The sequence below is a fragment of the Sparus aurata genome, chromosome 8, assembly GCF_900880675.1.
Source record: "Sparus aurata chromosome 8, fSpaAur1.1, whole genome shotgun sequence".
Classification (NCBI taxonomy): domain Eukaryota; kingdom Metazoa; phylum Chordata; class Actinopteri; order Spariformes; family Sparidae; genus Sparus; species Sparus aurata.
The window spans coordinates 29715733-29838223 of record NC_044194.1 but is presented as its reverse complement, the minus strand read 5'-3'; the positions used below and the strand labels follow the sequence as shown (position 1 = coordinate 29838223).

General features: G+C 40.3%; 6 protein-coding genes across 9 annotated transcripts in view; 2 read left to right on the top strand and 4 right to left on the bottom strand.

Annotated features, from left to right (window-relative positions):
• The first annotated feature begins 8966 nt into the window (after positions 1 to 8966).
• Positions 8967 to 42453, top strand: fa2h (fatty acid 2-hydroxylase). Its single transcript, XM_030426406.1, has 7 exons — positions 8967 to 9248; positions 32731 to 32850; positions 36721 to 36863; positions 38341 to 38441; positions 38643 to 38815; positions 39019 to 39271; positions 39983 to 42453. The coding sequence occupies exons 1-7, from the start codon at positions 8967 to 8969 to the stop codon at positions 40048 to 40050; spliced, it is 1140 nt and encodes a 379-aa protein (XP_030282266.1). The 3' UTR covers positions 40051 to 42453.
• A 2362-nt stretch (positions 42454 to 44815) lies between these two features.
• ano10b (anoctamin 10b) lies at positions 44816 to 58664 on the top strand. The gene is made up of 16 exons (XM_030426980.1): positions 44816 to 44983; positions 45088 to 45156; positions 46931 to 47199; positions 49944 to 50117; positions 51178 to 51315; positions 51874 to 51990; positions 52149 to 52265; positions 53336 to 53674; positions 53872 to 54054; positions 54285 to 54340; positions 54435 to 54509; positions 55379 to 55543; positions 55623 to 55814; positions 55918 to 56055; positions 56143 to 56259; positions 56349 to 58664. The coding sequence occupies exons 3-16, from the start codon at positions 46938 to 46940 to the stop codon at positions 56370 to 56372; spliced, it is 2097 nt and encodes a 698-aa protein (XP_030282840.1). The 5' UTR covers positions 44816 to 44983; positions 45088 to 45156; positions 46931 to 46937; the 3' UTR covers positions 56373 to 58664.
• A 1327-nt stretch (positions 58665 to 59991) lies between these two features.
• Positions 59992 to 78150, bottom strand: snrkb (SNF related kinase b). The gene is made up of 5 exons (XM_030426293.1): positions 77833 to 78150; positions 76448 to 76844; positions 75938 to 76332; positions 66532 to 66673; positions 59992 to 62837 (listed from the first exon to the last, which is right to left on the bottom strand). Exons 2-5 carry the CDS (start codon positions 76681 to 76683, stop codon positions 61748 to 61750), a joined length of 1863 nt encoding a protein of 620 aa, XP_030282153.1. The 5' UTR covers positions 76684 to 76844; positions 77833 to 78150; the 3' UTR covers positions 59992 to 61747.
• Positions 78151 to 79766: 1616 nt separating this feature from the next.
• On the bottom strand, positions 79767 to 88595 carry LOC115587358 (probable E3 ubiquitin-protein ligase HERC4). Its single transcript, XM_030427190.1, has 22 exons — positions 88352 to 88595; positions 88091 to 88211; positions 87915 to 87991; positions 87295 to 87516; positions 87125 to 87216; positions 86533 to 86663; positions 86021 to 86145; positions 85497 to 85573; positions 85282 to 85400; positions 85095 to 85154; positions 84904 to 85009; positions 84599 to 84794; positions 83928 to 84076; positions 83709 to 83822; positions 83366 to 83560; positions 83131 to 83265; positions 82806 to 82972; positions 82631 to 82688; positions 82457 to 82527; positions 82165 to 82351; positions 81949 to 82051; positions 79767 to 80830 (listed from the first exon to the last, which is right to left on the bottom strand). Exons 1-22 carry the CDS (start codon positions 88557 to 88559, stop codon positions 80613 to 80615), a joined length of 2931 nt encoding a protein of 976 aa, XP_030283050.1. The 5' UTR covers positions 88560 to 88595; the 3' UTR covers positions 79767 to 80612.
• A 2057-nt stretch (positions 88596 to 90652) lies between these two features.
• On the bottom strand, positions 90653 to 101325 carry LOC115587357 (probable E3 ubiquitin-protein ligase HERC4). Its single transcript, XM_030427188.1, has 23 exons — positions 100912 to 101325; positions 100655 to 100772; positions 100452 to 100528; positions 99577 to 99798; positions 99396 to 99487; positions 98258 to 98388; positions 97601 to 97725; positions 97430 to 97506; positions 97232 to 97344; positions 97030 to 97089; positions 96684 to 96789; positions 95934 to 96132; positions 95183 to 95331; positions 94926 to 95042; positions 94642 to 94740; positions 94371 to 94535; positions 94129 to 94269; positions 93783 to 93949; positions 93596 to 93662; positions 93418 to 93488; positions 92623 to 92806; positions 92369 to 92471; positions 90653 to 91320 (listed from the first exon to the last, which is right to left on the bottom strand). Exons 1-23 carry the CDS (start codon positions 101171 to 101173, stop codon positions 91103 to 91105), a joined length of 3063 nt encoding a protein of 1020 aa, XP_030283048.1. The 5' UTR covers positions 101174 to 101325; the 3' UTR covers positions 90653 to 91102.
• Positions 101326 to 110168: 8843 nt separating this feature from the next.
• wt1a (WT1 transcription factor a) overlaps positions 110169 to 122491 on the bottom strand; it is a 22376-nt gene continuing 10053 nt past the window's right edge. Inside the window, exons 4-9 of one of the 4 annotated variants that reach the window (XM_030424676.1) lie at positions 122037 to 122120; positions 117083 to 117182; positions 114391 to 114535; positions 113070 to 113159; positions 112556 to 112648; positions 110169 to 112176 (exon numbers count right to left, since the gene is read on the bottom strand). In XM_030424676.1, the coding sequence (XP_030280536.1) occupies positions 112055 to 112176; positions 112556 to 112648; positions 113070 to 113159; positions 114391 to 114535; positions 117083 to 117182; positions 122037 to 122120 (634 nt within the window). In that variant the 3' untranslated portion in view covers positions 110169 to 112054. The remainder of the gene's footprint in view (positions 112177 to 112555; positions 112649 to 113069; positions 113160 to 114390; positions 114536 to 117082; positions 117183 to 122036; positions 122121 to 122491) is intronic. The other 3 variants (XM_030424677.1, XM_030424674.1, XM_030424675.1) reach the window with 3 other exon arrangements.

Here is a 122491-nt window from a genome sequence, read left to right as displayed (position 1 = left end):
CTGCTTCCTGTGCAGAGGGGGCAAACCAGACAGAGGCAGAGCAATGAGAGGAGGAAGTGTGATTGAGTGTTTGTTCTGGTTGTGACACAAGATTATTTAATTATTAACTGTAGACTCTCGTGGCCTCTACTGATAGAACCACTGCTTTGATCACAGTCCAGTCTGGGGCAGCCAAACAGACTGGTTATAATCCACCCCAAGGGCATCAATAATGTAATAATAGTCCACATAACTATCCATGCATAACCACAAATATAAATTAATAAACATTATAAGCCTAGGTTGCAGCTTCTGTTGCACTAAAGGTCCAATATATGTACTTATATACTTATATCTTAATAAGAATTACTTCAGGGTTGCCAGGTTGTGAGAAATCTCTTGACTGATCATACTTCCTCAAAATGGCTGGATGTTGCCCAAAATTCATTTCTTAATCACTTAGTAAACATTTATAACCAATAGAGTAGTACCTATTGGACGGGTTTAGCGACTTATTTTCTATTTTGTATGATGCTTAAACATCTGGTCCATTGCCAAACAGAAGAAAAGAAGGGATCACCATCATCCGATTCACAATTCATGGGATTTTAGTGCTAATTAACGTGTTTTGGCTCTCAAAACGTTACCCAAACATTTCAAAGTACACACTATTAAGCCATGCTGGTTGATGAACAGCAACACTGGTTGTTCTGTCTATTACAAAGTTCAGTCCAGACTGAAATATCTACTATTCCATGTACTGCAAGGAAATTTGAGATATTTGCAGTCAGTAAACAAAGAACCTGCGTAGTACCTGCAAAACTAACTCTGTTCCCGTCAGCCTCAGCTGTGCTTGTGTTTAGCGCTAATAAGCAAACGTTAGTGAGCTAAAATGCCAAGCTAAGAGAAACATCAATATGTAATTGGCATATTGAAGATAGCATTTTGCTCAAAGGACAGCTGTGCCAGCGTACTGCCTCACAGGGCTGCTAGCATGACTGTTGCCTCTCTGTTTAGTTTCTATAAAAAGTCCGACACAAGAGGATGGCAAATCAGTGGTACAAGACAGTACAGAACAGTACACACAGATGGTCCATGTGAAGGCACTTAACACTATGTGTCAATATCTACATCAACTTGTAAAAAGAAAAGGTGTCAGTGCAAATGACAGCACCACTTGTTGCCAACAGGCTCCAGGTTACTGCAGCAGAGTGGCTCCTCACCTGGCAGTGGCAGCAGAAGTGGCAGCAGCAGCAGCCTCTCTGTGCCTGACCTGCCTCATCACCTTCAGCGTGTGACAGATCTGTCTCAGCGTCATCTTCGGAGCGTGGCACACCAGGCGGGGACGTGGCGTGCAGCGAGGGCCCCGGTATGCGAGGAGTGACAGATAGTGGCCCCCTCTGTTTTCTCTGCCAAACAGCTGCAGGGGCTGAGCAGTGGCATAGCAGGATGCAAACTGGGAGACAAGGTGGAAGAGGAGAGAGGAGTTTGTCATATGTTGTGTCATATGTTCAGACATTACGCTGATATATAGTATATTTATCTATATATGGGGCCATGTAAAATTATTTGCATTTTGAGATTAATCTCAATATTTGCAATAATGCAATAAGTGAATATACAGAGATTTGAGTTCTTTTTTCTTCACTTTTCTCTTGACCTTTATCCCTGAACGCTTAAGATTCTAACTTTGAAATCATGACTCAATATGATACTAAATATTTTTCTGTATGGTTCCAATCCTCTTCTGCACAAACTCAAAGCCTTTGTGACAGTTTTCGTTTTCAGATGTGCTATATATCACTTTAAAATAGCACAGATGTATTCAGTTGTATGTAATATAAATGATGAATTTCATCGACTTGATTGTCTTTATGATTAAGTGTCATTACGGAAGACTACCCTTGAATATCTTTTCCCTCAAAATACAAACTTCATGGTATTTTGGATATTGACCTGATATTTTATTTTAACCATTTCAGGCACCCCCAAAGCTCTGTCCACAATTCTGTTTGATCATAGCCTACTTTAGTTAGTTACTTTTTTGATTTGGCTTCATAAATTCAGAATGGCGGAGAGAAGAGGAAATAAATCAAGTACATCTGATGTAACTGTTAAATCCTCTTATTCTCAAACTGGTAAAATATATATATATGCTTTGTAACTAAATAAGCTGTTAGAAATGCTTTGAGACGGATTTTAATTACATAACTTGGATATTTTTTTCTGTGGCAGGACATCTGTCCACCCCATTGGATGTTGTGCACCAAAGGGTACACTCTGCTTTTTTAGATCTGCCTTATTTTGTAATTTTTTATCAAAATAACTCACATTTTAATTTGATTAAACATCAATATTAAATAAACTTAAGATTTTATCCAAATATAGACCCAATAGTCAGAAAATACCCTTTGGCAGATAAAAATCCAGGTAAAATCTGATTGAATATATTCATACCATATTTCTTATTCAGTTGAAAATGCTGTTTTTTTTACCTGTCGGTTTTTCTGAGAAAAAAAGGATTTTACAGTTTTTCCAGAATCATTTTTAAACAAAAGATGGTGACATTATTTTTCAAATGTCTAAGCAAAAAATTAAAAAATATATTACTTTTTGATTTGAAGTCATGTATGAAAGGGTTAACTTACAACGGCACATAAGAGGGTTATTTGAGATATATAATCCACCATGCAAAGTTTGTACATGTGATCCTTCCTCGTACAGCATAACTACAGATGTGGAGTAACACGCTGCTGAATGTGTGTGTTACTGCCTAAAGAAACACACTATACATTACACAATGTGCAGCTATGTGATGTACCTGTCTCAGTAAGGCTCTGGTTTACACTACACACTTTGTTGAGGTAGACACAATTTGATCACTGATGCATCATGGGAAACACTGATAATTATTTAAACACAAGTTGCTATTATTGGCCTCCTAACACTTTAATCTAGTGGATCATAATAGACGCTGTAATGCACACAGCGCAACTGAATGAGGCCATATGAGCTGCTGCAGGCTCAGCAGCGTGTCCCTGTCATTCACACATACATACACTTGCACACACCCAGATCGCAGCATTTTAATTAGCGTACTAGGAGCCACTGTCTTCCTCTCGCAGACTTAATCACCCTCTCCATCAGAAACCCAAGACACACACACACACACACACACACACACACACACACACACACACACACACACACACACACACACACACACAATTCAGCTGAGCAGATACATTTACAGGCCTGACACTTGATCATGTAGATTTGCCTCCCGAAAGATGTCTTCCCATTCACACACACACACTTGCACACAATAGCTGACCTGTTACGGTATCTTTAAATTGTTGTGTACAGAGAAATTAGAGCTTTGATGAAAAAATTTAAAAATATGCACATTCTTGGGATGTCTCTTGGGGTGCTCTCCGTTGCATCAGACAAATTAGTTTTTCAAACTGATTCCAAAAAATATGAAGACATGTTTTCAGTTCAGAGTGTATGAATGTGAACATATCTCATACAGGTTTGACAAAAATATGGAACTTTCCATTTTCAGCATGGTAGGTCACTTCCACTGGGTTTTTCTCTTAACTGCTCTGTTGTGTTATTACATAAACTGTCACTTTGAACCAAAATAGTGCATCACACTGCATGAATGACATAACACTTAATCACAACACTTAATTCTACTTTTATAGTGCAAACACAGCGCCGTTTTATGAATGCATAATCCTGAAGTGCAAGATTAAGACATACATATGCATAAACACACACACACACACACACACGCGCACACACACACACCACAAAGATACTTACAGGAACGACAGTCGCCATGGAGAATTGTTAATGCTCTGTGGTGAAGAAATGATCAGAATGGGACTCATTGCCTTCTTATACATGCCTTCATGACCAGGCTGGATGATGCACCAATCACCCTTCAGAAGGGACAAAATAACCCCACCTACTTGTGACATCACCACAGTGAAGTCACTCTTGACTTCACAGACACACACACACACACACACGCCTGTTGCCTCAGGTTACACATACACTTGCAAGCAGTCTATTATTGAGGACTCTCGTTGAGCAGACTATATTTAGAAGCAGCTGTAATTCTGGGATTGAGGAAAAAATGAGGGGAGGTGAAACTTACAGGATGGAGAGAGGGAGGACGAGACAGAAGAGGAAATTGTAAAAGGGTTGAAGACAGGAGAAAACAGGCGGCCATGATGGACAGTTAGGGTGAGTGGGGAAGCAGGCGTCACAGAGTGTAAGGTGACGTGCCTCAACAATAGGATGCACTGGCGCGTTAAATATCGTCAATCAGTACAATATTACACATCACTGATGGGAAGAGACAATAGGTGTGAGACACACTCACTCTGATGTGTTTTGTAGTTTCTAAGGAAATGAAACAGGATAAGGGCTCTACCGTCAACACATTGGACTGTGCAAAACATCAGTCGAACTTTTTGCCTCAACACGAGTGAAGTACATGCTACTTATTTAAAAACACAAAGCTACCGAAGATTCTAAATGACATGGAAGCACATGTAAACTGATGGACAAGACATCTCAAATTTTGGATTTTTTTTAATGAATTGTTTTCCAAAGTGATCTGTATAATTAGGTTGTAGGTACAGGGAAAACATCAGTGGTGCCCAAACATTTGAACAAAAGGTAGCATCACAGCTTACAACCCAAATGTGGACATGAGCTCTCATCACTTCTGGGTTCAAAAAGTGATTTTCTTTCTTTGCAAAATTGTTTTTCCGAATTAGACAAGACAGGTAGGACATGACACCTCCCAGCACTTTAAGCTATAGCTGAACAGTCTCAACAGCTCCTTCAGCTTCCCTCCATTCTCTGCACTGTGCTGTTTGCTTCTCCTGGTACTTTGTTCCTTAAAAAGAAAAAAAAGTTCTCTGTGCCCACACTTTGCAATTTTGTTATCTTGTGAGCTTAACTGACTGCTAAAGGGACAATAAATCGGCAAACTTTTTGGGGCCCCCCACAGTTCCTCAGTGTGACACCACTGTCGTAAATACAACTTCAGGGTTTGTAACAAAAAACTTGTTGAGTTTTAACAATGAAAACTTGTATCCTGAAGTAAACATGTATGTAAGCTGTTATTTTAAGGTAAGTTACATAATGTTTCTTTATTCACTCATAAAATATAAATTAAATAAAGAAACCAGGTATCAGAATGTTTGTTTTATATTTATTCTCTTAAATCATCCTGCGACCCCTCAAATTTAAGGGGTCCGTCCCTCATATTGCATCCTATATAAAGTGTATATATCATCTCACTGTATATTGTATTATATATATTTCCAGGCTGTCTACTTTATTATTTAATATTTTATTTTATTGTCTACTTTAATATTTTATTTATATCTTTACCTTTATCTCTTGTTTCCATTCATGCTGTATTTCTATTTCTACTTTGCACGGAGCATCTGTAACAAAAACAATTTCCCCCTGGGGATCAATAAAATCTTCTGATTCAGATTCTGATATTGTGAGCCATTACTCTAAATAAAGCTCTGAGACGTGTGAGTTTAATGAGTGCTGTTTAGTTTATAGACAGAAGTTAATTTCCAGAGGAATCTATTTGATGGTAAAGCTCCAATCAAACCCAAGTACTATTCATTCATTATTCATTTATTATAAGAAACACCATTGTTTCCGTATATGCGTGAATTGTATGCCTGCCTGTAAACATAAGTTCAACTGACCTGCAGTACTGACTGAAAGTCTCTCTTATCTGGCCTACACAAGGAAGTAGAATAACTGGAATTAGGTAATGAGAAGTGTAATTGGACACTATCTCAATTTACCGTCAGTTACTAGAAATGAGGAATTTCCAGTAATTCTGTAATGCAACCATAAAAATAGCATTCAGGGTTCAGTGTTGTAGGCTTACATGTAATAGATGTGATGCAACACTGTGTGCTTAATGTGCCTTACTTTGCCTAAAACAGCAGATATCTAGGACCCATTAGTCACATCATGTACGTTCGGTAGACTGGGGAGCTCACTCTCAGAAAGCTGAGTCTTTTCTCACCTTTCATTTAATTCTATAGCTATGATGGTTAAGGTGGTTTGAGTATTTTGTATTATAGACTGAGATTAAAAGAGGGATGTGACAAGAAAAGAGGAAAAAGGAACTGTCTTAATGTTTGATGTTATAGAGATACTGAAAAAACAGACTATTGGACACCCTCGAGTCATATTTTGACTTGTCAAACACAGGTGGAGCTCATATCATTTAACGTGAGCTGCATTCTCTGCATGTGTTTCTGTGAAAGGGTCCTGCTATTGTTCATGCTGGCCCATGGATGTACCCAAGTGTTACAGAGCCAGCATTAACCACATTTGTTCCGGCGGTGCTTCTCCTGCAGGGACCAGGAATAACTTTTTCTACTGTTTCAAAATATAGATTGTGTGTTATAATGTTCATGTCTGTTTGAGGGCACCATCAGTTTGGCATACACTAATGTTCAGATTGATGCATAACTTATTCATTATCAACAAAAGGAACTGTGAAACTTTATGACCCACACGTCTCTAAAGTCACAATACTAAATGAGGTGTGTGTTAAAGTTTTACCCTTAGAATCGGCTCATATAATCACTCAGGTGTTTAATCATCTGCAAAAAAAAAAGGCACATAAAAACGTATAAAACATATTAGTCTTTGTCTCATCCACAGTTTCATCAACTCCCGCGACATCTCTCTACTGCTGTCTGTCGCTCACATCACCCATTTACTGTACCTATGTATACCATGGTCCTTCTCTGCCCCCTGCTGTTTTCTACAAAACTCTGCTTCTCTGTGGTTGAAGAAACCATGCAACATGTTATATTCACTTGTAAAGTATTGCAGTTTTGTTTTTACATGGGTAACACTTTATAATAACCATCACTAATAAATAGTACATTTATAGTTCAATAATTTTACTGTTAAACAATAATAACATGCTACTAAAACATGTATTAAGTCATTGTAAAGGTTAAGAACATCACTTGCAACTCATCCCGATAATGTTTATAAATGAATGTATTTATTTTTTTATGAACAATATGATCAACTGCAACTTTCCAATAAAAACAATTGCAAATAAGTCATTTATAAAGCATTTAATTTTATGTTAACAATAGATTTGCAGTATGTATAAATCTATAAATATATATATATATATATATATATATATATATATATATATATATATATATATATATATATATATATATACACACACACACACCCTGGGCTCTTCCTTCGCTGAGATGCCCTCCATGAGCAAGGCATTAAAGGTCAAAGGATTTGATAACTGCAGACACTGTGGTGACTCGTCATACTGGTATCTTATAGGACCCTGTGGCATTGTGACAGAGCAATGTATGCTGATAAGAATGTGTTTTTAGAGAGGACCAGTGTTCAGGACAATTAGGCCTCATTTCAGACCAGGATGTCTTCACTAGATATCACAGTTGTTTAATGTTTAAGCTGTATCATACATGTCTAGAGTCAGACCTTCATACTCCTTGTTATAAAGTCACACGATTTTTTCGTTTGTTTCTGTAGAGAAAAGAAATTCTATTTCGCAAACCTCCCACTTAATCTCTAATAGCCTTCTCTCTTTGCATTATGACTTGTTGTGAATGCTGAATTTGATTGTGCCTAACTCTACCTCATAATCATACCGCCTCGTCCATCGTGCTTTTACAACACGTCACATATTTTACCAAAACACGCTGGACGGCGCTCGTGGTCAACTCCTGGGTGGCCTTCGGAGCCACGTGCGACTTCCCTGTTTCGTTCAGTGCGGTCCTAAATGTCCTTCCTGACGCACTTAAGCGTGTTTTAAAACTGCTGCTGCAGCTTCCACACTCTCCTAAACACCACGCCTCGCAAACTTGGACAATATGAAACACTTACACTTCAATACTAGTTTAATATCTTTACTATTTTGTTGTGCTTCACTTTAACCTCACCTGTGGAATGAGTATTTCCGACACTACATGAAGGCAGCAGCTCATCTGTTTGTTAGAGATAAAGCTGAAAGTAAACAAATACACGCCCTCCGTTTTCGGAGACCTCAAATAGGTCACGCTCTATCACGTATACTCAAAATATTACCAATTATATCTGTCCTTGCATAAACATTTGGGGAAATGTTGCACAAACTCGGTATTAAGAAAGTGATCGAAGTGAGGAGCACACAAAGATTTATGCCATTATTAGTTTTAAGAAAACGTATCCTGATGTCAGGCTGACTACTAGTAAAAGGATTTAGATGCACTGGATTTGAATTTTAGACGTAAAAGCTTCAGAGTTGTGGGCTCTTGACTTATCGATCGGGAAGTGACGACAGTTCTTTACGCAAAGTCACGAACTATCCGACGTCTATAGTAAACCTTAGTAATAGCCTACACTTTTAGAGATCCTAACATGAATGTATCCAGATGATTTACTTATCATCCATTTGCTCTACAGGACGGACTTGATCTTCAATGTGCGCTTTCACAGCAACAGGTGCATCTGGATGGAGTGCTGCATTTACGGCACAAGTTGAAATCACGTACCTATTAAGCATATGTAAACATCGCATTTTCCTGGTTTTGAGGTGAATTATAGTATTAGGAAAGACCAAAGCTGTGTTTATAAAACAAGGACAGTCATCCAGGGGAGAACATTGTTTGTTGTTTCAAGTTTTCTAACGCCAGCGGGCTGCTGTGACAGTCAATAAGTCGTATCTACGATCCTTTTTGAGCGTTTGAACTTCTCACAGACCCCGCCTCTCGTCGCTGTCCTCTTGTGGATACTTAAGAGTTTTGAGCCTCTGGGCGTCAACGGCGAAGTTTACTTCAGTAGACAGGTCGACGGTCCTCAGAGGAGGTGTCTCTCTCGTTCTCTTCTCTGTTTTCAGCTTTTGGTTCAGGTGGACGCTTTGAAACTCCACTGTCAGGATGTCTCCGTCCACGTCCCCCCGGTTCTTCTCGGAGAGGGAGGTGGCCTGCCACTGTACCAAAGAGTCCTGCTGGGTTCTGATGGGGACCAGGGTGTACGACGTGACCGCCTTCTTGCGGATGCATCCGGGCGGGGAGGCGCTGATACTGCACCGGTCGGGCAAGGATGTTAGCGGGGAGATGGAGGGACCCCCGCACCGGCACTCCGAGAACGCCCGGCGGTGGATGGAGCAGTACTACATCGGGGAGCTGGCAAAAGACAGCGGCACCGACGAGGCACAGGTAGAGTCTGGGGTACCTGGCCGCATAGTTAGCAAGCTAGGCTGACATTAACGACCTCACAGCAGAGTGACAAGTTCAGAGAAAGATAGAGGGGAAACAAGGTTACTTCAGTGGAGGGTAGTCCAGGTGTGACATGAATATTTAAACACAATTAGCATATACGGAGAAACTCTGTTTTTTGGAGGAAAGTGTATTTTTAAAAGATAAATAAATTCTTCCACCTCGAGAGTTTTCCCTCAGGCTGAAGAAGTGACGTTGTGAAAAATAATGGCCTCCAGGCAACATTCAGACAAAATAACACAATTATAGTTTATTTTTTAGAACTTTAGAACTTTCTTGCATGTTTGACTTCTTTTTTTTTTTTTTTTTTTTGCATGCATGTTTGACTTCATTTGGCACCGGGCAAGTATCATGACGTATTTTTGGGCTCTAAACAGGCTAGGAAGTGTTTAATCCTTACATATTGAGGCACTGGAAAGTCGATAGGGGGGCTTGTTGGCTCTGTGAGTAACAGGTGGATAATCGTCTCTCACATGACTTCTCCTGGACAGTATTGATTATAGGGGAGGGGATTATGAGTGTGTGGAAAATGACACACAGGGAGGGGTCTGGCTTAGTGTTTGTGTGATTTCTTTGAGGGGAAGGAGGAGGGAATGAGCAGAGCAGGGTTGAGCGTACAGGTGATATGGTCCACCTGTGGGGTTACTATGGGTTGGGATGGGGGTGGGGGCTCACTGCTGTTAATGAATGATTCAAGAGGTGTGGGTGTGAGAGAGAGAGAGAGAGAGAGAGAGATAGCGAAGGAAAGGAATCAAAACTGGTTTGTCTTGTCCCAGTAGGGATAAAGGTGACTACAAACAGAGCTAATTTGAGGGAAGCTTCAAACTCTCCAACACCGGTTGTTGGTTGTAGCCACATAGAATTAAGCTCTATCTATCTATCTATCTATCTATCTATCTATCTATCTATCTATCTTACTGTGTGTTTGTCTCTGGGGGAGGAGGAGGGTGAAACCGAGAGAGTTTGCATAAATCTCTAACCAACAAAGTTGACATTTACATAGCTTTCCCACTCTCATGTGTGTTGCATCTCGGTATACAAAAGTTGCACAACTGCAGTGTCAAAACCCTCTGCATCTCTTCTTCTCAGTCCCCTCTGTAGCTTTGTCCTTCAGTATCTGATAAGTCGTAACTATGAAAAATGTCCCCCTGGATTCTAGATTAGAAGATGGCATCCAACACATATGCATGTCTGTGCGGGCTGAATGGTGGCGATGCGTGTCAGTCACGCTGTTAATGTTCAACCACAGCTTTTTCCTCACATTTTCACATATTTCCTTCACAGCTTGAGATGTTAGGGGCCTTTCTTTGGTAGCAGCTACCATCACAAAGGGTCTCAAAAAGGGTCGTCATGCTTCTTATATAAAAAATAAATCTGCAGCTTGTTTGGACATGATTCGGCAATGTCTTCAGTGTCTTGCAGGTCCAACTCAGGGTGCATGGAGAAAGCCTTGACGTAAAAATATTTTTGAACAACTTGTTAAAAAACTGAAGTAGGTGATTCTGCAAAAAGATGTTGACTGATATTGAATTCATACTCAGCGGCACTGAGGAACTAACATGCCTGGGTATGAAACAAATGGTCAAATGTGATAATGGAGATCATGAGACAGATTTCAGCCCACTGACTGAGTCACCAGGACATACCAGTGGGTAATGAAAAATTGCCCTTACATTTTATGCCCTCCAGGTATGGCTGGAAAACAAGTAATGCTCTTTCTTTCTTCAGCCACTCAGCTATCTAACTTTAAATGTTAAACCAAACTCACATTTTGTTCTTCAATGATTGGCCTGTAAATGGCATTTTAACAGGAAGCCAAATGCCAGTAATAACCAGTAAAGAAATTGGATGCATAAACTTCAGGCCACATTGTGTGACTCTGAAGAGGAATTAATTGTGTTATGCTACAGAAAGGTTTAAACAAAGGTTATATCATCATAAGTTATGTCAAAATAATGTGGCTGTGGATTTTTAAGTTTGGTTTGACAAGGAAATACACAAAATTGACACTGATTGACATTTTCTTTAATCTTAAATGAAAATCATTCATAGTTGCAGTCTTAGTTCCTTCATGGCATGATCCTCCATTACTGAGCAGCTGAAAATTGGAGTGGGGAAAAGATCATGAATGACATCACACACCACAGAGTTTGAGTATGGTACGCACAATCTCCGCACCTGTTGAGTCATATCTGGTGATGAAAAAATCATTTATCCATAGAGCTGTGACGTCAGTGATACAGTGGTATCAGTATCATTAAGGTGGATGTGTTTTCATCTTTTACTGCACACAATTTCTCTCGTAGCTGTTCTGCTTTTTGTCAGTTTATGGCTGTTTGGCATTTTAATGGAGCCGCATATGTCGATGTTACCACATACACATACGGAGGCTTCACCCAACCATTACTTTATTCTTTGTTAATATACTGATTATGTTCTTGTTTCTTGTCTTAATTTTCAATCAATCAGTCTATAATGTCAGAAAATAGTGAAATAGCTACACCTGTATGATTATCGTTATAATGGGGTTTAGAAGGTTGTAGTGTCATGGTGTTTGTTACGTTGAGATTCCCGGGCGCATACATTGCTGTTCATTTCCACAGCAAATCATTTTAAGATGGGCAACACTCTAAAATCAACTTTGTGCTGCATTGAATGTGACTTTCAATCCATGTTGTGATATAATCAAGTAAAACCTGATGTGGTTCATTGTCCAAGAGTGTAGATCGTGTTTCCCATAGCCCAAGCTGACATCCTCAGATATCTTTTTGTCCTCAGATGTTAAGTTTGCTGTCATCATAAGGAAAAACGTGTGCAAAAGGCAAACAAACAAAATATTCTGTAAAAATGAAGCCAGATAATCTTTACATGTATAAAGCTGGTATCAGAGAATAAAAAAAAAAGCCCTTATCAAAAATAGTTGGCAGTTAATCTATAAGTAGACAACTAGTTGATAAATTGTTGCAGCTCTATTCTGAAGACATCATATGCTAGAGTAGTCTATAGTGATGAACTGGGAAGCTTTCGTCCCCATTCAGGGATAGTGCTCTGCCTGCGCTCTGCCATACAGGACAAAGTGTTTGAACAGACTTCAGGTCGAGCATGGCACATATTACAGGACTTGTATACCATTCTGTTTGAGGTTGCTCACAGTACAAACAGAAGGAGATTAGAAGAGATGGTACATTATCCTCCATGTTTACATAAGAAGTCGGTCTACATATATTCTTTAGCGTAGAAGGGGAATCTGGCCTTCTCACGTCCATTATTCTCTTGTGATTGATGAATGATACGTGGTTTTGGATAACAATCGAGGTGCTATTTGAATCCATCTCAAATTTCTGTTTCATGACATATCTTTTAAATTTCTATTCATGATTATTAATTTTCATTTGGAGACAACAATGGTAGTCTGAGACAGCCAGGGCTTGATGTTTGTGTGTGTGTGTGTGTGTGTGTGTGTGTGTGTGTGTGTGTGTGTGTGTGTGTGTGTGTGTGTGTGTGTGTGTGTGTGTGTGTGTGTGTTTGCATGCATACATGTACTTGTGATTGGGAGCAGGTTTACAATCAAACCAAGGGGCTGTTTACATCGTCAACAGAACAAACTGCTTTGAAATAGATGCTAATTACCTTCATTCAGAAACAGTGCTTTTCCACGATGAGCCAGATTAGCACAGCGTATTTGGAATCAAAGAATCCAGAGTGCAGACAACAGCCTGGATTTATTTAAGCTAGTCATGAAGTTACTCATGTAATTAACATTAAGTAGTACCAACTGATATGTCATTTAAACAGGTGAAAATGACGGCCTACGCTATGGGTGAGAATTGATATGATTTTATTGACACTAATTCCTTATTGATTGACTTCTGATCAATATGTTAAGCTAGCTGTAGCCTGAGAGCTAGCTGTAGCAACAGTCTGTCTGTCATCATCTAAAATAGATGAAATCGAAGAATGTTTGTGCAGCAGGTTTCTAAGTCAAAGGCACCATTTTCTACAAATGCCCGTGTGGCATTCTTGTTATTTTAGCTAGTGGCTGACCGCTACAGGATTTTTGATCCTGATGTCAAGGTTGATGTAAAGGAGTGTAAAAATATTCAATTAGATACATGAAGACATATTTTGCAATGATTCTTCAAACACTGAGGACGATGTAATGTAGGTAGGCAGGATATTTTATAGTTTAATAGAGAAGTTATTGTCCAGAATTTTATCAGTATGTGGACACAGAACACTTCATATTACCACAGCATATTACCAGTGTTTCCACAACCACTTCAAATGATCATTTTACAGATATTACGATAAGAATGGTTGTTGTAACTTCTTCTTCTTGCAAGTTTGCAGCAGCGTAGAGGCATGACTGTAACGTTATTGTCACGCACACGATTCTGATGTATCAAACAATTTGAAATTTTGATTGGTATTTTGTTCAGACTGGGGATCGAGATTGGGTACCTTGCTAAACAGATTAATACTTGCTCGGAAATCATTTTAGAAAATATGTGATTTATAATGACATTTTATTTTATTGCACTGGGTCAGCTTTTCAGCAGTTCAGTAATTAATATTCCATCAATCTATCATTATCAAAATATGAGACTAAATGGTCTTAGATTTTGGATATTAAATCGTAATAATATTAGTGTTATATTTTCCTGGATTTACAGGCTGCATTACATTTAGGGATGTATTGAATTGGTGTAATTTTCTGAACTCACAGGACTCTTCAGCTTGTTATAATACTTACATTAAGACACACACTCGAAAAATTTAACTGGCCAAAAGACTTTTTTTTCCTAGTATGGGTCAAAAATGTTGGATCTTGCAATATTACAACTAAATAGCATTTACTTTTTTAATAGATTGCCTCTTTCTGGCCTGCATTTCAGATCCCACACCCCAGTTTGTTTTGGTAAAATGCAACCTAGGTTGAAATGTGTGTGGAGTCTCTCTGGAAAATAAACTTTTAGCATCGATTTTTTTTTTAGCAATATACTTGATTGTTTATTCTGTTATATTTCTGAATAATATTTAGTGTTTTTTGAATATTTTTGGTCCCAAATAATATTGCGACACATTTATAAAGTCATATTTGACTTTTATTGCATATCCATGCACATGCATATATGCACCCATATCCCAATGTCCATAACTAATTTTGAGTAGTCTAAGTCCAAGCACCGGTACAGATCAGAGTTATATACATTTTTCACCACAGGTTGAGTAATGACAGAAACGATTATTCCCTTTATCAGTGTGCAAATCATGGGTGCACCTTTGTTTGCTCTGTTCTCCGGTCACTTTGTCTTGAAGGAATCAAGCCAGCATGGCCTATCTACCTCTGGGCAGGATGTGGAAATTCACATTCCTTCGACTGTTTCACTTGGTCAATTGCTTTCACTGTCTCTTTCTATAGACAGAGTTTATGTAAATGAATTAAATGGGAAAAAGGGCACAGGCAGCCATATGTATAGGAGGAGAATGTAGCTCTATAGTCATGAACACGGGAGGATAGTATAGACATTGTTAAAATGAGTGGAATCACAAATGGGTGTGTGTGTCTGTTTGTGTCTGTATGTGTGTGTGTGTGTGTGTGTGTGTGTGTGTGTGTGAATGAATGAATGAATGAATGAATGAACAATGGAGATACTATGGAAGACCTCAGCAGGATGAGAACATATGCAGATAATGGGGCACTAGTGAGTCTAAAGTCCTTTCAGTCTTGAATCAAGTAGTTAGGCCTAAGTGAATCCTCGAGGGAAAAGGACAAACAGAAGATGAGAGTGAATCACAGCACCAAAAAAAGGGAATAACAGAGTATAATAATAATATAAAACTAGTAGGTTAGATTGCAGAGTCAGGCATTATGGTCATGATGGTGGCTGTCAATGAGTGTTGTGGATGGAATGCAGGAGGGCAACTGGGTCGGGCTGTTGTGGCGCTGGAATGCAGACTGCATGGATCTTTCTGCTCAATGACACGATTGTCCTTCATCAGAGGTCAAACTGAGGAAGAAGAAGAGAGACTGAAAGGATCAGGGAGGGACTTGTTACAATGTTTATATTACATTCAATATTAACACCTGCTACTGTAAGGGGAAAGGTTGCTGCATCTTATTGTAGCACATTTGAGTAATAAAAGAATGGTTATTTTTTAAATCCTGTGTCTCTGTGGACCATCATGTACTTTCACTAACTATGAGCCAATCAGAGTCACAGTATTTACTACGATCAGTTCTGTTCAGGTGTACTCTACACCAGCATCAGTTTTTCCTACCAAGCTATTCAGGTGAACCACCTCTTTTATAGCTCTGAGTTTATCACCTTGGTGATACATTACCCGGCACATTGTTTACCTTTGCTACCATAGAGACTGCCGACACAGCAATTAACACTCAGGTACTGGCCTCAGGTGGCTCCCCTCATCGCCCCAGATACACCTGGAAGGAGAGGGCGAGGTGGAGGGAAACTGGATGGATGGTCAGAGGGAAAGGACATGAACATATGCTGAAAAGGTTCCATTGATTTGAGCAAAGGTCCCACAGGAGTGATACTGAAGCCTGATTTAGTTACCTGTTTGTTCTGAGGTGGTATTTTTTTTTTTGCCTTTATATAGCTTTATTGACAGGACAGATTGCGATATGACAGGAAACGGGATGAGAGAGAGGGGGAGTGACACGCAGAGAGGACAAAGCCTCTGCACATGGGATGCCTACTCTACCAACTGAGCTAAACGGTGCCCCCTGAGGTTGTACCCTTTTGACCATAAATCACTTCCCAATTGCTTTGATCATTCGCATTGGTCTGCTGTGATCCCATGGGTGATCTGATTGGCTAGAGTGATATTGGCCTTGCTCATAAAGAAAAGGGCAGAGGAGAATGTGTAACACTGAGAACTTACTTCTGTGGAAGTGTCCTGGAATATTACTACATTAAAAGCGTCAAAAAATGATTTCATGTACTCATTCTGAGAGCTGCACTGATGTGTTCATTTTCCCATAATTTTTCCCGTTACTCGTGACTTTACCAAACAAGTAAGTATGACGCAACATATGTGAGCCTGATATTTTATTGAAGTATGTTATGCTTGTCTGTAAATTTCCTCCTCCCTCACCAACGTCTCTCTCTTTATACCATTATATGGCCCAGGGGAAACACAACACAACACATACACACACACACACACACACACACACACACACACACACACACACACACACACACACACACACACACATATGCAAGAGGTGTGTTGCTGCAGAAAAACAAACAGTTGTAAGGGTGTGTGTGAAACTAAAATTGTCTCTCAGACACACCCAGAAGAGGGAGGACAGTTTGGAGAGCGTCAGCCTGAAGGAGTACATTAGGGATGTCTATAGGCAGAGAGGATAGAGAGGACAGGGCTATACCAGAAATCCTCTAGGTTAGTTGTATGTCCCACTGTGAGAGATGGCATGGCAGTAATTTATTCTTGGTTCTGTATTTAATTGTACAATATCAGTTTTGACTTCATACTAAATGTTTATGTGATAAATTTAGCATTACAATGTAAACAGAGACAACAGTTTGAAAGTAGAGAACTGGTATCATGTCGTCATGTTATCTTGCTATAAAAATGCAGCAAAACAAAAAACAAGCTTTGCCGTGGATGTATTAAGAGAATTCTCATAAAACATATGTGGATACAGAGAGGGCACGTTTCTTATTTTATTTTTCCATTATCAGAAAACAGATGGCAGTTGCAGTGGTGGTAGTCACGCTGAGAGAATTTGTCCTAAATATCTGCCGTCAGTGAATCCTAATGCAGGCATTTACAGAATACCTACGTATATACAGAATACCTACACTTTTTTTATGCTATGGTTATGGCTGAACTAGGAGTGTTCACAATCTCTCTATAAAAGCAAGGAATCTCTGTCTGTCTGTGTGTGTGTGTGTGTGTGTGTGTGTGTGTGTGTGTGTGTGTTCCTCAATTATCTCTGCGGATCAGGATCACACTGACCTGAGACTTTCAACATGGCTGCTGCGTGGTTCAGTGGTGTGCAACTAAGCATTTGCTTGGACTGCAATGATACCGTGAATAAATTATTTCATAAATGCTTTACAAATTCCGCAAGCATTGTCCACCAGAGCCACCACAGTCACGTGCGCACCAGAGCCAATCACTGCACACCATGGCCACGTGCGCACCAGAGCCAATCACTGCACACCGTGGCCACGTGCGCACCAGAGCCAATCACTGCAGAGCTCAAGCCTACGACATATCTGAAGAAACAAGCGGATTTATACCTGCAGCGGCGCGAGCTGGCCCGGGATTTTGCCGGCGGTTCGGTCCCGTTCTGTTCTGTTCTGTGCATCTAAATTGACTGTTGTGGAGCAAGCAAGTTTGGTTGTTGAGGAACAGGAAGTTGTGGGAGGGATGTAGGCGGATGAATGACAGGCAACGACGGTCGGTGTATAGACAACGATATTGAGAGTTGATAGATTTGTGACATTTAGCGTGTTTGGAATGTATAGTTAGTGTGTTATGTAGTGTTTGGTGTAGTGTGTTTAGTGTGTAGTGGAGTCGGTTTTTTGTTTAATGAGTCAGAACAATGAGGAGAAGCTGAATGTGGAGCAGGCAGTCCAGCTCTTAATTCAGCTGGAAGGAGCACAGGCAGACCTGAGCATTGCCTGCATTTAAATGTAAATAGTTACATATAACTTCATAAATGTTTAAAATGTATGCACAAATTTAGCAAACAACAATTTATATTTGCATTATAAGTAAAAAAAAAAAATGGTTTGTTAAACATATTTGTGGTTTTCACAGTAAAAAAATCTAACTTTTTCTACTCTGATTTTTTTTTTTTTGTGATTTTAGGTCCATTGTGTTAATACAGTATGTCAAAATAAAAAAATAACTGTACAGTCACACATGTGAGGTTGTGCTGAAAATAATGACACCAAGTAAATAGTTTTTAAGGTGAAATATAATGGCAAAATCAAAAATAGTCAAAAATGGCCAATTATACCCTGGAATATCGGATTTCACAACAAACCTAAATATCCCTGACGCCCCACCTTCAAACACAGCCTCATTTGGCCATCCATGAAAAAGCTACTTAACCTCCCACTTTTTATAGGAATACACTTTTCTTACGGGCACTGCGCTAGTAATAATGATATAGAAACTGATATATTGATATTGCCAACATACACGTATTGATATTGTGTGAATAATCCAGGGAAGAGGGTAGGTCCTGAGCATCTGTTTTTAATCAGTTCATCTGGTTGACCTTTTTATTTGAGGGTAATTTATCTCCAAAAGAGAAGACAAAACACGCAGTGAACAATGTTAAAAATAGATTTGATTGCTAGCATTTATTTTTCAAACTTTTTTTTTGATGAAACATAGCAGATGTGAACATGTGTCTATGTAGAAGAAATACTTTTGTCTATGTTGAACTCCCATTGGTGTACAAAGACGTCAATAGTATTATTTGATTATTAATTGTCTCTTGACATTGAGACTTGATTGATGTCTTTGAGTATTTAAAATCAAAGGTCAGTTATACAGCATTTCTTTTTTTTCTGTTTGAATTAAAAATGCAGAACAACATTTAAAAAAAATATATGCAGAACATAGCGCGCTGAGGCTGATTGCAGTGTTATTACCGTACTTAGCCTACTCATTACTGTCTGTATGGTAACATGAAACCTTCTGCACAAACCGACTAGCTACACATAGCCTCTGATTCTTGTACGCACACACACACACACACAACACAGACACACACACGCACGCACGCACACAAAGGTACAGAGAAGAGGAAGGGTGGAATCTTGAATCCTGGTTAGTCAGGTTTGCACTGGTTCTGTTAGTTAGAGGGAGATGAGTGATCCTGTTATCTAGACATGTACACACACACACACACACATACACACGCGCGCACACCCACGCACTCACACACACACACACACACACACACACACACACACACACGGCAACACGTGTACGTCACCCTCACCCACCATTCCAAATCCCATTTCTTCCCTTGTGTCCCACCCCCATATAGCTTTTTGACACCTAAGCAGGATCCATCAGTTCAGCATAGGATTTAAGGCATGAGAATGACTTTGACTTGCATCGTGAATGTTTTGAACAGTATGAGTGTGTGTGATCTTAACGTATTCACCTGAAGTATTGTTTACATTCTGTCCTTCATCTTGTGACAGAGAGTGATGACAGAAAAACAAAGGTCTAAACAAGATCATCACTTACACATGTGTTGAGCTGCTGTGCCGTTTTGTACTTTTTGCGTTGTATCACGGTATTACAAATAGATAGAGAAATATGTAAATACAAGGACTACTCCACTTGACGTTATTTAACATTTTTTCATTATATTGGCAATGTAAGGGAACATGTCTTTAGACAAATCATATGTTTCTTCATTTCAAATAGGAAAAAAATGAGGTAATGGCCTACATGTGTATCAGAAGCACTAGTCTGTCCAATTAAGTAGGCTAGGCTAATTGATTCATGTACTGTGATGTGTAATGTGTGTAGCATTTGGCATCTCAACAGCATTTATTTGTAGAAAGCCCGATGAATATTTATATAAGCAATTACAATAGTCAGCGTACAAGTCATGTCTATCAACTACATTTACATACAGCACCAACGGACACATGAAGATCACAGTGCAGAAGAAGATTTTGTGTAACATTAATATCTGAGCAAGATGAGCTTGTGTTGCAGTATAAATTCCACAAAGAGCGATGTGAAAAACCATTCCCCAAATCTCACCAACTACTCTGACTATTTAATTGGCCTCAATTCAGTCTCTTCATTCACACAATTTCTCTTGAGTGTCCCTTAATACTAATTAACACTGCTCCAGCATACTACAGTAGATGGAAAATGGCAAAGTGTACAGACTCACAAACATGATGACATTTTTCTGTCATTTTTACATTTTATTATCACTGTCATCAGTGTTTTACTAAGAGTTGATAAGAGTGAATACAGACAGGTTTGGAGACTGGTTACTGGTTCCCAGTTCCCTGATCATGCCTTACACCTGACACAGATGAAATAATGAAGGCGTGTGTGTGTGTGTGTGTGTGTGTGTGTGTGTGTGTGCGTGTGCGTGCGTGTATGTGTGTGCATGTGTGTGCGTGTGTGTGTGTATGTGAATTGAGTCAATGTTTTTATGTATTTCCTAACATGTGAAATAAATGTATAAAGGTCAGTAGACTCAATAGACAGAGTCACACTGTTTGATTTATGAAAAAAAACCCATTTTCTCTTACATTGATTGTAATCTGGTCAAAGAATCAATGTGCTACATGAGTATTCAGAGCTCATGGCCTTTCAGTGTTATTGAACTTTCCACAGTGTTACTGAACTTCAACCTTGCTCTCTCCACGTTTCCTACCAGGGAACTGCTGTTGGCACACCCTTAGAAACACACAGACATGCACACACACAGCTGTCACAACGCTTAGTTCGTCATAGGTTCTAATTCATTAAGGAGATAACAGAGGGTTATTTTCAGGATTACTACTTCAGCATCAGATTTTATTTCATGGTACAAGGCTGAGCTTCAATTATGTATCATTTGACAACACCAAAAAACAAAATCTATAATTGGATGAATGAATGAAGAGTATTTTTTATGGTGGAGTGTTGGAGGGTGAACTGAGAACCTCACAGCCTGTTGCTGCTCTGTACACTAGAGGTTCGTAACTGGATTCTCCTGCATATTTTGCCAGACAGCAGCCAGGTGAACAGACTGTGTTGTCTGTCTACTGGTATATCAGAGATCTCACTTGACTTATATCACTTATGCATTGGTAGATGGGTACCAATGATGTTCTGGGCTGTTTAACCACCTGCTCTAGAGCCTTCCTGTCCTGGGCCATGCACGTCTGTGATGTTTCTTGTCAGGATCCTCTCTATTGCTCCTCTGTAAAAGTTGACAAGAACTTGGCATCAGAATTGAGCCTTTTTAAGCTTTCTTAGGAAGTAGAGGCTTATCTCTAGTTTTTCTTTTTTACCAGTAAGGGCCTTTGCAATTCCCATGATTGGTCAGCTTTACTGATGTAGACAGGAGTATGTCTTTGCCTCTTTTTTTTCTAAAATCTACAATCAACCCCTTAGTGTTTCCACGACTGAGCAGTAGATTGTTCTCTGTGCACTAGTGTTGTCAGAAGTATCCAGATATTGAATATTTAAATACTCTTTTCAATACTTTTTTGTTAGTTAACACGTGTCGCTGTAGTGCCCAGACCCCACCTACTCCAAAATTAACTTGACTTAGATACTATTGTACTGCGTTACACAAGCTTTGTAATATTTATTATTTTATCAGTTATCATTTTGAATATCTATACTTTTCACGGCATTTTATCAAGGTTAGAAGTTTTACTATTGTGACAACGCCACTGTGCACCATTCTGTGAGATTGTTGATTTCCTTTCGAAAATGAAATTGCATTGTTGATTGTATTGTGGCCGATGATGTTAATGTCGTCTGCATACTTAACAACAGAGTTCTGTTGATGTCTGGTTGTGCAGTCATGGGTGTACAGTGTGAACAGGAGGGGGCTGAGAAGACAGCCCTAGGCCGCGATAATGTTGAGCCCTAAAGTAAAAGAGGTGTGACTGCCAATCCAAACTGTCTGGAGTCTTTGGGAGGAAGTCTTATATCCACTTGCACAGTGTTGTATTCAAGTCCAGAGATTTTAGTTTTCCAGTCAGCTGTAGGGGTGAGCTTGTTGAATGCTAAGCTGAAATCAACAAACAGCATTCTGATGTACCTGCTCTTATTCCCAGTGTGTGTGAAGACAGACCAGAGAGTGGAAATGGAGTCCTCTGTGGATCTGTTGGCTCTGAATGTATTCTGGTGAGGATCCAGGCTGGCAGGGATGTGTTTTTTTTTTTATATGCATGAGAACCAGTTTCTCAAAGCACTTCATCATTATGGTGGTGAGTGCAACGGAGTGGTACAGACTAGAGACAAGAGACTGCAAACTTATTTCATTTTCCTCTCCTTACACATTTAATCCCATGTTGGCGAAGTGATTCATGTGTGTTATGTGGGTCCATCTGTGGCCCATCCTCAAGTCACATCACAAAATAAATGATCTTCATATTATTGTAGAGAAATGGATATTTCCGGGAAAATGAACTTGGACCTACCTAACATGAAAGAAGAGCAGCAAATAAGAAACTTGAAACAAGTTAAACTAAAACCAGGGTCAACTTCCTGATTGCACAAGTTCGGGGTATCTGACCCCAAATTACGAAAGTCAGAGTTAATTATATTTTATATATTCATTAATTCATATAAAACATTTGGTATATGAGACCAGAGGTGTGACTGCTGAGTTCTCTGTGTTGTTATTACAAAATTGTAATATTATCTTAGAAGTCATAAACCACCTTAGCCTTTCTAGGTGACAGACTGACCCTTCTCATCTGCTATGTAACCTGAGACCAGAGGGGTTATGAGAGCAGTTTCTAGCACGAAGGTCACCTGTAGAGCTGCTGCCTTTGATGCTCTATCCTATTTTTGCTTTTATTTACTTACTTAACTCTAGGAGGAAGACTCAGTGACGCTGCCTCAGTCTGTGTGCAACATTAATTATTATACAAAAGGTAGCAAGGAGTCAAGTTACTTGTTAGTGGCGGTTAACCAGAAATGCGAATTTGGCACATTGTTGGCAACAATTGAGGGTTAAATCGGACGTATACCATTATGTTCATGGAGGAATAGAGTTGGTAGCTGAGCTTAAGGAAATAAAAAACAGAGTTTATCAACTATCTGACTTCATTTTGCTGTGCCGCTGTCATCATCCTTTCATCACAAAATTTAAATTGTACATACCAACCATGACTAAGTCTGCTTACAACATGACTCCCCAAAAGGGGCAACACCTTCTCAACTTTCTGCTTCACACACAATGCCTTCCTTCCCTATCATGAATCATAAAACACACAGTAATAAAATAAAAAACCCACACACTGTTGAGAAGGAAATCAATTTTTTCTGGTGAGATGAAACAATCTTTTGATTGTTTTGATCTGATTTTATTTCACCTCAAAAAGCGCTTTAGATAGTTGCTAAGATTTATTTAAAGTCTATCTGTTAGTTAGACACTCCATAGTCTAATATTTCAGACTGGTATGGTAATTGACACTGTAGGCAGGTATTATCAGTGTGTGTGATGTTGTAAGTAAGCTAAATGGGCGTAGGTGCTAGACTTTAAAGGCTCTTCAGTCTGTCATAAGTAGTGTTCTGGATAATAATACAAAATTGTTGTATTTCTGTTTTGTCATGATAATTGTTAAATATAAATGTTTGCCCTTCAGGTTTATTGCTGTTGTTATTTGGTGGATTGGTTTAATGTTTAAGCCTTGAAGGCCTTGATGGCAGAGATCCTAAGTGATATAAAGTATACAGTAGGTATTTATGCCAATCAGCCAGTTCCTCAGGTAAGACTGTTTCTTTGTCAACAATTGTAATGAAATCAGTTGTTAGTCCACTGTCATTCGTATTCACTGAGTCACGGTGGGCCATCAAGACAGTTCTGTAGTAGGGATGCACAAATTGTTTTGTCTTTTTTAGCTAGTAACAGCAACTGTTAATAACCTTCTCTTCGCAGTTGATGCCACAAAGATAGACAATAATTTTACATTCTTTTTTACAAGGCTTTCTTGTCTACACTGCTTGGCTCCAGTGCAAAAACGGTTTTCAGTGCTGGTTCTGCGTGTACTTCTTCTTTGTGTTGATTGGCAGATTGCAGAGCAACTTTACCAACTACTGTATTGGAGTACATAACTGCTGTGCTTTTTAAGTAAAAAATTAAAGCAATTTCACTTTGTATTTTTGGTTCTATGTATTGGCTTATATTGTGTAATTGGATGATAGTCAAAAATTTCAGCTGTCCGTTATTAGTCTTGATGTTTCCTTGTTACCTAGAATGGTTGATCTGACAATTTATCTGTGTATAACAGCAGAAGTGTGACTCACCCATCTAGCCCCCTCACCTTCACCTTTGTCTTACCCCACCCTCTCGTCGATTCAACTCTGCCCCAGTATTTTTACTATCTGCTCGGCCCCTTCAAACCCAGTTTTAATCCTCTTCTCTATCAGTTCTGACCCAAATGATGTCATATGGTGGCAACACTTTTTGGCCTGATTTGTCTATCTCTCCACCGGCCTTTGGCGGTCGCAACCAAGGGTAACAAAATAAAGCAGGATCATTGGGCCACAACCAATATTCAGCTCTAGGGCTGCCACTGCCTATTATTTTCATCATCGATTAATCTGCAAATTGATTTCATTGATTAATATTGTATATAACAGTAAAATAATATTTGGGAAAAAATGCTGATCACAATTCACAAAGTAGTAAATCTTTTTATTGAAGAAGCTGGAACCAGCAAATGTTTGATGTTTTTGCGACTTCATCTTATTTAACTGGCAGTTCATGCCAACTTTTCACACGTCTGAGGGACATTCTCTCTTCCAAACCTCAGTCATCTATTGCACATGAAGTATGTTTTATTCTTTTTCACCACACAATTTATTTGTCCACCCACATTCTCCTCCCTCCTCTTACTCTCCCAGCAGGCCGACTATAGTTTCTGTGTTGTGATGGTACCAGGCCACATCGCCACCCCACTCTAGTCATCTCCTTTGTTTTTTGTCTTTCTTTCATTTTGCCCCTCCTACAGGGACAGAGCTCTCCCTATGTCTTTCTACTTGACCTCAGTCTCCCCTGTAAAGTAAGATTATTGAGTCAGGCTGCTCTCTCTGAATTATTATCTTAATTCTGCTTTTGATTAATTGTAATTCATGCATACACAAACACAGTTCCATGGAATATACCATAACCTAAAGGCCATTCTAATGTGCCATGAGAAGGGAAGTTAACCATTTTTTATTTCCTGTTCTGAGTCAATAATCTACTTTTAACAGCAAGTACGATGCACAAGGAAAGAAATGGTAATTGAGGTTTGCTTCATAAAAGTCACAGAAAAGGATTTCAGGTTTGACATATTGTGAATGAATGCTGTGTAAGCTTGTTGACTGATTTTAATCACACTCTATTACTTGGAACATCATAGTGGAAGGTCTATTCAGTGTAATGCAGTGAATAGGTATCATTCTTGACATGACAATGAGCCGATGTGGGGTGAGAGTTATGTCAACAACTCACGCATACCACCCATTGTCTCAGCTCAGCCATGAAAAGTGTACACAGGCACTCCTGGACCGAGCACAGAGGAAGGCCGACAATTAGTTAGTGAACTCCTGAACTGTTTACTTCACAACAACTAGCAAATGATCCGCTATTCGTTTGTTATTTAGCTCTCTGGCTTTATATTTAGGCAGTAACGTAGAAGATTTGTGTCGGAGCAGGTGACAGAGTATTAGTGAAGCGAGAGATGGACTGAATACAATACAATAAGGTCATTAAGATGGAGAGTGAGTCAGAGTGGAGAGATGTCTAAGAGTTAGCTTTTAACTGAGTTACGACACCAGAGTATGGATCTCAGTAGTTATAATATTAGAAATGTTTGTTTCCTTCCTTGTCATATTTACCATGTCATCATGATTGTTGTCCGATCATTTGATACGATATCTGTATGTTTTTTGCCAAATAACATCATCATCTCAGTTAAGGAACATATTTGACACTTACTTCGTTTACCTCACTTTATTCCTTCACTTTAAATCCATGTATGATGCTGGCTGGGTAAAATGTTGTGAATATTTAACAGCAAAAATTTGATAAGGTTTTTAATGTAGATTTTAAACTTGTGACTTGATGAGTATTTTATAAATATACTTAACTATATTTAAGTACTACTGACTTTATAGTCAGTCAAATGTGAAGCTCTGATTCCGTCTAGTCTAGATTCTAATTTGGATTAAGATTAGAGTTTAGATTTGAGTCAAAAACTGACCACATACAGCTATTCATTTGCCACAGCCCAGCAGCTTAAAATCTAGATCAAACTGTGGTTGGAAAAATTCCTGCGGTGTTACTGTGTTCATTTGCTTTTGTTTCACACCGGAGACAACATGTGCATTTAGTTGCTTGTTTCAGGTAAATAACAGATGTGTGGTTTGACATAAACCCAATAAATAAACCCTTACCACCTCAGTTAAAATTAACTGTGGTCTCTGTCAATCTGCTGGATTAAATAATGGCTAAAGATTTGAAATGAATGTAAAACTATAAAGTACATCACAGCCTGTGCCCGAACTATAATGTTTTGTTTGCTGCTATTGTGTTTGAAGGAATACATTTCCCTCTGTCATGCCTATTCAAAATCTCAACCATTAAGGGCACCGATCACCTCCACGAACACTAAAATGTGTTTTTATAATCTTCGAGTGTGAGATGGCTACCAAAAGAAAGCCATTTATGTTGTTCAAAGGTGAAGTTGTGCAACTATCAACAAAAGCAATAAAAAAAGGCTGTTGCTGAATTACTTTCTTGTCAGGTGAGTACAGTAAAACTTTGTTGTCCTTGTGGATGAGCAGGCTCAGGAACACTGTGCAGCCATGGTACTGTGGCTTTGAATTTCCCTAATGAGCTTTGTTACTTTTCAGCCTCTCACCCTTCCATGCTCTACTACAAGCTACAGAAAATCTCTGTCTAAACAATATGTAAAACCTGATAAATGCTGAAAGGTCACCAGCACCTTCGATATTCATACATGTATTAGTTGGACCTGGATATTGTGGTGGCTCGGCTTCCAGTTTTTCTCAGTGGCTCAGCATTTCCCTGTCGACCACTGTATAAAAGAGATGTTTGTTAAACTGACATGACACCTCAAACATCATACAATGTAAATTATTAATCTATTGTGATTTTTTTGTTGTTGTAAAACTTTTCATGAGCCAAGATTTACATTTGAAACATTGTTAAGCCTATGGGCCAAGTGGGGACAGGTGAAACACTTCACATATTCAGTGGGTCACATAAATAGGAAGCAAAACCAGGCAAGTAATTAAGATTGGACTTAATGGGCACACTCTTTGAATAGGTTATCTAGTTCTACTATATTTCTATGCTGTTACTATAGAAAAAAGTGCCAAATGATCCTCTCAAAGGTGAATGCAAAGCCTTAAAGCAGTCCTTTGTAAGTCAAAGAAACTGAAATTTAGGGGTCAAACGTGCTTGGGCACGGTACGATGTGTTTAGTATCTATCTTAAAATAGGAATATGTGGCGCGCAGGTGGTCGAGTGGTTAGAGCGCATGCCACATACGCAGCCAACCCCGTTTTGATTCCAGCCGGAGGTCCTTTGCTGCAAGTCACATCCCCCTCTCTCTCCCATATCTCCTATCTGTCTACTGCTCAATAAAGGTGTCTATGCTGGAAAAAATCTTAAAAAAAAAATAAAATAGGAATATGACAGCCAGCTTAGTTAATATTTACCCCCATTAAAAGAATAGTAGTTCAGCAGTAATAGAATCATCATGGTTTGGGTGTATAAAGTTGATCTTATTTTAGAGGTGCAACTACTGATTATATTGAGCCGATCAGTATTTAAAATAGTTTTGATCAACCCACCTTTGGCTAAGTCACACATTCTTAACAAAAAACTCATACATACAAATCCACTGGAAAATTAGTCAAGGTTAATTTATATGAGATTTACAGAGTTGCAAAATAAAATGCTGTTGAGTGTGGAGGATGAGTTGAGGAGTCTCATAGCCTGAGGAAAGGCTATGCTCTTTATTCTAGTGGTACAGCAATGGATACTTATGTACTGCTTACTAGACAGTTGGAGAGTAAAACAGGCTGTTGCTGGGTGGATGTTTTCAACTATTGTTAACTCTCACCACTACATTCATGCATGGATTGATTGAAAGCTGGCTATATTAACGTGATTTGATTGACAGACAGATGGGAGAGGCAAATTTAATCAGGAGAGGTTTTGAATGAATAAATCCTTTTTGTAATTTGCCGGCCTTTGGCAATGAGGCTCCACTATTATATTTTAAGAGGAAGGTTGAAAGCCGTGAGTGATATAATCTATATGATATATGTGATGGGATGAAGAGGATGGCTGAAGATCTGGATGAGTATGAGGTGGACTCTGATGAGCTGGAACTAAGCACCGGGTATGATTAAGTGGAGGTGAATGGAGTAGTGGAGGGTTGCAATGATTTTGCGTTAAAATGACAGTGGTAATTAGCAGAGAGAAGAATAGATTGGTCGATTTTATTGTGGCAGGATCTGATTGGCATAACTGAAGGAGTAAATGCCCATAGTCAGCTGATTAAGAAGTGGGGAGAGGGAGAGTGGAATGATTAGTAAGATAGTCCTGACTGAAGTTTCACTGAGTGTCATTTAATGAACATTGCTCAGTTGTTTCACTGCTAAGTCTATCACTACTGCCTGACCTTGCCTATGCAGGTGTATAAGGTGCCTGTGATAGCATTTTACAAGCTAATGGAGGATTCAAGTTTGAACCTAATTTTGAGCAGCAGGTGGATCTGTGAACATGAGTGCTCCAGCCAGTATGCACATATATTTGGCAATGATCCCTCAATTGTGGTAATTAAACACATGTGACAAGGCTCTGTAACACTGTAACAAGCAGGATATTTTACAGTTAAACAATAAACTTTATTGGCTAAAATTATCCCAGTTCACTTAAACATTAAACTTTACAGGGCATTTATAAATTAGCAATTACCCCAAGCATTTTTCTGCTTTGAAGTGGCAGCTTTTTCGGCAGTATTATACCATAAAACAGAGTATTCATATAGGCGCATATCAGGCAACATATATGCCAATACTGATATATCTGTAAAAAGCCAATATTGGCCAGCTGATATATCGCTATATAAGCTCTCCTATTCAGGATTTTTGTTGAAAATGTTAAGTAACAGGAACCAATCAGTGATCAGCGTCGGTCATACAACACAACTTCTGCTTCCCTACAATTATACCACTGCAACTACTTTAATTTATACATGCTAACGCTTCTCTGATTTCTTCATTGGAATGTTAAGCAAACTCACTGATCCACATTCACTCTCATCATATGTATGGTCAGAAATGCTCAATCAAAGGACTGAACAGCTAGAATTGCAGGTACCTTACTTATCCTGTACTGTTGTGATAGTTTGATTTGTTTGTTTCCACTGTCAGCTCCTTAGAGAGTAAGCGTAGGTGTTGCACAGTGAGTATAGTTTGCTCTATCAGAGCATTATGCAACAGAGGGTGCAAATGTTGGTCGTGTGTACTGTCTGCGTTTTTAAAAAATGTATTTAATTGTGAGGCTTGTGTTTGTATTGACACATTATAGTAAAGCTTTTTTTTTGTGTTCACACCAGTTACATTGGTTTAAAGTTAGGGCATTTTGTCAGGTTTCCTATTTTGATTTCTGTCATAATCGATGTCTCATTCTTTTCTGTCACATCTGACAAGATTATATTGTATAATCTGCATGCACCACACCTTCAGAATTCCTTGATGCCACACCGCTCCACTGACCATTGTAAAGCCAGTCCTGTATGTATAAAGTGGGGTGAGGTTTAGAATCACATATTACTTTTGTTCGCTCACGTAGGCCATGACTGCTGCTGCTGATACAGAGGGTGTGTCTTCTCATTGCTTTCACTAAAATAAAGCTATAGGGCTAATTGTTTTGGTGTGTGTGTGTGTGTGTGTTTCAGTGTTTGTGTTTATATTTTTATGTGTGTGTGCATATTGGTAGCCTTGAGCCAATAGCCTTTGCTGTGTTACACTGGTTTTTGCTACTGATTGTATTTTTTATTTATATCTGCTCTGTATCATAAAGAAGCTATTCAATGTCTCCTGCCCAGGGACTACAGATGTAAATTATTTTATAGCTAACTCTGGTACAGATTAGAAGCTCAACACTGTCCCTGTCAAATAATCAAAATAATTATCAAATGTACACTATCACCCATAACAGCCCTGTATCTCATCTTTATGATGGTACTCTTTGCCTTTCCTTATCTAAACCTCTATTTCCCCAATACATGTATATGTTGCTCAACCTGTTTTAAGCCTGCAAATATGTCATTTTAATGCAGTTTAATAACTGACTGTAACATAGATGTATTACAAAAAAAAATATATTATTATTTGTATTAATATTAGAAAATGTTCTTCTCTTGATACTGTAGACAGGGCTTGGTTTTTATAACAGTACCTTGTTCTCATCAAAACTGGATCTGGAAAATGGAATTGATTTCATATAACTCCATCACAGTGAGTTACAACATGAAATGTATTCTTCCAAGGAGGTACAACACGGGTTAATGGCCCCTTTTGTTTCTTTTCTTTTTTTTCTTTTTTTTTGCACATTGTAATAATGGATGGTGTAACGTTGCCCCTGTAGGTGTTGAATTGCCATAGGTGATGTTAGAAACAAACCGTAGGGGACCTTTGTGTGTTTGTGTGTGTGTGTGTGTGTGTGTGTGTGTGTGTGTGTGTGTGTGTGTGTGTGTGTGTGTGATTCAGAGAACAGAGACCATAATGAATTCACTGAATCTCTATCTTAAGTGCTTAGCCACAGAGAATAGGAACCCCGATAACGATATATTTCGGTCTTTCTTGTTCTGCATCATGATTGCAACAAATACTAACTAAAATGTAGTTTCTGTGTCACTTAACGTGGGTTAGTGGAAGCAGTATGAAGGGAATATTCTGCTGGTGTCAGATAATACTATCTGCATACTCAATTAGACTAATAAGATAGATAGTAAATAGTATTGTTCTTGCAATTTCATATATAACACTGTCTAACTAAAACGTTCCTTAGCATGTCACGTGATCTGCTATTTCGGTAAACATTAAGAACCTTGGACCACTACAGAAAATTGGCATTGAACATTTAATATCCAGGATTTCAGAGCATAGACACTACCACAAACCGTACACGTTCCAGCCATATTCTTGTCTACAACCTACTCTTGTTTAAAAAAGAAAACGGAATCTGCTCTTTGTAGATGGCTTTTTAAGTGTGTACTTCACAGAGGGCTGCAGTTGTACTTGGGTTCATGTCATGTCACTATTGAATGGATCCAACATCAACCCAGTTTTATGGCAAGAAGTATGGAAATGTAAACTTTTCAAACTACACCTGCATCACAGTTCAACACTCTGCACAGTCGGCCTGCCTATGCAGAATGCTCTTTATATTTTAAACTGCTCCAACTCCATAACTTCTCTAACATTATAGTTAACTCTGCTGCCTTGGTTTCCTGCATTTCTCATAGCTTGTTGCCTGACAAGCACACACAGTTAACCACATTGGTGACAAATGGTAAAACTGGGTCACCATAGGAGACTATTGTTACCACAGTAAGGGGACCATACTACCAAAATAAAATAACCATCCTCTTAGGTCACAGGTTGCAAGCATTTTAGACTAAAAAGATAGTTGATAGATAGATGGAATATTCCTTGAGTAGGACTCAAGGCACAAGTTTCCAATCAAATCAAACTGAAACATTCAATGCAAGCATGTAAATGTTTTGTTTTTGTCCGTGTCCTCCAGAGCCGATATTCAGTGCATTTAGATTGTGGCTCTTTTGTGTTTATTCTTTTCTGAACTTGAATACGCATGTGCTTGTCAAAGCTCATTTATTTATTTCCAGCTTATTTGCATTTTTCATCATTTGCATCAATATCTATTATGAAGTCGACAAGGCTGTGCCCTTACAAATTTCTAGCAGTGTGTGTGAGGCAGCCACAGTAGCCACTTCCTTTAGATGTGTACACGCCACTAATGATGCATTCAAAATTGCCCAGCTTATAGTCTGTCTTTTTAATGGAGACTAGGTAGAACATTTCTGTTGTAAATCAATTCCTAGTCTGTTTGTTTTTTGTTTTTTTTACAAATGATATACCATTTTCAACGAGAAAGACTAATTAAGCTGGCATATGGGAAGAAAAACTGAAGCAGAATGACCAAAGAAACTAAACAAGTGTTGAATAAGGTTTTACCCAACGTGTTTTTCTGTGATATGAAGGTTCAAAGTTTGAAGATTGTAAATGTCGAGCTCACATGCAGTCATAACCATGAAATATATAACAAGGTGAGGAGGCTGTTTGACTCACCAGAGGAGAGCAAAGGGCAGCCCCTCTGGAAACAAACTCACACATACAGAGCAGTGTTTGTGTGTGTTCATCATTCCATAGCTTATTTGATAGGGACTTTATAACTATATTTATCTCTGATTTTTGCAAAATTAAATTAAATTGAAAAAAAGACTCAAAAGGCCCAGGAAGTACCACTTTAAACATGTGTCAGTCTTGGAAAAACCAAAAAAAACATCCACTATTTCATTATGTCAAAGCTCTGTTTACTCTCGGATACCCTCCTTTGTTAACTGTTTGTTTTTGTCTTGTTTCTCTTCAGACTCTGAGAGAGAGGAGGAAGGGAAGTGAACAGACGGACGGACAGACGTCAGAAAAGACGGTGAAGGAGGAGGATGAAGACAGCCCATTCAACCGCTGCAGCTCAGTGGACCTGGACAAGGTATTTGTGTATGTGTGTGTGTGTGTGTGTGTTTCTGTGAATTAGTTGGTATGCAATCACATGGAGAGAGTGTAATCCTACATGAAGTATCTATTTGTGTATGTGTGTTTGTTGAAATTGTTCATTGTTTCATGCTCTTGACTAGAATGAGAGTGACTGAACTAGTGTGTGTGTGCGTGTGTGTGCGTGTGTGTCTGTGTGTGCACGCGTGATGGGGGATAGAAGAAGAGTGAACAGCCACCAGGTTATTCACCCTGCCTCATTCCAAAACTGTCCCTGTTTGTTTGTAGAATCTGAAGTTCTCACAGTGCTAGACAAAAGCATGTGTAATGCAAAAACACACCGTTACTATTATTTTTCCCTCTTAAACCCCATACTTTCCCCTTAAGGAGGTGTATGTCCTTGCAAGTATACACATAGTGACCCACTTGTTTGTTTGTTAGGGCCACACTCATGTGACTGAGCAATCTGACAAGTGTTTTTTTTACCAGGTCCCTCCACAGCACAGTGTGGTGACAGATTCAACTAGTCCATCTTGTTCACTCTGTTGCCAGGCATCACTGTATTGAGTGAGGTGCATCACAATCAACCGGTCACATTGTAAACCCGACCTTACTGGGCCTCATACACCTCAGTACTTAGTACCCAGCTTTACCTATCATTCAGCTGTTTAAATAAAGCTGACGTTTTAATCCTCTTGTTCTGGCATAATTGTAAAATAATCCTCTCACCCTGGACACTCCCATCACCAAGCTCTAGTATGGTTTAAATTATTAAACAGAAGCCAGGTACCAAATACAAAAGGTGTTCCTTTGAGTGTGGCAGCAGTGTTAGGAATGTCACTTTAGCAAGTTTAAAGTGAAGCCACCTCCTTGTTCAGGTATGCCTTATTTTCTGGCATTGTGTTGATACAGTTCAATGCACTGGCAAACTGGTAAAGCAGGAATGCAGCCACAGTCCGTCTCACATTATTTAGAAGTCAGGTGTTTGGGGTGTGTGTCTGTGCGTGTGTGTGCATGTGTGTGTGTGTGTCTTTCAACATTTTGTCCGAGCCATCTCATGCACCTCATGTCATGATTGAGAGGCATTGTTGAACAAATACGTGGCATGTTTTTTTTTTGTCGTTTTACATTTGTTAATTAAGATACAGAAACTCTGTAAAATTCACCTATTTTAGAATAGTATTAGTATAGCAGTATATAAAACACATTAAACTACAAAGGCCCTCAGTTAGATCACATAACAAGGCCCAACAGTGCCCTTTTGTACCGACTCAGATACCAGCCATCTAAATGGCGCCTTATATATATCCCTTTTTGTCCCACTTAGATTAGCAAATGCCAGTCAGATGATAATTTATGAAACAGCATGTTTCATGATGATTTTGGGGCTACAGTATATATATTATGTAAGGCCCATGTGGTGTTTGTGTGTGACAGGGTAGTTTTAAGTGGCCAGCTGATTCAAATCACTCCACTTGTGTGTGGCAAGTTCCTGTTCTTGTCACAAGCGGCATCATGTGATAGTTGATTTCACTTCTTTTTTTAATATATGTGACTAAATGTCTTGTAAAAATCAAAGTTGTTCATCTTAGTTTAATAACTGATGACTTGTTAACTAGCAGCTGATACGCATACATAACATTTGCTGTTTGGAGAAGTTGAACATGAACACCAGAGTTTTCCAGTTGTCAGCATCAGCCGGCCCAACAGGACTTTGTCAGAAATAATATCCGGCTGACTATAAGCTGACTTCCGTGCAGTCATTGTAGATATATGGTCCTGTACTTCTATATGGCTTTGATTTTACTGCTACACTGTTGGTACTGAGTCTACTCCTCCTCTGGCTGGTTTCATCAGCTTCAAGTCTGCTGCTACTGACTGCACAATCCCACTCAGAAAAGCTACATTCAGCCAGGCTGTCTTTTCCTTCAAAGTATCACATCAATTGAATTCAGTATTAGAGCATTCCCATCATATCATCCATTTAACGCTGCTGTAAGCATTATTGACATTTTTGCTAATTTACAGTTCATTTTGCAGTTAGCAATGTATGCTCCCTCCTCCCTACATCACCACACATGCATGGCTCCTTTTATTTATTTGAGGCAGCTCTCTTTGCCAAGAATTCAAGATTTTTTCATCGCTTGGCCTGTTTGGTAGTATAAGCCATCACCAGGAGCACGGAAATTGCTGGCCTCTTGTTTTCTGACATTACCAGTGTAGCTACTAGAATAGGAGGATGCTGCTCTAAGAAGACAGGACCACCTATTTATGGAGTTCTCTGTCCTGATTTGATAAAGTGGCCAGCGATATCAGAAAGTCTGATTTCTCTCTAAGAAAAAGTAAGACATCACTGTATATAATACTTACTTTAATAAGAAAATAACAGCAGCTTTAAGTGTAATGCCAAGAAATAGCTTACAACAATATCAACACTGATACATCTTTTATCCACCTGTATTATCTGATGTTGGATTTTGCCCGCTCATGTATTTAACAGTATTATATAGTTTGTTTTCTTTCTTACTTGTTTTTCTAAAAAGCATTTTATTTGTTGTATTTTTATTTTCTCATTAACATCAAGTGAAGGAACAGATAAGTAAATAAGCCATTTAACTAAATCGGGTGCATTTTCATTTGTTTGAATGTTAATTAATGTATTTAGGGAAAGAAGAATTGAAGTATTATAGTCTCTGATTCACATAACAAAAAAATACTGTATTATAAAACACAACATATTCACCATACTTGTGTAAAAAATAAAGACACTTTTTGCTAGCTTTTGTGCAATGTTTTAAAGTATGTTTTAGCCATTTTTTGCACACTGCAGTGACTATTTTTTCAGCTTTACAAGTACTGTACAGCATTACTTACCATCAGTACAGAATAAGCTGAGCTGCATTAATCACTTTGTCCTGAGTGAATGGAGGCATTAAAGGCAAAAAGGCAAGGTGACAGGAGGCTCTGAAGTTGTTAACTTGTGAGGTGATGTGACAGGAAGCTGACTGGTCATAGCAACAAGAAGTGCCGTGAGTGCTAAACTGTCAGTGAATGCATTAACATGATGCTTGGTGTGGAAGTGCAGATGTCATACAGAGTGAATGAGGAGATGCTGTCTTTCCATTTCTTTGTATGTAAATGAGGTTATGTGATGGACAGATTATCGTTCAGGCAGTAACCGGTAATCACTAACAATCAGCCTCAGGTTTCTGTGTCAGTCTGTGCCTGATACGAACATTCTTCTCCCAAATGATCAAAGCCTGTTAGAAGTGCAAACGTTTAGAATTTAAACTACAGAAATTAACTGGCTGTTTTGATAGGATGTGTTTCATGCAAATTCTCCAACCCTAGTCATGCTGTTATTGTGCTAAACTTTTATCATTAATAAGTTTGTTGGAAGTTCTGACTTGAAATCAGCTTTCCTAACCTAGGCCATTCCTGTACTTGTTACAAAACGGACTCTAGGTCACTTTGAAACTTGACTGTTTTATCATCATTGGTGGCCCACACCACAGCAACGTGTGTCATGTGAGAGGCATGAGGACATTGTAAAGAACTCATAAAAGTCATGTCTGGTTATAAAAGTCTGGTCTTTGGACTCCGGAAGAAAACCCTCAGTCATTACTGGCAGCATGCAGTTAGAGCAAAGTAACCCTGCAGAAGCACACGCACACAGACACAAATCAGCATACAAATAGTCATTTCCTGGTTTGAGTGCAGTTTATCTGTTTTTAACTCTCTGCTGCCACCTGTTGTAATAACAGACTGATTTTCTGTTGAAACACACTTGCCTGTGCTTTTCCATTACTGTCAACTCGACCTGTATAGGCTGTATTTCACTGATTTCTCGCTGGTTCTATCTCGACAGGATTTGGTGGACTGGCGGAAGCCCCTGGCTTGGCAGGTCGGCCACCTCGGAGAGAAATATGATGCATGGGTTCACCAGCCAGTCGACAGGCCGATCAGACTGTTTGGAAACTCCTTCCTGGAGGCCAGCACCAAGACTTCCTGGTGAGAGCAGAGACTATTTATTATTATTGGAAAGAAAATAACAGAATGACCAGAAAAAAGTTTCCTTGTATATGTATATATATAATTGATATAATTAGTTGTATAATAGTTAATTTAATCATAAATATGCATTTAGTTTTACAGACTTGCAAACAATATAGGCTTGGTTTCACTGGGTATTCCAGATAAGCATCTATTCACATGACCTTTTTGTACATTCCTAAAGTTTCCAAATATGAATGTCTGTAATTCACAGATGTTAAAAAGAATAAGCAATAAATGTAATCTAAATGTCTGAATCGTTCAGTTTTTCCAGCCAACAGTTGTAACGTTGCTGCAGGAGACTTGTTGACTCGCTTGTTCTATCTATTGTAAACCCTTTTTGCATTGGACTAGTTCTACCTGGGCACCTCTATTAATTTGTAGTACTTGTGAAGGACGTCTGTGTTTTTAATCAGGTATGAATGTGCCTTGTGCCTTAAAATTCTACGGTATATTCCCTATCATATTTCGCCAAACACAGCGGTCACGGAACATTTTTGTCCTATGAAAACTCTGATTTGGAGTTGTATTTCTTTTTAAATAACAACTAAACAAGTAAGAATTTTGATCACACCTCATAATATAATATGTAGAACAGCTGTCACCAGCTGTGCTGTGAGATCATGTAGAGAGACGCTTAGAAGTGATGACAGAGAAGTTTAGGTTTAGTTTAGTTTAGTTTAGTTTTTAGTTATATTCAAGTATAGCAACAAAACATCTGATACTTGAAATAAAATAATTGCAAATGTGTCTTTATGCTTATAAGACATGCAGAAAAAAGTACAAGTCAGCTCCAAACTGTATTAATAATGTGGCCGCTGAGAAACACACACTTCACTTCTAAAAGTTGACACAGTGCCATGACATCTTATCCAGGAGATAATGTTAGTATGATTAAAATATTGACTTAACCTTAACCTCATGTGAATGCACTTCACAAAACACAGACGTGGGTGAACAGGGCTTAATACAGTAATTCCTGAACAGTGGTATTTGGAACCCCTGGGGGAGTTCTGCAGATGCTCAGCTAATGTGAATAGAAATTGATGTTGAGCTACTCACTTTAACCTCCTACTAACCAGAGCCAGTTGTAACACCTGAGCACCACATGCTGGGATTAAGTTTATGAGCTGAGAAGTCAAATTTGGCCAAACCTACTAAAAAAAGTAAGATACAACAGAACCTGAATATCAGTAACTCCAGGATCACTTTGTTCTGTATGAAGAAACTAGTGTAATTATCTCCACTCTTACATGATTTACAGTATTAAATCGTATTTCAGTGCTGATAAAGTGAACACATTTGGAAGATGGAGGGCAGTGTGCATTAAGGAGCTGGAACTCCAACCAATACGCTGCATCACCCTCAATATGATCTGATAGAAAGTATAAAGCAAGCGAGAGGATGTTGATTATTTTGTGCGGTCTTGCAACAGGTACTGGGTTCCAGTGGTGTGGCTTCCTATTGTGTTTTATTTAAGTTGGCACTGCTACACCACCCTGTCAGAGGGCACCACCAGGATAGTCCTCGGTTCAGGTAACATACATACACATGACCGCCTGCACACACAGCCATATATAATGGTTACATTGCGTGATTTAATTTTCATTCACACGTCCATATTATCACATGTGTACACATACGCCATGCTATACATGTTTGTTTTCATCATTTTCATGTCCGATGAATGTTTGTGTGCATCGATGTCATGTCATGATGTGTGTGTTTGTGTTCCAGACTTTTCAATCCCGATCCATAAGTACATTTTCCCAATGCTCTTTTTGACGGGCTGGTTCTTATGGTCATTCATCGAGTACTGCATCCATCGCTTTGTCTTTCACATGAAACCACCGGCCCATAACTATTACCTCATCATGCTCCACTTCCTCCTACACGGACAACACCACAAGGTAAGTACACACCAGTGAGGCAGAGGGACAGGCCAGGTCTCCTAATCGTAAAAGTCTTTTATGATGCTGTTTTATGGCACAAAATGAAAGAATTATCTTATATGCTGGTGATTGACTGCATATTAACTTTCAATAGCCATAATGAATTTAAACTTTCTAACCTCCTATGTTTAAGTGTATGACTTTAACTTGTTTCTCCACAGTCTCCGTTTGACGGCTCTCGACTGGTCTTCCCTCCCGGCCTGGCCTCCTTAGTGGTGGGAAGTTTCTACATAATCCTTCGCAACACGATGCCAGATATCCTTGGGATATGCGTGTTTGTCGGGGGACTGTGTGGCTACGTTGTGTACGATATGATCCACTACTACCTTCACTACGGCTCGCCAAAGAGAGGCTCGTATATGTACAGCCTGAAGGCCTACCATGTCAAACACCACTTTGAGCACCAGAGATCAGGTGAGCATTGGAATCCAGGTACAGCTGTTTCCATCAACTTATTTTAATTTGTAGTATCCCTTTACAAAAAGGTCAATAGAAAAAAAACTTTTTTTGTGCTTCTTTTGACAAACACTTCATGCACTTAGTGGGAGTGGTTTTGGCTTTGAGAGGAGTGGATGAAGAAAGAGAAGCTGTTTCCTCTATTGCCCCAATGGAGTATTTTTTATCTGTTTGTAGTCACAAAATCTATGCTCTCACTCAATGTCCCTCCAAAAACAATGGTTACATGTTAAAAGTAGAGTATATAAACACAGTAGTACCTAAGGACAGAACTTGATTAAATTGTGCTTAGTTCCGTCTGATAACTGGTTATTCTAAAAAATGTTGTATATCCGTTCCAATAATTTTATCCGATTATTGGCTTCATTATTTACTAATAAGTGGTTTGGAATAAACATATGTATATTTCCTGAGCCTTTCCTTCTTGAACTCTGTTTGTTACAGCCCTCGTATAACATAGCTTAAGTCCCCAACGTCTGATGAAACTACGCTTTGTAGAGCCTAATTTCGGTTAAAATTCACATCACAGTCGGGTGGAAACATAACTGCATAGAGCTCAGCCCAAGGAAGTCCTATCTGATCTGATCTGATTCCTATTTGATTTTGATTTGATTCCCCGTTCTGTTTTTGTTTTGATCCATCTGATGTGATCGTTATTTCTCTCACCAGGTTTTGGAATCACCACTACATTCTGGGACCACCCCTTCAACACAGTCATCCCCGATGAGAAATTCTAACACATAAACGGCTCTCCTGAAGGGCCACAGGACTTATCAACCAGCCTCTTAACAACCAGCCCTCCTGCTAAAACTACTGGACACCGTTGACCTCCTCAAACCTCCGCAGCCACAGCTTTCACACTTCTGAGGATTTCTGGGTCACTACAACTAATCCATTCATACATACTATAACACATATCTATCTGCTTTTTGATTCCAGCCAGGAACACATTATTAAGCCTAAGCTTGCTCATCTGGGTGTTTCCCCACTGTGATCATCTCTTCACAGTTGAGAGGCCTTTCTGTGCCATTTTTATAACAAATCAGCATCTGCTGTCGTTTTCTTCACTGCACTGACCTCCCAGCCAAATCATCACCTGACAGCCAAGAGGTGGGCCATTGAGAGAAAGAGAGGGACACACACACATATTCATGTATATATATTTGGATCGTTACGGTTTCATTTAATGAAAGGAATTATATGATTCCTAAATGGCTGGAGAGTACTGTAGAGCACATTTAAAACTACACTGAAGAAACTAAAAAACAAATGCTCTTTTCATGGTACCTATATATTTTCCAACAGGATGATGTCGAACCACAGTCACAAATGGAACTGTGCACACACATAATAGCTAACAGATACACACCGTCCTATGTTCCCTCAGAGTGGGAGAGGGGGAACAGGAAGTGAAAGATGGAAGATGAATGTGAAAGACAGAGAAGGAAGAGGATGTGACGGAGTGACAGAGAGTGTGAGAGAGTGTGTGTAGAGAATGTGAGTGAGAGAGAGCCCCAAATTGGTGAACTGACTCAGGGAAAAAAAAAGTAAAAAACTTTTGATGCTTCCCCTCATCACTATCACAGTTTTGTTTTTTGTTTTTTTCCCACCTACACTGCTGCTCACTGCTGCACACATAATCTCCCTCCACCATGGTTTCTCTCACTGTAGTTTTTAGAAGCAGCTGTGAACAGAAAACATTTATTTTCAGATATAAGCACATGCTGAGATTCATTTACAGTTTAGATTTAACTTATTAATTATCAGCAAAGCTGCAGAATGCTAATGCGAAGTACAGTTGATGTCATGATGTTCTAAATGTTTAAAACTGCTGTGGAGATATATTTTTGCAAGTCTTGTAATATTTCCTCCATTTTCTTTTTGTCATTAATGATACAACAAAGGTGTAGAAAAAATATTTTGTAAAATGCTTTGTACAGAAGAGATTTTTTAAATTGCATCAGCTTTATGTTGTCAGAAGGGACAGATTTTTTTTTACTGGTGAGACAAGAAGAAAACGGATGCATTAAGGTGTAAAGATGGATGGATGGATGAGTGTTGTCATTGTGTCAGAGGGACAGAGCTGAGGCATGAGGCCAGCCTATCAGACTTCCTGCTGTGGGGATCTCGGGGTTAACGGTCACAGAGTCATCTAGGTGACAAGAGAGGGTTTGTTTTCAACACAGACTAAGGATCTAATTTTTAGTCTTCATATCTCACTCCACCCATTAAATGCCACTGGTTTGTGTGGCCCTGCAGATCCCCACAGGATGACGATGGATTAACCATCTGACTGGACAGCAGGAGGTCCTGATGTGGCCTGGCGGATCCTCAAAATGTCTCTTCTAAACACTGGACAACAACACTGATAACTAAAGCAGAACAAACTTAATTAAAACCATTAACATAAGTTGGTAGAGCACAGTGAAATCCTTTCAAGCAACTTTTCTATTTTAAAGAAGTACTCCTCACAGAGGAGTGAATGAATAATGCAGTAAGATGATTGTAATTGTATGGTTTTTTTCTGGCAATTCAAAGCAGCGCTAATATTTAACTCTTCAGGTAAACCTTAAGAAGGCTGTGTCAATGAAGTTTCACCCGGGCTTGCAGGGGTAAGCTGTAACAAAAAGTTTGTCCTGTTGTCTGCAGCACACTTATCCATTTATATAAAACCATAAGACTGTCTGTCTAATGCTGCACACAATGTAATTAATAATGAATGTTAAAGGTACAGTGAAGAAAGAACTTTGATATATTCACTATGTACCACAAAGATGTTGCTTCAGAAAGAACCAAAAATTATTTTTAATGTCTGTAATGATGGTGGAGACCGTGATGACTGTAATAATAATGATGATGTGCATGAAAATGATTGTGGCGGCTGCATGTCACAGTGAAATGATTCCACCTGTTGGAATAACGTATATACAGATCTTATTTATGTATATTTATATCATGAAGGTGAAAAACAACAGCTTGAAAGCTTTGATTCTGACAAGTGGACTTTTACTTGTACCAAATTATGCAGCATAAAATTTCCCAAATCTGTTTACTATAATATCTTTTAACTTTTATTTTGGAACTTTAAATGTCTATGCAAATGCAAACGTATTTGTAAATAAATGTCTGTATATTTCTGATGTCAGTCTGTCTTGTCTTTTTTTTGTTAAATCTCTGTTGTACATGTATGAACCCTGAACCCAGTTGTATAATGTCTTCTGTGACTCTTGAGCAGCTTTGTCAAAACAAAATAGCATAGTTGCATTTAATGCAAAACTCTTATTTTATATCATCACAGTGAATTATTAGTTTGTATTCTGTTTAACTTTCTACTTAATATCCATCCATTATGTGACCAATTCTATTTGTAACCCATTACTTTTGAGTAGAATACTACATGCAGAGAAGTAATACAGTATGAATTGTCCAGGTTAATCCTATTTTACAGAATTAATCTGATTGACTTGTGATCCTCTGTATGACATGCATATTTGCATTTCTTTTTATTAAAAACGTAATATTAACCAAATCTTTCCTATTTGCAGCATGTGGACTTAGCCCAGGCTAACACAAAAATTGCCTCTATTATATGCCAATTAGCAGGATAAACTTAGAACAAAATGTTGTATATCTTTTACAGCTTTTTTACAACTAGTTTACTCTGTCTTCAACAATACCTTGTGGTAATGTAAAAGAAAAGATATTATGACAAACAGCAGTGAATGGTATTAACGCACTAGAACATAGTCAAACCTCAAAACACAAAGATAAGGCAAACACAGCCACCAGTAGCTGCTAGCATGGCTAATAGCTCACAGCCTGCAGTTGGTACCAGTGTCTCATAATGTCTCTGGTTGGCACTGTGTTATTGCTAAATGCTAATGGAAACAAGCTATCATGTGCACACTGGCTATGCTAACATTTTCTTGTTAAGCAGGTTTAATGTTTGTCATGGTCACCATGGAGTTTAGCATGCTAGCACTTGCTAATTAGCACATAACCCAAAATATGATGGTAATGTCATACAGTTTTACAGGTCTTTGTTCATAAACAAAAGACTCAACAAAATGTTTTGGTTTTTTTTATCTGAAGAGTGCTCTGTGTGGAAAATGAAGGGATCACCAACATTACTACTGTCCATCTTGAGTTGGACATGAATGTCTAAATGTCATAGACATCCATCAAACAGTTGTTGAGGTAATTAAGTCTGGATGACAATATTGGACATTGCCATATGGAACTACACTGATATGGCTAATGATGTATCTATTCGAAATAGTTTGAAAGATGCTATAATAACATTCGAATATACTCAAAGCTCCTACTTGTAAGATTCTTGATTGTTTGTCTCATTCCCAACTTGTAAAATATTGACCAATCTGACCTATGAAACCAAAGCTTCCGTATTTGACGGGTTGGGAATAAGACTCAAAAATCAACCATCTCACAATTCTGAGCTTTAAGTAATTGAAAACTCTGAGTTTTCAGAGGGTTCCATTTTGTATCTAACACAGAATACTTTTTCCCATTCAAGGATAGCATTGTTGGTATGTCAGTTTGTTGACCGGTCCAGTATTGGACAGATTGTGGATCTCAATGACATTTTCAAAGACAATCCTGGACCCCAGAGGATGACATAGATTCCGGCCTTAGTGATTATCAGACTTCCCCTCTAGCTCAACCATGAGATGGACATTTGTGTTCTAATGGCCATGAAACTGAGTACAAGAAATTCAGAATGAATCCTAATGACATTGGTGATCTTGAGTGTTTTCAACATACAGCCAGGTCAATTGGACTTTGTCCAGTACTGATGTGCTGGTTGACACTTTGCATGGCAGCCACTGCCATCAATGTGTGAATGTATGTGTGAATAACTGTAAGTCGCTTTGGGCAAAAGGGCCTGCTTAATGCCTAAATGTAAAGAATTAAATGTACACATTAGCAAATGTTGACATGCTAACATTTTAACTTAAAATGCTAACTTATCTTAAGTACTTTGAGTGTGTTAGTTTGCTGTTGTTAACATTTAGCCCAAAGCACTGATGTTCTTAAGTGAGAAGTTTCACAGAACTGCTGGTGTGGCATTTAATACCAGGAAAGGTTTTTTTTTCTGTCAGCCTATCATGACACAGTGTGAGTAGCTTATTCAAAGAGTGACTTTACTGTTTAGCTACTTTTGTATATTTTTAAGTGTATATTTGAGGACAATGTACAGTGTCATTTTGTCTAAGTTTCACACATTTGCTTCATTGTTTGTTGTGTAGTAAAGGTCAACATGGCTCAAATCTGGTTTACCTGCTGTGTGTTTTTTTTAGGCAGCAGATTGTATGAAGTTTTAAACCAAACTGCAGTTGCCCTGGAGCTTCTTCAGGTGTGTGTGTGTGTGTGTGTGTGTGTTTAACACAGTTAACACATGGCAGCAGAGGCGGGTGGAGCAGCAGGACCCAGGGCTGCAGCTGCATGAAGTAGCATAGAGCAGGCAGGAGGGAGGAGCCTGAATATAAACCAAACAGCCCTCCACACCCTGCAGTCCTGGGAAGTTCCTCCGCATTCCTGTCACATACACACACACACACACACACATACAGACACAGACACAGACACACACTTACAAACACACACATATACATAGACAGAAAGCTGGGAGGAATCTCAAACCGAGGTTGGGTAAGTACACGCAGAGAGTGAGAGTGTGTTGTTCCTGGTTTCTTTTCAGGGATTCTGAAAAGATGTTGTTGTGTTCATGCTCGTGTGTGTGTGTGTGTGTTCAGACAGGAGTTTGGAGGGGGTGTGGGCCTGCCGTAGGACTGGACAGAGCCTCATCATCAACGTTCTGACAGGTGTTGTATCTCCTGACTCATCCTTTATTTCAGTGTGTGTCTCTCTCTTACTGTCCCTATCCATTCAAACAAAACTCAATCACAATAGGAGGGACGGGCACCACCTTTCAGTTCTGTGGTCCTGTGTCTCTCTTTCAGTCTTATCCCGTCCTCCATGAGTTTGTCTGCCTGTAGGTGTAGCTTTAAGCTCAGTTATCATGCAGTCAAAAGAGAGGAAGTTCTTTTATTGGCTCAGAGTGCCAAAGAAACCGCTGTTTCCTGCAGAGAAACTTAAAAGTTCAGCACGAAAAGGATCTGAACAGTGCAGCAAGTACACACTTTGAGAAACTGTACTTTCAGGCAATGCAAATCTAACAGATTCATAAACAGTCTAATGTTGATAAATGTAATAGGTGGTAATGACATAAGGAAAAATGTAAATCATAACTGTCAATATATGACTCAGATATGTAAATGTTGTAAGTGTAATGAAGCATATCAGAAAAGACCCTACAAGGACTGGTGGCACTATATAGTCATTAGCAGGATGTTTTGCTGTCCTGCTAACAAAAGTGTTGTACATAGCTTCATGACTGTTAATCTGCCTATTAAAGGATTAAAGCTAAGTTTTGACAGTGAACTGCACTCCAGCCTGCCCAGGTTGAGTGTGTATCAAAATCCTCAACATTTTCAGCTGTTTTTATAGTGTAGCATCATTTTGCCACAGTCTGCAACTATAGAAGTGATTCAGTGAGATTGCACATAGGCACAGAGCTAAATGCTAACATGCTAATGTTGATTGGACACCATCTCAGTTTAGCATTCTTACTAACCTTCATTTAGCTTTGTGTTTAGTGCTAATTAGCTAACCCTAACCCTAACCCCAACCTAAGGTAACCTCAACTACCAGTGAAATAATAGCATGTCAGCATTCTTAGTATGTTGGCATACAGCTGTTAGCATGTAAAGCACTGCTCTTCTTAAGTACAGTTTCAATGAACGGCTAGTGCTAGTTTAGCATACTAACACTGGCTAATAAGCACCTAACACAGTGCACAAGTACAGCTGAGTCTGTAGACGAGTCATTAGTTCTACGGTTGTTTAGTTTTTTACCAAAGTAATGAATACATTGAAATTTTGAGCTGATGATGGAGCTAGATGAAACGTTCAGTTCACCAAAGTTATGGAAATTCATCCTGAGGTAGGCACAAACGTGGACCAAATTTCGTGGCAGTCCAATTAAGACAACTCACTAAAAGATACAAACGTCAATGGTGCTCAATGAGTCGTTGGATCAGTAAAGTCACTTGGATTCATACCTCTAGGCACCTTGACTGTCTGTTCAGGGCTTTGTACCAGTCCATTCAGTAGGCTACAGTGTTGTCATAAGTTGTGAAAACCTTGATGTATATAGTCAGATAAGCAAAGTAAATAGGATTCATCCTCTGGGAACCACAAATGTCAGTTTCATGGTAATCCAGCAGTTGTTGAGATATTTCACTAAAAGAAAATATCAAACTCTTGGGGGCACTAGAGAAAACAGGGAACTATGAATGTGTGTACAAAATAGTTAATAGTTAATATATTCCAATGTTGGATCAGTGGTGGACAAACAGACTGAAATTGCCCTCCTCTGAGCTGTGGTACTATCATGGCTAAAAGAGGAGAAGACCTCACAACTCTTTACATCCTCAGCAAACCATGAGTAGTTATCTACCTGGCTGTCCTGTTGATGATGATGACGATGATGTAAGTGTCTTAACTAAGCCTGTTTTGTTACCATTTTTCTCCTCAGTCTCACCATGAGTAAGGCAGGTGGTGATGAAGGTGGCGATGTCAGCAGCAGTGAAACAGCCCAGCTGCTGGAGGACAAGACCCCGGCGGAGAAGACCCCGACCAAACTGAGCGCTGCCACTCTTGGACCAGGCTGGACTAAAGTTAGCTGCCCCTGCTGTGTGTCGGAGCGCGTCGAGCCGCTGGTTCTGGTGAAGCTCGGAGAGAAAGTTCGCCCCGAGACGAAAAGGTGGATCATCAGACTGATCGGAGCTCCTCAGAAAGATGGAGGTGAGGGCTTGAATGACGGTGATGATGGGAAAAGAGCCCTGTAGAGCCCACGTGTTTGTCTGCATTGACCCTGCCAAGACAAACATGCCGATCAAACATTCATGAGCCTTTCTCTCTCTTATGATGAAAGTATAATGAACAGCTGAGCCATTGCCTGGAAGTTCTGTCGCTCTTAAACATTTGACAGCACTCGCAATAACATGCAAGTTGGCAATGCAGATAATATAGGTAAATGATTCCTATGAAAATGCAATCTAATTTCATATTCAGAACGACTTCAGTCATGTGTGAATAGGCTATTTCTCTATTTTAGCATAATTAGGGCCATATCAAAAGTTAAATGCCTTTTTGTTTCACTTCATTGTGCTCTCTGAGGAGATCTGAAGGACTAGCCCAGATCTGACAATCTCTCCTTGAAGGAAATTTCTTAGATTACTTGTTTAATAATCTATTGAACGAGTCATTAAAACTATAGGCCTTCAGTGCTGCCAAAAATGTTAAACACCATTACACTTAAATTGTAGTAGAGATCACAAAGTTTCCATAGACATCAAATATGTGAGGCTGAATTATTATGGGAATTATGTGTAACTGATGAACCAGATTCTTTGATATTTGTATTTGTAATGATAGTCAATGGCCATAAAAACATTCAGCCTGGGTCATATTCTTACACTTCATGTGTAAGAATATGTCATGTCATGTTAACTCTGCTCTCACCACATCTGTTGCTGTAGAGATTTGGGAAATGTGACTCCAGCAAACCAACACTTAAAAGGACAAGCTGTTGCACGCCTATTCAAAGGTCCTACTTGTAAAAAAAAACAGATTTTTGAGTCTCATTCCCAGCTTGACAAATTGTGACGCTCAGGATTGGCTGCCAAACCAACCTGCCATCCTCAAGCGTCAGTATTTGATGAGCCTGGAAAACAAAGTTGGGAACGAGACTCAATAATCTACTTTTCTCTCAAAGAGGACATTTAAAAAACATCAGTGTAACTTAACCCTTAGCAAAAAGTAGTATACTTGAAGTTCATTTTATTAAGTATGCTTGAGTATAAGTATAAGTATAGCAAGTATACTATGGACCATGTACTTGTAGCATACTAGAAAGTATACTAATTTGATACTTCTTCGGACTAAATTGGAACATTTTAAGTTTATAAAAGTATACTTTAAGTATACTTTATAAGGTCATTTTAAGTTTACAGAAGTACACTTTCAAGTATACATCAAGTACACTCATCTATATACTACTAGTGTACTAAGTATATACTTCTAGTCCACATTTTAGTTTATTAACATGTAAGTTTATAACAGTGGTAATACCTCAATGCAAATGTGTGTAGTGAAAAACATTTTCATTCTGCTAAATTAAATGCAAGCACAACTCAATGACTCAACCCTTTTCTGTACTAACATCAAGATATTGTAAGTATTAGCACTTGTAATGTGTCTCTCTAGCAAGAGATTCACCATTTATTATCATACATGTCCACAACTGAACAGACAGGAAGTCTCTCCCAGAAAACACCCCTTCACTCACGGTGCCAACATTTTTATCATCTTTGTTAATTCGACACAATTTAACCACAGAACAAGGATGTCAATTAAACCGCAACCGTCTTACACATCATCTTATTCACAAACACATTCACGAACCATAATTACACCAACAACAACAGAATACCCAAGAGTCTTTGCGCCATAGTCCACAGTATAATAAAGTACAAGTATAAGCTTTAGTATTAAAGTATAAGTCTAAGTATTAATGTACTTAGTCTTAGACTATTCTTTATACTTTTCAGTATAAGCCAAGTATACTTCACTATACTTTTCTTAAGTATATAAAATATAGTATATAAAAAGTACACTTCAAGTATACTGCCTCAGTTTTAGGATAAAATACGTATACTTGTAGTACACTTAAATAAACTACTTTTTGCTAAGGGAAATGATTTCACTCTCTTTGCCCGGAGATGAAAACATACGTTAACCTAAAAACATAATTAGGCCCATGGATGTTAGCTATTTATTTGTGGGGCAACCAACCCGCTATCAAAGCTCGCTAAGTTAGCGTGACGATATATTGCCGGAATCATTCCTTTACAGCAACTTAAGGGAAAGCATAAAAAGGGAAAAACATGTTCTTTATTCTGCATTTCAAATAGCTGTCGATATTCACTTATCTTAAACGTGCACACTGCTTTGTCTAGTCCTTCTGTCCATCTCTGCCAAAACACTTAACTTGACTCAACAGAGACGACCACTCTCTTCTCTTCTCGTGTTTTTCTTTAATCAACACCCCTGGAGCTCTCCACTCTGCACTTCACCTTCTCGTCTTACCTCTCAGATTTGATTAGTGCGTGTTTATTCCACCGTTTTAGCTTCTGCATTAGATATCACGGATCTGAGCCCACTGTACACCACACACCTGTGCTCCTTTTCTTTCACCTCCATTCATTTGCAGATGACGTTTAACATTATTTTCTTTTTTTTTACAAACAGATGAAGACATTAACCTCACTTTGTCCAGCTGAATGTCACAATAGCACATAAAGCTCAATCTAAGTGGGAAGGAACTAATTTCTCAACAATATCATGCCCAAATCTCGACCACTTCCTGTTTGTTTGGGTAATAAATGAACTAGTGAGGAGAAGAAACATTCCTCTCTGTGTAGGGTATGCGACCAGCTCAGTGTTGAAAATTTCTACTCCATCTTTGTGCCACTGTCTCCCACTAGGTGCTGGGTTACTGGCCCACCCTGGCGAGGAAGCCAGTGGTGACATCATCGTGGTCTCTGCCCCACGCTGTACATTGCTCAGAGCCACTGAGGAGTTGGGACTGTGTAAGACTTACAAGAGCAAAGACATGGAAGCCTTCTCCTACAATGACAGAGACAACTTCAAAGATTCAGGTACACCAGTGGAGCTTTGAATGCAGTCATGAACACACTGTCAAGAGTTAAAGCGTGACACGGGTAAAGATGTGTGGGCGAGTTCTTTAATGCAACACTCACAACAATAAAGTATGAATGATCATATTTGGATGTCATATTGAAAGGGCAGAAGGTAATATTTAATTTAATTTTGTGAACTTCACCAGTCATCCATTCGGGGTGAAAAAAAACCCTGCTGACTCTATCAGTCTGTAAAGATTTATCACTCTGATCGGACGCCGCCATCCTGTTGCAAGGTCATAAAACTAAAGCTTTCGCCACACACAGAAAGTCTGTCCGCTGTGTTGCAATACAAAGTTCAGACGTGTTGTGTTTTTCCATTGCTCGTCCGATCATGGCGCACTGCACCTGTCCTGTGACAACCCTGTATGCCCAAATTTGGTGATTTGAATATTTCCAATGTGTAAGTACTCCTGTGTAGGCTGAGAATGTCAGCCATCTTCTTTAAATAAAAAACCACTTAGCATAAAAAATCAATTGGATTATCTGAGAAATGCAGTACATTCACCGGAAATAATGCCAGTTCAAATTAACATTCCTGTTTGTGATGGATAAAATAAAAAAAAAAAGCCAATTAACAATTTTTTTTCTACAAACGAGTCCCATTTATCTGGCTGGGATGCTACTTTCTTGGTGACTGTGTCTGAAAATTACACTTGGTGAGATTTTGAGATTTTTGCAGTGTAGTCACAAAGCTAGCTCATAAATGAAATGAGATATTTTGGAGATACAGGAGAGCGATGACATAACCAGATGGGTGTTACTGTGGACATACATCCTTGCGCGCAAATCTATTGTACCTATACATTACATACAGATGCATCGGTCTCAGCTGTAGCTAGTATAGTTAGCTTGTTAGTACATTTAGTACATGCAGATGTTAGCATTACAGTACAATGGCATTGCCTGACAGAGCTGCTAGCATAGCCATTGTCTGTACTTGTTATTGATTTGCATGTGTGTATTCCTAAAACACTGTCTTTTTCTGTGTATTTGTGTGTACTCATGTGTGTGACAGACAACATGGAGGCATTCCTGACCCTGGCAGAGCGGCAGTACATCATCAAGTATGAGCTGGACGGCCTGCGGGCTCAGAGAGACCTGAGAATACCCGGCCTGCCCGACAGCCACACACTGCAAAACCGAGACAACATCTGTGAGTGCACTCAATTGCGTTCACAGCAGTGTGGAGAGACAAGATGCACACACTGAAAACATATCCGTACTTTATTATTTATTATCTTCCAGTGAGAATTTAAATTTATAGTGGTAGAAGAGGAAACCACTGAAGGTCACCACCACTGAGATGTTTTGTGCAGTGCACTCCTCTCGTCACGTTATAGATTTCCCTCCAGTTCATGCGCTGTGTTTAGAGTAATCTCATCATCTGTTATGTGTTTTTCAGACATATTGAACATCACGTTGTAAATAATAGTTGTTGTCTGTATTCAGCCTGTAACCAGCTGTACTGTGTGAATCTATGTCTTGCTGACCTCAGCTGTTCTTCTCTCCTCGCATTCGATCAACAAATTGCCTCAGTCAGCATCACCGGCAGTGCATGTGGGGTATAATGTGTGTGTGTGTGTGTGTGTGTAACTGTATATATGTGAGTAGGTTGTTGCTTACTTGGAAAACTGTCACCCATCTTCCCAAGTTGCTTTGTGTCTGAGTGAAGCTGTGATGTCATTGTGTGTAAAGCTGGGTGTTGTTGCAGGGCAGAAGCTGGGGTCAGCTGGTGTTATTTTGGACACGTTTCCCCTCCACATCCCGGACAAACTGAAGGATCTCAGTGAAGCCTGGTACTCTGGGAATCAGCTGGTTCAGCCGCTGGGTGGGTGGAAATGCAACAGACACACACACACACACACACACACACACACACACAGAAACTGATGCAAACGCGGTCTCAGTTTTTCACGCTGAGACAGCTTCTATTTTCTGCCTGTGAGACAATCGAGCCGTGACGCCTCTGTGTGCTGCTCTGTCCAGATTCAGTCAATGGGTATTTTGGAAGCTCTGTGGCGTTCTACTTCAGCTTCCTGGATTTCTACACCTGGTCTCTGCTCCCACCAGCCATACTGGGCCTGTCCATCACCTACTTCTCAGGTAGGTTTGTGGATTGTTCACTGAGCACTCCAAAACATACATTTCTTTAAATGTACCATTGGAATGGAGACACTCATTTCTTATTTCAGCACAAGGCCTCCCAAGCTACTAGAGAACCTCAGTCAGAACCCTGTTCACACATTGAGGACTATCTTTTTAATCTAAACAGCACTCTTGCAGTGGCGCAGCTATTTGAGCTTGAAATGACTCCTGCTGAAAAAGCAAGAAAATTGATGTTAGTGAATTACCATCTGCATGCTCAGTTTCACTCTCTGTGTGTAATAGTTGACACGAAAGACAGCAAAGGGACACGAGAGAAAAAGATACAGAGAGTCTGCCAGGCTAAAGGCCCTATTATAGAGGTATAATACCTATAGAGGCTATATACCTAGTCATTATTAAATACAGAGGCCAAGAATGGAAAATGCTGGGTTTTTTATCCTTTTTATCTTAAAAACAGGCTAATTATCTTGTTATCTTGTACTATAAGACAAACTACCTGGTTATCTTGGGATAACCAGGCAGTTTATTAATTGGCTTGATAAAATTAATTAAATGAAATCATTGCAGCCATGCTGTCTCCATCTTCTGATTCTGCACTTATCTGATGCAAAATTTTTTAGACCTCTTACATTTCCACGAGGGGGGTCAACCAAGGAAAAGCATTTGTCAGCTGTTAGCATACATAGCAGTGCAAGCGTTCAGCTCAAAGCTAAGAAAAGCACAAACATTAGTATTGGGTGATAACTTTTAGCGTATTAGCATGTCAACATCAATTGTTAGCATGCAGCTTTTTAACTCTGACAACACGCAGAGAGGAGCAGACGCGTGTGAGCTTGTATACAGGCACATCCAAACAAAACACACAGCACGACAGTTTCCTCACAAATGCACTTTGATTATGGGATGTCGTTTCAGCCAATAGACCCCCTAAATCGTCCACACTGGACCTTTAACTGAGCTTGGTACCAAGCTAACAATCCAGCTGATCAGTAGTGTAATCTAACTCAGTCCTGATCCAGTGCGCTGCATGTAGCTGAAAGTGAAAAAGTTCTTCTCACACTTCACAGGTGAGGCTGAGAGGGAGATGGAGGAGTCCGTCTCAGGGTCAGGGGTCGCAAGTGTTGAAGATGACTCGGGACAAACTGTCGGCGGTCACATGATCCAGGCGGTGTTCAGCATGCTCTGGTCCACCGTGTTCATCGAGCTGTGGAAGCGCCGGAGCTCCTCGCTGTCCTATCGCTGGGGGACGCTGCACCTCGCAGAGCGCTTCGCAGAGCCCCGGCCCGGCTTCCACGGCGACCTCGGGGTCAACCCTGTGACGGGTCGCAGGGAGCCGCTCTTTCCTGAATGGCAGAGGAACCTGCGTATGGCTCTGGCGTCTGTGCCAGTGGTGGGACTCTTTCTAGGTAGAGTCTTTGATTGCTATTTTTTTAGTTGCTCACTTTGATTCCCAAGTAAAAGAAGTATTGTTTTCCAAAGGGCCGCTGAACAGTAAGACATCTAGTGAATGAAAAAGTACGCTCTGCTCTTTAAAAGTGCAAAACCTCTCCTGGGCCCTGCTTCTGTTCTCACGTCTCCTGCCTCGTCACGCCTCCTCCTGCAGGGTTGGTGGTACTGGGTATGCTTTGTTTCTACTGGGGGGAGGCCCAGGTCCAAGAGCTCCACAAAGACTGGGACTCTCTGCTGTCTCAGACTTTGCTCTACATGCCCTCAGTGCTTCACATCGTTTACACAAACGTGCTGGCGACTGTCTACAAGACGGTGGCACAGTCTCTGACTGAATATGGTGAGTGAGGCGGAGGGGGTGCAATGTAGAGTGTAAAAGATCATGAATTTATGGATATAGTGGCAATATTTGTCTTATGCTGATGATGTTAGCATTGAAGAATTTGTGGCAAAGATGCTCTCAGGGAATGGGATGGAGATAGGGACACAAAGATAAACAAGAAAATGGAAAAAAGCCATTCAGCTCAATCTAGTTATGCAAAGTTCGTAATGCCTTGTATTTCCCTTCAGAGAACCACAGAGAGGAGTCTGCTTTTCAGAGCCACCTGACAGCCAAAGTCTTGGTGGTTAGTAATTCCTTTCTTCCCCCAACCAATGGCTCCTACATGGTATTTTTACCCAGCAGGCACTTTGATCAGACTCTCTTCTCTCTTCCCCCAGTTCACCTTCTTCAACTACTTTGCAGTGCTCTTCCACATTGCCTTCTTCAAGCAGGATGTGCCTTTGCTTCGAAAGGTAACAGCTGAACTCTACTAATGTGGCACTTCAAGTGTTGTGTCTCCGAGCAGGTACTCGCCTGACATGGCAACATGTGAGACAGATTTAAAAAAAAAACAGAGGGATGAATCCAAGATATCCTTATCTTTATGTCTAATATGAGTCAGGAGACAAATATACTTGATCCTACAATTCCCAGAATGCCGTGGCGCCTTTCATTGGACCCTCCCTGCTCATGTCAATCTCCTGAATCTATTGTTTTAAACACAGGCTGAGATGACCCTGATGACTTCATCACCACATTCCTGTCTGACCTGTCAGTCTGCCCCATATCTCTGCCCCGCCCACATCATTTGCTCCTGACTCAAAAGCTAGCGTATCGGTTTGCAGGAGGAATTCACTTTTTCTTTTTGCATAAATCAAAGAAAGAAAAGAAAAGAAAGATGATTTAAGGGCAATCACTTCTACAATTTGACTAACAGCAACTTGCACGGCTGTGTCAGTGTTGTGCACACTTGTTATGGATGCGAGGCAGCTAGCCATTTATGTAAGATGATCCCGTCCTGCCTACAGAGCTTTCATTGCTCAGTTGTTTCTACAACCAGCTGTGAGCTCTCAGTGAGCACAGCATCAGGCTAATTTGAGACTGCAGGCTGCAACAGACCCTTCCCAGGGCAGACATTTAACTTGTCAAAGTGGGAAAAGCACAGGTGGGAACAATAATGTGCACGATGGCTCCATTCTATAAAGTCAGTGAGTGAGCATGCAGCTCCACTTCTACTTTTCCCGCTTTGACAAGTCCATTAAACGGGTGTGCTCAGACGTCTCAAATGAAAAATAAAGGCTTCCTGAGCGACAGTAAATTCACATGCTCTCTTTGTCTAAAGCGTCTAGCGTCTTTGCTGATAGTGACCCAGCTGATAAACCAGGTGACGGAGGTGGTCATACCCTTCCTGGTGGACCGTTTCGTCAGCGCCCCCAACAGGACAGAGAGTGAAGACGACCCACAGGAGGACAAGTTCCGGAACCAGAGCACCCTGCCTGCTTTCCCTGTGAGTCAAAAGCTCCTAATAAAACAGGGGTTAGAATAAACAGCGGCAGTGTGTGACACAGCTTCCTGTTTTGTCACAGGGCCTGTTTGCAGAATACATCGAGCTCCTGGTGCAGTTTGGGTATTTGAGCCTTTTCTCCTGCGTGTACCCCCTGACGGCCGTGCTGCTGCTCATCAATAACCTAACAGAGATCCGATCGGACGCCTACAAGATCTGCAAACTGTTCCGCAAGCCCTTCTCCCCTCCTGCGGCTAGCATGGGCGTGTGGCAGGTCAGCAGAGGACACAACAACGCACAATAGAGCTGAGGCAGCCGACGTGTCACGCTCGACCACTTATGAGCCATCAGTCCATGTCATTGTCTTGTGTTTTCAGATTGCGTTCGAGGTCCTGAGTTTCGTCTCTGTCGTGTCCAACTGCTGGCTGCTGCTGCTGTCACCATGGTTACAAAAGTTGTTCCAGGAGCGCGAGATGAGCAGCATAAACATGCTGCTGTTGGCTGTTTTGATGGAGGTAAGAAGGGGGGTTGACAAGTCACATTAACAGTGATCACATCCGCGTGCGTTGGCCTGACATTGACACCGCTGTGTGTGCCTGCAGCATTTGCTCATCGTGGTGAAGGTGATTCTGGCGGTAGTGATCCCCGATGAACCGGACTGGATCCGTAAAAAGAGAGAGCATATTGAATACACATCCATGCAGGCCTTGAGAGAGCAGGTTAACCACCACGCGTTCACTTATGTTGCATTCTTAGCATTGTGGTTCTTCTTCGCGAGTGTGACGACTTCTCTTTCTCTCCTCTCCAGAAGCTGCACTCTGAAGAGTCCTGATTGCGTTTCAAAGTGTTGGGGTGGTGCTTTATGTTCTCCTGTGCTGAGCTGCTGCAACCAGAAGATACCAACCTCAGTGTTGTGTGGGCCCCGGACAGGAGAACAGTCTGGGCTCTCCGTCAGGGCCCACAATGCATTACTGCTGTGCCCGCGCTGCTCCACCTGTAGAAGTGTTTCGGCTGCTCTCACTAATCACCACGGTGCTTCTGCAATGTACGCACTTTGAGAACACACTCATGTCACATCTATACTGCAAGTGCAATTTGAACAGCAGCTATATTGTTGTTGTTGTTGTTTTTTTTCTCAAATATGAGACAGCTATCAGATGTATTGGATATGTGTACAGATGCCCTTTAAAGAGCTGATGGTAAAGGAGTTTATTTCACAGGGTTGGTTCAGAGCTCTTGTACAGTCGCTATGGCTACAGTATGTACAGTCAATATTTACAGTAGTAACGGGCAGATGGGGCAGAGTATTTAGTGTCACTGGCAGGGTCAAACAGAGGAAAAGAGGCTTGACAGAGTGTCCCATTGTTTTCTGTGGAGTGGGACTCTTGTGGGACTCTCTCAGGAGTGTTTTTGCTCAGAGCTATTACCCGATGAGCTACAGTGTGTGTCAGGAGGACAGTGTCCTTATTGGAGTGATTAGCTTAAGACAAAAAGCAAGAAGTATGGATGAAAGTCTGTTCTTTTGAAGCAGCTTTAATGATTATTTTTTGTGAAAACGTTGGCCTGCAGTAACACAGAGAGAGAAGAGAAACAGCACAAGCAGTGCACTGTCTCTCGGCTCTACAGAGCTTTCAGCACATTTCCGGCCCGCAGCTTACAGGAACTTATAAAGTTCGGATAAACCTACGGTACCATACTGATGTTTATTCACTCCAATGAGAATTGCCTTGTGTATATGGCGGTTTCCAGCTTTCACATTCACCCCTTGACTAAGTGGACCGCTGAATATGTGTGGTAGAGTTTCTCCTGGCCCATAGACGTCCTGTTCCGATGATGTCACAGCTTAAGGAAAGTTTTGCAACTGGAAAAACCCCCATGGGTCAAACATTTACAATATAGTCATAATTGACCGTTTTAGTTGTTTGAGGTTTCCTGTGAACAGCTTTACAGATGTCTCTTATATAATTGTGGTTCATTTTAAGCGAAATCACCACAAGTGACCACTGGGCTGAATTGGAAGGAAGGCTCGACGTCTAATGAACACATTCATGGTGTCTGCTGGATGAACTGTTTGCTAACAAGTAAGCCATGTCAACTTAATGAGGAGATAATAGTGTGTCGACAGCTTGTTGTGCTGCCCCCAAGTGGCAAAATATGCACACACAAAATATATATATATATATTGCAGCTTCAATTTAAGAATCTCATTACTTCTGTCCATGGCTCAATCAGATGAAGACAAAATGTCTTGGATTGTAACCTTCAAACTTAAAATTGTATTTTTTTTCAAGAAAAGTATAATGCCAAGTGACCTTTGTGCTCAGTCAGTATTGACAGTGAAAAAAAGCTTCAGGTTTAGCAGTGAGTGAATAAAGTATTTCACTTGTACCCTCCCCTTGATGACACTGTCCACACCTTAAAGAATCCCAGTATGGCTGCAGGACCATGTCACATAAGATGAGTGCAGTAAACTTGATTTGCAGTGAAAGTGCTGTGGAGCTACCAAAGAACCTCGATGTGCTTTGCTGATAGAAATGTATTATTTTTTTATGGATGGATTTCAGTCTTTACTCACATGTTTATCTGTCGTGTGCCTTCAAGAGTGACTGCTTGACTTCACTGTGCTGCAACTAGCTCACCTTGTCATCTGATACACTGTAAGTGTCATTTCACCGTTCACTCTGCACTGCCAGCAGATTCGACCTAATATAGATATTGTGCAGATGAACACACGGGGGAAGTCCACCATTTCTTCTGTTGTGTTTTGCTCATACTGAATAATTTATTGTTTTTAAGGCATTAGTATTCTCTCCAGCCACCAGGAGGCACTCTACACTTCACATTGAGCTCCACATGCTCTTTACAAAAGCCCTGCTAGCTGCAGGACTGCTTCAGTAAAGATGCAGATGGATGCTGAGACTTCCCCAGGCGACTGCAGCTGAATGTGTGCACTCCTGACACTAATCATAAACCTGTGTGTGTGTGTGTGTGTGTGTGTGTGTGTGTGTGTGTGTGTGTGTGTCTGCCCTGTTCTGAAGTTATTGAAGATAATCTTTGAGACATGTCTTGTCAGAGGTGATGATGTTTGCTGGTTGTCCTACAATAAACACACAGAAGGAAGCTGGCTGGTTGTTGTGTCTCCACTTTATGAAAAGTTAGTAGGTAAAGGAATCTGCCTAACTGAGACAGTGCTGTAACTAATTACATTTACTCCAGAAATATACTACTTTTGCTATATAGTACTTTACTTGAGTATTTGTATCCAAAGTTACACCACGCTTTAACCCCACTGCATTTCTGAGGACAGTATTGTACTTTTTACCCACACATGTATTTAACAGCTACAGTCACTGGTTGATTTACTAGAGCTAACATGAGTAGTAGATGAACCATCTACTAATCGCCTTATTTACATTAATTTTCAATCATTTGTAAGAATGTGTTTTTCTTTGCCTTGACTAATTCTCTCCTGCCGGTTGAACACAACAAAAACCTTCCAAAGACGTCCACTCGGGCTTTAGGACATTTTATACGGCAGCCTCTGTCATGATGAAAAGGGTCATTAAATGCAGCCTTTTACACCACTGATGAAGATTTTACATACAAAACACAGAGCAGAATATAATTGTTACAGATTAAATCACCCAACACCAACTAAAGTGATACCATAATACCATACTATCAAAGTGCAGCTCATATGTTAATGTGTCATCTCTCATAATAAAATAATAAGGTGATAATAGCCTCTCTGCTTTTACTTAACCATCACCACCACAAATGGCAAATACATTTTTCCTTAACGTGGGGAAAGGAAAATAGTTTAAATGACTTAGCGATTGTAGCAACAATCAGTAACATTGTTTTGATTTGATTGTACAGTGTCTTGTAACAGGGTGAATAGTGTCTCTGTCTCAGCCATTTCACCCCCCTATCACTTGTTTCTGCACTATGTAACTTCAGTGAGGGGGGAGGATCACGGCGTTACATACATGTTTACTTCATGATAGAAGTTTTCAACACATAATGCTGTTATGACGATGAGGTAGGTTAGTAGTGTCTGACAAATTGTTAGAGGGATTTGTATTCATGAAAGTGGTGTTTGCTATCAGGAACTGTGGGGGGCGCCAAACAGACAAAACTCCAAGAATAAAACTTGAAGGCATTTTCTCAGTCATACATGGACGTCTACATAAACATTGAAAAATACAACACCCGAAAAATAACATTCAATAGCGAACGGTGTAATTTAACAATTTATCATAGCAACTGTGCAGAAATATTTTAACATGATTGGGTTGCTTTTTTATTCAAAAGTGTATTAATATGGAACGTGTCATGTGTATGTATGAATGTATGCATGTGTATATACATATATACAGACAAACACACATACATGTGTGTACATATTGTGTACATATACAGAAATCAACACACCTCACACATTTTTTTTCTGTTGATTTAATCCATTTTAATAAATAAATAGAGAAAAATAAGTTCATGGCTCCGTAGAGACGTGGTCCTAGTTACAATGCAGGTCAGTAGACACACTGAGGACAGACAGGCTGAAATCACAGGAACAAATAATGGGATTTTATCCCTCTTCTGCACAGATTTTACGCTTCCATGGCTGATGAAATATGAGTGATACTCAGATTTTACACGTGACGTCCACTCCTTATATAGACAGGGAGCTTCCGGTCATGGTCACAAGTTAAAAATCCAATTTGTTGTACCCATGAAGCTGCAGTGACTGTTAGAAATAATGTGTGTTTACTGAACTATTGGAGAATGTATCTTATTTTACAGCTTTGGCCTTCTTTCACTTTACACAATTCTACACTTCTTGTCCCAGCTTCAAAAGAGGGAAAATACAGTCTGTATGAGAAAATATAGAAACACACAGAGGCATAAAATGGTAAAAGAAAACCATATGGAGGGACTCCTCAGCTACACAATTACAAGTGACAAACACTTGATCTAAATGACCAACAGTTCTATCCATCAGGTCCTGGGTTGCAGAAAGCTACCAATAGTCGTACTGTGTGCAATCTATCATTCAAAGGGTTACATCAAAGTACTTACAGTTACACATGAAAAATGTCCTGTCAGATCCAAGACACGTGGAGGTATATTGTGATAAATAACAGTAATAACATGCACAAAGTCACGTATCTCTTCAGAGAATTAATATCTTTGTCACGTTATAAAAAAATCAAGGAACTTCTGCACATCCAAAATAAAACTGTTATGTTCAAATATCTTTAAACTGTAAAATTAAAAAGTTTAAAATACAATGGAAGACCTGCATCCCGATCAATGATCCTATCGATAGTATTATACAGTATGTTAGGAGGAGTCATCATATTAATAAGACTTTAGCAGAGAACAGAAAATGATATCATCATCTCAGTCTTAGGCATATATTACACAGTATCATATCGCATATCATATATCATATATCACATCATATCATATCATGTCATGTCATGTCATGTCATATATAACAGTCTCAGACTTTCTTTGATAGAGCTTAGAGCTTTTAAACCAATGAGAGAAGCAGTTTGTGCAAGGGGACAAGTAAAGAGTGCTACTCTGTAGCAGAAGCTGGTTTAAAGTTGATTCTAATTCATATATCATAAAATATGAAATATGGATCTACTGAGTGCGAGAGCATTCTGACTTTAAGAGCTTTTTACAGTCAGAAACAAAATGACACAGTGGCCATGTACAGTATGAAACCTATTTTTTTCATTGTAGGCACCTTTTAATCAGACTATAGCTTATTCAGTAAAAACTCTTGCAGTCTTCTTTCTTCAGTGGCCCTCCTTCCTGTAGGTCCTGTATTGGTTCAGAGCTACACACACAGTCACGTCATTATGGTTGCTCCTATACACAGCAGCAAATGCATGAGATTCTACCAAGTCCAACTACTGTGCTGTACACCACGTCAGACTTAACACAATGTTTCTTACATGAACACGATGCTAGAGCTGAGTGTTTGTAGGTATGAAGCTGTACACTGGGTGTTGACTTGCTGAAGGCCATTTCTCTCATGCCTCAAAGTCTCTGCAGCAGAAAGGCTCAGCAGGGAGCTCAGCAGCTTGCAGCTTCACAAGGTTTGTGCTCTGCAGCAAGCCACCTGCCCACTGCTAATCAGCCCGCACGTCCCAGAGGAGTAGAACACCACTGGCAGCACCCAGGTTTGACTTACAGCACGTGGCAGCAGTTGTACTGGGCCAGTGGCAGGATCTTGGGCTTGTTGTGTGCCGGTATGTTGAAGGCCAGAGCTTTCTCACACAGAGGAAACTGAAAAAGTCTCTCACGTAGCTTTATGCTATGTCGTTTCCCCTGCTCCAGCTTCGGGCCAACTTCATCCCGGGTCCCCAGTGCATTGTGGGGTTGAGATCTGTCCGTTGCGAGGTCATCTCTTCCACTCTCCGCTGTTTTCTCATCTTGTTCTCCTTCTCTGCCTGTTTTTCGCGCCTCCTTGTCATTCAGGATGAGTCTTGCCGAGGATGCAGGGTTTGAAGGGACGGAGGATTCGGGGAGGAGAGGAGGAGGTTTGTTAGTGTTGTTGTTGGGTTCTGCCTCCTCGTCCTTGTCTTCCTCTGGGCTCGTGGAGTCCAGCTGCCCCCGACAGCATGGTACAACCAAACCAGGCAGGGATGATGGTGGGACTTGAGGAGTCTGGTTGACCGGCTTGTCTCCATGACTGACTGGCTGGTCTGAAATCACACACCCACTGTCTTCTTTCTCTGTTTCCATCTCCTCCATCTCTTCCTGAACCTCCTCTTCCTCCTCCAATATCTCCAACAAGCTTCCTAACTCTTCTTTTTGTTCCTCTTCTCTGCACTGGTGATCATCTGCTTCATCAAGCATCTCAATAGCTTGGCTCTCCGGCTCCTCTACTAACACAGATGGCAAACCTCTAACCTCTTTTGCCTCCTCCTCCTCTTCCTCCTCCTCTTCTTCCTCTTCCTCACAGATCTGCTGTAGCGCAGGCAAGTTCTTGAGGGCCGGAGGCTCTTCAGCTGGAGGGGGACGGAGTGTGAGGCTGAGGCTCGGCTGCCAGGGTCCAGGGAAAGCCTGCTGAGTGGGGGGCCTCGCAGCGAGCAGGTCCCCACACTCAGGTACTCCTGAGCGTGGAGAGCTGGGAGAGAGGGCCCCTGACAGCCAGTGTGGTGGGGCCTCTGGGCTGAGCAGGGCAGTATCCAGCCCCTGCAGCCAGTGATGAGCCTCGATCTCCTCGAGTGAGGCGCGGCGAGATGGATCCTTCTGGAGCATCCTGGAGATCAGACTGACGAGGAAAAGACAGAGAGGTTTATTGTTTCAAGGAAACATTTGCTTGCTTTGTTTTTTGTATGACATTTAGATGATCAGCCATTACAGCGACTGAATGCACACAAAAAATAACCTGATTTCAATCTGATACCCACACAAACCTTAATGAAATGGTTTGTTAGCGTTTTTAATGTCCAGAAGGTTGTTCTGTTCTATTTTCCTTTTCTTTTTTTTTTACTCAAATAAATCATCATGTGACACAAACCGGATCAGATGTTCGGGGGTATGTCTGCAGTTGCAGATCTGACAAACCACTCGGTTCCTGGTATTTACGCCTGCTGCCTTCTAGAGAGCGTATAAAGGTGTTCATTCAGGAAGCTTCCAGAACAGAAACTGCATGCAGATGCATCTGTGGTTCTTACACATTTAGACCTGTGCACCAGATTGTACACCACACTGAGCAGTTTGGCAAGTACTTTTGAGCTGCTGATTTCACCATCCTGGGTGTTTACCAGAATCCCATTGTGTTAATATTTTGTGACAGTACCAATCGTCATTCCCACAGTGTTGTCACAGTATCAATATTGAGATATTTGGTGAAAAATATCCTGATATGATGCTCAATCCTTGCATCTATGAAGAGCTATTAAGGACTTTTCAAAATATTGTAACATACATTGTGTATTGTGAAAATACCCTGATATCATTTTAAAGGCCAGACCAACCAGCCCTACCTACATTTATTTTTATTTTAACTCCAGGTAGGGCTGGGTAATATAAATGATATATATCATTATTATAATGTAAGACTGTATGCTGTCTGAGATTTTAGATATTGTTATATCAGGGTATGAAACAGGTGTTGTCATTAAATCAAAGTGATGTCATTTTCTAAACTTACCAGACTGTTTTACATGTTCTATACTTGTCTTTACCCACTTAGTCGTTACATCCACATGACTAATGATTACCTATAATAAAACTCATTGTGTTAATGAAAGTACCAATAGCTATCGATACTGAAGTATATAAAAATACTGTGATACTGATTTTTGATTTTGTACCTCAATCCTAGCATTTATGTAGTGCTTTTGAGGAGATTTCAAAATATTCTGGTATGTATCAGGTTACAATCTTAAAATATTGTGAAATAAATTTAAGGCCACACTGACCAGCCCTACCTCCTGGGTTTCTGAATGTTAGTATTTTTAAATACGACATAGAATGGGATTTAATAGTTGTTTCATTGTCACAGCTGTTAATCATGTTGCAAAACCAGTAGTGACAATGTGGCCTAGAATGATCACATCTTTTTCAGTGCTTCCCAGCAGTACAAAACAATAATGATGATTATTTCATTAAATTAACGTGGCTCAGATAAGCAGCACACAATGATGGATTAACCTATCAAGCATGATTAAGTTAAGTTAATGTAAATTTGCGAAAAATCAACATGAGTTTTCTAGCTACTGTGACGAGCAGCGGTGACATTGTTTTGCTACAGATCAGGGCCCGTATTCACAAAGACTTTTATCTTAACGTTAGTAGTACTCCTAAATCGGACTTAAAGTTTTTATGTAGGAGTCGTTTCTTAAAAGTAATTCACAAAGCCGCTGAGACCTACTTTTACTTATGAAAACAGTGAACTCCTAAACTAGAAGTAACTCTCTGTTGCTATGGATGACATCATTTTATAAGGACGCACTTAGAAGCGGTGACAACGGTGATTGGTTGTTGGGTGACAGGGCAGCCCATTGAAAAGTCATTTATTTTCACTTCAGTGCAGGAAGTTGCATACAAGCCCATGACAAAGCCTATGAAAAGATATTGGATAAAGAAATGTATGAGGAGAATTGAGTGCAATAATTGCGGAGGTCATCTGTGAGTTTAATCCCCTGTGAATCTGCCATGTCGGTAATTTGTAAAGCAAAAATTCCACCGCAAATTACCTACCTTATTTCGCCAAACACAGAGGTCATTTGATAATTTTAGTCCTGTGCGAATCGGCATCTCTGTGATTTGGGGTCGTTTGTTGTTGTTTTTCTTAAGGTTTTTTTGTGTTTTCCACACCTTTTTTCTGCCAAATTTTTTCTGCAAATTCAGGAGGCTCATCAGAAGAGCGAAATCTCGAAAGATTAGATTAGATGGATTACATGCATCTATCAACGGGCTCACCAGTTATTATATTAAAAATATCCATATCTAACCGTTGTGCTGCTCCAACGAGGGCTCTGGTGCGATTGACCCGGGGGATAATGTCAGTAAATTCAAGTTAAAACACAGACTTCGCATATCCTGTGCAAATGCGCCGCACGAAACACAGACGTGGTGGGATAATTTCTAAATCACTTGAGGTCCCCAGGTAATACTAGTCCCGTGCGAAGAGCTGCATTTTCCCCCTGGACAAATACCGGAGTGTTGCCAAACATTTTATTACTGGACTGTTTCACAACTTCAATCCCTTCGCAGTCCATCCGTCATCGTTTTAATAATTCCCTGTCATTTAGCGTCTCCAAAACATTCGGCTGTGACCAGGTCTTAGTGAGTTAGGAGTCCTCTGGACTACTTCTAAGGTCTCACAGACTTAGGTGCTACTTTTAGGCCTAAAAGGTTTTGTGAATAACTCTTATTTTCAAAAATTAGGAGTCCTAAAGTAACGACTGACATGCCTATTATTTTTAGGAGTTGCTCCTAAATTCGCCTGTTAGGAGCTACTTTTAGCCTTAAGATTCTTTGTGAATACGGGCCCTGATGGTTTAGACTGAAACTCTACTTAAAAGCACTGAACTGCCGTCTGTGCACATAACCCACTGTCCAAACAATCTCACTTTATGTTTAAAGCTGTACAAACGACAATAAAATAAGATAAATTATTTAAGATGTTTGTGTGTATGTATTTAATGACATAAATGACATAAAAGACATTTTAAGACTTTCTTCCACCTACACAGGACACCCGTGGATACCCTTTGCCCAGCTTGCATTTGTATTTTAACAGCCAGTTTCAGTGTTTTTTGAACGTGGATCTGAAATTAATTTGGATGTGGTAAACCCCTGCCAACAATCTACTGCCTTTATTGATTAGTCCTTTGTTAAATCAATAGTGAGCTATCTGGAAAACTGTTTTTTAAGGTTTTTATCTCAGAGTAATGTCATTCAGTCTCCAAAGCCGCAGCAGCAGATCAAACTGTATTGATGTATACCCTGCAGTGCTGTGAGCTGAGGACATTGTGTGTGTCTTGGAGGAGGTGTGAGAACTGAAAGTGGAGTGAGAAGTCAGTTAAATTCATGCAAGTATTTTGTTTCTGTGTGCCTCTTGTTCAAACCTTGCTCATGGTTGAAGGACACAGATGTTTTTAGATGAATAAAACAACAGCTAACAAACTGGTCAAAACCAAGAAAATTTGGACTGTTATAGCACGAACTGCATTCGCTGCAGGGTGTAGAAGCCTCTCAGACAACTAGGACACTAAAATTATTCACTGAAACGCGGGCTAATGAGATGATTTTACGGTCATCAGTTTAAGACATTAAGACAGGATGACCCACCGCATCTATTCAACAGCGGAAAATCTCTGAGAGAGATACAGCTTTTTTAATTGAGGACTCAAAAATAAAACGTGCAGGATAATAAAATCATGTATTTTACAGATAACACTTTCATTTCTTAAGAAGGGACCAGAGAGGAACCTGTGTTCATCAGTACTCACTCTCTGCAGTCCACTGAAACATGTTCGGGGATGCAGTAGCGACAGTCCAGAATCATGACCAGAGTCTCGCTGTCATTGGTTTCCTGGAAGGGAGGGACTCCACACACCAACATGTACAGGATCACCCCGAGAGACCAGATATCTGGAACACACACACATTGAAAAGCACAAAAATTAGCCTTAAATAGCTAACCATGTCAGGCCTTAAAATAGCCTGCCATCCCTCTGCTTTCAGACCGTATTTAGTATACTGTGAGCCTCACAGATCATGAGGGATATTCAAAAATATTTGTCCCGTTTGAATTTGACTTGAAAACACCCAGTAGTTATTTTCTGCAGCAGCCTACAGATGAGGTGAACATCTGATCCTACAGATGTAGATGAAAGGGATCCACCCTGCCTGGATCAAGGTCGAAATAACAGCGTTAGTCACTGATTCATGTAAAACTTTTTTTTCATTTTCTCCTTGACATCCCTTGCAGCGAGATCAGAGGTCAGGGTGGCATTCCTGCTGAGCCGTACATAAGAATACGTGACGATATTCCTCAATGAAGTGAAATATAGAGGAAAGTCGGTGCAAAACAGCTGGATATCCGGTTTGATGTGTCTGAAGTGTGAGGGTCGAACTGCAGACGGCTGGGCTTGGTGCTCTTGACCCCTGACTCACTCACACACACACACACACACACACACACACACACACACACACACACACACACACACTCACACACACACACACACACACACACACACACACACTGACACACATTCACACAAATTGACACAATCACACACAGGCTTCCTGGTGCTGACCGACAGTGCTGACTGTGTGTTCTTTTCCCTTCCCCTCCCTTTCCTTCCCCTCCTCCCCCCTTCCTCTCTCGTCCTCAGGCAGACACAGTGAGAGGAGGTCCATGTGAACTCAGGACAGCCTGAACCAATGCGAGAACACTGTGGCTGGTTCAAGGAAACACACATACACACACATGCAGAGGATAGGGAGCTGGGGGCTGAAGGCCACAACAAACAGAGGCCTTGTTGTGGTGTATCGCTGTGTTGCTATTCTGAGAATCATCTTGCTCTCCTTCTTTTCTGTGTCTCCTTGTGTTTCTTCCCAAACACTGGAAACAGGAACACTGCAAATTCTGTTCACATCATGTGTTAGCCGTGATGGAACAGTAAACATAAAGCCAGATCCTGAATCTAATAAGTGCTGCCTCTGCTAAAATCATATTTGTTTCAGGAGTCGGTTGGAGGGCAGTTCCAGTTATTTTTTAACTTGGCCTTGTTTTTTATGCTTTTCTATTTTAATCTTTGATCAGGTTTGTCCCATGGAGCGCAGCACTCCATATACAAAACAAGTAGCACATTATCCACATGCATTTATTCTTAGAATGTCTTAATAATAACTAACGACAATAAATTACACAAAATTATGTCATATTTTTAATGAGACACGCTACTGGTCAGTCAGACAGTCCCCCACTCTGGTCCAGATTCAATCATCACAACAAATATTGGATGGATTAATATAACATTTTGACATTCATAGTCTCCAGAGGATGAACCCTAATTACTTTGGCAAACGCCCTGTCTTTTCTTCTTTTTCTCATCCGGTCAAATTTTCATTTCGTAATAAGGTCTGAGGTTTAAACAAGCTTTGGAGATGTTCATGCTTTTGCTCTACAACATTAAAAATACACTTTGAAGTCTTTAAAAACAATGGTTGCTAATAAGTTGCAAAATGAGACCACAGAGGTTTTTCGGGAACATTACATGTCATTACTCCAACCACAGAGACTTATCTACTCACTAGTCCGTCTTTACAGGCCAACTTTAGTAGAACATATTTCTTCCTTTCTAACTTTCCAACACAAAGAATGATAAGAAATTATTGTTAAGTGTGTTTAGTATAGTGTAGTAAGAAGATTACTGGTGACGAATTTGAAGTCATGCAATTGCAGTGTAGTTTGTTTATGGTCAAACATTAGTTTTTCACTTCTACCGATCACATTTAAGCAAAAAAGAAAAAAAAAAATCATAAAAGTGGTGTTCATCTGTTGAGATGATGTTGCTGAACAGAACATAAAAATGCAAGTGTCATCAACTTGTATTGCAACAGGGTTTATTTTCTGCAATGATCCAGGCAAAACTAAATCACTCTACTAAATTCCATCAGCCTTGGCTGTATTTTTTGTCAAGAGCTAATTAGTAAATGTTAGCATGATAACGCACGAAACTGGGATGATCAGTGTTAGAACAACTGATCATTATGACATTTATTATGTTTGACTGGTTGACAAATGTGGAAATCCTGCTTTATTTGTCACAAAATATCCCTGTTATCTACTATCAAAATACCTTTCTGAGAATACACACACAGAGCATTAGATAAGATAAGAATATTGTGGTTGCTTGTGAAATCAACTTGCCAATTAGTTCACACTGTTCAAAGTGGAAACAGACACCTTCCCCCCTCGTGTTTCCAAGTGATATTATCTTTGGTGCCACTTTAGCCAAGATAACTGGATCGCTTACAATTTTCTCAGAGTCACAAATAACAACAACACTGGAATATACTGGATGTGAGTTTATTCCTTCACTTAGTCTATAATGGAGACATGTGAACAGATAGTAATGGTGCCTGGCTGTCAGAATAGAATTTTCAAAGCAGGCCTTCTAGTGAACTAATCTAAAAACTGATGGTGCCATTATTCTGTAGCTATTTCATAGTGCAATCAACATGTACCTCATAATGATACGTTGAAGCAAAAAACTGTCTTGCCAGTTTAAAATAAAACATGAAATAATGCAACACGTTTCAGGATACGGATAGCCATTGCATGGCAGAGATCTGCAACTTCACAACACTTGACTGCCGATGATACACAGTGCGATCCAACCACAATCCAAACACTGCAGTTCATTCAGTTCATATCTTTCCATGGATTCTGACACGGACCAGTCCCATGTGTCATAACCATTCAGCCATTGTCCCACATTATACTCATGATGGTCTAAACAATAGCCCTTAGTACTCATCATACAATGTAAACTCACGCGCACGCTCACGGGCAAACTCATTCCAGTCTCGAGGAGTGTTATGCAACTGGGAGGAGAAGCCACTGAGTGCTGGGAGTGTACTTTTCTCTGCACGCTGGGGAATATCACACATTCTCACCATGCATTAGTGGCCTGCTGACAGCACAAACATGGACTCCACTCACACACACACACACGCACGCACACACACGCACACACGCACACACACACACACACACACACACACACACACACACACTGTTTGTATAAACCACATGCAGATAGGCTTTATCTAATCAATTTGACTATAAAAGTGTTAAAATACAAAAGCTTGTCCACAGAGTTCAGCAGTAAAGAGGAGATGAGGGAATGTAGTCGGCTGTGGGCTTTTTAAGTGGCTGCCTCTGACGTGCACATTTTCCAGACCACGCACGCCATAAAGAGCCAACGACACTGGCCCTGTTCAAAAAGGTCCTCCAAGTTTGGACATAAAACTGCAGCCCCTCTTGCCCACACTTGGAGGTAAAAAAAAAAAATGATTATATGGTGCATTCATGTCATCAATCACTGGTAAATGTAAAAAAAAACATGAGCTGGACTGAATCATAAAGCCATTTTCTCATGATCTTGACAAATCTCATTATTCTGATATGATTATCTTCTAACTCAGACATAATGATCTTAATAAAGATGGGAAGCACATGATTGTGTTCATGCAGAGGTGCATTTCTCTTTAGCAGATATAGGCTTCTTGTAATTCTAATGACTTTAGAGTAGATCAGTTGGAAATCACACTCTGATCTGTATAAAATATTACTTATTGGGAATCAGCTGAGGTTCGAGGATAAAACCGCTCTAACAATGTCTGTATACTGTCTTTAAAAAGCAATTCTAACCTTTTCAGAAGCTAATTTTTTCTTCCATCAGTAATTTAGTACAGCCCTCAGATAAAGTTGGGGATACAGAATTCAAGTTTCTTCAAAGCTTCAAAGCTTTCTTTACAAAATGCTGACATCATCTGGGTGATTTTCTTAACTTCAGAAATCTCCTCCACAGCCACAAAAGACATTACATTACATAACAGATTTCACGGGCTGAGTAGTGCTGATCTACATTAAATGGTTTTACACAAAGCAACAGATTTAGTGATAAAATATATATATTTGAAGTATTTCCTCTTTAAGTTTGTAGTCGGAATCAATGAGGCAGGCAATTAATGTCCACATCTTGGTCTTAAAAGCACTTTCATATGCTGACTCAAATGCTGTTCTCAAAGGACTTATTTATCCTCAGTTGTTAAGCATCTCCCCCAAAGTGATGTGACTGTTTGGGGATTTCGTTGCTAAGAGAGGTGATTTGTTCTCTGGACTGTTTTCATTAACTCGAGCAGGCCTTGTGCTGGTTCTTGTCTTTGCGTGTTTTGGAAAAGTCCTTGTTGATGTAAACAGAGCAGGAGCCTCAGGTTTATATGAAAACAAAGACAAAGCATTTTTTGTCTCTGAGAAACCTCTTCGGTTATTCAACTCTTCCTTGATCTAAAATTGGATGTTTGGGGGGGGGGGGGGGGGGGGGCAACCATCACCCTCCACCCTGGAACAGAGGAATGAGTGTTGCATGTGGCGGCCAGCCAAAGAGGAGGGATGGAAATTCATTATTCTAAATTAAAGTTTCTGTTGTGGTTCAATACATCACACATCAGAGAGCTCTAACCCAGCTTGACCTCAGACTTCATTGCTCTGACGTATTTTCAATCATCTTCCTCTTCTTGTAAAGGCTCTATAAAGAATAGGACTGACACCAAAACCTGTTTAAGAGTTTTAGAAAGCATGTTTTTCTCCCATTAAAGTTACCAACCAACCCTGACAAGCAAAGTATGTCACCATCAGCTGCTTTTTCTTTAAAGGGTAACTCCACCAATTTTCCACATAAAAGTGTGTTTACAGGCCTTGGAGAGTATGTGGGGGAAAAAGGAAGTATATTTGTATTTTGTGGCTCCAGATGAAGCTGTATGTAGTCTGACAAATTTCCTCCAGTGATGTCACTCAGTGGCGAAGCTGTACTGTGGGTAATATAGGTGCCAGGTTTATAAAAGTAAGCAGAATTCATGTAGTAAAAAAGGTGATGTCTCTGGTTCTGCTGTATTATTGAGGGAATTTGATAGATTTTAAGTAGTGTGAGGGGAGTGCAATGCAAGACCAGTGGACTGTTTTCAAAACCTGGTGCCTACATTACGTACAATGCAACTTAGACACTGAGTGATATCACTGGAAGCAATCTTTGAATACGTATGCAGTAGTACTGCTCAAGAGCTGTAAACACACTGTAATGTGTAACATTGGTGGAATTGCCCTTTATGGCACACAGGGTTCGTACACATTTTTCAAGGTCAAATTCAAGCACTTTTCAAGCACTTTTAAGGGTCATTTTCAAGATTTTCCAGCACCTTATTGCTGGGGTAAAATACGTATCTACAGGAATATATATATACTCATGATTTTTTTCTTCACTTTTTATCACAATTATGTACATTGTATTATGCTGTAAACATCTAAAATTAAGTTTCATAATAGCAAAAACTTCAGAAATTAATTATCCAGTCTGATCCCAATTTTGTGAAAGACACAAATTATAATGTCACTCACTTTCAAGCACTTAAACTAAAATCCAAGCACTTTTCAGACCTTGAAAACACAACATTGGAATTCAAGCACTTTCAAGGATTTCAAGCACCCATACGAACCCTGGGCACATTAGGGTGAATTTTTCTTTCATAACCAAGTGTCACAACCACAGCTCATAGTGTAAATAAGAGTGCGGAGCCAACGCCCAGAGAGTTTCCCAGTGTCTGCCAAATGCAGAAGTTCCTCTTACACTGAACATACTACAACAATTAAGGTCTCCCTCGCTTCTTATCTGACAGCCCAACTCCTCCATAATAACTCACCAATAACTGTCATATTGAGACTTTTTTCAGTGAGAGCACAGTCATACTCGTGCCCCAGTTCTATCCAAATCATAGGAGCTCATCACTTGATCAAAAAAATACCTTTTGACAAAGACAGGGACAACAAAAACATGCAGCATTAGCAGACAGGCATGCACTACAACAGTGGGGGACACTTTGACTGCTGAGTTAAAGAGATTTTCTGGTCTGTGAACGTACCGTGAAGCCCAACATTAACCCTCTGACCTCACAGACTGTACTCACATAAATGCACTCAGCAATGGGCAGCTGTTATGTAACTGTAGGCAGTGTTTATCTTTGTCAAAAGCAAGAGGCCCTGTGGAACATCCTGCCTCTTCCTCCACATCATATGACTATCATCAAACACTCACGCCATGTCCTCAAACAGTGCACACATGTACTGTAAAGACTGGAAGCACAGTGAATTAAACAGCGGTCTGTTTATAGACAGAAGTATCAAAGAGACACAGCGAGTGGTCTATGTGTGCGGGTGTGTAGAGAGAGAGAGACGGGTTTATGAGTCACCTTACTAAGCTGAGATCACTGAGGGACATCTCTTCCTCTGCGCAACTCGGGATTATCACACGTACACACATGCTGTACATTCATGTGTGTGTGTGAGTGTGTGGGTGATGGAAGTGTACAATTTTATCAAAGCGATGATATAATCGTTATTTCCACAAGTTGAGTCATGTCAGAGTAAAATAAAACACAAAAGTGCACTTGAGATGTCAAGTGAAGCAGAAAACAGTCTTAACACACACACACACACACACACACACACACACACACACACACACACACACACACACATTTAAATGGACATTTAAGTGGATTTAAATGGACGCCCTTTGTGTGGACGCTTTTAGAAACAGGAACAGAGATTAAAAAAAAGGGAACTAATGCAACTGCTGATGAGTCACGTTCAAGTTAAGGATGCATGTGAGCAGTGTTTCTTCATCATCACTCCTTCCTCTACCACGGTAATGCCCGCGGTTAACAAACATCATCACAGTGAGACGATCAGAAGCACACAACATCCCGAGAGAAAAAGAAAAATCAAGACCCTTAGTTGCTTAAATAAGACTTTCACTGGTTTTTGCAACTCATCCTTCCCAAAGGCAATCATCCCTTTACAACAAACACCCTAGGTGTCCTTCTGCAAGAACAGCCTCTTTGTATTCAGTGCGGATGCATTTATAGTCACCAGAATAAATGGCGCCCTAACCCTGCCAAAATCCAGCCTAGTCCAGCTTAGCAGATAAAACCACCAACCTCCCTGAAGCGGACACATGCTGCGTCCCCCCTCCCCAGGAGACCTGGGACCAAATCCCCTACTTCAAACAGAAGGCTGTTCCTATAACGTCAAATCCCACCATCTACCAGCCTGCATCACATCTAATGACACACAGATCCCAGCAGTACACACCAACCTCTCTGCTATGGATAAACTGATGTATGGTGCTTTGCCTTTCTGCTATCTATCTCTGTCTTTCTCTCGCACACACACTCACACATACATAAATGCTTGCTATGCAGTAGGAGAGCCCAGTGGCGAGCTGCAGTGTTCGGTTCCACTGCAGAACGTGCCCACTTGGCTCATGACTGGCTGGCGCGCCTGGACTGACCCAGATACACAGACTAATCCTGTACAGACATATACACACATGCGGACACACACGGACACATGCAGTCCATTCACACAGGCACAAACACACGCAAGCACTTACAATATGGATGATTATACAGAGTAGGAATATACACAAGAAGAAAAAAGAAAACACAGGATTAAACACAAACAGGGTCAAGGTGACAAATGTGGCCACACATTCCCTCACACACACAGAGAAAGTGCGCGCACACAAATGTGTGTTTTTCATGTCATCAGTTTGTTGCTTTTAGAGTCGATGGTTGTCACTGTAAACAGCACAAGACAAAACAACTTTTCTGCTGAGAGAGCAGCATGATAGAAAGCTCGAGAACAGCTACTGTATAGACCTGAAAGTAAGTAGTTGACTGTGCTATCTAGGGTCAATGTCCTGAGAAAAAATTGACAATGTGAACATCTTTAGGTCCGTGACAACTGTGCTAACTCTGATGCGGAATCTAATAAGGATCAAGCTGCACCTCGATGTAAGATCGCTCTGTTCAGGGTGGAAAATAAATGGATTACAACAGCTAAGTGTCCGTATTCCTCCAAATTAAGGCTTCATATTTAGACCACTTTTGATCTGAGAACAGAATGCCTTTGTTTGCTGTTGCATATAACTATGCTATGGCTATGATTCAAATGTTGAGTGTGTAATGTGAGCATCAACAGCACATTTAATGTAACAGGAAGCCCTCACATACTTGCTTTCATAAACAAACGCTCAACCTATTAAACAAAGAAATTCCTGCTTGCTGTCCCCCCCTAACTTTGGTGATGGAATGCAACAAGTAAATTTTTACTCAAATACTGCACTTAAGTACACGCGGAAGGTACTTGTACTTTATTTTTCATTTTCAACTACTTCACACTTCTACTCCACCACATTTTGGAGACAAATAGTGTACTTCTTAATGCATTACATTAATTTAATAACTTTAGTAACTGGTTACTCTGCAGATTGCATTCTGCATCAGAGCCAAAGCAGCATATTTTTAAAAATGAATTTATTAATAGTATCCTGAATAACGAACCTGATAGTCAGCCTGGCCAATAATCGGTCGACTTAAAGTATACATTGTGTGCACACATGTAAATACAGTACGTATACTTTACTTTTGCTTATACTTTTGATACATTTATCACCTGAAAATCGCTTTGAATACTTAAAGGTGCAAAATGTAAGAATTGTCCACCTATCATAATCATAGTCCAAGGGAATATGGGGCAGCACATCAACAGAGTATCCGCTTACTGTTGCTAACAGCAGCTAACTCATTAGATCAGTTAGCTGGGCAGCTGGTGTGGACTTAAAGCTTAAAGTGGTATTAAGAGAAAGGGTGGGCTGGGGCAACTGTTAGTCATTTTAGTTCATTTTTGAAAGTCTTAAAACAAAAATTCTTACATATTGCACATCTTAACAGATACCTTAAGACTTCTACACAAGTACTATTCATATGGGTGACTTTCACTTTTACCAAAGCCATATTTAAATACAATATCTTTGTACTTTTAGCATAACTTCTGGGTACTTTTTTACAACACTGCTGGTTGCTCATGTCTGGTGTCAACTTGAACCAAAGAGTAAAATTTTTTTTTTTTTTATGTGATCAAAATCTGACTGAATAAACATACTTTGATGTGGAACAAGTGTGTATTTTTTTGCTTTCCTGTTATGTCCTCATGTGAGGATTCTGACCCCACCACTTCAGTTTCAACAACTCATAGATAACAACAAATTTGGTTCTTACCCACAGCTGGAGCATCATACTCTTCTCCCAGCAGTATTTCTGGAGCAGAGTATGCCAGTGACCCGCAGCTTGTGGCCAACATGGTTCCGGGTTGGAACAAGTTGCTGAACCCAAAGTCTGTCAGCTTCACCGCTCCCTGCTGGGGAAAGAACACCACATTCTCGGGCTTCAGGTCCCGGTGCACCACGTGGAGCTGGTGGCAGTAGGCCACGGCGCGCACAATCTGTGCGAAATGACGCTTTGCAGTGCCCTCAGCTACACCTCCCTCGTGGCGAAGGATGTAGTCGTAGAGATCACCCCCCTCAGCCAGCTCCATCACCAGGTAGAGGGTTGTGGGCGTGTCGATGACCTCGTAGAGGCGAACCACATTGGGATGCTGCACCAGCCTCATACACCTGAAAACAATGTGTAATGATGGTGAAAACTAAGAATATCAGCGTCATTTCTTTTTTTAAAAAGGACACTTTGAAGGGTGCAACTCTTTCAGGGAGTATACTCATTATTCTTTACCTCACTTCCTGTAAGAGGTGGCTTGTTGCCATAACATCAAGTTTTGTCTTGTCAATCATCTTGACAGCAACCAGTTGCCCGGTGTTCAAATGACGAGCCAGTTTGACCACAGCAAAGTGCCCCCTGCCCAATGTCCGACCCAGATGGTACAGTCCGCTGAGGTCAGAGCGACTGGGGCTGCTCCTGAGGTCGAGATGTCCATCCTGGCCTGAGGTCATTTCTCCAGAGGAGTCCATGTTTGAAACAAAGAGGGGATGTGGAAGCAGAGGGATTGAGCTGGAGGGCTTCAGGAAGATGGAGAGATAAAAGGATAAAAGGAGATGGAAAATAGTTGTGTCAAGGTGTCAGGGACAGAGGGAGGAAGGGGGTGCACGGTTCCTCACTGGTGGCGACTTGCCTGTCAGGACAAAGAAAAGACAAACACCATAAGACAAAAGATGGCACAGCTGATGATTTTGGCCTTTGGCCCAAAGGGAGAAAGGCTAAGAGGCGGTCAGCTGCAGCTAATGCCTCATCCCTCTGAGCACTGGACCATAAATAGATTGATATTTCACATCTTTTGACAAAGACAAAGAGGACAGAACAAGTTCTAAATGGAGTCATGAAGACCAGATTACAATGTATGAGATTATATTACAATAAGAACCGTAGAGGGTAAATCATTCTTTGATTGTCAGGGATGTTGGAGGGCTGTGTCTGCCTCTATCTCAAATAACACCCACCCAGCACAAATGGCATGCAAGATCAATACTGTAACAGGAAACCATAATGTATGTAAGTGTGTGTGTGCTCGCAAAAGTGTGTTTGTGTGTCATTAGTTTGTCTAAGAGGGTCAGAAGGTGGCATTAGACCTGGTGATGTCATCATCAGATCATCCCGGGGGTAAGAAGTTCAATATCTTCATCACTGTGGTCACCATCATCATCAATGCAATTACTACTGTCAACTTATTCTGTTCATCCGCATCACTTTAAACACCTTCGTCATCATCATCATCACTTATTTATCACTACACAAGCAGCATCAGCATTAAGGCAACAGCAGCCTCTTCCAAACCCCCCTGACAGCTCCACTGGGCCAAGTTGACAGAGGCGGGCCTCGCCGTGTTAATATGCGCTGTTACCCTGCTTGTACAGTCCTATCCGATCCAAAACACTGCGTAGTCTTGCCTACGGGCTGCTACACTTCAGTCAAGGCCAGCTGTTCTCTACTTGGCCTCAACTGCAGTCCCGAGTTGGCACATACGCATGTAGTTATCCTCCTGGCTACTGCTCAGCACCTCCAAACAAACGCTACCAACAAGCTCCCTGACACTGACAGCGACACGGGAACGCACAGCCGCCACGGGAGCGGAGACACAGTAACCCCAACCGGTAACAACTTACCATTGTTGTGCGGATATCCCGTAGCTGCGAGCCGCTCAGCTAACGGTTCTTTCTGCCACTCCACAGCAGCACAGTCGCTGTGAATTCAGACGCAGAGAATGACAGCGCCGCCTTCCCCGCTTCTTTCATAACACTCCATGTTCTCGGTCCATGCGTGCTCTTACTTTTCTCATGACTGCCTGCCTCGATTCATCCCACAGTCTCGAGCGCCCGCTTCGCACAAACAGACACGCGCGAGACGACGGAGCGGGACGGAACATCTCGTGCGCGGGGGCATGCACGTACACGCACGCGCGTGAGTCCAGCCAGCCTTCTTCTGACGTCAACACATTCCAGCAGCAGCAGCAGCAGCCAGCGGCCGCGAGCCTCTCGTACGCAGTGAGAGAGGAAAATGACTGAATGAGTGCCTCACAAGTCCAGGGAATTATATAACTGACTAATGTGTTATTTCCTCTGAACAGCAGGGAGGCACAACATATAGAACAACCTGCATTCTTAAGATGCTTGCATCGTAATGGCTTTATTCACTGGGAAAGGAATTCACACTGAAGACTCAGAGGACCAAGAAGGAAATGAGGATGAAAGCAAAAAAAAAAAAAAGTTGTTTCTATTTATAACTAGCTCTTAGAAATGTCCTGAGGAAAATTCACAGAGCATCTGTCATCTGTGGCCTACCATCTCTATGGGGAGTTACGGCGTGTCAAATAACATTTACTAATGATCTCATCATGTAAATGAAAGTTTGTGTGTCTCTGTGTGTGTTTGTGTGTGTTAGCCTTTATCCTTGTCTATCTATTTTTTTTCCCCGTTATCCCATATAGCGTCACCTCACACTGACAGTCACATCCTTGAGCTGATGTTTTCAATGTGTTTTCTGTGTCATCTGTAGGCTTCATATGTTAAGCATTGTTGTATTGAGAAGTCTGCACTAGTGTGCTTGATGATCTCATCCCAGCTGCTCTTTGTTTCATCTGCCCATCCAACCTGCAGCAGAATGAGGCCACCTAGTGGTCATTTTATTTATCTATTTTTCTTTCTTTCTTTCTTTTATTTACCTGCCCCTCACACACACTCATGTGCAAACATACAGTACAGTCAAAGGCTGTATAGAGTTACTCTGTCTTTCACACACACACACACACACACGCACACGAACACACATTTCAGTCCTATCTAGTGAAACAGCAGAAGACAAAAACACAATGCATGTGATCCGATCAGCAGTAACCCTAGGGTGTGTAGGCCTATCTTTAACATTGTTTTCGTCAGCACCAGTCCTAAATTACTGTTGTTGACTGTCAGAGGTGTGTAGTTGTTTTAGATTTATTACCCTCCTTTTAGGTGTGCTTTAACTTGGATTGAATGGTTATTATAGCAGTGTGGCAGTTCAATTTAAGTTCACACCTAACGTTTTGATTAAGTTATATACAATATGTATTGGAGCCTGTTTTGTAACATGTAACAGCCAGTGAATAGTATTTAAATGTTTTGATTTTTGCGCCATCAGGTGGTAGTAACAAAACGACATTGTGGTGCACTTTAATAGGCAGGTACAACTACAGCTCAATAAATTCTTCTCAAAATGAAGTCTACAGCACAAGGAGTTGTGAAATAGTCACTCAGTAAGTCAAATTTTCCAAGGGATCGGTTTAGAGCATGTTTTAAAAATATATAGATATTTGGCAAAAGTGTGTCATTAATCGTAAAGGTATTGTTTTTGCCAACGAGACAAACTTCCAAATCACATACGAACCACTTGAATGCTATGTAATTAGTGACATGCATTGAGTTACTGTTTGATTTTAAGACACAGTAGTCTCTGGTGGTTTCTAGAATACTCTAGGTTCACTGGCAGCGATGTTCAGTGGTTCACTGACACCAAACAGATGCAGTTGAGCTCAGAGCACATCAGGGAAAAGGCCACACCTGACAAATTAATGTATATTTTCTTTATTGTTAACACATTTTCAAGTTTTAACAAATGACAAATCAATACAATATAGTCATGATGAAACGATGCCATAAAGTGCAACATAAATTACTGTGCATTTTCTAAAAAGACACCTGATTTACGTAAACATTAGCTATTAGTTTAATATTTTGTCCAAACTCATATCCACCTTTTAATAAATTATTCTACAATTTACCAGAAGCACAAAAATCAGACAGAATATTATAAACCTCACAAAGATATGTTTTATTATAGTTGTAGTACTGTATTTGATTGCATTAGATTGTGTGCCTAATAAAGTGGTTGACACAATATTTTTGTTTCTTTCAATTGAGCCCAAGTAACATTTTTTCACATAAAAATAAGACTTCATTCTTGAGAAAATATACATTTCATTATAAATAGGTTTAAATAAATGCTATCAGTTAATCATAGCATTTTATATTTTCATTTACACTACATTTACATTTAGACCATTTAGTAAATGCTTTTGTCCAAAGTGACTTACAATAAGTACATCTGAAAGAAACCACAACATATCCCTGTAGATAAAGTAAGAAAGAAAAAATAGAAACAATTTTCAAGCCCTCATCTGAGCATAGGAGCTGCTATTTATCAAGACAGCTTCTATTTTTCAAAACTAAAGGAGTCACAAATATTTTTAAAGTGGCTTCATGCTCTTTGAGGAGGAATGGTTGCAAATGCTGCTCTCTGATCAGCCTTTTCAAAGTAAACTTGTACAAGTTTGAATTTTGTTTTCATCCTGGCATCAGGTCCGCCCTTTCCCTGCACAGAAACAGGTTCCTGTCCAGCAGCTGTTCATCCACAATCACATCAGGAATCCATTCTTTGGTTTCAGGGCCTCTGTCAGCCTGTCTCTCATGATCTCCTTGGTTGAGTATACGGGCAGCGTCAGAATAGAGTGACATGTTAGAGACTCAGGGAAGTGCTGATCGTCAGAGCCGCTCAGGACTTGCTTATCGAGAACCTCCATTTTGATCTGGCCCATGCCAAGAATAGGTACCCTCCTATAACCAGTCAGGAACCCTGAGGAACACCCATGGAAAGAAAGTAGGAATCTTACATTACATCTTTGCATCAGCATCATCTGAAAGCTTCTCCTTCAGAGACTTCTGAACCATACAATCAACATCAAAAGTAAGGGTGTGGAGGTAAAGTCGGCAACTGTCCCTTATTAGGACAAGTAACTGGATAGCGGTAGAGTGGGTCCTGTTATCAAAACTTGTGGTCTTTTGTTGTAATGTGGCCCTGTGCCAAATTATAGTTTTAAGCCATTTGGTATATTCATTGATTGAATGCTTACATTGTATATATTCCAATATTAAATATGCAATATGTAAAAATTGGCCACCTGTGAATTCATACTCAAAAACAAACAGGTAGCAACATGCAACATGCTATTAAGTGTAGCTTGCCATGCTGTTAGCAGTCTGGGCACCAGGGAAGTGTTGGCGTATAGGACCTTTGGACCCAGACGGGCTGAGGCCAGGCTAAACATGCTTTGCAACACGACATATTCACGTCATAACATCAAAACTGCTATTCTATCACCTTCTGTTCAAAGTTGTAGTTAAGTGTTTAATGTTTTCAAACTGAATTTGTACATATTGTACCTTTTATTTGGGGTATTACTTAATGCTGTGACTAATGTCATTATATCTGCCATGAGAATATGCTAAATGTGTGGGTTCTACTGTATAATGTGAGATCTGCTAATGTACCTGCAATGTTAACTGTAAGATAAAAAATGTGTTTCCTTATTAAGGGTTTGCCCTCACAACAATAAACCATTACAGTATGATGTTTGTGAAAAGTAACACTGCTCTGCAGGGCAGGAGATAACTGATCCAAAAACTAGTTAATGCTGGTAACTCCAATTACTTCATTATTGGGATTAGTGTAACTGGACCGAGATATCTCTGTAAGGTCACAGCCTCAATAATGTCTGTATTGTGAAATAATAAGGCTGTGAAGAAACACAGGCTTCATATTGTAACATAGATTCAGCCATCACCTGTTATTATCTGTTTCATTTTAACACCACGGAAATCATTTTTAGAATGCCATTTTAAACAGGATAAATTTAACTTGTTTTGGTTAAAGGCTTCTACAATGAAAAGCTTGACATCAGGTACAATACTTACATAGGAAATCTTTCCGCTGGTCTTCAGTCAGTTCATCAAAAACCTCCCAAAACATCTGTATGTTGGGGTGGCCAGCATGATATATACCTCCATAATGTGTATTCTAGTTTAAGTTAAGAAATATAAAGTTAAAATGTTTGAAATGTTAAAATCAAACATGATGATGCAGTAATTAGTCGCAGCGAAAACAAGAGGAGCTTGAGTTTTGGCTTTTACCTGTTTCAGCTTTGCCCAGTTGTAGACATCTTTGCCCACCAGCGCTACCCGCAGCTCCTCCGGCTGAAACAGGTGTGTGACCAGATCTCGGTCACACACCTGGAAGAAGCCTCGCTCAAACTCCTGAAACACGCCCTCCACTGATGTGTTGAAGACGTGATTCACATAGGCATCCACAAACTCCTTCCTGTTAAGAAGATTAAAGTTTCAATGCAACAAACTTTCTCTGACACAGAGCTGATGTGGGTGCAGGTCACATATATCACTACGATTCAATATTTTCAAGTCTTACTTATTTTGTCCTGTCACTGGCTTTTCAGGATTCTGGAGATCAAGTTCAATGTCTGTCCCATCCCAGTTTATCTGTTTATTATATAAAAAAAGAGGCTGGTGATATAACTGCAAAACCTTTGGAGAACTTAACACAGATAAATGAGACAGATTACTGGTGGAGTAAAACACCAACCGAAAAGGACAAGCCCTCTTTGAAATCATCTTCACGGTCCAACACGCCCTGCAGAGTCCTGAAAAAGATACATTAAATTTACTTGCTAACTGAACAGTATTTACAATCTATCGTAACATTTCAGAAGCACAATGTAAAACCATAAATTGGAATTAATAATAAGAAGAATACTCACTTTCCAACACTGCTCAAGTCCTTCATGTCCTCCAGTGTTGGCTGCACGCCGAGTAGCTTCTTGAACAGAGCCAGGGGGAAGGGTAGGTATACGATACTCTGGTTGTACAGGGCCAATCCACACAGAACGCCAAACAGGAAGAACTTTGTCCTCTCCTCTCTTGTTGCCTGAATTGATAAAAGTAGAAAACAATGAAAATCTCAGGCAATTGTTTGAATGTATGTAGTGTTTGTGGATCGTGGAAAGGAAAGGAAAGGACAAATCCATTCATAATATCCTGAGTTCAAAAATATTTTTTCAGTATAAGGATATATATAAGTCTTACTCTGGAGGGGAACCATGCCAGGCTTTCTTTAAACACGAACATCCCAAATTCACGTGATGCTATCTTATGAAACACTTCGTGAAAAAAGTCTCTTCTGTAGACGTCTGTGACTTTCGGGTCCCCATCCAAGTAGACCTGAGAGACAAAAGTTACAATTCTGTTAGATACCTATATGAGGGTAGCTACAAAATAATTTCTCTGCTCTTTAACCAACAGGTCAAATCTAAATACTTACTCGAAGTCGCCACTTGAAGGCACTGTGATGAGTAGCAGCCAGTTGCTCGAAGGTGTCTTGCACAAGTGATGCTCGCCTCAGATTCAGTTCCAAAACTGCGTGCTGTGCAGTATTGATATAAACTGCCAATGTCTTCGATTTCAGATCCATCGCAAATGGGAAGTTACATAGAATAAGGGGCCGCTGATTCTCATCCTGAAAAATTAATATTCAGTGATTTAATTTAGCAAAATGTAGCCTCGATGATCTTAGATTTTTTTAAATGAAAAAAACTATATTAAATATTAAATTATTATTATTATTATTATTATTACTAAATATTTTTTTGTCAGAAGGTTTTTACCACATTTGTCATTGAACGCCAAAGCTGCAGATCCTCCTGGAAAAACATTTCGTTGATCTCCAAACAGAATGTTTTTTCTGGGATTCCCCGACTTCCTGTAATCCTTTTGTTGGCCTTTAAAACACATTTATAAAGTTAATAAGGTGAAAGACTGGTAGGAAACAGAAACCATCCGTAAGAAAGTTGAGTAGGATTCAATTTGGTTTGAAATTTACTGACATTGTACATGTTCAGGAGGACCAGCATCACGTTTTTGACTCCAGAGTCGCGAGGTGTCGGCTGAACAGACAGGATCAGTGAGAGGGCCTGAGTCCACGCCTTAACATGTCTAACCATGGTGGAGCGCGACAGTGAAGACCACCAGTCCACTGAGGAGGACAACATGGAGAAGTGCAGACAGTCAGTGAGCATTTTACAACAGAATACATGTCACAAGTATGGAGTGTGGAGTAAGGGGAAAAAACTATACCATAAAAAATAAATAAAATACAATTAGAAATGATTCACATTAACTAACAAACTTTAGAAATAAGTCCGTGACTTTTGCCATTATTAAAACTATTTGATATTATTTATTGAATGCTGATAAATTAACAATTACATTTTAAAATAGATTTCCAGAATCATTTTAAAATAGATTTCAAGAATTATTTCAAAATAGCAGCAGGACCTTTGATCGGCCAGAGCCCACACATGAGACCTGCCACCACAGAAAAGGGTGGCAGCACCGTGCAACATTACATCTGGCCAACAAACCAGGAAGGGTATTAGTTATTCTTTGTTCTACAGTAGTGGAAACCTTTTGACTGTCAGTCAAATGAGAGCAATATTACATGACCCAATGATTAATGAAGCTTCTCAAACATTCACACTGTTATCTCTCACAGTACCTGTGACCTTGCAGCTTTCAGTAGAGAGTCTTTGTATGGCAGCAGCAAGTGCAAGCGCAAGCTTTGTGCTCTGTTGCCATTTTTGTCTCGGGATCACATGTAGAAGCTCAGTGAGAAGCAGGAAGATCCTTAACCCCTCCACTCCCACTGGTTTCTCATCAAGTGAGGGAATCAACTGCAGAACAGCAGCCTCAACCTGTTGAAAACACATAACTTAATAACTGAGTTTAGAGTAAACTTTGCAACCTTCCTTGTTAATTACTGATCAGATGCCGAACATAGAGAGTCACTTTTCAAGTTTGTACCTCTGCTATGACATCATCCTTCTTCATCAGTTTCTCGAAAGCACATTTTGCAAGTGACAAGTTCAAGCCAGAATACTTCGGTGACGTCTGGAAATGTTTATCTTTGCTATGAGGACAAAAAAATTATATGTAATTGTAATGTCATTCACCGGATACAACGAAGTGAAGATCATACACATGATGGTGTTTACCTTTGGTCAAGGAACCACTGATTCATACAGGAGGCAGAGGAGAACATCTTGTGGATTTCCCTGTGAAGGTTTCTTAGTGTTAGCCAATGACATTGACAAAACAGTTGAAGTAATTCAGAGCCAGTTAAAAGTCATAAAACACTGATCAACAAACCAATTCTATAATGAGAAAATAAAAACTGCTTACTGTTTTATCTTTTTCCATGATTTTGAATCACATGTTGAGGTCCATCTGTCAATCATATCATCAATAGTGTGATGTGCTACATTGTTGACACTGTCAGTGTTTGACTCCCGATGGACTTCCTGAGAAGGAAACAAGAAAGAGTTCATCTGATCAGTTAAAGGTATTATCACACCTCCATCAATTATGGTCTGTGTTGTTAGTATTTGTGTTGGTACCTCAATAGATGTGCAAGTTGCAAATGAACAGTTTCCTCCTGTGTAGAGGTTTGTTATCATGAGACCATTGGTGGTGTCTGAAATAACAATAGAAGATAAGTTAAGCCTCGTCTTTAGCTGCATTGTAACATTTTGATCTTTACATGTGGTATGAAACATTGTGTCCTTTCATTCTTATTATTTCAGCAACTGTGACTCAGTATGGTTGTTGATTGTGACGAAGGCCTGAGGGCTGAAACATCAATTAAACAGAAAAATGCATATGGAGCCAGAGTGTGCAACACTTTTTTCTATTTTCTCCCAGTCCAGTGATCAGCCACCTGGTTTACAACACTGAGTGTGCATTATCATAAAAAATGTTATTTTCACCATGCCATGCTCATGCAGCTATACATCTTTAAACTGGCTTGAGCATGGGAATTTCTAAGCTGTCTTGTATTTGTATTTTAAATACATTACTCTCTAAATAAATTTGACTTGACTTGACTTGTCATTCACTTGAATCATTTGAGAATTGTAGTTACCTTGTGGCAGTTGAACAGGTAGCGGCAGAGACGGATGACTCTCCTCTCCGTGACCCCGCTGGCCGTGTTCATCGCACCCAAAGGAGTAAACCCTCTTGGAGTCCGTTAACGCTAATGTGTGATGTCTGATTGAGAAAACAGTTTAGAACAAAGCATAGTTTAATGGCAACAAAGATGTTTGACAGCATCCAAGCACCCATTTACTAGTCTACAGATAGTGTAATAATGTCTCTATCGTTGAGTCAGTCACACACCTTTCTTGTATCCTTCTGTGATGTTCCCGCATACAACAAAACTCCCTCAAAATGCATATCTATAGCCTGGCATTTAACAGCTATCAGTGTAAAACTGGGTTTGTGTTTGCCATAACTGTTTTCTATGTCATTTGGTTAAATGAAAGCTGTAACACATTTATATAAAACTCCAATCATGCTAAAACTGCGTTGGTAATGAGTAAAACTGGCTCAGAATAATTGCGTAGGTATAAGTTAAAGTTTGTCATTGTACTGTACCGTCCACATGCGATCTTGGTGACTTTTGCCCCCCAGAGCTCTGCAACCAGCCGAGGTCGCAGTTCGTCGCTGAATGAGTTGTGCCCGAGCTGTCCATGTTGACCAGAGCCAAAAGTAAACACGACACCATCCTATAAAAGCAACCAGACAATCATAGTTTAAAGTCCAACTTACCCCGTGAGATGCAAGAAAGTAGTATGTGGTATCTATCATAAAAAGACACTAATTAATAACCGTTTTTAATCTTCCCTCTCCTCACACATGTGTATCATATTCAGTGTCAGTTTACAGTAATTCATATTCAAATATTAACCGATGACACGGATATGATAATGACACAGAGTAGCTCTCCAGCATTAAACCACGCCTGTTGAATTTGGCAGTCAGCGCTTTGAATCCCTAAATAAATGTTTTCGTCTTCAGTGAGATTAGCTCAACTTTGCAGAAACACCTGGGCTTGTGCAGTGTACTCAGAAGTAAACCTTTAAACTGGTATCTGTAAGTTGCACAATCCTTCATTTCGGGGTGTCATTTCTACAACTGTTTGCTTTTCCGGCAATGAAAAGTGGTAGGTTACAACCAGGTGTCTAACCTTGGTCAGAGTGACAGTGTGGTCCTTTCCACAGGAAATATGAACAGTTTTCTTTAAGTTCAGGCACTGAACAGCAGTAGGTGTACGTCTGTCTGTAGAAAAGAAATTAAAAGTCAGCTTTACATGTTAAAGAAATACGTATTTTATTTTAAAAATAGGATAATTTTTACCTGTCCTGTCTCCCAGCCCGAGCTGTCCACAGTCGTTCCTCCCCCAGCCGAACACACCTCCGGACACGGAGAGGGCGAAGCTCTGCTCTCCCCCTGCAGAGACCTGGACCAGAGGGAGCGCCGACAGAGATCGGAGGTGTTGGGGTGAGTCAGTGCGGGTCTGGCTCTTCCCCAGACCCAGCTGGCCTCTGGAGTCCTGGCCCCATGCATACACCTGACCATCTGAGGATAAATCCGCATGACTCTGTGAGCTCAATAGTGATATGTTCAATGCTCTAATCTTCATCCTCAAACACTTTTATTAATGTTGTTTGTTTTTTTGCTATGTCAGTATAGTTAAAATGATCTTGTAGTCATATTTTGCCATCCTGCCTCAATACAAAGCTGAGGCGTGTTTTCCAGCTCATCAACACCAGTTAATAGAATGGTTTACAGAGCCTATACTGTGATCAACTAAATGTACTGGAGAAAGAGGAGCTAATAACAGCTACAGATACATATAAAAAGATTTTAACATTTTCTGTGCTTGTGTCTAATCCCCCGACCCAAGGGCATCCATGACTGTGATAGGAACCAACAGAAACTTGCATTCAGGTGCAATCTACTGTGCTCTACTGTACCTTTGGTCAGGGCAACTGAATGCTGGCTCCCACAAGCAACCTGCCGTACTGATACCTTACACAAAACCTCTGGTGTCCTGAAACAACAGGAAGCAGCACATAAACAACAGACAAATCAAACAAAAAAAATGAACAAACTCACATCATTAAAAAAAAACAACTCATATTTTGCATACCTTGGACTGAAAGGAGTGTGAGTTGGGTCCACACAGAACAGGGTGCCCCTCTCAGACAGCAGTGTGACTGTATCATCAGTACAGCTCACAGCCTGAATCTTCTCCAGACATTTCACATGCTCTGTAAGTACACAGGCCACAGAAACACAGCAGGTGGCAATGGATCAATGAAGCAAACAAGAGTACCTTAATCTAAACCTGAGAAAGAATGAATGAAGTACATGTGTCACACAAAGACAGAAACACCAGGCTGACGCTCACTCTGTTTTCCTCTGGATCTTCTCCCGTCTTTGCTCTCATCCACGCGAATGATGGATGCCTCTCCATCGCTTTTGACAAAGGCGATCGCACTGTGACCTGCTGACAGATCAGCGATGTGGAAACGGAGGTTTAAAAAGTGAACCCGGTCTCCTGTTGGGCTGTCTTTCGACCGAAAGCCCTGCTGACTGTCCTCTCCCCACGAAAACATTTTGCTGAAGTGACTCTGAGAGACCGGGGGCTGACTTATATGACTCGGCTCTGTCAGGCAGAAACGAAACTTAATTCATTAACTGTGCAAACTCCCCAAACATGACGAAGTGAAAACAACACGCCCAGTGAGTCAGCAGGGATATTTGCATTGAAAGGAAAATGAAAGTGAAACTGAAGCTGTTGCATTACTACAGCAGTATTGAGACCAGAGGTGCCAAAAGTGTTTCCCCAAACTACAAAAAAAGAATAGATTGGCCAATAGTAAGCACTGATTGTACATTACTGTATTGTTTATATGGTAAATGGCACAAGGATCCCAAATTCCCATATTAGACTGACTTCCCTCTGTCACTCTGCCCACCATGCTCAGAGGAAAAACAATAACAATAATAAAAGAATAACGAGGAATCCCTTTTGTTTGATTTGATAATGATGATCTTTTGTCCAATAAAACACATTGGTATTAAAATTATTAAAATTATAATTATTTTCCACACATCTGTAACAGTAATCATTTGATTCATAAAACAATTTGATAAAGACATTAAAATAAGATCACACACACACACACACACACACACACACACACTCAAAAGAAACACTGAAGCAAAAGAGGTGAAACAGAAACAGTAGATAGAAAATATATAGATAATGTTATTTTCTTCCTGCTTTAATACTCAGAGAGCATTTCTACGAATTGCCCAGGGAACTACAGATGAATATGAGAACAGAAACATTAGCATGTGTTTTATTACTTTGTGCTGTCCCTTCTTAAGTAAACTACACTAAATCTTAAATTAACAAAGGGTTTTTAAGCAGAGATTAAATGTTAAGAAAACAAAGAAGTAAAATAAAGGGGACTTAGTCTCTGAAATGATTAATGAAGTGAAAGAAAAGGAGAAAAGAGGCTCTTCAGGAAGAGGCTTGGTTTCCTTAGGATCCCTATTGCACCAGCACAAGTCTGTGATATTATTCCTGGATTCCACCACATATACAGTCATACACACTTGCACATATCACAGTATAACCACAAAAAGTCACATCAGCAGGGCCCATTTATCACTGTTTTCCTAACTGCCATTAAATAACCCATTCAAATACTGCTACACATCCAATCTGAACAATAAAACTCCACCAATATAACACATTAAAGTGTGTTACAGGTTTTGGGGAGTACTACTGCATATGTGAAAGAGTAACATAAAGCCTCATATAATCTTAATAAATAATCTTAATATAAATTGCCTCCAGTTATGTCACTCAGTGGCTAAATTGCATTGTGGGTAACGTAAGTTTTGAAAAGCATTCCAGTCGTCTGACATTGCACTCCTACACTGGTGGACCCTGATGGAAGGTTTAAAAACATGTGATTGAAATGGATACAGCGGAATCAGAGATGTCTCCATTTTTATTCTACGCATTCTTCTTCCTTTTCAAAATCTGGTGACTATTACCATTTACATTGCAACTGAACCAGTTGTTTGACATCACTGGAGGTACATTTATCAGATTACATGCAGCTTCCTCTAGAGCCACAAAAGGCTTCATACTACTTTTTCATATATTTAGTAGTACTCCCCAAGACCTGTTAACACACTTTAATGTGTGAAATTGGTGGAGTTACCCTTTAGCTAGAGTATTGGGCAGGATTTTTTAATACACCACAATCACTAGTGTAGTTTTGATCCACTCTTTATTAGCAGGTTGCCCATTGCAAGTCTTGAAAATTATTAATCAAATAATTGAAGGTAATCCTTACCACATACGCAGTATACTAAACACATACCCTTTATACATATATGTGTTGTGTTTTTTCCTTTAAACTTATATTAACCCAGCTGATTGTCTGCAGCGGTAAGATTCAGAACTGCCCTTAAGGTTTTAGTGTATTTGTGGTTTTATGAAAACCTGCTGTTTTTCTATCTTTACAATCAATGTATGCAACCCCAATAACAAAGATAACAATCTTAAAAAGGATGGATTGTTTTAATTGTCCTTGCTATGCATTTGGAAAGCAGTTCCATAATGTATTTGCTTTGACTCAATGTATATCTATGTTAGGTTTTATCAGTTATTCCACAGCTGAGAAGGTGAGAAGAATGTATTTCTTTATTGCTCCAGCAACAAAATATTTACATATAACGATCATACACAGTGAATATCAATGTCGGCAATTCTGCTGACTGTACGATATTACTCTGTATGTAACATGTCTGGTTCAACTTGGCCCCAACATAACAAACTATATAACTCTCTTTATCCCCTGAGGAGACACTTGTGAAAGGCAATGTAGTAAAATAACTTACTTAAGACTTACTGCAACTTATATAGTACAGTATGTACTATTTATATCAGAATTTTCACTATATACAAACATCATCATCATCATCAAAAAGACTTTTAAAACTTTTGCTTTTGCATAAAGAAAGACACATAAGAAATAGCTATAAAGGCTGCTCTCTGTCATCCATTTATAAAGTGCTCTATTACAGTATCCTCTTCTCTGTAGGCGCACTAAATAGTCGAGGTACAGCCCCACCATCACTTGTAGATATGTTTGCTGTTGCTCAGGGCCTCTATCAGCTTGGTTTGCATGATCTCTTTAGTTGAGTATACGGGCAGCTCCAGGGTTGAGAAACACGTATGCGTCTGTGGGTAGTACTCGTCGTAGGAGAGGTCCTGGACTTTGACAACTCCGACTTTCATCGCGATCTTTTCCATGCCAAGAATCGGCACCCTTTCAAAGCCTGTCACAAACCCTGGCAGAGGAGAAGTGGTGATCGTGAGTTTCACACTTTTTCATTTTAGTTTTTTTGTAACATCCTTATCTAGGTACCACCTTCCCTCTAGACAAAATAGGTGATTCAGATATAATGTAATTGCTGTTAACTAGAGCAGTTGTTATTGATCCCAAACAACTACTATCACAAACTTATCAGATGACAAGTGCACAGAACAACAAATGCAATAAACTATCATGAAGCCTCAAGGTTGCTGCTGAAATGTATATTAGGGCTGTCAAGCGATTAAAAAAATAATCTACTTACAAGCTTTGTGATTAATTTATTGAGACTGATCGTTACCATGAGCATTTAAAAATATTTCAGTGCAAATGGACTTCGGTAGACAAGTGAATTAATGAATAAATGGACATTCTAAAGGAGGTGATTTTTTAAGCTTGAAGAACTCTGATGTTTAGAAAATTTCTTGCTGCATAAATTGCACACAACCGTGCTCCTGTCAACGGCTTTGACAATGTTTTATAATTCTTGACCATTAAAAATGTGACAATTTAGCTTAAAGCTGTTGCTAAAATGGAATGGACCACAGTAAAATCTGGGACATTGATGTCATCCACCAAGCTTGGTCTTTGGTGTCAAAGACTGGCATGGCTCGAGAACAGGGTAATTGTTCTGTTCTACAGCTCCTTACAACACGTAAACACCTCATGTTTGACTGACTGCTATCACTATCCCTGCTAATATCCATGCTGAAGTTGTTAATCATGGTGAGATTACAGCATCTAGTAGCTATGGTATAACCTCCAGCAAATCACTACAACCCATTCTTGGTTTGAGAAAGAATGGACAGTTAGAAACACTGTATGGAGTGGAACGTCTCTATTCAGTCGGTCTGTGCTCAGCACCCTTTAGTTATTTGCCTCCGTCATGTTTACAAAGCTGCTGTGGAATGTGTTCATGTTTTTTTTTTTTTTTTCAGGACTGAATACATTGAAATGAACGTGTTATTTTAACAGCCCTAGTTAATAGTATTTTTTAATATGTTAAAATCAGGTCAAATACTTACAAAGGAAAGATTTCTTCTGATCCTCATTTAGTTCATCAAAAACCTCCCAAAACATCTGTATGGTGGGGTGGCCTGGATGGTAGTCCCCCTCATAGCTTGTGTTCTAAAAACAGTGAAACAGATTGTTACAATTACATGTGTGATAGACAGTTATAATCATTTGTAGTTTTCAAATAAAGCACATGAGGATGTAATACATCAGACGGAGCTTCAGAGAAAAGTGGACTATAAGGAGATCTGTTTTCAGACTGTACCTGTTTCAGCTTTTCCCAGTCAATTAAGTCTTTGCCCACCAAAACTTCTTGCAGCTCCTTTGGTCGGAACAGCTTCACCAGATCTCGGTCACACACCTGGAAAAAGCCTTGCTTGAACTCCTGAAACACGCACTCCACCGATGTGTTGAAGACGTGATTCACGTAGGCATCCACAAACTCCTTCCTGTTAGAAGATTAAAGTTTCAGCAAATACTGTGGATCCATACATCTGTTAAATGCACCACATACACTTCTGAAAAATAGGGATCCTTCTCAATCAAAACAATTAAAACAAAAGTTATAGATTGATGAGTCTTGTTAATGAGAAATCTATCTACTATGAAGTAATGTTTTTTTTCAGTTTCATTCACGTAATGTTTAGACACAGTAGCAGACTTTTATCCTTGCTCTTTCTCCAAAGTTAAAGCAACAAGCAACCAAATGAAATCCACTGTTATCTTGAATAAAATTATGAATTTCTCTGGGTTTGACAATTTTTGGAGACAATTAGGATGAGACCACAATTAAATAAAATATACACCAAATGTTTTCTCATTTTAAGACATTTTAAGTCTTATATTCTTATATTGTTTACTTACTGACTGCTCTGTTCCACTTTATTCCAAGAAAAGACTGAAAGACTGATTGAGATCCTGTCTTTCTGACAGGCATCTTGCTGTGGAACCTGCTTCATTTCCTCGTACAAAACCTACTTTAACATTGTCTAGCTTAACGAAGCTGAAATTGCATTCACTCTTGATGCACAACTTTGGGTTATATTTAAATGGTCCTTACTTGTTTTGACTTGTCACTGGCTTTTCAGGATTTTTAGGATCAAGGTCGACCTCTATGCCATCCCAGGTGATCTGTTGATCAGTTGAAAGAAAGAAGACGACGGCTAACATGATAATTGAGTTTCAGGTGTATATCACAAAGAGGATAAATAACATTTTTGCCACTGTGAAACACCTACGACAAAATCCATTTCCAAGTTTTCCAAGTTGTCATCTTGGCAGTCTTCCAGAATGTACTGCAGACTCCTTAAAACACAAAAAAGGAATAATATTTAAGATATCAAAAATAATATCCAGTGTCCATAGCAGAAAGTCAAAATCTAAAACCAAAAATGTGTCTTTTAATATACATATATTTCCTCTTACGCTCCAACAACTGGGCTGAGATCCAACAAATCCTGCAGTGAAGGCTTTATACCCAGCAGCTTCTTGAATAGAGCCAGTGGGAAGGGTAGGTGAATGATGCAGCCGTTATACAAAGCCAATCCACACAGAACCCCAAACTGGAAGTACCTCTGGTCCTCCTGTGTTGCCTGGTGTTGAATAAAGGATTAATGATTAATATGTTTCGATGAGGTAAAACCTTCAGTTATATTGTATATATATTATTTCCTTGTTACGAATTACCATCAGAGGGAGAGCCATTAAATCAAATTATTTTCGAGTCTATTGTTCAGCAATTATTTCCATGTATGAGTATTCAAAAACTTACTTTGGAGGGGAACCATGCCAGTGTTTCACTGTCACTGAACATGAACATGCCAGTATCAGGAGACACCATGTCGTGAAAGACTTTGTAGAAAAAGTCTTTTTTGCAAAGATTATCGATTGTTCGGTTTTTGTCAAAGTAAACCTGGAAGACAAAAGTGCACAAACTTAGCTGAAACAGGAGTTTTTACAAGAACATGTGACTTTGGCCATGCTATGGTTATCAGATAAAGTCTATACATTTACCACAAGTGGCATCTTGTAGTCAGTGTGATGAGCAGTAGCCATTTGTTTGAAGGTGTCTTCCAAAACTGCTGCTCTCCTCAGGTCCATTTCAAAGAACACATCTTGAGGTAATGGGAATCCATATTCAGATGGCATACTGCAGATGATTTGAAAAATTGTTTCCCACTGGAAAAAATTAACAAAATTATTTTGCTATTTTTGTGTTAGGTACACACAACAGGAACAACCTGACAGTATTGTGTGCAAAGGCTCATGAGGAAGGCCTGGTTACCTTGGTGCTGCTAGCATTCATATCAAAAGCCAATTTCTTTGACTGCAGATCCATCACGATTGGAAAACTACAGAGGATGAGTGGCTCTGCATTTGCTTTCTAAGAGGGAAAAATGTACACAGAGTCTTAACATTAAAGAGAAAAGTTAAAAGGCAACTATTGAAAAAAACATTGAAAAGTGACAGAAATAAAGGGCAACAGAAGGAAGCAATGACTTGGCAACTATCATGACGTGTTTTTAAAGCCATGATGTACAGGTCACATGTCTTTTGCTGTTTTTTTACCTTGTGTTTCAACCTTGAACGCCAAAACTGCAGATCCTCACGAAGAAACTCTTTGTCAATCAACAGATTAAAATCACTTTCTGGCAACCTCTTAGGCTCTGCAATCCTGCTGTTGGCCTTTAAAATAAAAAAATATTTTATGTATTAGGTAAAAAGTTCAATAAAATAGAAGCTTTACTTTATAATAACAGGAGGATTACATTTTAAGATCTGGTTCTGTTACAATTAAAGAAAATACAGGAACAAGCGATACTAACGTTGTACATGTACTGGAGCACTAGCAGCAGGTTTCTGACTCCAGAGTTGCGAGGTACAGGCTTAAAGGACAGGACCACTGAGAGGGCCTGCTTCCACACCTTAACATGTTTAACCACGGTGGAGGGCGACAGCGAGGACCACCAGTCTCCTGAAGAACACAACATGGAGATTTGTTGGATATCTTTAGCAGGAGGAGCTGTGAAGCCTGTCACCTACACCTCAGCTAACAGCTCACTGTGGCTGCTTCTTCTAATTATTTTTCACTTTTGAGAACTGATATAGGCCAGTGTTAACTGTTGTAACAAATATATTGTATTTCCGGTCATTCCGACATCTTCACAAAAAAAAGAAGTGTTTCTCCTGCTGAACACTTTTCATTTTAAGCAGCAGCAGTAGGAAATATCCCATTTGCAACAGCAGTAACGTATAAACACTACACTTCATGTTAATGGTTGCACTTGGTGGATTTCATGCATGCATTGTATTCTGTTAAACTCTCATAAATCGGTGGGCAATCTAAATCCAGCATGGTATGGCGAAGTCTGCCACTTACAATAAGAAACTGCTCTAAAGAGAGGTAACTACTGTGTATCCATTGAATGACTATTTGTATGATTTGTATATTTGATAGTTGTGTTGCACTCAGAAACTGTGGGTTTCTACATTATGTTGCTTTCATTGCAAGTCCATAATACAAGAAAAAAAAAAAAACAGAATTAAATATTATGCAACATTTGAAGGAACCAGTACCTATGACCTGGAGGCTGTCATCAGACAAGCGTAGTACTGCAGCAGCGACTGCCTCAGCAAGCTTTGTGCTCGTTTGTTGCTGTTTGTGTCTCTGGATCACATACAGGAGCTCCATGAGAAGCAGGTGGATCCTCAACCCCTCCACACCCACCGGATTCCTATCAAGGGAAGGAAGCAAGTGCTGGACAGCAGCCTCAACCTGTCAGTTTGAAAAGAATCACAAAGGTCACTCATCAACCTTTTGCATTTGTCTTAGGCTTAAAAGCCTAAGACAAATGCAAATAGCCTGTTTTCAGAAAATGTGCCATTAAATGAGCCATCAAGGTTTTCTTAAGGTGGTGATGTCACAACTATACAGTCATTGCCATCAGCCACGCCCCCAGCACAGCTGAGGTTGCAATAACACCAGCAGAACTAATGCAAAATGTAACACAGTGGGTAGCGCTTGATCAGTTTTTTGGTTTTGGGAGGGTGGCCTTACAGAGACAAGCACTAAAGCGGAGCCTTCATAAAAAAGGGTGAATAGAGGTGCTGCAGCAATTCACAGTATGAGAACAATAAGGTGTTTTATGAGTATTAAAGCAAAACAATTTCTAGCAGACACCCTTGATAGAAGTGTGAACCTGAAAATGCATAGCATGGGATCTTTAAGCAGACAATTCAATAATAAAAGCAAGACAAATGTTTAAAGAAGATAACTGAGGAGGCAAAACAAACTTAAAACACATTTCAAACATATTGGTCACATACCTCAGCTATAACATCATCCTTTTTCACCAGTTTCTTGAAGGCACGTCGTGCATTAGACAATTTCAAGCCAGAGTACTTTGGTGAAGTCAGGAAATGTTTGTCTTTGCTAGACCCACAAAGATGAATAAACTGCAATTAGGCAGAGTGGTGCTCTAAGACAAATACTAACATCTGGGTTTTTTGTGTGGCTAAGACAAGTTCATCACAATCCATCAGATAACTGTGGAGATATTCCAGTCTACACCAAAGAGGTTGACTAACTATCTACAGGCAAGGCTGTACAGTAAATGTGAAAATTCCCCAGATGAAAGTGCGTGCTGATCCTGCACAGAGCAACTGTGTTTACCTTTGTTCAAGGAAGCTTTTATTCACACAGGATGCAGAGGAAAATGTCCTGTGAATTTCCCTGTGAAGATTTTAACATTTTTAGTCAAGTTTTTTATTATTATTATTCCAAGTGGGTTATTCCATTCCAGTCATAAAACATCAGGCTATTCAACAAAATAATGTGATAATTAAAAACATACTATTGTGTTATAGCTTCTTACTGTTTTATCTTCTTCCATGACTTTGAATCACATTCAGCGATCCATTTGTCAATCACACCATCAAGACAATGCTGTGCTACATTGTTCATGATGTTTGACTCATCATGAACTTCCTGTAAAAGAAACAGGTTGAGTTAATGTTCACACAGCTATACCTTCAACCATCATGGCTTGTGTTGTATGTATTTGTGTTGGTACCTCATCAGACGTGCATACTGCAAACGAACAGTTTCCTCCTGCGAAGATGTTTGTAATTTTTGGATCATCAGCCGGGTCTGGAAAAGTGACGGAAGCAAAGAGTTTTCTTTTTAATGAAATCATTTCTTGCACTCACATATTTGAATTCACTTATTACAGAATTGTAGTTACCTCGTGGCAGTTGAACAGGTAGCGGCACAGACGGATGACTCTCCTCTCCGTGTCCCAGCTGACCTACATCTCCACGCCCGAAGGAGTAGATCCTCTTGGAGTCTGTTAGTACCAATGTGTGATGTCTGAGTAGAAAAAAAACATTCAATGTCATCAGAGACGTACATACTTTGAAAGACTACTTTTCCTTCCCTCGCTTCCTGGCCTTATTGAGGGAAATTCTCTTCAAAGACATAATTCATGTAATCTTTGGTTGTTACAAGTTAAGTAGTCAACCCTGGTTTCAAAAGACAGTTAAATCATCACCAGAGATTCTATTCTTTTTCCAAATAATACTCAAGACAAATGCCAGTGGACTGCCAGACAATCTATCTCATTCTTGTTGTTGTAGTCTACTGTGTTTTTATGATTGTTCTGATGGTATAATAAAACAATTAACAGAAGATCAAAATCTACAGGTACATAGTCTCACCCAGAGTGAGGGAGTGCCATTATAGTTCTCTTTATAAACACTGGGGTTTTTTTCTGTGTCATTTGCAACTAATGGAGAGACACTGACGTAGTTTAAACCAGGTGCGTGACGTGCTGTGACTGCTACAACTGAAATTGGGGAAAACAAAAATAAAAATATAAACAATAAAAGGTGATCTACTGTACCGTCCACATGCGATCTTGGTGACTTTTGCCCCCCAGAGCTCTGCAACCAGCCGAGGTCGCAGTTCATCGCTGAATGAGTTGTGCCCGAGCTGTCCATGTTGACCGGAGCCAAAGGTGAACACTGCACCAGTCTGAGGAAGCAAACAGAGTTAAGTGGTTAAAGTCCCATTTTATTTCACATTTACAAATCAGTGGGATCTAAGTTGTCAGTAAATATTTTTCATGTCACTTGTACTGCACACCATCATGGTCAGACTACAGGAACACAAGCAGACTGAGTAGCAGGAAAGTAGTCAGTACTTTGCAAGGAAATCTCATGAGTAAATGTAAGTATAATGTCTCTGAAAATGAACTCTTCCTGGTTTTATCAAACGTAAGGTTTAGCAGCACTACTGTAGACTCCTAATCCCAGTATTGGAGACACTGGTACAGCTGTCTCTTGGTAAAACACTTATGTATATTGTTTTCTTCTGTATGACCTATATTGTGATTGTCCATGTAATGCATTCTGTGGAATTTATTCTCTTTTATTTGGAGCTGAAGTCTGTAATAACGTTTTTATTGAATTGAATTGAATTGAATTGATGAACCCAATGAAAAATTGTCATACAACTCTTCCCTTAACACTCAGCTTTATGTTATAGTGTCTTTCAGCTTATTGTTTTGGTTTTACAGAATGAAACTTTACTGTTTTGGCTCAGTCTGCTGCTCTCATTGACACTGGTTTGTGGTGACAGCATAAGTGTATTAGGGTAGACTGTGGCTCAGGGGGTAGAGCCAGCCAGTCTTGTTATTGGAAAGTCACTGGTTCGATTCCCCTGGTCTACATGTCCAAGTGTTCTTGGGCAAGATACTGAACCCTAAAACTGCTCCTGATTAGCTTATTGGCACCTTGCATGGCAGCGACTGCAATCAGTGTATGAATGTATGTCTGAATTAATGTAAGTTGCTTTGGACAAAAGTGTCTGCTAAATGCCCTAAATGTAAATGTCTTAAAATAATTTGCAAAATTGTGAGTGGTTACAAAGAAATTATTAAAGGAGGAGTAAAAATAAGGAACATTTAGTAACTACCCAAAGGTTTCTGTTTAGAGGTTTCTGTACTGTACAAAAAGTGTTACCATGCTTCGGTGTCTAACCTTGGTCAGAGTGACAGTGTGGTCCTTTCCACAGGCAATGTGAACAGTTTTCTTCAAGTTCAGGCATTGAACAGCAGTAGGTGTATGTCTGTCTATAGAAAATACATTCAAAGTCAGCTTTACATGTTACAAAAACATATATGTTATAATAAATGTAAGATAAAAAGACTAATCTCTCTACCTGTCCTGTCTCCCAGCCCGAGCTGTCCACAGTCGTTCCTCCCCCAGCCGAACACACCTCCAGACACGGAGAGGGCGAAGCTCTGCTCTCCCCCTGCAGAGACCTGGACCAGAGGGAGCGCCGACAGAGATCGGAGGTGTTGGGGTGAATTGGCGCCGAGCTTCCTCTTCCCCAGACCCAGCTGGCCTCTGGAGTCCTGGCCCCATATGTACACCTGACCATCTGTGGGGAATCATCATGACTTTGTGAGCAGCATAGGGCAGATTACAACACTGTAGTCTGCTTACAGACTCATTAAACCCTGTGCACTGAATGGCAGAGCTACATTTCTTGACAACAGCACAGGTAGCATGTAGTTGTTGGAAGGTGTTGCAATTATTTTCAGCACTTAATTCATCTACTTATTTTTTGCATTATTCAAACTATTGAGGACTTTATACAGCAAACACAAGCCCCCTCTACCTCACTGTCCAATCAGCTGTTCTGAACAATCTAACAGAGACCCCTGCTGGTGAGGAGGTGCAACGACATTCACAGTGCCACTGTGTTTGTAAACACAACACACGTGACTTAAAGGGCCAATGAGCTGATCTTTGAACTTTAAAGGGTAAGTTCACCCAAATAATAGACACAAAAGCGCACTGAAACAACAACAATTGCTTTAAAGACAAAAAAGGGAACATCATTTCCCAAACAATATAAACTAAGCATAATCCACTAACATCTTTGTGTTTAGACCGGACGCTTTTTCATTTATTTTCCTTTTGTTTTATAAAGGTTCTTGTGCATGTAAAAGATGAATAAAAAAGTCTGCATCAACAGGAGCTCCTTTCTCAGACACTAAGGACACACACACCCAGGACACTGTGCTGTACCTTTGGTCAGGGCTACTGAATGATGGCTCCCACAGGCAACCTGAGTGACTGTGATGTTACTCAAAGCCTCCACTGGCCTGAAAGAACACGACACAGAGAAGACCACAAGCTTACCAACATGTAACCAAGTGCAGATCAAAGTTTTGCACCATGTTTACACAAATTCGTGTAAGTGCAGGACACTGACAGCAGCTCCTTCTTACCGGGGCATGTAGGTGTGAGCGATGTCCACACACAGGACGTGTCCTCTGTCTGACAGCAGTGTGACTGTGTCATCTCCGCAGCTCACAGCCTCAATCTTCTCTTTACATTTCACAAACTCTGAGAGGGAAACACAGCAGGAGCATGTCACCATTACTGCACATAAGAAAACGTACCGTCTTTAAGAGCTTTGTAAATGATCACCAGGTTGATTATCTGACATAAATGAATCTCAGTAGAAACGTGTGATGACGCTCACTCTGCTTCCCTCTGACTCTTCTCCCGTCTTTGCTCTCGTTCGTTCTGATGATGAACGAGTTTCCATTGCTTTTGCAGAAGGCCAGCACGCTGTGACCCGCTGACAGGTCCCTGATGTGATATCCGAGGTCTGCGTACTGGACCCCACCACCATCATCCTCCCCATCATCATCATCATCATCACCATCATGTCGGTGGCTGTCGGTGAGAGCTCCGTGTTTGAGCCGAAAGCCCCGCTGGCTGTCCTCTCCCCAGGAAAACATTCCGCCCACCTGCGTCCTCTGGACTCACAGCTGACTTTTATCAACTCAGGAACGAAACTTAACTATGACACAGCAATGCACCGTGCTGATGTACGGAAATCAAAACCTAAACACACTCAGAGGCTGCAAGGAGAAACGAAAGTGAAACTGTTTGCCTGCGAACATTGCATCACAGCGGATTGTTTTTTAATTATCTTTTGTGTGTGTGTGTGTGTGTGTGTGTGTGTGTGTGTGTGTTTACGTCGTGTCTCATCACATTTGTAATTTGTTGACGTTAAACGTCTTTGGGCGTGTTGAACGGGTGGATGTGTGGTGTTTGGTGGAGGAGGAGGAGGAGGATCAGTGACGGTCGATCTGTTTCGTTTAAGCACCGAGAACAGCTGAAACGCAGCAGGAACAGCTGACTCAGCTCGTCCCTGGAATGTGGGTCCGATATGAAAATGTACAGGTAACATGAACATGTGTAGTTAAAATCTAACTAAACAAACAAAAAACTGAAAAGCTCATAAAATGCACTGCAGAAGATCTAGTGTCCCTAACGAGCTTTAAAATGTATAAAGCAGCTTTAATTGCATTTCAGTCGTCATTTCCCATCATCTTCCATTTGCAGCTCATCCTGAAGCAACTTTAAGTTTAACTTTAACAACCAAACACCTGTTGTTGCTTTGTGTAGTGCTGTGTTGGGGTCAGCCCAATGGTCCCACGTTTCTAAGATTTTTCTTAAAATTAGCCCCTATGTTCCCACATTTCTAGGACACTTTCAAAATTAGGTCTTGTGTTTCTACATTTCCCTTCAATTTAATGGTTAGGGTTAGGGGTTAAAGAAATCTTAACCCTAAGGAAATGTGGGAACACAGGCACGCTCCCGCTATGTTTAATGCCGGCAGCCAGAATATTCAGCACCTTGTGTCATCACCAGTTCGAAGGATCATTGGAGGGATTATAGTGTGCATGTGCTAACTGTAGCCCTGTGTGTTAAGATATCCTCCAGAGCACACACCGTACTGCACATGACACTCACAGGGTAGAAACTCTGTAAGAGCCAGCTGTTGCTGGTCTGAAAGTGAAATATTGTCAAATCAAGTTAATCGTTTCTGTAATAAGCTGATTATATTATGCCAGTTTATTGTGAGAGACACAAACATAGTGTTGTCACAATCCTGGAATCTCTAACTCTGACGCAATACCTTGTAAATATCAGTACTATTCGATACCACAGGGGGAAACTGACTCCTCACTGAGGGCATAAGGTTTCTGATTTTTTATGAAAAGATGAATATAACAAGGGCTTGTTTTCTGTGTGTTAAGCACACATCAGCATCAGAGTTCGTTTACTGCTGGAGGAGGCGGGGTTATGTGGTCACTGCAGTGGTGCATGTGTCAACTTGTTGTAGGAGAGGAGGCTGCCAACATGAAGCTGGTACTGGAGTATTGACACTGTGGAAACTGAGCATAGAAATGTGCTGTGTCTCAATTCAGGGTCTGCATCCTTCAGAGGCCGCATTTGAAGGCCAATTACGTCACAACGCTGCGCAAAGGATGTCCCAATTTGAAGAAAGAAAGAGAGAAAATGGCGACATACTGTGGCGTAGATCGTCAATTTTGTGAGCCTGGGCGGCAAAACTTGTGACGTAAGGGTAAAACATCTGGTGATGCAACCAGGAAATGCTCCAAAGGCTAGACCGTCCCATTTAACAACGGTTGACGCGGTTAACAAGGTCCCTCCAAAAGAGTCGCCTTCAAAGACCTCAAAGGCCGGGTCCTTCGAAGGATGCAGACCCTGAATTGAGACACAGCAACGGTTTCAGCTATTCAGTATCGACATGTAATGATATTTCAATACTGTTGACAACGCTACACCAACATGTGTCATGACTGAAACGTCATAAACAACTAGAACACACAACTGCTGAGGCCTAACAGACCCCTTCACTTCAATCAGACCTAATCCAATAAGAAAACATTTAAATCCACTAGATACAGATTTCGCACCAAATTGTATTCACTCAAAGAAACAAGCCTATTAAATATGCCTGATATTTTTTCATTAGGATCCATAGACTATTTCCTGAAATTAACAAAAGCTGTTCAATCTGTAAGAATTGGGCATCTATCAAATACAAACTCAGAACAAATAGGGCCTGAAGTAAATTGAGCAGAGAATGCTGCCGGTGAGTGGCGCCAGAATGGGCGCCAGAATTGGATCTGGAATTGGAAGTGAACACCAGTACTGAACAGCCCCACAAACAGACAGAGGCCAGTTTGAAGACGGGGCCACAATCTGGACTCTGACTCCGGAGAAGATGAAGATATGGTGGGTTTAGGCAGAAACAGGAGAGGCTGGAAGCAGGAGAAGAGTGAGAGGGAGTCAGCACCCACCTCTGGACACCTGAGCTACGCTACTGGACTAATGCCTCTTTAGGTACAATGTTGGAAAGTTAGACAGGCAGGAGGGCTAGCTTGTTAGCATGCTAATTTCAGTAGATGTCACTGAACACAATACATAGATAGCTTTGACTTAATGCTAAGACTATTGTTTCTTTACTCTCTGTTGATGATTTCAGTTAATTTTCTAGTGAGAAAACAATCCTTTATCCATCCCTTTGTCCTGATTGCATCAAAAGTTATTGGGGTTTATTCTGGGCCGAGACCTAGTCTATATCCAAGTTTTGTGGAAATCTGTTCAGCAGTCTTTGTGTAATCCTGCTGACAAACCAACCAACCAAAAATACTTGGTGGAGGTAATTAAATTATATAAACAAATCCTCAAATCAAAAAAACATTACTTTTAAGGAGACGTACAAGTGTTGTGTCCAAGACCATGACTCATCATTACCAGAGGAATAGCCAAAATCCAACAAAAATGAAAAATAAAAATAAAATGTGGAATTGAGGCACCAATTGGACCTCTCAAAGAATCTCAAAGGATTTATCTTTATAACTTGACTCTCAAGTGAATTGTTCACCTGGAAAGATAATGACAAAAATTGCCCACAAGGTGGAGGTAGAGACTGGAACAAAAGATGGCCTTCAACTCACTGATACCTGGGGATTTTCCCCCCCCCAAAATAATTGTACCAAGCATCCAAGTAAATCATGCTGAGATAAACCTGCACTGCTGACAAAAAGGTGACGTGTTGACAAAAAAGCTCCGATCTAAACGATGTGACATACTGTCTGACTGAATCTCTGCTTACTTCTCCTTTTTCCCTCTGCCTGTTAAACCCTCTTCTCCCTCTCCAGCTCTTTCACACAGCAAAGAACTGTGAATCTGTCCTGACCTCTGTGACCCCTGCAGTGCATCACAGCGGCTGCACAAGTGACCTTCAGTGTAGACAATCTCTCTTCTGTCTCTGTTTGCTTTCCTCTGTCAGAGCCAAACGATGAGGCCACAGGCAGTTTCAATACAAAGCTACAACCTGTATTCTGACCCATTTGGTGGGATTGGGCACAATATATTGAACATTTACAGGGTTCTGTAATTATACTTTCTTAGAATAATGTGATCTTGCCAATTTTTGCATTCCATTGAATAAACGATCGCTACACACTCGTGGTCAACCCAGAAGACGGGTGGAGCTATGGAGGGAATTACCAAACTACACGAACCATTAAGAATGAGCTAATGCATCAATCAAGCTCAATCTACAGGTGACACAGCCACACTGTCCTACTGCATTCAGACCAAAATTGCACCAGTGCAGTGTACTTAAAAACTGTTGGACAGGAACTTTTGTTAGTTGGCAGAATGGTCCAAGCTTTGAATTATACAACTTTTTACTCCCATTGATGTTCATCACTGTTGTTCTCTTGGCTTCACTGGAGAGGATAACCATGTTGGAAGTGATTCTTCCATCAGCCTCTCACTCCTGTCATCTACCACTGCCAGGAACTGTCAAAGCGTCAGTTCAGTCTGAGCTGCAGGAACATCACCTTCTTCCTGTATTGGAATTGGGTTATTTACCAGAATACGATTACATGCTTTTATGTTCACACAACACACCCATTTTCTCATACTGTCCAGCGCTGCAGCTCGGTATTCCCCCATTGTCCGTAACACTCTGTTTTAGCTCCTGCCCTTTAAGGCACCCCTCCCGAAAATACCCGGTCTCTCCTGCTCTCATATGCCTGAGCCAGCACCAAAACAACAAAGCAGCTGTGCTTAATCAATTCTTAAAACTAGTTGCTAGGTATAGATTATGCAAACGTGTGACATGGTAACATCGTGTGATGTCACAAAGTCGCAGAATTAAAGACCAGACTACTGACGAGGCGTATCAGGAGCAGCTTCCGCTGGTGCACGCTTTGACCTTTTTAAATTTCATGACCTTTTATATGCACAGGAACCGTTATGAATGTTCCACATTCACATCTGTCATCTCAACCTCTTTTGCATAGAAAGGAATGTGAAGCAAATTTTGGTCTGACTACATCATCAAGATATCTTATTAGAGAAAATAAGTTAAATCACCTGTGTGAGCGTACTGCTTATTGTAGTTAAATAGTAACTTGTTCAAAATGGCCTTAAACTGTGGGCAATATTTTCCACATCATCTTTCACATGCATCAGTATCACAGTCTTATTCATTTACAAGTAATCGGACACAAATATGTCTTGCCGATTTCAATTTTTCGTGCCTAATTCAGGAACTTTCTCCAGTATTTAAAGATGACAGCTCATATTACTCATAATACACCATCAGAGCGGACATGAAATTCTCAGGGCTTTGAATTTTAGGGTTTAATTATATGAACAATGAAATCTTAGAAACGATCCAGAATGTGTTATAGACGAGATGACTGTTTCTCATACTCCCCATTTCCCTTATTGTTCTCTTGGCTGTGCTGAAGAGGATAACCATGTTGGAAGTGATTCCGCCATCAGCCTTTCACTCCTTTCATCTTTCCACTGCCAGAAACTGTAAAAGCTTCAGCTTGGTCTGACCTGCAGAAACATCACCTTCTTCCTGTTTGGTGCCATAGAGCAATAAAACAGATTTTCCTCCAAATCCCACCCAGAGGCCCAAAATGAAAAACACAGAGTTGCTGCTGGTAGAGGCTGCCAATCGCTAATTACGTCATGCGCTACTGATGTTAAAATGAGGTTGTTAAAATCAGCAGACCCACAGGACAAATACCAACAACATGATGAACGACTTTATTTTCCTTCTATGTGTTCTGTTTACTCAGCGCCTCTTCTGCTCTTTGAATAGTAATCTCTGCTGCTGTGGCTTTGCTGCGCTCATGTCAGAATTTTTATCCTCCTGAAGCAACCTGAGACTTTGACAGTAAGTGAAGGAATGCAGCCTCCTGAGAAACAAACTGCACTGAGTGAGCACTTCCAGCCTTTTGTGTGTGTGTGTGTGTGTGTGTGTGTGTGTGTGTGTGTGTGCGCGCGCATGTGTGTTTGTGTGCGTGAACACTCAGCTTCAGGGGAATGAGTTGTACTGAGTCGTACCAGGACCTGAAGATCCACAGTATCATCTCCTCCTCTCAGCTTCCACAGATCACAGAACAGCATGACCGCAGAGTTTGCCTCTCCTCTTGCCCCTGTCATTTACACTTTCCCCCAGTTTCGTTTGTCTTGTTGCTACTCTGGAGCTGTTTGTCTGTGAAAAAAATGTTTGTTTAACTTTTTCTTTTTTTCATTTCTCATATGAAACATTGTAAGACTGCAGACACTGTGTCCATTTGAATGACGTTCGGACATTTAATATGATTCTTTATTAGATTGTTTTAAACCAGGGCAAAGTGAGGTTATTATGATAAGAGCACTGCCAACAGCACGGCTGGATTAACCCACTAGGGGGCATAATGTTACTAAAGCAAAATGTTCTATACATCCTCTGTCCCATTACCAGACTTGATGTGTGCACCCTGCCTTCTAAATGAAGCAACCATTGTCTTGCTTGTGAGAAGTGGAAAGTGAGTTTTTGTTCATGCACACAGCATGATTATTTAAAGAGTTCATTTTCAATTACTACTCAAATATTGTTTTTTTTTTCAATTTCTCCAGTATTATACAGCACATGTAGTGTCAATAGTTTATGTATTGGTAAACCATTTGAATTTATTTAAGCATTTTTTAACTGTATTGTTTGAAAATGTAAATACAGCATTCTGGATCTGGATTATTATAATGATTTAGAATAATATAGTATATACATATGATATACATCACTTAAACCTCCAAAAATGTGGCAATAGGCCTTTTCCGCACTAAATATTTGGATGGATTCTGGAGTCCAGTCATGCAGATAAAATGAATGATGGCTGACTTCCATTGAGCTGCTTCAGTCCTGAGTCCATATAGCTATTCAGCATGCTCGATCACTGAGCAACTAAATAGAACAGAGCCATCAGTTATTCTTCTTTTTGCGTATGTGAAGGATCAATATGGCTGCTGTGAAAAAGACTTACAGATCAAAGCACAAAGCTGAAGCTCATCAAACTCTGGCATGGTTTCTTTCAGGATGACTACATTTAATGCCTACACAGCTATTCTGGCTGACTAGAGCTCTGCACAGGTTAAAGTTGGGAACAGGTACCGCTGGAATTACAGGGGATGGAAAAATTTGATGTACCATCTGATAAAGCTGCACGTTGTACCACCTTTACAGCGAGTTAGGTATTAATCACAGTCTGTAAAGCCTCTCACAATCCTGAAGGGAAGTCTGCATAGGTAACACAAGTGAAAACATCTGTGTTGATCAGGGTGGAGGGCCTATAAATCCTGTCGCTGTGACAAAAATGAGTCTCAGTAACAAAAGTATTGATTTATTATTCTGTGAAATGATAAGTCAGTGGTCTCATCTCAACCAGTGTAGTGTAAAGTACCCAAAGGCCATACTTGAGTTAAGCAAATATATCGTATTAGATATAACTGTGCTAAAAGTCAAATCCATACGAATAGTAGGCCTACTCGAGTAAAAGTCCCATAGCATCTGCATCAAAAGTAAACGTTTAAAATGATAATATATATTTACATGTATGTATAAACTGTATAGTATGAGTAAACCAATAGTTTTATCACCTTATCTCTTGTGATCAGTCTTTTTTTATCTAAATGCTGATCAAATTAGTATTAAACATACAACATTAAAGTAAATTCATGTCAAATTGTGCTTTTCTAGGACTGATGCTGCACACAATCTGCAAAGCAAGCAGTTACTAAAAATATAAAATACATATAGTAGAGGGATGATTTCAATATTCGCCACCAAAATGAGAGTGGAAGTATAAAGAAGCAGAAAATGGAAATACTCAACTAAAGTACAACTTCCTCAAAATGTTATGTCTCATGTCTGTACAGTAAATACGGTGCTGCAGAGTCAGTGATCATTCTTCTCTCACTGGATCATTGAGTGCTTTAAAGTTTCTGTTGTGTGTTCTCTTTAACAGGATGAATAATTAAAGAACTCTGTAGCTGACTGTGACCAGGCTGAGTGAGCTGTTTGTAGGTTAAAGTAACTGCAGAAAAATTTCTGATTGGCTGAGCCCCAAAAAGGGTTGATGTATGGTACTTGGCGCCCCAGGATTTGCTTTTATGTGATTTTTTTTCTTTCCTCAGTGCTCTACGAGGGGCCTAATCCATGTTTTCTATATCTGCCCTAAGTAGAACATTTAGATACAGCGTCTAATGTGACTACTGAAAGTGGACAAAACTGCAGTTACACTGACCAGCGATCTCGCTTCAAAGGCCTTCAGCGGCATGAGGCTGGGACAGAGATGAAACACTGTAACACACACACACACATATATATACACACACACACACACACAGCAGAGATGAGAGATATAGGCCTCGTCCGACAGCTGAGATATAGCACAAGAGCCCTGGGGAGTTTCAGGGGATTTCCACAGAGGGAATCGGACACGTTGTCTGATTTACACTAACACTTTGGCTAAACTTGTGATAAAAGTTCACAAAAGAAACATTGCCGTATCTGTCTTTATCCATCTCTGCCCCCATCTGTCTCTGTCTCTGTTTTTCGCTCTGCTGCTTTCTCTCTCTCTCCGTAAACACTGTCGGCTGTTGGTTCGAGAACGTGTTTTTAGGTGTGAATTGCTGTTTTCATAAAGTATATGTGGGTGTTGTTGACACCAGTCATCTTATTGATAAGATTTCCTCAATGACACGTTTTTTGTTTTTTTTTGTCCTTTGTTGTGAAGCTGAAGGTCAACGCTTGGTCCAAAGACATAACAAAACAGCCGATTTTAAATGGGGAAAGACGTTATTGGCGGACAAAGAGGGATGAGAGAAGTAAGAAGAGGCGGCATAGAGAGTGAAGAGAGAGTGAGAGGCTGGAGAAAAAAAAAGTTCATTTTTATCCGCCTTTACTGCTCCTTTTTTCACTGAGAGGGGAGCCAAGGAATGCTATGAGGAATCTGGTGAGAGATAAAGAGAGGAAAGTGGATGGTACTGTACTGAATAGTGTGTGTGTGTGTGTGTGTGTGTGTGTGTGTTTGTACGTTGCTGTGTGTTTATTAGAGTTTACATGGAAAGTGCTTTTAAAATTCATCCTTTGTCTTCTCCCTCACAAATCAGCTCTCTTATAATGTTTCATTCAGTTTTAAAAAAAGGGTCAACTGTACTGAGGAAGAAAACCTTCTCTGGTGTGTTAATATTATAGGGATCCCTGGTCAAGGTCAGCTGATGTATAGCCATGGTGTTTGCACATATTTCATTTCAAGACCTGAAATCAAGTTGTCTTTTTCATGTTCAAGCTACGGTGACTTCATAGCAGTGGCATGTTTGAAAAAACATCATTGGATCCTCATAATGATGGAATTATACATAACGAGGCCAACAGTATTTCATGGATATTACTTTTTGTGTTTGAGGAGGGGTTGATATTATATTAACGTCGAGTTAAACTATTATGTGACCTCCTAGCGGGCTAAATGACAATGAATGTTAATGTTGACTTAATATCAAAAAAACACAACAGAGACACTTTAAAGTAAATAAATAAAGACCACAGAGACGAAGTGATACTGTATCAAAACAGTCACGTTACATTTACACAGAGAGAAAGCATCGTTTTCAATCATCCCACATGTTCGAGTACAAAATGTTCCACTGACATTTGCTGTTTTATGACTCAAATATTAATTCACATGAAAGAGAGAAAACTGAAAGTATAAACAGTTCCTGGATCCATCCAAAGAAAAGTCTAAAATATATCAGTTAAGTTAACATATTTCCCCCCATGGAAAGAGTTCAGTTCCCATGGTGAAGCAGTATTATTTACATCTTGACCAAATGTCCCGGCCACAGAGCCAGTGTGACCCAGCAGACATATTTCAGAACTCGCAGTGTCTACAGCACTGCCAAAGTCCAGCAATATTTACACACCACAGAGACAAGAGACGCACACGACTTAGCCCCGAGAGCGCTGAGCACTGCTGGAAAAAAAAATAAAAAAAAAATTCCTCACATCCTCACATTACTCAAAAACAAAATGTTAAGCTTTTTAAATACAACCGTAAGGGCATGTGTGTGCTTGCAATGTCTATTTTATGCTGACCAGACAAAACATCCAAAGCTTACATCGCGAGGGCTGCACTGGGTGTTTGATGGAAACTCTCTTGATCTCTTTAAATCAAGCGTTATCTTTTGTGTGAAATTGTAAGAAACGGCAGAGGGGCTGAATGCCACCTCACTCCCTTTAGGTCATTCCAGTGAAAGCAAAACCTTTCCACAAAATCATAATAAATAAGCCTTCCAGAACTGGTTCAACGTAAGAGATATTTACAACAGCTGAAGGCGGGACCATGACCTTTGACCTCACTGTACACATGATGGTGGACGGTGTCGGTGAGTAAAGCAGGCTACAACTGGGGATGAATGAAATATTACATTATAGTTCAAAATGGAACAATCTTCTGGACTGTCTTACATGCATTTACTCCACTCTTTCCACAGCTGTGCAGCTCTAATTGTTACAGTTACGTCCGCCTGGTATATGGTAACTTAAGGTAACGATGGCAATTCAGTTAGATAGTGATTGACTTGTGAAACAATAATTCAAACCTACAGGGAATATTTCTTGAAAGAATAATTCTGTTGATAGTCTGCTTTTTAAAAATGTTTAGTTATATCCCATGAACAGACTAAAACCAGCAATGGAGAGGCTGCACTGTGCCAAACCTGAAGCTGAAAATAGTCCCAAACATATGTACTATTTACTGTAATAGGAAATGATTAAGCCTTAAAAAATACATTTGCATTAACAATTACATTTTCAGAAGGAACACATTCAGTATTCAGACCAGAAAGAGCTGTGTCAGAAAAAAAAAAAGGGTTTTGTTGGTGTTTTTTCAGGTGCTGTTGTGACGATGAGTTTGAAGGCTTATCAGACACCAAAAAACTGCACAGCAGTGTTTAATATTACAGGGAAGAGTTTTTCCATTTTACCATAACGCCAACATTAACAAAGAAATACAAAGTTGCACTGTAGTAAAAGTTGGCCCTTTGGTTGGACATTTGCAGCCCTCCTCTATCAACAAAGTAGTTTTATTTCACTGAACGAGTTGGCTGCTCTTCACACAAATTGATGGTTTTGGTCTTTTAGTTGGATTTGTTAACATTAACAAAAATACAGAACATATCAGCCTTATCTTTTAAAATCACAGTGCAGTTTAAATAACCCACAGATTTCACAAGTGTTCATGACTTTTAGACTGATTCATGGCGATCTAGTTTCTAAACTCAAAATCATTTTTAAGGGAGCCATTAGGACTCCACTGGCCCCTGCGGAAGCTGGTTTCGTTGGCGCAAAGGGGGTCACCAGGTTTGGATTAACCGACGACAGAAAATATAAGCAGATGTAATCCAGATGTTTACATTTAAAACAGTGATACGGGCTGACAGAAGACTCAGATGGCCAGCTGGAGCTTGGTGAGGTTCCTCTGGTGCATGTTGTGGTGCCGCACCAGCTCATCGCTCCGAGCAAACTTCTTCTGACAGTTGGGCCACCGGCAGTTAAACGGCTTCTCACCTGAGAGAGGGGCGGGTTAGATGGACAGGGTGACGGAGAAGGAGAGAGAAGATTGATTGAAGGAGAAGTGGAGAGGATGGTAACGACAGGAGAAAGTAGGAGAGGAGGGGTAGAGAGAAGAGGAGTGGAATTATAATGAAACCAAGTGAAAAGAAAAGGGAAAACAAGTCAATATTAGAATGTTACGCTGATTATAACCTGAATGGGGAAGATTCAGTGAACTTTATATAATACTGCATCTAGGATATATGAAAAGGAGGAATAAATAAACGTTCACAAACTCTATGCTATGAAATTACTTTACTCGTGTGCTACAAAACTACTTTACTATAAACGTCAAATGGATGAAGAAGAAATGGAAAAATAAAAGTTTACGCACTTGTTTTACCTGTATGAGTCCGGGTGTGTGTCTTAAGGTGGTCAGACCGAGAGAACTTTCTCTGACACGTCTCGCATTGGAAGGGTTTAACTCCTAAACACATGTACAGTATGCATGCACACACACGCACACACACACACACACACACACACACACACACACACACAAACAAGTCCAAGTTCACACACACACACACACACACACACACACACACACACACAGAAAACACATGTTCAACATCACACAGACACACACACACACACAGAGGGAGATAGAAAAATACAGTAGAGCAGGGGTTTGCAGGAAAGCCATTCCAAAGTTTGGCCAGCCTTTAGCAACTTTATCTGCGGGGAGTTCAGAGTGGCGCACCACAGTACACAAAATGCAAACTGTGCACTTCAAACGACAAAATGGCTGTCATGCAGTACAGCAGAGGAGAGAAAGTAGAGCTAATGCATACACTGAAAGGAAAAACTTGAAAAAATAAAGGCAGATTGGGTAAAAGTGATCGAACCTGTGTGCCTCCTCTGGTGTCTTTTCAGCTGGTCAGAGCGGGAAAACCTGCGTCCACAGTCTGTGAAGTCACACTGGTAGGGTTTCTCCCCTGAAGACAAGAAAGATGAGGACACAAACGTTTAACCCATAACCCTTTATACCTGAAAAATACTGTATCATGGATAACCATAGCAAAAAATTTGGTTTAAGGTCTTCTGGTTAAATTTGTTAGACAATAACACAGTTGTTCTTCTTCTTGTGACAACAGCAATAAATGTAAATAAAATAAATCAGTAACAACTTTAAACCAATTCATTATCATTTATTGCTTAAAAACCAAAAACATTTGATGGTCTCAGCTGCTCAAAGGTGAATATGTATTGGTTTCCTTGTCTTCTATGACAACAAACTGAATATTGTTGGATTTTGGACTTAAAGCAATTTAAAGACATTGCCTTTGCCTCTGGGAGCTTATAGCAGACAGCTTTATACAGTTGTCTCACATTTAATAATCTAGCTAAATACATGTCTGTAATGTACAAAGATAGAAACTGTCTGAGAGGCATTTTAAGATTTTTGTCATTATCAAATTAAATTCCCACATCAGAATGATTACTGTAGTCGAACCAGAGGCAGTTGTGCTGGCGTCATCTATGACCTCTCTGGCTCCCGAGGTCACTCTCAGATGCGTTCTATCTAGCTTTACCGCAAGATTCATTTCCATTTCTTGACTGATTCTGATCATGATTAATTATCAGCGAAGATAATGAATACTTAAAGCTGCTGAACAAGAATCATCACATTGTACATGATGTTATGTGTGTTTTTTTTGTCCTTAAAAACAAAAATGTGGGATAATTTTATTTTTGAATAAAAGAAAAAGAAAGATACTTTACCATTGTTTTACGTTAATGTTTATCTGCGATAATGATTAAGAATACGCTTTTAATTCCACTTATCAAATACGATGTAAATATTGATGTTAGGTGAAAGCTGAAAAATGTGCACATGTATGTGTGTTTCCTTTTTGGGACACGGGTAAAAAAAAAAAAAAATCCCTATGTTGTTCCACACTGCCACTGCATCAGATTTGACTGGAAATCCAACGGATCTCTTTATTTCACATAACAGGAAGTCTCTTCTGGCAACAGCAGATAGAGAAACTCGGGCCAGTGGAAACATCATTTAAACAGCTTTTAAAAAGGTTCTTCTCCTTAAGTCAAACTGAAACCCTCTGAGTGAAGTAGGAACATGTTGGTGACAGTAACCGTGCTTCTGGGAAATGTGGCATTAACAACACTGCAGTGTAACATTACAACACATCCTCCCGTCGGGTTCACCTGTGTGTTTGCGACTGTGCATCTGCAGATGAGACAGCTTGAAGTAGCGCTTGTTGCATCCTGGGTAGGCGCACATGAACGGACGCTTCTCGCTGCTCTCTGACCGCACTATGGCTGGAGCGATGCTGGGCACCCGCCGCACATCCTGCGCGCACACACACACACACACACACACACACACACACACACACACACACACACACATAAACAAACACTTTAATTTAAAGCCAAACCACTCAAAGGCAAATTAACAAAAACTCTCCCTGGACATCAATAATCGAACCAGTCAAATGTAATGGAGAAAACAGGCAATTAAATCTGTCCTGTGTGTAAATAAGCGCATGTGATGTGTCTGGTTCACAGAGATCATTATAATAAAACGGTCATATATTCATTAGATGGAAATTAGCAGTAAAATGACCCCAGACTGACTGCAGCCCTCGGGGAGCTGTTAGTCACGCCTTTTAGACAGACCCCCTTTCAGAGCGCCCCATTACAGCCCTGCTGCTCACTGCCGACGCTGCTGGAGAAGAATAACAGGAAGTACCACATGGCTGTAGAAAAAATAAAAATGTTGAGTATTAGCTCATCGGCACAGTAAATCTACAGTGACTTTAAGTTTTTCTTGTTTTCCATGCCCTCTGAAGCAGCCTCCTGACCTACAGTTCCTCTCTTGTGATACTTACTGACCCAGTACATGACATTTCAGCACTCTACAACTCTACCTAAATACTTCTGCTGTTACTTTCTCTCCCTTCACACCACCTTTTCTTCACCCTCCTGCAGCCATCTGCTACTAATTTCCTTATTGTCTAGCATGATGGCTGAAGAGACTCAGAGGTCAGCCCCGCTGCAATTAGAGCTGTTAGCAGCTCTCTGTGTTACAGCTGTTACATAGCGGAAGAGGAGACACAGTGCCCATGTGACATATGATAGAGCAAGCTGAAGCTGCAAACACTGCTCATCACTCTGATATAGATAATAATAATCTACATCTCAACCCTGCCCAGCTTGTTAGCGGGCGAAGCTGTTAGCATGTGAAGTCTTGTGGAGGAAAATAGAAGAAGAGGTCAGTTGCTGTATTTATATTTATATATATATTGCTATATTCACAGCAGCAGCCTAGTTGGTTTACTCAAAATCACTTTTTTTATTGACATTGCTCTTGCCAACAGGTGCTTACACTGTACCAGCAACATTCGCTAGAAGCATTTGATTGGCTGAAAGGCTATTATGTCATTAAAGAGTACAAATGTGAAAAGTGCCAGTATGAAAAAAGACTTGTATTTCCTTTTTTTTTGGGGGGGGGGGGGGGGGGGGGGGAACCAAAAAATAACTGAAATAAAAAAAAAAAAACCTTTGCTCCTAACCCTAACCCTGCCATCATGAAAACATGATGAAATATGAAACATTATATGGCATGAGTTTGAATATAACTTTAAATAATTTCACATATTGTTGCTTCATTTTCGATTAAGTATAATTAAGTCAATTACTTATCAAATTCCATAATTAACTTATTTATGTGTTTATCATTGACCACTTCGGGGCTCCATATTAAAGTAACTGACAACTTACCCATCATGCCCGTCTGCAGCACGCAAGGGTCACTTCTGTTTGTGCTGTAGGTGTTAGTTTATTTCATTAATTGATAGTGATATCAATCATTGTGATTCATTCATTTGTTATGTGATTCTCGTCCGCAGAATAAAGTTCTCAACAGGCCATTATTACTAATCATGAACCAATATTAATGAACAATGACATTCCGTGGCTGACAACTGTATTTCCTTTGGCACTGACGGAGAATTAGCGTAATCCCTGTAGTAAAAATTATGGAGCAGAGCATCACTCTCCTGCTCAGTCTGTTATCTCACATATTAGCAGCTCTTAAATTATACTTTAAAAGGCATAAGAGTGAGAGTTTGCTTATTATTGAGCACGGAGCCAGACCTCTTATGAGTGTGTTTCGTTCCATTTCTATGAACGGGGGAAAGAAATGAGCAAAGGGAAAAAAGGAGCAGGATGAATGATGAAACAGGCCCCAAAACGAAAGAAAGCAAGAAAGAAAGATCTCAGAAAGTCCCACTGCTGTGGACTAAGAGTGGGTCTGGAGAATCTCTGCTCCCTGTCCTTTACGGCTGCTGACAGACAATAATTAAAATCTAATGATTTATTAACATGCTGATCCTCGTATGGAAACTGTATCTTTACCCAGCGTAACCCTGTGTGTGTGTGTGTGTGTGTGTGTGAGTGAGTGTGTTTTTCTCCACTGCTAATGGATTTGTGGAAAAAGATTCCTCTTGGCCTTTAGAGCTGCCTTTTAAAAATGTGCATGCGTGTGTGTGCGTGCATGCAGCATTTTTGTGTGCGTGTGTAGGCATATAGGTGTGTGTGTCCATAGATCTTTGCTCTGCTGCATATCAGTATTTCCTTCGCACATAGCCTGGTCATTGCATCAGCCTCTCCTCTACTGTATCATTAATGTGCTATTCCTCCGCTGACCTTCGGCTTTCAGTATGTTAAGCATGTGTGTGTGTCCTGGTCTTGACACTAAACATGTACAGCAGAGAACACAGTATGTGTGTGCAGACAGAAGGTCTGTGTGACCTCACAATGACCTCTTGACACTTGAAAAAGAAGAAACACGCAAAAGACGATGTGGAAGCAGTGGCAGTAGTGCGAATCCTACCTGTATGCCCCTGAAGACTCCATGTGTGTGTATGCGGTACTGTGTGCTGCAGCTGTACACCATGGGCGTGCTGGGGTCACTGTCGTAGCCCGTTGCGTGGCTGCCAAGACACAGAAAGAGAGCGGAGAGTGATGATGGTGATCATTCAGAGTCTTACAGCAAATTAGAAAGTTCATTTACGTGAAAGTGAGAAAACTCACGCCACTTTGAGCAGCTGTCATCAGAGTCATATCAGCTCCGAGATCAAATCAAAACAGTCCAACGTTTTCAGGTGCAAAAGATCAAAATTGGACAGCTGTCAGTGCCGGTAAATCAATTTCTGATCGCAAAGACTCAGGGGGAAAAGAGAAGGTTTCCATGTGGACGACTGCCACGTACAGTACGATGAATGTGAAGCAGACACACGTCAGATAACAAGATGCAAGAACATGATTCAATGCCATAAATCCAGACAGTCAAACAAACACTGGCAGATACGTAGAGCATGAACTCCCGTTTGACTGCTGGCAGGGTCATGAAGGCATCATTACTCAAACATATTCACCTCGTCGCATACAGCCCATAATGCAAAACACAGACAAATCACTTGTAGACTCAGAGTTGACTGTGGAGATGTGAGTTGTGCTGATGGATGTGTGCGGTAGCCTCTGTGTTATGCACGTGTTTCATTTTAAGTTCAGGATGTTGAACTTTGACCTTTTGCCACGATAAGCCCAGACACAAACTGAGCCAGCAAGAGGCGATCACATTCAAACTGACATCAGAGACATGAGTAGGCTGGATGACCGGAGATATCTTAAAGTACTCTTCTGTGGTAATATGCAGTATTTTCTCAAGCTTAATGCTAGACACTCTGGTGACGGAGTTATAAGAGGCTTATAGCATGTTAGTCAATCCAGTAACTTTGGTTCAGACTGAGAATATCTCAACAACTAAGATGAGAAGACGAACCATGGTAACTTGGTGAGCCTGTTTACATTTAGTCAAAATTTTAACCTGTCCAATGCTTTTAGTCACGACCAAATGCCTGTGACATTGATATGATCTTCAACTGTTTATATTTAATACTCATTAGCAAATGTTATTATTAGCATGCTAATATAGTAACCTGACTAGGTGAAAATGATGCCCGAAACAAGTTAGCAATGACCCTTTAAGCATGTTAGCATGCTAATAATGCCTCACAGAGCTGCTCACATGACAAACTTAGGCCTTTTCCCATGAGACCACTTTCACATGTGTCCTGTTATCATCTAGCAGTGAACTCTAGATTAAGCAAGAAGTTATCCACTAGCATCTATTATGTTGCCTGCGTTTTATCATTACTGCTTCCTATGATTTTTTGGATCACAGTTTCTCAGAGCCCATGGTGATGTAAAACAGTAGGCTAACCTGACGCGTCAGATGTTTTTGGGTTTTTTTGCACAGAATTTTCTGAAAAGGCAACGTTAGAAACTGCTTGTAAAAGGGAAGGCAGAAAATACCTGCCAGAGCCTGTTGGTGGTTATACTCTCCAGTTCTGATACAACAGATGCTATAGCAGCATCTGTGCTATCCTACTGAAGGGCCGTCAACAAACAGCGGCTTCCCTCGCTGGTCGTCACACCTCAACGTCTGCAAGCTGCCAGAAGTTCCTCACAGAAACGTCCTCATTTTTCAGAGATTGGTTGAACTACTGTCTGTTAGGCAAACAAGCGCACAACTTGAAGCCTGGCAAGATGGATTTACATGATCCTGTGAATCCTTCTGCATCACAAGGTACACGGAAAACAGACAAAAGCAGTGAAAAGTCTTCTTTAAAAAGCTGCAAAACCATGGAATGTTTGGCAGTTTGGTTCGAAAATTACGTAAAGCAGGAATTTAAAATGTATTCTATTGTCCGACTGATCAAAAGACTAATCATTTCAACACTACCTACCTGACAAGCAAAGTATAAAGTTTGACGAATAGATTTCGGTATTTCACTTCAAGAGCAGAACAAAAGCTGCCCTGTGTGACGCGGCCTCCAGATTTGCCTCCCGTATCTTCTTATGATAACACGCAGAGAAACAGAAAGCTCTTGTCTATGAAATGTGTTATATTTCAGTATGTCTAACCAAACGAGGAGGAGAGGCGTTTGCATCCTGCGCTGCTGCAGTGGTAAAGTACTGTGTACAGCAGAGCGGTCATAAGGTGCTCTTTGTCTGCCTCGCTATTTCCAAGGACAGGAGGCATCGAGACCACGTCAGTGGTAGACACAGTGTTAATCATACTGTGTGCTCCTTCACTAAAGTTCATTCATCGTTCTTTTTTTAATATTTCGGTTCGCAGTAGCAACAAGTAACAGTAAATACAAATCACACACAAATCACACATTTTTGTTTTTAAGGACAAAAAAAACCACACATAACATTATGTACAAAGACACATCTCTAAGAAAGTTCTAATAAATAAAAATATAACATGTTAAAATATACCAAGAGTGTGAATATGATAGATCTTATTGATGAATAAAAGTATGAGTACCTACTGCTTACTATACAGCATATGAGACAGTCTTTGATGCCTGCTCGCTTGATGTCACACTCAGAAATGCAAAAAAAGGCTCTCCCAATAACATTTGCATCAGTTTAATGCTTTAAGACTTTAGCCTGATCACTTTCCTGTCAAGATCTGGGTGAGTAGATGGATACGACTCGTGTTTCCCCATTCAATACAAGGCTGGACTGCTTAGCTTAGCATTAGGGCTTGAAGCAGGGAAAATGCTGATTGAAAATGTGCCCTGTTTCCAGTTATCATGCTAAGCTAAGCTAACTGGCTGCTGGCTGTGGCTGCATACCGAATTTACCGTACACACATACACGGGAGGGCCATCACTCTTTTCATCTGACTTTAGGTCGGACAACAAAATGTTTAATAACAAATGCTGAAATATTTCATTTATAAGCCGCTGTGTGCAGATTCAAGCTAACTACCCACAATGCAAGATGAAATATGTAGTCTCATACGTTACCGTCACAGAAACACCACTGCGGCAGCTGACACGGTGTGGCTCAGTGTGAGGCCTATCTGCTTTTCCTCTCTACGCTCAACTCCCCCAAACTTCCCTTTTCCTCATCCCCAGCTTCTCGCCCCGTTCCTCTTTATCACCCCATCTTCTGCTGACTCCCTCCTCTTGCTGTTGCCGTTATTCCCTTCCTCCTCATCCTTGCTACTCCCTCACACCTCCCCAAGCATCCCCTGCTCCCCCTCATCAACAATCACAGAGGCTGAGCCACTGGGAGAAACACCAACACGGTCAGAGCTGAGCCCTGCTTTAAAAAGAGCTCGGTATCCTATGAAAAAAACAAAACACTTTAAGAATCAAATTTGTCTCTCGCCTAAATATAATCAGCAAGTCCAACAAGCCTCACTTGCACCTCTGGCACACGCATATGTGCACTCATACGTCCTCTGAATGCAGCAACACCCCAGAAGAAAAAGACATTCCTTTCCTCTACCACTCCTCTGAGCACGTACACACTGCTATCAGGCGCACAAACACACAAACACACTCATTCATCTGGTAACTATGATGAATGCCTGTTGGCTCGGAGTAGAAAGGTATTTGTGAGCCGATGCAGATGCTGACCAGTGTGCAGCACCGCAGGTCACGGTGACATAAAGTACAGTTCATACTACTCAGTGTTTTTAACTGTGTGGACGCTGGTACTGCAGTGATTATTTGGAGCTGCTTTCTAATAGACCTTTCACATCAGACAGAAAACCTGCTAACACCCGCTAGCGTCTGGCTTTTGCCTTCAGAGTAAATAAGATTCTATCGTTTCTTATTGGTTATGATGAAAACAAGTCGGTGAACACGCAACTATTCGCCCCTCTTAGGGCGTGATGCTGTGACAGTTGAACATTGTTCAGTAAACAGCGCACACTGCAGTGTCCTCTGTGCGTGTCAGCCGCCTGATCAGTACTGTGCATGTGCAACTATCAACAGAGATTAGAAAGAAGCAAGATGTCTCACTCCTCAAGAATTTCTGTTATCAGCTCCGGCGCAAAACTTTTCGGCGCATTCATCGTGATGGATTTGACACGCAAGCAACAAAAAAAGAAAAGAACCAGAGGGTCAAACAATATGAAAAAGTCAAACACCTATTTTAGCCGGTTAAAGAAACCTGCATGTGAGCAGACATTTTGGTGTAAAAGTGGTGTAATGTAGTTTAGCTGCATGGGCTGTCATGTAGCGTGACGTAATAGATTACCCAGGTACTCAGTTCCCAGGGGACCACCCAACATCTTCCATTACAATCCACTATATGTTCTCGGAAAAATGCCAAGAAAAGTAGATGGAATTCCATAAAGGATATTTCGTGTAGGGTGTCCACAGGATGTTCTCTTAAGATGTGTTCAGACATAATGCGAAAAATCTTCACCAGAAACAGCCGGTGAACTGTTCAGACGTTAGCAGCGGCCGGCTGGCGATGTCACAGGTTGGTGTGTGTGTTGGTGCCATTGTGTGCTTGTATGTGGACCTGTTCAAACCTGGTATCAACATCCATCCTGCATCCTGATCCACTCCGGTGGTCACTCAAGGTACATGTTGAGACACAACATCAGGTGTGAACTGACTTAGAGCTTCTTGATTGTGATCGCTCACTCAGAGTCAGAATATGTTTTCACTCAAGTTGAAATATTAAACTCACATGAAAGTGTCTTTGCCTCACCCTTACACTCCCTGTGCATCTTTGCCTTTACTATAACCTGTATGCAAATGCATCCCTTTTAAAAACTTGGTTACATTTGACTTTAAGCGGTCTCATAGGTTTGTTTATTTCTTTGGAATAATCCATACTCTGTGTACCAAGCTGCTAAAAAGCTGGTCCAAACTGATCCATCTGTTCAGACTCTCCTCTTCAGGCTTTACTCAACATAAACTTCACTGACTGCTGCTACTCAAAGAGAGCGATGGATAAGTTCCTACCTCTTCATGGTGGATGCCAGAGTATTGACAGGGTTCCATGCCACACACTCCAACTGAGAGGTCATTTGATATAAATTTTCTCCGCTGTGGAGGGAAGACAGACGTAGAAGAAAAAGCTCATGAGCTGTGCAGTGGACTGTCACTTAAGTAGGGTTGAGTGTGTGTGTGTGTATCCTTGTGCATAGCTGTGTTGCCTGTTATTGTCCTCGACAGAAGCACTCTAATGAAAAATGCCAACACACACACACATACAAGCGCGCGCACACACACAGACACACGCACACACACACACACACACAAAAACAGTCGCAGGTGGAGCCGAGGTTAAAGAATGTGCCTCAGACAGACACCAAGAAAGCTACATTTCCCCAGAACGGCCATCTTTCGTTAAACACAGCAGACTCCACAATCATTATTCAGACCTGCCATCACATATACACACACACACACACACA

Bases quoted from the DNA above. Each gene is read 5' to 3' on its own strand.
- fa2h (XM_030426406.1), top strand. From the start codon at position 8,967: ATGTCTCCGTCCACGTCCCCCCGGTTCTTCTCGGAGAGGGAGGTGGCC. The intron at 38,442-38,642 runs GTAACATACATA...TTTGTGTTCCAG, and splicing joins CAGGATAGTCCTCGGTTCAG to ACTTTTCAATCCCGATCCAT. The intron at 38,816-39,018 runs GTAAGTACACAC...GTTTCTCCACAG, and splicing joins TACACGGACAACACCACAAG to TCTCCGTTTGACGGCTCTCG.
- ano10b (XM_030426980.1), top strand. From the start codon at position 46,938: ATGAGTAAGGCAGGTGGTGATGAAGGTGGCGATGTCAGCAGCAGTGAA. The intron at 53,675-53,871 runs GTAGAGTCTTTG...CTCCTCCTGCAG, and splicing joins AGTGGTGGGACTCTTTCTAG to GGTTGGTGGTACTGGGTATG. The intron at 54,341-54,434 runs GTTAGTAATTCC...CTCTTCCCCCAG, and splicing joins TGACAGCCAAAGTCTTGGTG to TTCACCTTCTTCAACTACTT.
- snrkb (XM_030426293.1), bottom strand. From the start codon at position 76,683: ATGGACTCCTCTGGAGAAATGACCTCAGGCCAGGATGGACATCTCGAC. The intron at 76,333-76,447 runs GTAAAGAATAAT...CATTGTTTTCAG, and splicing joins CACCTCTTACAGGAAGTGAG to GTGTATGAGGCTGGTGCAGC. The intron at 62,838-66,531 runs GTGAGTACTGAT...TTTCCTCGTCAG, and splicing joins GTTTCAGTGGACTGCAGAGA to TCTGATCTCCAGGATGCTCC.
- LOC115587358 (XM_030427190.1), bottom strand. From the start codon at position 88,559: ATGTTTTCGTGGGGAGAGGACAGTCAGCAGGGCTTTCGGTCGAAAGAC. The intron at 83,266-83,365 runs GTAAGTATTTAG...TTTGTCTCTCAG, and splicing joins CCTTCAAGTGGCGACTTCGA to GTCTACTTGGATGGGGACCC. The intron at 82,352-82,456 runs GTAAGACTTGAA...TCTTCTTAACAG, and splicing joins CCAGTGACAGGACAAAATAA to GAAGGAGTTTGTGGATGCCT.
- LOC115587357 (XM_030427188.1), bottom strand. From the start codon at position 101,173: ATGTTTTCCTGGGGAGAGGACAGCCAGCGGGGCTTTCGGCTCAAACAC. The intron at 100,529-100,654 runs GTAAGAAGGAGC...GTGTTCTTTCAG, and splicing joins GCTCACACCTACATGCCCCG to GCCAGTGGAGGCTTTGAGTA. The intron at 93,663-93,782 runs GTAAGAGGAAAT...TTGTGTTTTAAG, and splicing joins CTCAGCCCAGTTGTTGGAGC to GAGTCTGCAGTACATTCTGG.